General features: G+C 33.1%; 22 protein-coding genes and 2 long non-coding RNA genes across 34 annotated transcripts; 9 read left to right on the top strand and 15 right to left on the bottom strand.

The window, feature by feature from the left end:
• Window positions 1121-2205, bottom strand: LOC109351178. Its single transcript, XM_019592551.1, has 3 exons — window positions 1907-2205; window positions 1661-1766; window positions 1121-1502 (listed from the first exon to the last, which is right to left on the bottom strand). Exons 1-3 carry the CDS (start codon window positions 2059-2061, stop codon window positions 1260-1262), a joined length of 504 nt encoding a protein of 167 aa, XP_019448096.1. The 5' UTR covers window positions 2062-2205; the 3' UTR covers window positions 1121-1259.
• Window positions 5756-7893, top strand: LOC109351177 (uncharacterized protein At2g34160-like). Its single transcript, XM_019592550.1, has 5 exons — window positions 5756-6014; window positions 6165-6213; window positions 7313-7375; window positions 7468-7532; window positions 7621-7893. The coding sequence occupies exons 1-5, from the start codon at window positions 5787-5789 to the stop codon at window positions 7720-7722; spliced, it is 507 nt and encodes a 168-aa protein (XP_019448095.1). The 5' UTR covers window positions 5756-5786; the 3' UTR covers window positions 7723-7893.
• On the bottom strand, window positions 9080-11590 carry LOC109351175 (pentatricopeptide repeat-containing protein At1g80150, mitochondrial-like). The gene has a single exon (XM_019592548.1). It carries the CDS (start codon window positions 11482-11484, stop codon window positions 10321-10323), a length of 1164 nt encoding a protein of 387 aa, XP_019448093.1. The 5' UTR covers window positions 11485-11590; the 3' UTR covers window positions 9080-10320.
• Window positions 13113-17330, top strand: LOC109351174 (phospholipase D alpha 1-like). 2 transcript variants are annotated; one of them, XM_019592546.1, is made up of 5 exons: window positions 13113-13191; window positions 13301-13345; window positions 13439-13535; window positions 14651-16550; window positions 16724-17330. In XM_019592546.1, exons 3-5 carry the CDS (start codon window positions 13446-13448, stop codon window positions 17155-17157), a joined length of 2424 nt encoding a protein of 807 aa, XP_019448091.1. In that variant the 5' UTR covers window positions 13113-13191; window positions 13301-13345; window positions 13439-13445; the 3' UTR covers window positions 17158-17330. The 2 variants fall into 2 exon arrangements, with proteins under 2 accessions (XP_019448091.1, XP_019448092.1); XM_019592547.1 differs by lacking the exon at window positions 13301-13345 and having other exon boundaries at window positions 13131-13191.
• LOC109351171 (methyl-CpG-binding domain-containing protein 11-like) lies at window positions 21145-24275 on the top strand. The gene is made up of 3 exons (XM_019592542.1): window positions 21145-21281; window positions 22819-23300; window positions 23337-24275. The coding sequence occupies exons 1-3, from the start codon at window positions 21210-21212 to the stop codon at window positions 23953-23955; spliced, it is 1173 nt and encodes a 390-aa protein (XP_019448087.1). The 5' UTR covers window positions 21145-21209; the 3' UTR covers window positions 23956-24275.
• On the bottom strand, window positions 28121-29983 carry LOC109351172 (protein LURP-one-related 5-like). Its single transcript, XM_019592543.1, has 2 exons — window positions 29555-29983; window positions 28121-28706 (listed from the first exon to the last, which is right to left on the bottom strand). The coding sequence occupies exons 1-2, from the start codon at window positions 29810-29812 to the stop codon at window positions 28296-28298; spliced, it is 669 nt and encodes a 222-aa protein (XP_019448088.1). The 5' UTR covers window positions 29813-29983; the 3' UTR covers window positions 28121-28295.
• On the bottom strand, window positions 34357-35880 carry LOC109351173 (pseudo histidine-containing phosphotransfer protein 6-like). The gene is made up of 5 exons (XM_019592545.1): window positions 35697-35880; window positions 35375-35505; window positions 35122-35265; window positions 34942-35014; window positions 34357-34769 (listed from the first exon to the last, which is right to left on the bottom strand). The coding sequence occupies exons 1-5, from the start codon at window positions 35763-35765 to the stop codon at window positions 34713-34715; spliced, it is 474 nt and encodes a 157-aa protein (XP_019448090.1). The 5' UTR covers window positions 35766-35880; the 3' UTR covers window positions 34357-34712.
• LOC109351170 lies at window positions 39509-66313 on the top strand. Its single transcript, XR_002108193.1, has 3 exons — window positions 39509-39723; window positions 51780-51783; window positions 66304-66313. It is a non-coding gene; the product is annotated as an uncharacterized LOC109351170 (long non-coding RNA).
• On the bottom strand, window positions 39555-51099 carry LOC109351165 (pre-mRNA-processing-splicing factor 8A). Its single transcript, XM_019592536.1, has 26 exons — window positions 50665-51099; window positions 49787-49910; window positions 49568-49660; window positions 49057-49447; window positions 48309-48792; window positions 47390-48180; window positions 47143-47228; window positions 46688-46870; window positions 46237-46551; window positions 45842-46146; window positions 45311-45765; window positions 45082-45208; window positions 44752-44993; window positions 44556-44679; window positions 44280-44469; window positions 44055-44162; window positions 43647-43900; window positions 42816-43432; window positions 42635-42741; window positions 42168-42422; window positions 41615-42088; window positions 41164-41325; window positions 40837-41034; window positions 40471-40749; window positions 40100-40342; window positions 39555-39972 (listed from the first exon to the last, which is right to left on the bottom strand). The coding sequence occupies exons 1-26, from the start codon at window positions 50931-50933 to the stop codon at window positions 39778-39780; spliced, it is 7071 nt and encodes a 2356-aa protein (XP_019448081.1). The 5' UTR covers window positions 50934-51099; the 3' UTR covers window positions 39555-39777.
• On the top strand, window positions 52947-60193 carry LOC109351167 (chaperone protein DnaJ). Of its 2 annotated transcripts, none has more exons than XM_019592539.1 (11): window positions 52947-53442; window positions 53956-54024; window positions 54906-54998; window positions 55240-55361; window positions 56138-56333; window positions 56976-57151; window positions 57454-57583; window positions 58218-58378; window positions 58498-58538; window positions 58822-58939; window positions 59726-60193. In XM_019592539.1, the coding sequence occupies exons 1-11, from the start codon at window positions 53152-53154 to the stop codon at window positions 59769-59771; spliced, it is 1443 nt and encodes a 480-aa protein (XP_019448084.1). In that variant the 5' UTR covers window positions 52947-53151; the 3' UTR covers window positions 59772-60193. The 2 variants fall into 2 exon arrangements, with proteins under 2 accessions (XP_019448084.1, XP_019448083.1); XM_019592538.1 differs by having other exon boundaries at window positions 52950-53442; window positions 58498-58586.
• Window positions 60752-61548, bottom strand: LOC109351168. Of its 2 annotated transcripts, none has more exons than XM_019592541.1 (2): window positions 61290-61548; window positions 60752-61033 (listed from the first exon to the last, which is right to left on the bottom strand). In XM_019592541.1, exons 1-2 carry the CDS (start codon window positions 61482-61484, stop codon window positions 60848-60850), a joined length of 381 nt encoding a protein of 126 aa, XP_019448086.1. In that variant the 5' UTR covers window positions 61485-61548; the 3' UTR covers window positions 60752-60847. The 2 variants fall into 2 exon arrangements, with proteins under 2 accessions (XP_019448086.1, XP_019448085.1); XM_019592540.1 differs by having other exon boundaries at window positions 60752-61036; window positions 61290-61544.
• On the bottom strand, window positions 62184-66376 carry LOC109351166 (kinectin-like). The gene is given in 12 exon segments (XM_019592537.1): window positions 62184-62438; window positions 62441-62675; window positions 62789-63004; window positions 63308-63550; window positions 63629-63793; window positions 64121-64581; window positions 64636-64686; window positions 64833-64941; window positions 65106-65192; window positions 65299-65397; window positions 65825-65935; window positions 66051-66376. Coding segments are annotated over 12 exon segments (2043 nt in total). The 5' UTR covers window positions 66294-66376; the 3' UTR covers window positions 62184-62415.
• Window positions 67751-71187, top strand: LOC109351164 (zinc finger BED domain-containing protein DAYSLEEPER-like). Its single transcript, XM_019592535.1, has 2 exons — window positions 67751-67923; window positions 68851-71187. The coding sequence occupies exon 2, from the start codon at window positions 68876-68878 to the stop codon at window positions 71087-71089; it is 2214 nt and encodes a 737-aa protein (XP_019448080.1). The 5' UTR covers window positions 67751-67923; window positions 68851-68875; the 3' UTR covers window positions 71090-71187.
• Window positions 71724-76223, bottom strand: LOC109351163 (formamidopyrimidine-DNA glycosylase). 3 transcript variants are annotated; one of them, XM_019592532.1, is made up of 10 exons: window positions 75949-76223; window positions 75794-75845; window positions 75090-75147; window positions 74746-74814; window positions 74541-74666; window positions 74374-74424; window positions 73680-73757; window positions 73499-73598; window positions 72443-72477; window positions 71724-72355 (listed from the first exon to the last, which is right to left on the bottom strand). In XM_019592532.1, the coding sequence occupies exons 1-10, from the start codon at window positions 76175-76177 to the stop codon at window positions 72008-72010; spliced, it is 1146 nt and encodes a 381-aa protein (XP_019448077.1). In that variant the 5' UTR covers window positions 76178-76223; the 3' UTR covers window positions 71724-72007. The 3 variants fall into 3 exon arrangements, with proteins under 3 accessions (XP_019448077.1, XP_019448076.1, XP_019448079.1); XM_019592531.1 differs by lacking the exon at window positions 73499-73598 and adding an exon at window positions 73344-73446 and having other exon boundaries at window positions 75949-76217; XM_019592534.1 differs by lacking the exons at window positions 73499-73598; window positions 74746-74814 and adding an exon at window positions 73344-73446 and having other exon boundaries at window positions 75949-76218.
• On the top strand, window positions 77546-81502 carry LOC109351160 (NADH dehydrogenase [ubiquinone] flavoprotein 2, mitochondrial-like). 2 transcript variants are annotated; one of them, XM_019592527.1, is made up of 10 exons: window positions 77546-77688; window positions 77798-77830; window positions 77911-77976; window positions 78911-79027; window positions 79820-79897; window positions 79991-80096; window positions 80219-80265; window positions 80808-80885; window positions 80989-81054; window positions 81142-81502. In XM_019592527.1, exons 1-10 carry the CDS (start codon window positions 77632-77634, stop codon window positions 81247-81249), a joined length of 756 nt encoding a protein of 251 aa, XP_019448072.1. In that variant the 5' UTR covers window positions 77546-77631; the 3' UTR covers window positions 81250-81502. The 2 variants fall into 2 exon arrangements, with proteins under 2 accessions (XP_019448072.1, XP_019448073.1); XM_019592528.1 differs by having other exon boundaries at window positions 77553-77676.
• On the bottom strand, window positions 84088-85029 carry LOC109351162. 2 transcript variants are annotated; one of them, XM_019592530.1, is made up of 2 exons: window positions 84890-85029; window positions 84088-84838 (listed from the first exon to the last, which is right to left on the bottom strand). In XM_019592530.1, the coding sequence occupies exons 1-2, from the start codon at window positions 84926-84928 to the stop codon at window positions 84362-84364; spliced, it is 516 nt and encodes a 171-aa protein (XP_019448075.1). In that variant the 5' UTR covers window positions 84929-85029; the 3' UTR covers window positions 84088-84361. The 2 variants fall into 2 exon arrangements, with proteins under 2 accessions (XP_019448075.1, XP_019448074.1); XM_019592529.1 differs by having other exon boundaries at window positions 84088-85028.
• Window positions 87725-96842, bottom strand: LOC109351159 (mediator of RNA polymerase II transcription subunit 15a-like). 4 transcript variants are annotated; one of them, XM_019592523.1, is made up of 12 exons: window positions 96692-96842; window positions 96022-96146; window positions 95247-95358; window positions 95021-95141; window positions 93504-94715; window positions 92598-92668; window positions 91837-91911; window positions 90282-91622; window positions 89794-90138; window positions 88803-89003; window positions 88634-88722; window positions 87725-88165 (listed from the first exon to the last, which is right to left on the bottom strand). In XM_019592523.1, exons 2-12 carry the CDS (start codon window positions 96129-96131, stop codon window positions 87928-87930), a joined length of 3915 nt encoding a protein of 1304 aa, XP_019448068.1. In that variant the 5' UTR covers window positions 96132-96146; window positions 96692-96842; the 3' UTR covers window positions 87725-87927. The 4 variants fall into 4 exon arrangements, with proteins under 4 accessions (XP_019448068.1, XP_019448069.1, XP_019448070.1 ...); XM_019592524.1 differs by having other exon boundaries at window positions 87725-88132; window positions 96692-96841; XM_019592525.1 differs by lacking the exons at window positions 87725-88165; window positions 88634-88722; window positions 88803-89003 and adding an exon at window positions 89021-89653.
• Window positions 100249-105055, top strand: LOC109351158 (3-isopropylmalate dehydrogenase, chloroplastic-like). Its single transcript, XM_019592522.1, has 11 exons — window positions 100249-100514; window positions 100616-100745; window positions 101545-101656; window positions 101981-102056; window positions 102232-102320; window positions 102788-102874; window positions 103344-103460; window positions 103593-103700; window positions 103834-103887; window positions 103962-104114; window positions 104663-105055. Exons 1-11 carry the CDS (start codon window positions 100295-100297, stop codon window positions 104738-104740), a joined length of 1224 nt encoding a protein of 407 aa, XP_019448067.1. The 5' UTR covers window positions 100249-100294; the 3' UTR covers window positions 104741-105055.
• On the top strand, window positions 110270-113694 carry LOC109351155 (transcription factor bHLH18-like). The gene is made up of 5 exons (XM_019592520.1): window positions 110270-110400; window positions 110674-110866; window positions 110978-111354; window positions 112172-112552; window positions 113065-113694. The coding sequence occupies exons 1-5, from the start codon at window positions 110359-110361 to the stop codon at window positions 113179-113181; spliced, it is 1110 nt and encodes a 369-aa protein (XP_019448065.1). The 5' UTR covers window positions 110270-110358; the 3' UTR covers window positions 113182-113694.
• Window positions 114348-114967, bottom strand: LOC109350994. The gene is made up of 3 exons (XR_002108165.1): window positions 114853-114967; window positions 114663-114731; window positions 114348-114376 (listed from the first exon to the last, which is right to left on the bottom strand). It is a non-coding gene; the product is annotated as an uncharacterized LOC109350994 (long non-coding RNA).
• Window positions 117457-122905, bottom strand: LOC109351154 (ATPase 9, plasma membrane-type-like). The gene is made up of 11 exons (XM_019592519.1): window positions 122605-122905; window positions 121651-121977; window positions 121246-121365; window positions 120653-120775; window positions 120408-120512; window positions 119960-120269; window positions 119245-119759; window positions 118864-119037; window positions 118593-118775; window positions 118088-118269; window positions 117457-117867 (listed from the first exon to the last, which is right to left on the bottom strand). Exons 2-11 carry the CDS (start codon window positions 121927-121929, stop codon window positions 117771-117773), a joined length of 2088 nt encoding a protein of 695 aa, XP_019448064.1. The 5' UTR covers window positions 121930-121977; window positions 122605-122905; the 3' UTR covers window positions 117457-117770.
• On the bottom strand, window positions 122340-122940 carry LOC109350614 (plasma membrane ATPase-like). The gene is made up of 2 exons (XM_019591839.1): window positions 122605-122940; window positions 122340-122444 (listed from the first exon to the last, which is right to left on the bottom strand). Exons 1-2 carry the CDS (start codon window positions 122938-122940, stop codon window positions 122340-122342), a joined length of 441 nt encoding a protein of 146 aa, XP_019447384.1.
• On the bottom strand, window positions 123451-129947 carry LOC109350613 (ATPase 9, plasma membrane-type-like). Its single transcript, XM_019591837.1, has 14 exons — window positions 129807-129947; window positions 129594-129713; window positions 129097-129195; window positions 128855-128992; window positions 127981-128295; window positions 127027-127353; window positions 126622-126741; window positions 126029-126151; window positions 125784-125888; window positions 125336-125645; window positions 124621-125135; window positions 124240-124413; window positions 123969-124151; window positions 123451-123645 (listed from the first exon to the last, which is right to left on the bottom strand). Exons 1-14 carry the CDS (start codon window positions 129846-129848, stop codon window positions 123451-123453), a joined length of 2766 nt encoding a protein of 921 aa, XP_019447382.1. The 5' UTR covers window positions 129849-129947.
• Window positions 134753-135562, bottom strand: LOC109350612 (zinc finger protein 1-like). Its single transcript, XM_019591836.1, has one exon. It carries the CDS (start codon window positions 135449-135451, stop codon window positions 134753-134755), a length of 699 nt encoding a protein of 232 aa, XP_019447381.1. The 5' UTR covers window positions 135452-135562.

The raw sequence follows: 138619 nt of genomic DNA, 5'->3' as shown, positions 1-138619 counted from the left end.
TGCTTATAGTCAAATGTTAGTATTTGTTAGGAATGATTCGAAGTCTTAATTTCATACGCTCAATTCCTTAAATCCTTTTACACCAACTATCATATCATCTTATGACTTCATTTTTTTTATTTGTTGAGGTGAAACTCGATCCTCAACCTCTTTCCCTTTATTTCTTAAATCTTTCATTCTAATGATGAAGCCCAATGAAGCATGAATCTTAAGTATCCAACATCTTCTTCAGAAATGTTTTACCAAGCCATGTTTCTAATGTTTAGAGGCACATAAATCACGTTGCACCACTGTTGCATCATTGTGCAAAGTTTAGTTCCATTGCTTTACAATGTACAGTTCTATTCGTTCAACATTTTTTCTCTTGATTAGAAATTTAATTATGTACAAACAATAATATGTTGTGAGATTCATTTATAAAACTTTTGAAGCTTGTATGGGTAGGTAAAATATTTGGTGCGTTCAATTCATCACTTAAAATAAAATATAAAAACTAGAATAAATACCTAGCTAGATTATAAACTCATGCTTACAAACTTTACCATGTTGCCACGTTTACTACCCTTTTAAATTTAAAAATGTATAAAAACTTCACCATCTTAATATTTGTCACATGCATATATCATGTCTACCATTCATATTTCTTGATTGACATTGTATCATATATTATATATTATAAGGTTGCTTTATGTCTACCATTATTTCAAACCTATCATATTTTGTCATATAAATAGAATAATAATGTTAAAAACAAAAAAAAGTTATATTTTGATTGATTTGAGAAATAAAATGAGATGTCGATCTCAGACCCCTATATCTATGAATTGGCAATAGGAATAAATTGTGAGGATCAGAAATTTTTAAGAAATCTATGAACAAATATTTAATTGATATAAATTTAGGATATTTGTTAAGAGGGGTTGGTTATTTCCCATTAATATATAACTTGCTTGTCATGATTTATGAAAGATGTTTGTGATAGTTAAGAAACAACACAATATGTGACACTATCCAATGTGCACTCTACATATCTTTATCTTCAACTTTCTATATATGAACAATCCATTAAACTGTAAACTCAAGCTTATACATTCAAATATAGAACATACTATTTTAATGAAGAACAACATGAGGAGTGTTTATTATTAACAAAAGTAATCTAGACATAAAAAGAGGATGCCACATGAACAAGTACAAAACACAAAACATAAAACATAAAACATAAAAGAATAATTAAGATCCTTTAGCCATATATAAACTTATCCAACTTGTTGTATCTTTTGTTGCATCAATTGAAGGTTAACTCTTGAACATGATCTAACCATTTCACCTGCTAATGGAATCACAGGGAGACTATCACAATTGCATATCTCAATCATGAACCCATCTGGGTCATGGAAAAATAGTTGATCCACTTGAATTCCACCTTCTTCTACCATTGCACGTACATATTCAATTTCCATCTCCTTCAGCTTATTCTCCACTACCCCCATACTTTCACACTGTTTAATTTTCATACATATATATTATGATAATAGTTTAACAATTTTGTACAATGCTATAAAGATTAAGGTATAAATATTAATTAATCTACTTAGTTTGTTGTAGTAAGATATGTGTAACAAATTAAATAAATCATATTAAATTGATGAAACCTAACCTGAAATGATATATGACTATCCTTGGGGTTAATTTCTGTCTTCCTTGAAAGGTTTTCTGGTTCCTCAGCTCTCAGCAAGTGAATTCCAATCCCATAGCCAAATAACCTATATATAGTTATCACATTCAAATTTAGAAAACAAACCAAAAAAACTTGCACAAAGTTTTCATGTATTTATAATCTTAACAAGTCAAAAGTACACACTATTTGAATTGAAATTCTCTTATATAAAGTATGAAAAATTACCATGCACCATCAAAATTAAATGATCCAGGTCTCCTAATAGGAAAAAATCCAAGAACATTCTGGTAGAAGTTCATAGATTGTTCCACTGATGCACATATGAGAGATATGTGATTAACAGACTTTAGGTGGAGAGGATTTCCTACACTTTCCTTCATATTTTTTTTTTGTCTTTGGACAAAATATTGATACCCCAACAAGTTGAAACACAGAAAAATGGTAATACAAATTATGAAATGAGAGAAAAAAGAATGAATGTTAAGAGAGATTGATAAGAAGAAGAGAAAAAATGAATGATAAATGAAAGAGGTAGTCACGGTAGTCCACCAGCTGAAGCGAAATCAGTGGGCCATATATAGAGAACAGATATCGGAATCGTATCCCAAATCTTGTCCCGCACAAATAGTAATAATGTTATGTTAATTAAACAGTTAAACTAAAATTTTACAGTTCAAAACGATTCAACTCTTTATTCAATTAAGACTATAAACTATAATCATTTTCAATTCTAATCAACGATCGAACCATCTGATCTAGTCAGGTCCTTGTAATATTGATTTAACCTATTGTATTTGGAGATAGAGATTTAAATATTTTTATTTGATTACTTTGAAATATACTTGCCCATAAAAGTTAATATTGTCGGAAGTAATGGTGAACATGACAACACATGTCTATTATAAGAATGAATTATGGATTAATCTGACACATCAGCTCCACGTTGTTGATTAGGATCGTATATGAGTACCAATTTTGCCAACAATTCCTCCTAAATACCAATTCTCACAAGTAACTCAATTACTTCAAAGATATATCAGATAAGATTATATGACTATACTTTTCAAGTGAGTGCTGGTTAAACAACCCATATTCTCAAACATGTTAGTGGAATATATTAAGAGAAAAAATATATGCCTTCAAGATATATTAGTTTTATACATAATTATTGTAAGATGTTCTATTCATATGGTGTTTGTTCAAGTGTTACATGTTTAATTTTCCTTAAGCAAACTCTTGGATTTAAATTTTGTGGATTGAAAAAATATTCACCGAGAAAGTTAACACATATATATGTGAATGTTCCCAACTCGAACATGATTACATATAGTGTGAGGATACTAATGACAAACCAAAAAAATCTTCTAATCATATTCAATCATTATTGATCAATCAATAACTGAATGGTAAATGATTTACCAAACTTGTATAAATATTTATACTAACAGTTCATGTAAATTACACTAATATATTTATATATATATGTGTGTGTGTAATATTGGTTTGCTTTTCATTATTCTGTTTTTGGTTCTTATGGTTTTATTTATTGATCTCTATGATTTGGAATATTAACTTTGAGTATTTATACTTTTAAAATCCGTGGAAGTATTCATTGTGTTATTTTTCATTCAATTTTATCTCCTTCTCAAACTTGCCATAAATGAGTATATCCATCTAGAATGAAAGAAAGTAACCTTAATTAAACTTTCATAAAAATGAGCTTTGACAAAGAAAGGGAACTGACACTCATGTGCATATATATATTAAAAAAAAAGAGAAATATCATATTCCCATACTAATTTTTTTTAATAAACTTTCTTATTAAAAAAATAAATAATATATATTAATTATAAATCAATCATTAATTAAAAAATATTATATTATAATAGGTGTTACTTTCTTATGAATGAGAAAATTAGTATGAAAATTTAGTAGGAGGATATATATGTCTTCAAATCTACGAACAATTTGGTAACATAACCGTATCATGGAGATTCATTCGGAATCATTTTAAAGTTCATAGATGAATTTGTATTTTTTTAAAATTAGGGACAAACTTTAAAATTTCCAAATGAATCGAGGATCTGTAAATTAATTAAACCATAATCATATTACTTAGCTAGCTTTTTAATGGAAATTAACTTAAAAGTTCTTATTTTATTTTTAAAAAAAAAAGAGTTAAAACTTGAAAGTCTTTTTTTATTTAAATTTCTCTCTCTACAGAATGTAACTTTTACATAATTCTTTCATCATTCTCATTTTTGTCTCTTCTTCTTCAGTGCAGAAGAAGGTTCTTTCATTTTTTTCAATAATCTTATCTTCATGTGGTTGATTTTAGTTATAAGAACATTGAAATTTATAGATTCTAAAAACATAATTATATATATGTGAAGGTAGAATTTATATGTAGCTATGAGCTATATATTTGCACGTTAATGAAAAAATTAGTTATATACTTGAATATTTCACATAAAGAAATCGATCTTCTAGTCTTATCCATCAAATTTTATTGTTTTATATAAGAAAATGTGACGATGCTGCTCCAAATGAAACTTTCAAACAATGTTCAAAATCATATATATCAGGTAACCAATAAAAACACGCAAATAAAAGTCAATAATTCGTATTCTAGTAGCATGTTTAATTAACATGAAAAAATATACATTCAATCAATACATGATATATTCAATATAGTATTTAGTCAATGATTCGGTCACGACTTTAATAGATTTAGTGCAGGCGAAAAGATTTTTCTTACATTTAAAATATAGTGTAAATTTATTATTACAAATTTTCATAACTTATAAACAAATAATTAGGTTCCCTTACAAGATCTATCCTAATATATTAGTATTATTACGTTTCCCTAACTTAAACTCTTCACAATTCTCCACTCATTAATATTTCATTCCATATCAAGCCTTGGGTATTGAGTGGAGATTATCTCCATAAATATACTCATACATGACATTATAAAAATAATTTAAGGGTTTAGATTTTTAGTTATTATTAAATAATTAAAAAAATTGTAAATTCTTTTCCCCCTCATATTTCAATATTAGAGGGTTTAATACTGGATTCCAGAATCTCATTTAAATAAAAATTGTGTGTTTTTATTCCTTATGATGCAAAGTTTTCAATATTTTTTTATGCATAAAACTATTTTTCAAAAATACATTTTAAGTCACCCAAACATAATATCTTGTAGAAAGTTCTCTCCTAATCATTTGTGTTTTTCAGTGTTAGAAGAAGGTTATGAGAATTGAGAAACAATTGTCTAGAGATATATCTATGTAGAGACAATTAATAGATGATTGATAACAATTAAAAAATTATTTTTAATTAAAATTTATTACTAAATGATAACACTTATAAATATAAATGTATGTGTCTCTAAATATGATATGTTGGTTTCATCTCATACAATTTTTTCTAAAGTGAGAATGTGGGTAGTCTATTGAAACATGCGATTACATGTCAAACTTTAAAGTATGAGAAGAACCCTAGAGCAAAAAGAACAACCACAAAAAGTTGAAGTATGAAATTTAATCTTAAAGTATAATATCTATGCCACAATCACAATAGTTATTAAGATTGTTCATAAAGGATAAGAATATTTTTATCCGTTTTTTATTGTGTCATTCTTGTTTTCTGACATTTGTTATTAAATAAAAACAATTCTTATTGTTTTTAACAAAGTGAAAAAGATGAGAAAAGTAGATTTTGTGGGGAAACTATAAATATTGTGTGATCCAAATAAGAGTATTTGTAATTATGAAGAAAAAGTAGATATTGTTATTATTTCATGAGTAGTTGTAAAAAATTATAAAATAATATGTGAAACTCAACTAAGAATACAAATATTGTTTGCCATTATGGTTGTTGTGTAAAGATATATGCATAATCAATACATTGCCTAGAATTCATTTGCATTAATTTTTTGAGGAGTTAATATTAATAAAATATGAATGATAGATGATGCAGTGATAATGTATAACATATATTTTTTCCTCTTAATTTTAGTGTAATGTTTTTACACACAAAAATGTGCAAAAATTATTGCACACGTTCATTGTTTTGACCCATCAAGAAGTGTTTGGGCTTAATGGGCCTAAATGGGCTTGGAATTGTACTTTCTGATAAGCAACTAATTAGGGTTTTCGATTCTTCTCATCGTTTCACAGAGAGAAGAAGAAGAAGAGAGAGAGAGAGAGAAATGGAAACTATTACCGAAGGAGTGAACAATATCAACATCACTGATTCGTATAAGAAGAATCGTATTCAGGTCTCTAACACCAAAAAGCCCCTCTTTTTCTACGTTAATCTCGCCAAGGTACTCTCAAATTTCATTCCTTTCTTTTTTTGGATTATTCTTCAAATTTCAGATTTTGAAGCTTGTTAAATTTTCCCCACAATCTTAATTTTTGTGGGCATGTTCTATTTTGGTTCAATTTTACTGATACCTTTTATTTTGGATTTGAAGAGGTATATGCAACAGCATAATGAAGTCGAGCTCTCAGCGCTTGGAATGGGTATTTGAATTTGAAATATTGCAATTGAATCACATATTCTATGTTTTTTAAGTTTTATTAATTGAAATATGCTTTTGATCCATGGCTGGTTTTTATTGATTATTCTCTAGTCATGTGTCCTTGTCCTTTATGATTGGTTCTAGTATATTAGGGTTACATTGGTTACTAAGTGTTACTATATGAGATTTAATAATTCTTGAAAAAACTGAAGGATGGTGTAAATCTTAACCTTCATTGAACATAATAGCTTTTAGTTTTGGGAACACCTATCAGTCTACACAAGCAATTTTTCCTTGTAGGAAATCTCTGTAAATGGCCGAAGGCTACTACATGTCGATCACATGGCTAAAGTGTTGTTTAGAATTATTAGTTTTTGCTGCCTCTACCAGACCTGAACTTGGTGAATGATTTTATTTTGGACTCTGTTTCAAGCCTTTATTTCTGACTAGTCGTTTTGGTATGTAGTGTGCCAGTGGTAGTAGCAAGTGTAATATATAGTAAACATGTTTTTATGCTTAGTTTCAAAGCTTACTAATATTGCAGGACTTTTAATGTATGTAGGTAGCTACGCAGCATTGGTTTGTTTTCTGACTTATAGCATCTTTTAGCTAGGGATAACAACATAAGCATGAAAAACCTTCCTAAGATAAATTGGATAAATTTTTTTAACCACACTGTATTTTCGAGGTGTTGTACATAGGATTGGCTTTGAGGGGGATACCCTGAAGTTGTATTTGCGAAGGGCCTTTCTTCCAATTTTGGACTTGGCGTAATTGTTTTTTCATGATTAAAGATAGAAATGCTCGGACAAAAAAGTCACAACAGTGATGCTAATTGCTAAGTATAATTTCAATGAGGAAATGAAGACTATAAAAGCCTTTTGATTATCAAAACTAGAAGTCATTAACTTGGATGTTGGTTACGCAGACAGCATTATAATTTCCTGGAATAATGAAACTTTATTACAATATTACAACAATAGAGAAAATGCCGTCTTTCTTGATTTATATGTTCACTCGATACATTTTACTCCCATCTTTTCGTTTTCCTTTGTTACAATTTTAATGTGATTCCTGACTTTTCTATTTTACTGTCACAGCTATTGCCACTGTGGTAACTGTTGCTGAGATTTTGAAAAACAATGGTCTTGCTGTTGAAAAGAGTACGATATTATCTTCTTTTTTATCCAGGGCGACGTTTACTGTCCCTTCAATGGTTAATCTAATTTCATTCATGATGATATCTTATTTGCAGAAATCACAACATCAACTGTTGACATAAAGGATGATTCTAGAGGTAGACCTGTCCAGAAGGCCAAGGTAAAGGGCACAGACAAGTTCTTTTGCCTTTGGATTCTGCTTTATGATTTTTTCTCTGATGTTCTACATTTGATAAAAAAAATTGTAGATTGAAATAGTACTTGGGAAGACAGCAAACTTTGATGAGTTGATGGCTGCTGCCGCTGCCGAAGATGCTGAAAATGCAGAAAATGAAGAGCAGAATGCATGAAGTTTGTTAAAAGTTACACCTGAGTAGGGTGAAAATATGTAGTCTCTAATGATTTATGTTTGTGTTGTTGCTAGGTAGATGACATGCATGCAATTTGCGTTATAGATGGTCCTATTGAACAAAATTCCTTCCTTTCTTTTTCCCTACAAATAGGCTTTTCTTGTTTTGTTTTTTGATGGGTTTATTTAATTTCTCATTTTTTTTTCATGGTGAGAGTAAAGACTATGTGTTCCATGCCTAGCAGTTGCAACTTATAATCATAGGAATTTTCTAATGTTCTGAATATTTATGACAAAAAATAGTTCCAAATGCTTCTGACAGTATTTGGATCAGAGTCATTTATTGATCAATAAAACTAGTAGATGTGTAGAATGAACTCTTAGAATTGAGTAAAGGGAATTAGAATGAGTTGTTGAATCATAAAGGACAATGAGTAAAAATAAATAACATGTACGTATTGCTTGTTTGAATGCTGAAAGGTTGCAAATTGTAGGTGTAAGAACCAAGCAGCAACTCTAGAAAGTGTATAGAATGAATGCAAACAGCGAGTTACTTGGGATGGTAATTACTCTTGAAATTATCAAACTTTAATTAGTTCTCGTAAGTGATTCTCTTGTTATTCCATTATCAGACATCATTAATACTTGTTCATGGTGTTGTAAATGTAATTTACAAACAACTATTTGAACACCTTTATGCACACACAAAAATAGAGGAATATCAACAAAAAAACTATCTTGTACCACTTAGTGTTTCATTATCTGTCAACATTTACATCACATACTTCAAGGTGCTATGATTGATATAATGGTTGTCAAACTCGTACAAGTTTATGAGTTTAGGTGGTTAAATCAAGTGAAATCATGTATAAATTTGGACGTTGATAAAATCGGTTGAATTTTGATAAACTTATGTAACCTCACATAAACTTGCAAATTCACTCACCTCACTCAAATTATATTAACATAACATCAACAAGATGATTTTTCATAACCAAACACTCAATCGGATGATGATTCCTAACTCACCAGAAAAACCCATCAATTATTATGAAATTATGGCTCCAAAAATATCCAAACTCTCGAAACCCTTTGCCTCTGAGTTTGGGATGGTACTTTACTTTATCTCCTTTGACTAGCCATCATTTGCCCAAACATCTGATGGCACTAACTCACGGTCACAATAATTGTTGGCAATGCATCTCTAGCAAGCAAGGAATACTGAGATATTTTTAATAAGTAAAAGTGGAATTTATTAAACCATTTTAGGTCTTTAGCATGCAAGGAACACTACACTATTAGATGCAAGATGGCATTTCAACTATCCACCATTCAAAAAATTCAATCCAAAAACATGGCAAGTTGGCACTCCATTATCTGAACGACTTCAAAATATGGTGAATTCAATAATTTCAACAAAACTAAGTCACTAGATAAAAATCAGATGGCTTGGAATACTCCCTATCACATTTCTAAATGATGCCCTTAAATTATTAATATGAATAGTTTTTCAACAAGGGGTGGTGAAGTTCCCACTTTTTCTGTATATCACCTTTGTCTTCATAGAACTGGTTCGAGGCATTTTCAATTCAATAAAGGGATGCAAGAGCACACATCACAGTCAAAGTGTTCATGCTCTTGGGCAGGGACTCCGAACAATCGACAGCATTATCAGCATACCATATACATGTTAATCTGCACATATTTTTCTACCCTGTTTATTATTCCCAGTGATAGTTATGACTCAAGATGTTCTAACCAGGGTCATGTACTGGATGTCTCGTGTGGATGGATGCTCAGTGTCTCGTGTCTATGGATGCTTAGAAAATTGACACTGTCGATTTTGTACCTTCCATTGCAATAATGTTCTATCCATTCTCCTTTGTTTGACCCTCATACACCATCCTTGATGTTTTTTTTACAACAACAGGCTAATGCTACTTCTCCGATACACTTCAACCAAACTTTGCTACCCAGATGAATGAATTGAATCATAAGAATGAGATGCCTTCAAGACCTGGTTAACGTTCAGCTATTATAGAAGCACAAAACCTGAACCCTGGCAACAATCCAAAGCAGATAAGCAAAGCACGAGGAAGATAAGATAATAACCATGTTTAAAAGTAGAAACCCATCGCTGTAACCAACTTATTTCCTTCATGAGAATCTCACAAAGCCTCATGCCAGAGACAGCCTCAAGTTCTGAATAAGAATGCTTGCTGTACATAATGGCATCTCCTCACTGCTACAAAGAACCCAGATTCCATATCAAAATACTTCCACAGTTTTACTGAATGTGATAATCACAAAAGAATGCCACAAGGGGAAGACCAAGTCCGAACTTACAAGACTTTAAGGTAATTGCCTCTTGAAATTTCACCTTGGTCAAAAAAATAATTTATTAAGAATGGTACAATGAAATAAGTGAGTGGAAATAACTAGCCCTGAGAGCTTGTATAACTGTAATGCCATCAAATTTCCTCACTTGTTAAAATTTCAAGATGTACAAATGAATGGATTACAAAGAATATGAGATCCTCTTGAGCTGCTGCTATCTCACAAAAGTTAAAAGATTTCCAGTTTCCTTATTGCATTTAATTTAACTCTTTGACAATATCGACTGCATAGCAGCCAAATGACCAGAAGAGAAAGGAGGATTTCTCTTCTCAGCCAATGTAACAATCATCTGTGCTTTATGAATCTGCCCATTTCTCTTTAGGCCTTCAAGAAGCAAATAGATTGTATCTACATTCGGAAACCAATTCTTCTGCATACTATCTTTGCACATAGTGCATGCAAAACCAAAATCCCGGCTCTTGCATAAATAATGAATCATAGTCTGGTAAATCTTTAAATTAGGCTTATACCCCCTCCCGTGTAATGCAGAATAAACCCTCTTCGCCATGTCAATAAAACCAGCTTGGCAAAAACCTTTTATCACCAAATTAAAGGTAACCTCATCCGGCGCAACCCCCACTCTCTGCATCAAATCCATCAAAGTATTCGCATCCCATGCGCGTCTCGCACTAACTAAAAACTGAATCCTAACATTAAACGTTGCCAGATTCGGCATACAACCCTTCAAAACCATCCTGTTCCACAACCCGTTCCCAATCTCCCACCTCCTATTCTTATAAAACACCGAAATGAGTGTCGTATACGTAACCACATCAGGTGTAATCCCATTGTTTTCACTCTCTAACATAAACAAATAAGCCTCTTGCAATTTCCCCGATTCACAAAAGGCCTTAACAGCAATATTAGCAGAACACACATCAATTCTAATATCAAACCTTCCAGCCTCTCCTAAAAACCTAACAATCGAATCAAAATCTCGAGTTTTCGACAAAACATTAAGCGCGGCATTGAACGATTTAACAGTTCTACGGCATCGAAACAAATGCAAATCACGAAAAGTCTTAACAGCATGATTTATCATACCAGCTTTACCATACAACATAATAATCCTAACCATGAAACCCTCGCGGCGACCTTGGGGAAGAGCCTTCTGTTGTTCGAGAAGATTCTCGATGTAATCGAAACGTTTCGCACCGGCTAACCTAGAAACGGTGTCGTCGAATACGAAGCGGTTTTCAACGATGAGGCGATTGGTGGCATTGGATTTGAAGAGGTGGAAGAGTTTATCGGGGTCTCTTTCGGATTTGAGTTGGTGGAGAGCAGGGGGTGGCGGTGGTGGTGGCGGAGGGGCGGTGGATGCGGCGGAGAAGTGGCGGAATCTGCGAGAGGGTCGCAGAGAGAGCATGATAAGGGAGAAAATGGAGAGAGAGGATCATGGCAGAGAATTATGAAGAGATGAAAAATGAGCCATGTGACTATGTGAGTGGTTATGCATTCCAAGACGTAGTAGGGTTTAGGACAATTTTTCACTATCCACCATTTCCTCAATATTCTTCTTTTAATTTTAGACTCAAAATAATATTTTATTCTCTAAAAAAATTTGTACATCAATTAATTGAAAAATTAAAATACCCATGAGAGTGTAATCAATATAGTATACATCATCATGGTATTAATCGATAGGAAATTAGATATACATATATTAATATTAATGTTTGAAAATTAATAGAATGAATTTAGTTCACAAGGTGAATTTAGTTCGACTATTTTAAAAGATCCACAATATTGAACCAAATTTTGGTAATATGGAAAGAAGGAAATGTATAGGATCTCTACATTAGTCTTCTATATCTATGGGTTAAATCTTAAGGTTGTAGTTATATAATCTACATAAGTGTGTATTTTTCCATTATCAACAAAATATTTTTCATACATAGGACAAAGATTGAGCACTTGATGTCATGTGCAAGTAGCCATATAATCTATCAACTATGTTGGGCCTTGCTAGTAGCACTATAAATTATCTATTTGCATGTTGTTGGGCCTTACAAGTACCATTTTTGGTAAAGCCACAAATATTCTTTACATTATACAATCTTGTTCAAACTGGAAATATTCATAGCATGGTGGGACTAACCCTTTTGATCTATCTAAAATAGAGAACATTGTTATATTCTTTTACTACATTTTTCTGCTAATCTTCTTATTACAAAAAAGTGACACATGTCACTTATAATTCAATCATTAATGATTAAAATATCTTATTGTGATACATGTTATCTTCTAATGAATAAAATAATATAATAGGAGGATATATCATTTTTCAAAATGGAAACACCCACAACAAAAAAACCATAAAAAAACAATGTAATGGAAAACTACAAAAGTGCACAATAGCTAATGAGGCCTAAAAACGCACAATATATATATATATATGAAAAAAAGTCTTTTATATACACTATTATCACTATATTTATCATCAACAAAAAAAACTAAATTCATTGAATAACTAAATTAAAGACAAACATTAAAATCTTGACAATCATATTAAATAGGGTAAGTTCATTGATACATAGATTTTAATCTCTAAACATCAATAATAGACTCAAAAGTAATTATTATTTATAAAGCCCCTACCTTTTTAAATAAATGTAAATCCCCTAACAAAACTATTTATAAAGTGTGTCTTTAGGGTAATAATGATTTGGACAGCTATGTTGATCTGTAAAGAATGACATGACACCTTATCCAATTGCCTACTGACAATTGGAAACCCATTAAAATCCCATGACCTACCAAACTGATGGGATCACTTGTACTAATGATATTTTATTCTTTGTCTTAAGTCAATCATATATTAATATGTAAATAAAATAAAAAACTTAAAAACTAAAAGTAATAAAATAGAGCATTCTAAATGACTTAAGATATAAAATGAGATACAATTTGGGAAATGTGATCTCCTTCGTTATTGAAACATACCAAATTCAAACTATACACAATTATTATTATTTAACTATAAACATATAGTTTTATATCTACTATTATACCAGCTTCTTTCTTATCACAAATTTGACTATTGATTCTTATCTCTATGCTTTGCTCTATTCATGTTAAGTCTAACTCTCTTTTCCTTTCTCTCATTTTAGATCTGATCCTTTTTTATTGGCACAATATCTTATAGTTTTATGTGATCTAAATTTCACTTTCTTTTTATGCAGCAAATATCCCACCAAGTACAGTTTTTTTCAGAGACATAAATTCAAGTAACTTTGTTTCTTATTGTATCCAAAGACTTTTGTTTAAGAAACTGAATTATTTATGGGTTTTATGTGAGTTAAGTTGTGATTGTGATGCAGGTAAGTGATGGCGCTAATTCTGCTTCATGGCACTCTCCATGTTACCATCTATGAAGTTGATAAACTCAACACTGGCACTCACAATCTTCTTCACAAGGTTTGCTTTCTTATGTTACTCTTCAGGGTTGACTCTGTATTTTCATGTTTACTATGTTTTGGTCGATGTTTTTTTAGGTTCTGTTTACGAGTTGGTTTTTCTGTATTGAGATAAGTTGAATCTATTTGAAGCTAAAATAGTTGGGGGTTGAAATCAAATTTCATACATTTGTAACAAACAAAAACATATTTAAACCCTTTTCAATTTTAATTTAAGAGGGTTGTAATGCTTTTATAAACAAATAAAAAATATTCAAATAGATTACTATGAATCTACTTTATTATCCTATATTTATTTATAAAAATATTATATAATGTAAAATTAAAAAAAAAAGAGTTTCCTTTCCAACTCAAACTCTCCATCAAAATACAACTAAGAGTCTTTTTATATAATGCAATTGGGTTACATCTTGTATTCATTTGTTATATTGTGTTAGACACAACCAAATTAATATGTTGTCATGATTGTGTTACTAACACACCACTTTTGCTTCATGCAAGGTTTACTCCAAAACATGAAATGATTACACATAGTAAAGTCTAATGTTCAATCCACATCTAAACCATTGAGATAGAATAAACTTGTTTGCTTTTAAGTCATTAATGCATCATCAATAATGAAAATTTGATTGAAACTATGATCTTGTAATAATATCTAATTTCAATTATGTTTAAAACTCCATTTTCATTTGGATTTGTTGGGGATTGTTGAAATATGTATTGTATTGGTCTCACATTGCCTAATACTGGAATAGTGTGACCAATGTTATATATTGGACCCAAGTCCTTATTATAATGTATATCAGATATAAGCATCAAATAGAAATACTCCATGGACACTTTGGCTCGGATGGGGATCACGTGTCCCCATTTATGTCTCACTTGGTGTACCATGTCAATCACAAAGCTCCAAGATTATTGAGGCTGAGGAGCATAGTTAATTTAAATATTTAGTTTGCAGACCTTTGTTTCTCTTGATATTGGATGATTTACAATTACTCATTGATGCATGCAAACATATATATATACACACACACCATTCATTCAACTTTATTTTCCAGGTACATAATTATTGACTACTACATTACTAATTATGTATACATGATTCTAATTCAGGTAGTGCAAAACATTGAGGAGAAAGTTGGTTTTGGAAAAGGAGTTACTAAACTTTATGCAACAGTTGATCTAGAAAAGGCACGAGTTGGAAGAACAAGAATTTTAGTAAAGGAGCATAAAAATCCTAGATGGTATGAATCTTTTCACATTTATTGTGCCCATATGGCATCAAATATCATATTCACTGTCAAAGATGACAATCCTATTGGAGCAACCTTAATTGGAAGAGCATATGTTCCTGTTAAGGATGTCTTGAATGGTGAGGAAATAGATAGATGGGTTGAGATATTGGATACTCAGAAAAGACCAATACATGGAGGTTCAAAGATTCATGTGAAGCTGCAATTTTTCGATGTTACGAAAGATCGAAGCTGGTCTCTAGGCATTAGAAGTCCAAAATTTCCGGGTGTTCCTTATGCTTTTTTCTCACAAAGAAATGGATGCAAGGTTTCTCTTTACCAAGATTCTCATATTCCAGATAACTTTGTTCCTAAGATACCACTTAGTGGAGGCCAGAATTATGAACCTCAGCGATGTTGGGAGGATGTTTTTGATGCAATCACTAATGCAAGGCACTTGATTTACATTACTGGGTGGTCTGTTTATACCGAGATTTCGTTGGTAAGGGATTCTAGAAGGCCTAAACCCGGAGGAGACATAACACTTGGTGAGCTTCTTAAGAAAAAAGCAAATGAAGGTGTGAGGGTTTTAATGCTTGTTTGGGATGACAGAACATCTGTTGGTTTGTTAAAAAAAGATGGATTGATGGCTACTCATGATCAAGAAACAGATAACTTCTTCCGCGGCACGGAAGTGAAATGTGTTCTATGCCCTCGCAATCCGGATGATAGTGGAAGCATTATTCAAGATATAGAACGCGCTACCATGTTCACTCATCATCAGAAAATTGTGGTTGTAGATAGTAAGTTACCAAGTGGAGGGTCAGATAAGCGAAGAATTGTGAGTTTTGTTGGTGGTATTGATCTCTGTGATGGAAGATATGATACACCATTCCATTCACTTTTTCGAACATTGGATACAGCGCATCATGATGATTTTCATCAGCCTAACTTTGCTGGTGCTGCAATCACAAAAGGTGGTCCTAGGGAACCTTGGCACGACATACATTCGCGCCTCGAAGGGCCTATTGCTTGGGATGTTTTGTTCAACTTTGAGCAGAGATGGAGAAAGCAAGGTGGAAAGGATTTACTTGTTCCATTGACAGATCTTGAAGATGTGATTATTCCTCCATCACCAGTGACATTCATTGATGATCACGAAACATGGAATGTTCAGTTATTTAGATCAATTGATGGAGGAGCTGCTTTTGGATTCCCAGATACACCAGAAGATGCTGCTAGAATTGGTCTTATTAGTGGCAAGGATAGTATAATAGATCGTAGTATTCAAGATGCTTATATCAATGCTATTCGACGTGCGAAGAATTTCATCTATATCGAAAATCAGTATTTCCTTGGAAGCTGTTTTGATTGGGCTGCAGAGGGTATTAAGCCTGAAGACATTGGTGCTTTGCATCTTATCCCGAAGGAGCTTTCGCTAAAGATTGTTAGTAAGATTGAAGCAGGGGAAAGGTTCACTGTGTATATTGTGGTTCCAATGTGGCCGGAGGGTTTTCCAGAAAGTGCATCAGTTCAAGCAATATTGGATTGGCAGCGAAGAACAATGAATATGATGTATAAGGATATTATTCAGGCACTCAAAGCCAGAGGAATTGTTGAAGATCCTAGGAACTATTTGACATTTTTCTGTCTTGGTAATAGGGAGGTTAAGACACCAGGAGAGTATGAGCCTCCAGAAAAACCAGAGCCGAATTCGGATTATATGAAAGCACAAGAAAATCGGCGCTTCATGATTTATGTTCATGCCAAGATGATGATAGGTAACTCACAAAATTAGCATAACATAGTTTGTAAAATAAGATTATCATTGCCTACATCAAATTTGAGTGCATGATATGCATAAAAAGAAGCTAATAATATTGCAAATATGTTTTTTTTCTGTCTCTAAGTACTTAATCTTTGATGCTAGAACTTTTTATTTTTCTTTATGCAGTGGATGATGAATACATAATCATTGGATCTGCTAACATCAACCAGAGATCAATGGATGGTGCAAGAGACTCCGAGATCGCAATGGGAGCTTATCAACCCTATCATTTGGCTACCCATCAACCTGCAAGGGGTCAAATCCATGGTTTCCGAATGTCGTTATGGTATGAACACCTAGGCATGCTTCATGATTCCTTCCTCCACCCGGAAAGTGTAGAATGTATTAGGAAGGTGAATCAATTTGCTGATAAGTATTGGGACTTATATTCTAATGAGACACTAGACCATGACCTTCCTGGCCACTTGCTCCGCTATCCTATCGGCGTTTCCAGCGAAGGAAATGTCACAGAACTGCCAGGATTCGAGTTCTTCCCGGACACCAAGGCTCGTGTTCTTGGTGCCAAAGCTGACTACCTGCCACCAATCCTTACTACTTAGTTTCATTTTGTACTTCCTGTTCTATATTTATATAGTGCTTGTGGTGAAAGTGTGAGAACAATTATAATGTTGTAATGTTGTTTTTAATGGTCTTGTGGAGATTTATACTTTGGAGATGGCCTGAGAAATTTAACAATCTAATGATGTATGAATTCAGCTATATAATGGATATTTATATTCCAGAGTTTGTTGACAATGTTTTGTTTGGTACCTACTTTTCTGCATATTGAAATTGAGTTGAAATTGTTGGATGCAATTATGCAAAGTATAGTAGTACTAGAATTGAAATAATCATGTATACATTTAAAACTTCTGTGTAAAAAAATGATCTTAGCAACCTAACTCTGCTTTAAGGATACTATTATTTCCATTTGAACTTCAAGGATATTTGCATCTACACCTTTCACTTTAATTCTCTACTTTTCTTATACATTATTCATTAGCCAAAAAAGATTAGAACTGATTCATATATTGAAGTGATAAAGTCATGAACTATTGCTTGGTAACAACATTGGAAACAAGGGGAATTAAGTTTCAAGTGTGAAACTGACTCAGTTTTTGATAAGGATTATGAACAAGTTCCAAAAAATCCTTCTTCTAATATATACAACTACAAGAAGCTTTACATTGCAATACTTATAAACATGTACTAACATAAAAGAAGTTGGATTTTGTTCTATCCAAATAAATCCGGGTGTTCACTAACCCGCCCCGGTAAGGATATGTATCTAAGCTTACTAATGCTCACCCGCCTGTGGCGGATCAGACATGCCAAAAGCACCATAAATGCTCCTGACATATCTTTAATACTTTTGCCACCCTCGTTAATGCTTTTGTCACCTCATTAATGCCTCTGTCACCCCATTAAACACCCCATTAATGCCTCTGATCCATCATTAAAGCGCCACACACCTTAAATGCTGACTGGCATTCCACCTGCCATGCTCCCTGCATGCCCAACCTGCTCTCGATGATTCGGCAGACGCAGGCCTGCAAACAAAGTGAAGACAACCCAACATATCCCGTTGTACCCGCTAGGCTCTGGCCAATAGACGGATGCCAGTCGACGATCTCAGACTATAAATAAGGAGCTCACACAAGGAATATAATTAATTTTCAATCACTCATTTATTGCTACACTTCTTACTATTTGCTCTAATTTTTCTCTTATTTACTTTATTTCTCTCTCTCTAAAATACATACCCTACTGACTTGATCGTCAGAAAACATTTTCAAGTACCTCTCCTAGTAGGTCTAGACGATATTCCGACCAAGTTTCCCAACCTCTTCCGTTCTACCGGGCATCCATCACTGACCATTCCCTCCTAATACAAAAGAACGGATTTCATTTTTTCCTACAAAAAAAATATATATGATATTAGTACAATATATCTTACTTTAATGGATATTAAGGAACTAAGGCAAAGATTGTTTGCCAAACCAAAGATCATTGCAGCTGAAAGTTAATGAAAATTTGGAATAATCATTAAGCATGAAGAGAAGCAAATGTTTCTAGCTCAAAGCATTGAGGATCTCTTGCATTTAATAACACCAATGAGGGACCCACTCTCTAGAATGCTACACAATATTTATTATAGACTAGTAATAAGAGGATCACAACCCTACAGGATTTTGGATTCTCTGTGGTATTAGAAGGTTCAATACTGATAAATAGTGACATGTGACCTTACATTTTAGTATTGAACTGTCTAGGAGACTATAACAACCCCTAACTACTCATGAAACCTTAGGTATTAATAGCTAATTAGTGTGTTAATGCATTTGGTTCAAATACATCAATTAAGCATAGAACAATGTAGGTAATTTAAAACAACTCCTTGAAACCAAACAATGAATTCTTTGGAACCGAGAAATGCATTAAAAACAATGAAAACATGCATGTTAGTTGTGTTCAGACTTGTTAATTTATGGTAGAATTTCAAATAGGAAAATAATATATTATCGTATTCATAATAAAGTGACATATTTTACAAATTAATACATTATTTATTAATGATTGATTTACAAGTAACATGCGTTACTTCATTGTGAGTAAAAAAATTAATAGAAAGATATAGTAGGAGAATATAACATTATTCTTTTAAATATGTCGAGACCAAAAAGATTAAGAAGTAAATTACTAACTAAGGATTAAAACAATTCCAAATTTAAAATTGATTAATATTAAACATATAAAATAAATATATATATTCCAGATTTTGTCTCATATGTCGTGCACGTGATAATAAACCAAAAAACAATAATAATAATCAAGGTTTAAACTTTTTAATAGATATTATTCATTAATGCATGATTTTGATATTATGTTAATTGATTTAGAACATTATAAAATATGATCGATTTCTTAAAATTATCTTTCCGGTGTCATATGGTTGGAAAGAGTTTGGTGCAAAAGTCCATTTGTATTAAAAATTTGACATTCTTAATGAATTCTAACATTCTCAATTATTGAGCACATTGCTTTCTCGACCACTTTTTTCTTCTCCAAATCTTCTACTATAAAATTGTTTCTCCTTTTCCATTTTTAAAATAATAGACTTTTAGAACTCATATTTTAATAGAGAAACAGATGTATACACCGATTATAAGAGTTTTTTTACGCTATCATTATATCATTTACTGTTCATTTCTAATCATTAATAATTTTTCAAAAAAAGAATACAAATAAACAGTGGAAGATGCATTGACTGTATATACATATTTAAACTGTGATTTAATACTCATTTTAATATTTGTATTGTCTTCACAAATATATAAAAGAAGATTCTCACATTTGTCTGATATGACAAATTGCTACTTTCTCTAATGGATAAGAAAAATCTAACCATCATTGTCCAAGAATCCCATATTCTTAAACATGGTAGAAAATGTAATCGAAAACGGTTCATATTATTATCACATATAAGAAAGTGATGATGATGATAATTGCCTCTCCCTCAGAAAATGAACAACACAAAAGAATGCAAAATATATATTTAACAAATTCATATTTTTTTTAAAAAGTATTTTACAAATATCACATATAGTTATGTTTAGTTCTGAATACAGTCAAACAAAAAAAAGGTAGATTAAACTAAACAGAACCAATTTGCTAGTCGAATTAATTTATTCTGTTTTTAATCATATATTACTACACTATTAAATATATTTAACTCTCATAATAATTCTTATTTGTAAAAATTTAGGTGAATCAGAACCTCCTTAGGGTTAGGACGTGTCTTATAGTTTTATGACTATTTGTAAAGAGTGTAACATCGTACCATCAACTATTTATTTTATTGTATTTTGAATATTCGTTAATGATAAAACATAAATGGTAAATAATGCAATAACATTATATCAAACTTATACACTTTCATTACATACATCTATAAATGCATTTACAAATTACATGTCAACCAAATTTAAGTCAATAACAAAATTTGGACTCACAACGTTACGTTAGACACTATAAATCAATTCAAGTCAAATGTACAAATCTCCATTTATTAACTCTATTATAATTATCTCTTATGATTTAATTAATTAATTGTTTAAAGTACTTTACAATGCATTAAAATTAAGTTATTTTAATTATTAAATAAATTTTTTGTAAATAATTATAGAAAAAATAAATCATAGTCAAAGATGTGGGTTAAAAGTTGTATAGTAAATATAGTAAGTAGCATCAACATTTTACACAATAAAGGAAAGAAATCTGAGTATCTATTAAATTAAATTGAAAATATAATGGGCGGTGTTGGTCACGCTTCGGAACTCAAACCCAGAATTAAATAAAGTTAAATAAAACCGACGTTATCCACTAACATTGAACCTGTGATTGACACGTGTTGTCTATTTTATTATTAAAAAGTACAATGAGAGAAGCGAAGTTTAAGGTATAAGAATCTTGGATCTGGCACGTGTGTTATTGTATTTGTAGTTGTTGTTAGGTGTGTATGTGGGTGAGTTTATCATAGCCTCAACGGTTTTATTTAGTGGGTTTTGGACATAGAAAGAAAGAAACAGTTGCAGTTAGAAGAAAGAGAGAAATGGAACAGAAAAGTGGTTCAGAGGAAGTTTTATCAGTTGAGCTTTCAGCTCCTTCTGGTTGGACCAAACTGGTCTCTTTCCTTATTCTCATTTCTCATGTATTATTATTTATTATTATTATTATTATTGTTGTTGTTGTTCTTAATTGTTAATTATTGTTATTAGTGTTTTGAATCTTGGTGTGGTTGTTGTATTTTCTATGAAGATTTGGTTGAATTATGTTAATAAGATGAATTGTGTATTTTAGCACCACCTAGGGTATGTGCAGATTTTGGGAGTGTGGTTGGTACTTATATAATTTCTAGGGTTTGTTTTATTAAAGGGCTTACATTTTACTAAAACTCTTTTTGAAGTGGTGATGATGATTCCATAGTAGTTAAGCTCATAGTTACCTGTTACACACTTGGATACGCGTTTCGTCACTTTTTACCTTAATTTTACAACTTGTAGGGTAAATGGGAGAATTATTCAACTATGGTTAAAATTACCTCTTAGGAAAATTATGTACTTCATTTGTTTTTTTGACCTCCTAGGATCTGAAAATGTTGGCTTGAACATGGTACTAATTTTGTTTTTAGGGTTTGTTTGAGGGGTCATAATTACCTACTTCATAGTAGTAGTTAAACACACTTCCTAGGGTATGTGCAAATTTTGGGTTGAATGATGCATTTAATATATAAAAAATTACTTTTTTATTCCTTAACTAGACACTGGTTAGTGACCTCTTCCACAATATTCCTGCAAAATAATATATTGTGCCCATCAGCCGACCCCACCTAATAGGATAAAGACTTGGCTGTTATTGTGCCCATCACACTATACTACCTAAAAGACAAGTTTGTCGGTCTACTACGTAGATAGCGAGTATGTTTCAACGGTTTTGAGGATTTTTATTTCAGTTTTTGGTTGGGTTTTGGACTGATCTACGAGAAACATCTGTGCCTTACTAGCAAGCGGTTTTACTAGAGTATTTTGTTGAAGAAGATAGTATTTGTTTGCTTTTGCCTTTTGTTTTTCTCCTGTGAAAAATGGCTGACTGACATAGACTTTGTGGTGATTTAATTTGCTTCGGAAGCACGCCATGTTTAACAAAAGAATCTTTTTTTATAAAAATGAGCAAGTGGAGTTGAAGTTTAATAATTTGACTACGAGAAACAAGTTTAGTTTGATAACATTATCTGTAAATCAATGTGTTTTTCCTCTAACTATGATCTATTCTAGACTAGAGGACTCAGAAGTTTGGAAACTAATGCTTAGTGATTTTATAATTTTTGTTTTACTATTTGTTAAATTGTCAACCCCGCCTAATTGGATTATGGTTTGGTTGTTGTTGTTGTTGTTGTTGTTGCGTTTCCTCTCTCACATGTATTTGCACACACGTTTCCCCCTCTCTCTATTGTCTTCTTATTTTCGGGAGGGCTAGGAGTGTTTACGTAGATGTTTTGGATATATCATACATGTTTACCTCTTTACTGTTCTTGGAAGCAATATGTAACAAAACTGTTTTCACATTGTTGAGCTGTACAGATGAAATTGACAAACCTTATTGGATTGCTTGTATGCAGTGTTGAAACTTTTTTATAATACTAGTTTACTTCCATGTTGCAGTTCTTCCCTAAGAGCTCGGGAACACCAAAAAAAAGTGAGATTGTATTCATTGCTCCAACTGGGGAGGAGATCAGTAGCAAAAGACAATTGGAGCGATACCTAAAGGCACATGATGGCAATCCTGTGATATCAGAGTTTGACTGGGGAACTGGCGAGACCCCTAGGCGATCAGCACGGATTAGCGAGAAAGTCAAATCATCTCCACCAGTGGATAGTGGGCCTCCAAAGAAACGATCGCGAAAATCATCAGGATCAAAGAAAGATAACAAAGAAACCGAGTCTGCGATAGAGGAAGGCAAGGAAAAAGTTGCTACTGAAGAACCTAAGGCTGCGGAGGAACCTAAAGATGATACCAAAGGGAATGAAGGAAATGATAATTCTGGAGGAAAGCAACTTGAGAATGGAGACAAAACTCAAGAAATTGAACAAGCTGAGAAACCGGATGAGGATATGGAAGAAGCTTATCTGAATGACACTAATAATGATGATAAAATAAAGAGTGACACTGAGGAAAATGTGATTGCTGAAAAGTCTGAAGGTGGCGAAGAAGCTCAAAAGCAAGATGTTGCATCAATAGAGAAGGTTGCTGAAGAACCTTCCGATGCTGTGATCACTGAGAAATCCGAAGTGGCCCCACTAGCAGAGTTAGAAAAGGAAAATGTGATTGCTGAAAAATCTCAAGGCGGTGAAGAAGCTCAAAAGCATGATGTCGCATCAATAGAGGAAGTTGCTGGAGAACCTTCCGATGCTGTGATCACTGAGCAATCTGAAGCGGACCCACTAACAGAGCCAGAAAAGGAAAATGTGATTGCTGAAAAGTCTCACGGTGGTGAAGAAGCTAAAAAGCAAGAAACTGCATCAGTAGCAGAGTCAACAGAGAAAGTTGCTGGAGAACCTTCCAATGCTGTGGTCACTGAGAAATCGGTATTGGCCCCACCAACTGAACCAGAAAAAGAGAATGGTGCAGTTGAGAAGAAGCAAGATGAGCCAGATGCTGTGATACTAGATTCTAATGGAGAAGCTGTGAAAGAGAATCCTAATGTTGTGCCACCGGCCGCGGAGACAAATGCTAAGCAAGATATCCCAGTAAATGATGGTAAGAACACCATTCTAGCTGACAATGGAAATTTCTCTTAGAACTTTGCACAGTGAAGCCCCCTCTACATATTCATCATGCCATGGTGTATGCTGCTGAAATGTACTGTACCATTACCTAGTACCCTGTGACTTTTGTGATGTTATCTAAGTTGGTTATTAGTTATTATGTGACACATTGGATGACTGTATTCTACTATAAGATTTGGTTGTATTTACTATTTATTAGGAAAATTAAACTTGTATCCCTTGTAGATTAGGACTTCTGGTTTTCCATTAGTGCAGCTCTGTAGATTATAGACTTTTGTCACACATTTGTGGTACTAGTCATTTAAATTTCAGATTTCATTGGATTTCTTAGTTAGTACCCTTGTTTGAATGCTCTTTTATGTTACACAAGGTAAAAGGTAAATCTAGTATTGAAGGTTCATGTTTGAAGGTTGTGTTATGTCTATCAGTTTCTTGTGTTCATCTATTATTCTAATCTCTTTTGGGGTGCGTGACTGCTCCTCCCAACAAATGTCACTCCTAGGAATTGAACCTTTGACCTTTTGGTCATCTTGAGAATCTAGTGGGGTCTTATACCACTAGACTAACACATTGTGGGTAACTAGCTTCATGTTTGGAAGAACTTATAAGGATAGCTTATTTTCTTAAGCTTAGCATATACTTTATTGCAATCCTAATCTGAGTATTTTATTGAACTTGCATTATATCGAGTTGAACATTATTATATATCAAAATTAAACTTTTATGCAGTCAATTGTGCTCTTTCGCTCAATTGAGTTATACATATTATTGTGTCTAGCTAGAAGTGAACAAGAGTAGAAAATGAAAAGGGTATACTTTAAGGAGTTAAAGGGTGAAGAAATGAGAAATGTACTCTAATACACCAAAAACAGCCTCTTTATCATTGTCGAGTCATTTCTTCCAGGAACAAAAATTTGCGGTGAGCTAGAAATAACCTTTCTGTTCGTGGAGTAAGACTGTGTATATATACTCTTTCAGACCTCACTAAGTAGAAGCTTTGCTACGGCAGAAAAAAATGTTTATAATATCATTGATAGGTTGGTTTAACTAGGGAAAGTCAGGTTTCAACTTCTAAGTCCCTATTCAGAATTTTGTTAATTATTTTCCTCCATCTACATGCACTTTTAAGGATGATGTTCTCCTTTACATGAAGCCCCTATTACAATTATTTTTAAAAGTTGGCTCATCTTTCCACATAAATGCATATCCTTTTCTAGCCTACAAGAGTGAGCCTCAGCATATTGACATTAACTATGCTTTATTCCAAAAAAAAAAAACCTTGGAATTTATGAAGCAAAGACTAAGCTACACTAAGAAAAGGGCACTCCTAATAGACCAAAATCTGTGGTGAGGGCTTATGTCTTTGCATTGTTTAATAAGAATTTGAAGTCTGAACCAACTTCAGAGAGAAACTTTGGATTGTTTAAGCCAGAAGCAAGCATTTCCTATGATATTGGCTTTACTTGACTATTATCTTCATCATATTTCCTTTCCCTCAAGGCATGAATATGTCATCTACTTTCATTATTAAGCCTAGTTCTAGATTCTTCATGGATTTATAGTTGATGCATTTTATCTGACAAGGGTACAAACTTGATCTGTTATATTATCCTCTTGCCGTTTATTTTAGTTCTCAAAATGCTTGTTTTCATTAAGGCATTTAAGTCTTGACACACAAAGGTTTACATATGAATTTTTAACTTGTATTGATGCATCAATAAGAATAAACTCAAATGAATATGCAAGAAAACCTGCTACAACATTTTGCAACATTTCAGTCTCCTATTCCTTTCAAATAGGAAAAGCTTATTGAGTTGCAAACATGATGATTCCAACTAATAAGGTATTAGTTTAGTTGCGTAACACACCACTAAATCTCCTCATAATCTAAAAAGTCACGAGTTCAATTTGTGAAAACAAGACTTATTGAGATGAACAACTAGAATTAAAATGATTAATAATCAAGAATTCTTGAAATTTAAGCATTTTGAGTTTTTGACCAACATTATCAACAATTTCAGAAATGTTTTAAACGAAATATACGTGTCTATAGCGTGTAGAAAATAAGGATTTGATTGGTTCACTCAGTTTAGTCCATGTACTATCAAAAGATTATCTCACATTTTCGCATTACCTATAGTTTTGCGATCACATATGAATCATTAAATTTTTTTTTCCTTTTGCTTTTTTGTTTGTGGCCATAATACAACCAATTTATTCTCATTGTTTTGGTCAAATTGTTGAAAGTCATACATCAGTTTTATATTAGATCTATAACCAATAAGATGCTGATCTACTAGTATAAAATACAAATTCCTGAAAATGATACTCATTAGAAGGAACTACTATAAATCTCAAGAGAGATTGGTTGCTTATCCAAAAACGTAAGGACAGTTGGTAGTAAAAAAAAAAATATATTAGCTACATATAATAAAAATGTATTCAAGGAATCCTTTGAGTAAAAAGTATATGAGAAAGGATAATTTATACTTATCAAACTTAGGTCGGCACCGTTTTGAATCTCTAAAATGCATTCCTTATTGGGTATCGAATAATAATCATACAATTTTTTTCCTAATAAACTATATAATAGCAGTACCATGTGAGAAAGCTGAAAAGTTCATAAGGTTTTCAGATATGGGGCGGGACATAACTTTGGGAATGAGAACAACAAATAATCATAATCTTACCTAAAGCAAATATATTCTTTCTAAAAAGAAGAGAATTATCTTTAGCACTAAAATGAAAGATAAAAATATCATATCATTATATTTAAAAAATAAATAGTACGATATTTTTCTATTGTATATATATTTGACACTCCATTAATCAAAGATTTTACCTATATGAGCAAAAGCATATGATCAGGTCAAGTTATATATCATAATTTTGTACTATATATTGATCATAGAACTTAGAATGGCACCACTATGAGAACAAAAAAAAAAAATTATGATCACCTAAAGTTAAATAAATATTAGCAAGATTGATGGTCAAGCAAAGAAATCAAACCAGAATCTATTCCCTGATCAATGGAAAATAATAAGCATAACAAAAATTAAGCATCGTGCACTTTGTCAATAATTTTTCTTTTGGTCTAAAAAGTTTTAAAGGACAAAATATTTGATGAGCTTTTATAAAAGTTTGGAATGATATTCACGAAAACAATAATAAATGATAGCGAACAAAATTATAAACTCAATATTTAATCAACAATATTCTATATTCTAAAAAATATTACGTGTTAGAAATATTACTTTAGTACTTTATGTCAGATGAATTTACCATCCCTTTTTATCTTCATCGGGATCCTACTTTTTCCCAAGACAGCAAAATTCTATCTGTACGTGATTTTTTTACTGATATACTTTTCATGTGTCATAGTTGTACCACTGTAATAGTCCAAAATGCTCAACACTGACCTAACATAGCATCTCATGTCAAAGTTAGTATGCGATAATAGACAAAAAAATGACATTGACATGATATAAGTTTCATACATTGTTATTGTATTATCTATTATTCATGATGTATATTTATTAACTTTTTATAAAAAATAATACAAATAAATGATATATTAATTGTGTATATATGTTGATACCCAAAGTTACAGATATTAACTCATAATAACAAGAATGATTCTAAAACATTGAACAAAATCTTAATAAATCTTGCAGTGGGGCATAAGCTTACCCACCCATCCCATCATGTAACAAAGACGTTGTATTTTTCTAATAATTATTTTCACAAAAATCTTCTAGTAGTGCTAATTAATAACTATATATATCCCAGATAGAGAAATCAACAAAATAGCTTTTTTAACCAAAGTAACTTTTTTCATAAAAATTATCCACTAAGTGTTTTCATTTTTATGTACACTAAATTTCTTTCCCTGTAAGTAATAGTTTAAAAATAGAGAATAAAGTCTTCTCATATCATTAAATAATTCATCTCCCCTATTTAGTAAAAGTATAATTTAAAAGTATTCAGATAGAAAATAATTAAATATGATACATGTCATAATTTTAGTTGACGAAGGAGATACTTTGTTCTCTTAAAACTAATATATGTTAATACATAAAAAGCTTCTCTGGCGGTTATATTTTGATTCTTGTTGAAAATAGAGAGATCAGTTTATACTTTATCACTTAGGAATAATATATAATTTACACTATTGCATAGGAAATTGAAAGCATTATTCTTTTAAGGGCATGACCCATAAAAAAATAGGGCAGAGGTTCTTTTTCTAAGGGACACTCCAGAGTCCAAAGATTAGTGGAAGTCAAAATTAAAACAAAGCACCAATCTCAAAACAAGGATAGAAAATAAAGAAAACCAACACAAGTCCCAAATTAATCCTCTGTGGTAGGATGCACCGTAGGCTCTGAAGTTGCATCATTATCAAAGTAACTATCACCGTTGATCTGATCAAGAATAAGAACAAATCCCATAGCGAAAGCAGCGTCAAAACCTGGCTTAACGGAAAGAGAGAAAACTTCTTTGCCAAGCATCACGCACGTGGTGGGGTCCACTTTGCGACTAATCTCAGCCATTGGTTCCTTCACGGCGTTGATAACGGTACAGCAACGTTGTGAGAAGCATCCTTCAATGTGGTACTCCTCACCGGGGCTATCGTACACCTCCACTGTCACGCTCGTGCGTGACCGTCCGATTATTGATGCTCTCTTCACGCTGAAGATTGGTTTATCACCGTCCACTCTCTCCCCTTTAAATCCTTCCCACCGTTGATGTAGACTTGGTCTCTGATTTGCAATAATGTTAGTTACACACTTGGATCAGAAATAAATAAATCACAACAACAATAGAATCTTAGTTTCATATTGATATTACATAAATTGAACAATACTTATAATATATATAGTGTGAGATAAATAAAGGGAAGATTATATGACATTAGGTCGAAATTATACATTTTCTTTTATCATTAATGACATTTTTATTAAATAAGAGCTAAAATAATTAGGAGAATAAGTGATACTTCTATCCATACAATCTTTTTAATTAGTAAAGAGATAGATAATTTGAAGGGTGTTTCCTCCGATCGATAGAAGAATAAAAGAACAAAGGAAAACGAGTGTTGAGAATGCTCAAAAAATTTTAAAAAATAAGTTTCATCACATCATTTAAGTTGAACATCATTCTATCAAACTTTGATGAAATGATACCAAAGAAAGTGATACTTTAATTCAACATTAAACCACTTAATTATTATTTTACTATAGAAGGTAATGCAAAAGTGGTCTTATTGACAAGAAAATAATAGATGAATGGTGTAACAAAAATTACATGAGATACCCTATAGTTAATTCTTTGTTGATTGTATTAGTACAATAAATAAGTCTTCTCCCATAACCAAATCAAGCCTTATGAGATACCCTATAGTTAATTCTATAGCTAAAGCTACTAAAATGGGATAGTATCATAATATATATGATAAAAAACAAAGTATTTGTTGGGGATCACTTCAATAGTTTCATAAGAAAGAAGAGTATAATGAAGAAAGTTGATGATTTAAGTATTACTTACAACAAATATTAACATATTAACATTTGTCGATAAAAAAATAAAAGAAAAATGTATATATGTATACCTTACGACGAACAGTGAGGAGACAACGTCCATTTGGATCCATAAGAACAAGTTCATCCTTTGTAGTGTCTGGTCCATAAGAATCAACACGAAACACAAGTTGACCCTTAGAATCATAGACAGTGAAACCATCACCAGAGAAGAAAAGAGAAGTCTTAAGCACTGTGAAATGGATCTCTTCTTTGAACACATATCCATCTTCTAAAACCAACCCTTCTTTCATCTTTTGTGTAGCTGACTCAGAAACCAAAAGGGTCATGGAATTTGGAATTAACTTGTATTAAGTTGAGATCACCAATATATATATATAAAAAGTGATAAGAGAATCAATGAGATTAGAGAACTTGGAAGGTAGTTAAGCTTTTTTGGGCATGTGTGTGGACGTGATAAAGAGGTAAAGGAAGAAGAGTATTATCTTCACATACAAATCAATAACAAATAATAATAGTAGTGTCTTTCTTACGATACGATTTGTGGGCACCATTTAATTATTGTTCATAATAAATAAATGTGGGGGTACGTAGGGTATGGACTATGGAGTTGTCCTTATGGAAAAAATGGAACCATGCATGACCTATCTCTCTCTACTCTAAAGCTAATCTTAGGGAGACAAATAAATATCTACAAAGATAATGTCACACGGTTTTTGTTTCTTTATATATTAAATGTTTTAACAACTAAGATATCTCATATACTAATAAAATGTTAATTTAATGGTGTAAGACTTCACTAGATATCAAAATTAGACTCGATTATTGAGAATTACACTTGTTGAGAATAATAACAACGAACCCCAAAATGAATTAGTTCCTTACCAAAAAGTTGAGAAAATAAAATAAAACGCCCTAACCACATATAAGGATAGGTTGTTATATTTGTTGGAAAATTACTTGTGGATAATTACTCCAATTTACTTTATTTTATCCTTTACAAATAAATAAATTTAACTAATATTAGAAGAGAAATTGGTTAAAAACTAATTATTTGTTGAGATACATATGCAATTCATTAGTTTCTTGGATGTCATATATAAATGAAGAGAGTAATGTATCTCCTTATATCAGGAGATAACTTATCTCCTCTATCCAGTAAAAATGTGATATATGTGTTATTTTGTTTATTTAAAAAAATATTTTTATACAAAATGATGAAACATGACACATGTCATGATTTCACTGACAGGAAGAGATAACTTATCTCCTTATACTAGGAGATACTTCATTTCCATAAATTAATGTTCTTAAAGTTGGATTAGACCATTAGACTAATTAAAACTCGAGTTGAACAATTTTTTTGATTATGTCATTTAACCATTCATAAGATGAGATCAGGTTAGATAATTGAACAAGATCCAACAAAAACATTATAAATTAGATCAGATCGTGGTCTGACAGATTTTATAAAAATTATTGAGCTATGACTTTATAATTGATAAATGTGGTCACTATAGGATTGAGAGTTGATGGTTTATTTTTTTCTAGGTGCAGTCAAATTTAAGATATGAGGATGGAGTATCCCCTCGTGTGAGGAGATAATTTCTCTCCTTACACTAGTTAGGCAATGACACATGATTATTTTTTAGTTATTTTAAAAATAAATAAGAAAATAAAAAGTAAAGTAATACAAGTGTCTATTCCGTTGTTATTCTCTTAAGATATATAGATTTGCATACTGTATATTTGGTGTTTTTCTCGGATGGAGTTCACCTAATAAAAATCCTAAGACCCAAATAAGAGGGATTTAGGCAGAGTTAGCCCAATAGTAAAGGTCCAATGGCCGACCTCCATATTCTATTAGTTGAAATTGTCTAACCCTTGGCTCACACGTTTCTCTTTATTTCTAGGTCATTTTTCTATTATTCTTACTACGGGTGAGTAGGACTCGATCCTACCCGTTCACCCGGTATGACTTGATCATGATTGAGTCTAAATATGGTCGGATCTAAGTTCGGGTTCAAAAATTAGACATGATCAATATTTAGGGTCGGATAGGGACCAAATATGACTCGGTCCGGCCCGACCCGACTCGACCCGTCCCGTCTCATTATCAATCATTCATCATATTTGTATGTGTCTCTATCTAAATATGTACAAGATAATAATACTTTTTTGGTCGAAAATATTATTGATTTTCTAAATTTTTCATCCTATATACATGATTAAATATATATATATATATATATATATATGTCATTTTATATATCAAATTACATATTCACAATAATAAACAATATTGAGAATAATTTATCTAAAATAAGTATGTATTATATTTAATCGGGTCTAGGTTCAAAAAATGACTCAGTCAACATTTAGGGTTGGGTAAGGACAAGCTTTAACCCGTCCTAACCTGACTCATACTCACCCCTAATTCTAACCAATCCAGCCCTTGGATATAACTTCCATGGCGATGTTAGTGCTTACCCATTCTCATACTGACGATTAATTTACGAATTTTATGTGCATGTGATGAATTTGTCATTCTAATTTAATTACTACAATTCATTAGAGAATAATAACAAAATATTATATTAATCTCAAAATAATAAAAAATTAATATATATATATAATATCATAAATTTATTATGAGTATATGTTTATCCACATAATGATACTCATCCTCATCAATATGCTATCACTATTGATACCTACCCTTCATATTTATACTGCACTCACATGTGCAACTATTTTTGTATATAAGTAACTCATTCTAAGTGTGCTAGAGTACTACACTTCTCTTATATACAATACAATGGAAAGTTTGGATAACACTACTTTATAATTCTCTACCTTTTATTATCTATATTTGTGGCTTAATGAACTTAGAATGTCTTTGAATGGAAAAATGCTCAAACTTTCAACATTTTAATTGAACAACTTTTTTATTTTATTTTTGTGTGTGAAAATTTTAAAATATTGTGTCGGCGATGACATAAATTTACTATAATCCTACTTAATATTTTTGAAAATGTGAAAAAATTGAAGACAATAAATGATAATATATAATTATATAGTTGTAATAGAATAGAGAAATGGTGATGAATGACACCGACAAATGGTGATAAAGTAAAAGGGAGGGACAAGATTATTGGCATGCCACCCTCTCAAAGTCCCTACCATCCAAGACTAAAGCCAAGCTTTGTCAAATCCAAACCAAAAAATTGAAATGTACACGTTATTGTTAAATGTGTATAATGAATATAATTAATTTATGTTCAAAGTCAAAATCTACAATATGTGGAATGAAGTGGACATTTTTGGAGTTATAAAGTAGAGTTAGAATAAAAATGTTAGTCTACACAAATAATAGTAAAATATATAAGGGTTTGACTTGCATGGTTTTAGTTTACCTTAACTAGGGGTTACTTAAATTGGTGTTGAAGGGTATAATTTGATGTTTATGTTGACCCACCCTCGCTTGCATTTGAGAAATCTTGAATAATAACTTGGGATATAAACCAAATTTTGTATCTTCATACTCATCTTTTTTTTCAAGGTGTAGATAATATTGGAATTGGTTTTATATCAACCAACAATTTATTTATTTATACGATAAATATTGAATCTTTAATATCCCACTTAAAAAAATCAACTATTCTTTTTTTTGGTATATTGATATTTTTTTCTACATAAAAATCAACTATTCTAATTATTGTTACTGAAATTTCATATTACAAGTCGGAATAAAACTTTTGATAAATTGGCTCACTTGTAATCCAAGTGACAAATTTTGAACCCTTTTTAAACCTTTTTAATATCCATCATTTTATTTGTATTAACTTTTTGAAAAATCAATCATAATTAAATATGAACAATAGATGATATAATAATAATATATAAAACTCATACATATTAACATGAATTATCTTTGAGATTGGTCCTAGAATTTTACCATATAGATTTCTCTTCACTTCCCTAGTTATTTGGACATACACTCCTCCACGTTACCATGGTAATGTCCACAAACGGTTCATCACGTGATGTCACTGTGTTCACCATACATTTTAATATAAAAAATCATTAATACTATTTTTAAATAATAAAAATATCTTCAACGAATCTATGATATTAAACTCTTTCTTCAAATGTGATTACTATAAAAGGCAATTTATTTATGTGTCTAAACTTTTCCATAGGCATAGCTAAAGCCATGGACACGTTACATAATTAATAATTTACCCCAAAGTACATATATGTTAATTTTGACCCAATTTGTAAAAGCAATAAACATATAAAGTAGGAAAATGATTAGAAAAATTGTGTTCTATATTTTCTGAAGAAAATAACGTGCCCTTTCAAAAAAGAAGAAACAATGTGGAGTGTCACATGTTTCCAGCACAAGTTGAAAACTCTATTATTTTCTTTCAAATAAATAAATAATATAATGAGACAATTTCCTTTTAATTTATAATTTTTAATTTATTTAATATTTAAGAAAAATGTCGTTTTTCTTCTTGTTTTACAATAAGGAAAAGAACACGTAGAACAACATGTCTCCAAACCCCAACAACAAAAAAAGATTTTACCTAAACTTAAAAACCATGTTCATGTCTTTATTTCATTAACTTGGGCTAATTGTCTTTCAGCCCACTAGGATATAAAAATAATCAAATTATTCTTTATGCTTATGCCTTTCCATATTTTTCTACTTACTTTTCCAAATTGTTGCTTAATTGCATTAAATTGGATCAATTTTCATTGAAAATTTAAAGGACTTATAGCGAAGAATACTGCAAGAAGAGCATGTGATCATATATATACATGAGAATTCAAAATGCCATAGAGGAAGTGATCATAACTTCTTTTCTATTCATGCACAACCAAGCTGAGATATATATACATAGGAATGTTATTTGTACATAAAAAATAGTTACACATCATTACTTATATCTTGATCATTTGGAAAATAAAAGTAGAGTGAAGAAAGTGTTGATGAAACATGTGTTTTGGGATGTGACATAAGAATGATGTAAGATAAATTATGTACAAATGTCTTCACTCATGTGTATATATATATAGCTTGGTTTGTGTCTAAAACTAGAAAATTGTACTCTTTAAGTCTTAACCATGATAAGACACAAGAAAGAAAATAAAGAAGAAGAAAAAAAACTTAATCTTCTACTCCTTGAGATGTTTATTTATTGCATGTTTTCATTATTAGCTTTATTGATTGTTCACTGGGTATCTCACTCCTGATGCCAAAGCACGTTGCTGCTCCATCTACACAATATACAACATATATATGATTATAGAGTATTGCATTTAATTTCGTATTCAAAAGTCTTAATAATCCTACTAGTTAATAATGTAATGTAGCAAAAAATTTAATAATAATCTAACAATTAAGCCAATTGAATTAGATATTGCAATAATAATAATAATGCAACTTTACTTGGAATAGTTCGTGCAATTTGTTCTTGAGATAGCAATATTCATGTTCCAGCATCTCCAAAGCACGCAAGCATCTGAAATATATATATATATATATATATATATATATAATCGTATACTATAAGATAAATGATAGGTAAATTAGTAATATTGTTTATAAAATTGTTGTTGAGAAACCAACCCAGCACGGTTATTCTGATCAGAAGAGGCACGAAATGCAACGCAAACATTTGTGACTCTCTTAGCACCAATGCTGGAACTACTTCCCATGAATTGATTCAAATGTATTCCTATTTTCTTGTAATCACTAAATTCCCTCTCCATTCTGCAATCATATATACATCAATTATTATCCTAACTATATACATGAGTGAGTATATATATCAACAAAAACATTATATATATATATATATATATATAAAAAGAACAATTACAGCAATCCTCGAAGATTGGTGAGTAGCTTCTCGGATTCGTGAAAATAAATGTTGACAACTTCAGAGACAAAGTTGGGGGAGGTATCATCTTGCAGCTGCTGAAGCTGCAAGAATTGTTCATCCAACACACCCTGCATGCACCAAAACACCATTCATATATATTATATCATACAATATAAACATAATTTACGTAACATTCATTAGTCTATATAGAACAAAATATTAACATAAGACAAGAGAGAGAATTATTGTAATACAAAAGATATAATGGTTATTTCATTTTCCATTATCGGAGAGGAGTCTGACTCATGTATACATATACCTGATGGAAGAGGAAGGCAAGTAGGCGGTTCATGTCGGCCCACAAGAGGTCCGCACCAAACCCAAGCATCCACAGAGGAAGACCCGTTTTGACTAACTATTTGATCACTACTCTCAAATGTTACACAGTTTCAGTGATAAGTGGTGCTATATTTGAAGAAATGCACCAAGAATATTATTGGTTGTTTTAGCTTCTAATGCTGTTGTGGGAATTGAATGCCAATGCTATTTATAGCATTCCACAATTCTCTAAAGCATGTAATGTAGTATACTAGTTTAGTTACTGGTATAATAATGAAATAATATTAGTGAAATATATGTGTGTGTGTGGAGGGAAAAGCGTGGAGTTAATGGTAGATAAAATCGAGGTGAATGTGTGGTATCTACCAGACCATTTTTACTTGGCCCTAGACACGGTGGTTGTGTTGCATTTTCTGACCTATTGTTCCCTTCACCGGTCACTTCGCATGCGCCGTTCAACTCTCTGCACCCCCACAACTTCTCTCTCTCAACCCTCTCCACTGCTATCTATAACCACTAACCGATATTTATACACTATCATAATATTATCTGTCATTATCGACATATCTATCTTTTTCTAGAAATGTAATGAGAAAGTTAATATGTTATCTATTATTATCTTTAAGTGAGTGCATACACCACTTTCTCATTTTATATTTGGAAATATATATTAGGTTATTATCTGCCTCCTTTTCTCTTCATTCACTTATACTCTAGCTAGTTATATACTTTCTCTTCTGTTGCCTTTTTCATTTTCCCAAGAAAAAGTGTTAAGAAAAACCCACAATGGACACTGATCCTTCATTGAAGTCTGAGCATTTCACAGAGCAGAGGTAAGGGAGTGCCTATTATTCTAAACAAGGTTGTGTTGTTGTGACTAGTAAAAAGTGGTGCTGAAAATTACATTGGTAATGTATATGAGCAAGATTGATTTTTTTTTTTGTCTCTTTCTGAAACTTAATTTGAACGAAGAAATTGAGGAGGTAGCATGATATATAGGTAAACTTTTCAAAATATGATGATCATAATAATGATGTGGTGAAACTTAGCAGCCACTATACACGCACAAAACTATAGCTTTGGCTATTATTTATGAACCTAGACCACATAGCTTTGGCCTATATATATATGAGATAATTTATGTTAATAGGCATTGTTAAAACAAACTAGTGTAACCGTGTATTTTTCAGTATTGTTACTACATATTTACATTGAAAATACATTCCTTTAAAAGCATAAATATTTATACAGAAGATGGGGAAAACATGCAAAAATAACAAATGGGGTGGTGTGAAATAATAGCAACATTCTCAGATGAGTCACCTTGTAAACATAAACAAGAAAAGTTGCAATGAAATGAGGTGCAATTATTTTTCTATATCTTTATGTTTTAGTATTTTAATTTTGAGCAAAAAATGTGAATGAGGAAATGAATATACTCACACATGCAAATGTTAATTGTGCATTTCATCCGTACAGGTGTGAATGTAACTCAGTCTATGGCATGGGTTAATGCATATTTTATTTTGGTTCAATTAAATAAAAATGATAAGCGTGTTAATTTCTTTATAATTTACCTCGAAATTCTTGCTTGAAAGGCATGCTTTGTACAGAGTTTACAGTATTATGCTTTTGTTTGGATTATAAGACAAAAATAAGAAGAAATATGTGTGTGAGAAGAAAGAAAGAGTTGGAAAAAAACGTATGGGTAAAAAAGAATGAAAAGGGTTGTTTTTTTCTCATTCCTTTTTTATTAATGAGAGAGAATGAGGAGGGGGGAAATGATTTTATTTGTTGAATAACAAAAAAATCACCTACAATGAAAGAAGACAAATAAAAGTCACTATTATTGATTATATTGTATGTAGAAATTGGGTGAGATACTGAGATTGGATTTCTAGGATCCTTGCCAAATAAAAAATATAAATTGTCAATAGCGTTATTTTTGTATATTTATACTTGGAAAACCCAAAATAATCACCCACCATTGTATAATTTGTGTTCTTTCTATTTTGTCCTCACCATTTTTTAATTTTTAGCAAAAAATCATATATAACTCAATGTTCCCCTCCACTTAATATATGTTTCATATTATTTAGTTAACTATTTCTTCTTCTTACATTAAGACCATCAATTTTTAATGTAGAACATAAATATTCAATTTAAAAAATTGAACATTACACAAATCGAATAAATTTAACTGTAGATTACAAATATTTAACACAAAATATTATATTTGACATTTATGACACACAAACTACACATTATAAATATAGAAAAACGAGTTAGCAAACACAACAGTGTCTGTCAACACGCTAGTATAAATAAATCTGAAAGGGATTATTTAAAGAAAAGGCTTTTATCAAGTGTAACTTTTCTAAGATTTTATTATTTATAATACTGTTTTGGCTAAAAATCTTTTAAAATCTGCACGATCATTTTTTTCTAAAATCCACATATGTTAAACTTATTAAGTATTTAACTCTCCAGTAATAGAGATGATCCATTTTCCTTTACTAATGGTGCAATTAAGAAATACAAAATGGAATAGAAATACCAGTTAAGTACTTCTTGTATGTCTAAATACAATTATTTTATTCAACTTAAGTAACACCCTAGATCACTCGATAACATTTAAGTAACCATAGTCCATAGACTTCAGAAGTGCCCTTTTTGCTATCCCATGCTTATTACCCATGCCCATTATTCTATTCAATAAGCATTGCCTTTTGTATTGTTTTCACATGATTACTGTTTCTTTCCCTTTTTGGCTTCGAAATTCCAAATGATAAATAATGTTTTGTTTTATTGGAGTTTAAGGATGTTGTATTGATTGCTATTCTTTAATTCAGCTCATTCTCAAATAATTGGCAGAACTATGAGATCATTAGTTTATGGTAATTTTGTTACAATCATAATCATGGAAACTGGTATTCTCAATGCTCCAGGTTGTAAGCTCGCAAATTTTAAATTCTCTTATAATATTTTAACCTTTTTTTTTTGCATTTACCATATCCACTCCTTTGTTTCTGTTAAATATATCTCCAGCACTTAGACACAACTACTTGACCCTCTGAATTTTTTTGGTTTCCCACTAGTATTCTTGCACTGGAGGCAATCCTGTCCAAGTCGGAAACATCCATATGTATGTGTGACTAACTTTCTCAGCGAACATTTTTTCATCCATAAGACTTGAACCCGGGACCTTACTTAAAGGAAATCAAACATGTACCACTTGAACCAATGTGAATTGATCACACTCTAAATTGACTAAACACTTCTTAACACTTGTCTTAAAAAAATATTTTATTTTTATGCCCATACTTTAAAAAGTTGGAAATTTGAATACGAAACTAGTGTGGGCTATAGCATTGGATCATGGTTATGAAAATACTAACTTGATGAAGTTGAGATATAAGCTCAAAGCACTCTTTATCAATAACGATATACATCAAACATTGATTTGTTTCAATAAACAAAATTCCATCTGAAATTACACCTCTAAAAAGGTATTAAGACGATTCAAGTCATATCATTATACGATTATCAGTGCTTCACGAATTAAGATAAACCTCACAAGTCTGGGTACTAATAGAAATACGTGCACATACCGATATCAAATTTTAAACCACAAATATAGACTAATCCCTTATCAGACCAACATTTTTACAAAAGCTAAATATATTAGGAATCAAACCTTTGTAGTCTTTCCTAAACAGTTAGGATTACATATTAAGACCAATAGAAGTAAACAAGTTGGCTTATTTTCTTCAATAATTGTTTATATAGCTAATTGTATGCAGTAAAAGATTGAAGTGTTTAGCAAAAGAATAAAAAGTTAAAGATCACAACTTTTTGTTCAACGCAAGTGAGTCTTTTCTCGTCTCATTCAAAAATTCAGGGACATGTAGAACAAATGCTACAAAACTTACACAGTTAAGGTTGGGGCTAGTAATACAGTTATTACATTATTTACAAAGTTGCCATATTGTTGAAAAATAGAACAAGTTTGGAAGGTACATTCTAATCGTATATCTCAGTATAAATAAACATTATGTAATTCAAGAGAATGTGTCTTCTCGATCTCCTTCAGCAATTGTCTCCCCTTCTTCCATATTGCTAAACTCTAAGAAATGGGTTGGTCTGTGATCCTCATGGTAATACTCTCTTGGTGTTCCAAGCTTCACTCCATATTTCATGCCTGATGCATGCCTCACCCCCATGAAGTTGTAATTCCATGGACCATTATCAGGAACCTATGAAATTGAAGCCACAGAAAAATCATCAAAACAATCATTTAATTAAACCATTACAAAAATTGGCACTGTCACCTTTTTCTATAGATAAAATATGCATCCAACCAGAGATTATAGGAAAGCTTACCATGTAGAAACCAAGGAAACGGTCACTGAGGAGCATCTGAACCTTCTCATAATGAGTAGGAAGGTACCCGTGAGGATTGCTTCCTGTGTCTTTATTGATGCGTCCCCATTCATAACCAGATTGAGTGAGTTTGTATGCAGTTAAGGAACAAGAACCCGGAGTAAAACTGCAAGTCAGAACAATAGATTTCTCGCCATCCCATTGCTTATTGTTCTCTAGGATCTTAGCATGTGAAGTTAGATCCTGCAATGAGCAATTCACAAAGGTGAGAACCATGAACCACATCACCATTTTCAGGTGGGGGAACTTATTTTTTATTATTCTTTAAAGTGAAACGAGATTGCAAATTAAATTTAAAGTGAGCAACAAACCTGAGGTGACAATTGAGGAAGTTCATTTGGTTGAGTATGCATCCATCCCAAAGGCTCCAAATCAATCAAAAAATCATGCTCTGGAAGAGCTGATGGGAGATGGACTTGTTGATGAGTTCCCCATTGTGGTGCCATCACAATGCAACGAATTTCTTTCACCTGAGGATTATCTGGAGGACTTACGCCATACAAGTATCCAGCAATTTGTGTTCGGAGATCTGCTATGCATATAAATTTCTTCAAAATATTCTTCGGCATGATATAGGTGTACCCAGTTTCCTGCACCAAAAGAATCCAATGTTACCAAATGACAAGAGTTGTAAATGTAAAATGATGGTAAGAAAATAAATAGACGATAACACAAACCTTTATATCCTCGGAGTTCACATATATGTGGTTTACACGAAGGTACAAATTTGTTGCTGATATTGCTCTGACACGCCAGTCAGTCTTGGAACCAAAAGCAGCTTGCTCATAGGGACTAGTGGTGGTAACTATAAGTTCTTCACCATGAACATTTGTGGTCTTCGTTGTTACAGCTGTTGATTGATTTGTATCATGAGCCTACAGGACAGAAAATACAGAACAAATTGAGTAAATACATGAGATGGCAAAAATAATAAGATTAGGGGAGCAATGGGAGAAAAAATGGGAATTCAGTATTGTCTGGGTTGCAGATAGATAATGTCTAACCTGTTTCTCAATCTCTGCAATCTGTTGCCTCTGTTGAGAGGGTGGAGTAATCTCAGCTCCAAGTATAATATCACGAATCTCAGACTGAGTCAGAGCCGAAGTATTCACATTATTTTTCTTGGCATAATCTGAAAGTATAAGATCTCTTAATGCGACCTCCACCTGTCAAAGCACATCATGTTAGGTTATAAAAATATAAAAAACCAAAGCTGCAGGAAGGGACTATATACACCAAGAAATAACAGTCAATCTTGAGATAATACCAATACATTTTAATTTCTCATAGGAGGAAGTTAGATATTTGAATTTCTCATGGGAGGAAGTCCAGAACAGATTTTCATTGTAGTTTGTTATTTTGACTACCAACTCTAGGTGGTGCCGTAACTAGTTCAAAGGTTTAAAAAAGGAACTTGTTTGAAAGAGTAGTCCAGAAATTGCAAATTAAAATTACCTTCATCCACTGGTCATCATTTAGAGAAGGCCAAATGTGATGAGGCTCAGTGATGATTGTCTTGTCAGGCTTCAGTAGCATCTTTGCCTTCTCATTATTCACGTGAAGTGCACGCAGAATCAAAATCAGCCTTGAGAAAGCAGTGTATGATGAAATAGTCTTTAGCCAGTCATCATAAATGTTGAACAAAACCATTTGCGGTTCGGTGGCCTTCAAAATAAGATCTCCAAATTTCTCAATTTTCAAACATGCCTGGAAAGGAAGCTGCAGTTCACTTCCTTTGATAACAATGTTGGGGAAATCCAGTAAATGAACCTCCAATGGATCCAACATTCCTTTACGAGTGACGATGATTTGCTTTGGCTGTTCTTCTACAGGCAAAGATCTTACAAGAGCAGCAACTTCTTCTGCTGTTTTCCACTTCGCCAACTGGCCAAGACGTTTCTGACCAGCCCAAACACTTGTATGAATAACCTGCAAGGTTTATGAAAACTTAGTAACTTGACAACTAAGTTACAAGAACTTCAGTGAGAAGGAGAGTAAGCAAACATACCTTAAGAAACAACTGTCCAGTCCTCGGATTGAAAATAAATATGGCACCATTGATGGGCTTCGTTGTAAGATTTCCTTCAAAAGTCTTGTGGATTGTAACACGATACACATTAGTGTCATCAACAAACCATATGATCTGGTTACTGAATATCTCACCATAATTTTGGGAAGACAAATAGGGTTCAGTAGGCTCAGAAGAATACAACTGCAAACCTTTCCTTATCCTCTCCCTCAAGACATACAACGCAGGATTTGACTGCACGTGGACAAAGATTAGCGGTTAAACAAAAGGTTTTAGATTATCAAGGAAATGGCAGACTTAGATTTAACACAGGATGCCTGCATGATGGAGATGGGGTGAATGGGGATAAAGGTTCGAATAAATCATAGCAAACTTAGTGATGTCTTCAAATGATTTATATTTTAGTAATATACTTCTGATATATGAATATATGATCATTAGATTACCTTCATGATCTTATTCATGGCCTGCTGGAGCAGTGGCTTTGACCCAGGGAACCAGTTCCCAAATGCAGAATGCAAGTTATATGCCAAATCAAGGCCAATCATTACCCCTGCAGGGAAAGAAAAAATCAAGTCAAATCTCCATCTAAAAACCATATAAAGTTGCATTTGATAAGAAACATACCAGTGGGAGAAGGATATATGGACATGTTGTCTGTTGTGTAATCCATAAATTTGGCACGAGTGTAACGCTCAATATCATGAGAGTCATAATCACCCCACCGCAGTTGCACATCAATCCAGTACTTATTGCTGGCCTTCTGATCAAAGACATCTTTGGATTCAGCTACAAGACTAGGCTTTGACATTGGCCATCTATGGGCAGCAAAGAGAAGAACATCTGCACAAGAGCTGTTCATTTTGTAACTTTTCCGAGGATGGATTGTTTCCTTCTGGACAGTTTCAATCTCCAAAGCATCCAACTCTTGATCCAAAACCTGACACAGATCCATTACAACACTCTCATGGATCTTCTGCCACAAGTGAGCTCTGAATATCTGAATAAGTGATATCTTCAAGGTTGGTATCTTCCCATGCATGAAAATACCAGTCAGATCTAGCTGCACTTGGAAACCCACATAGACATTGGCTCGATTTATAGTGGGTGACCACCATAGAGTGAATCTACGGTTGGGAATCTGGTTCAAACCAGATCTCTGGGCATTGGTAAGCTTCTTATACTTCATAGATTCCTCAAAACCTGATGCCTTCTCCCAGAAGAGACCTTCCCAAGTTGGAAAACTGGAAGTGTTCGACAAAAATAGGTCAATTGCTACTACTTTCATAGTAAACACAAAACAAGAGCTAAAAGATGAAAACCACTACTAATAGTGGATATTATGCTTCCTAGACCTTCTACTGATATAATAAAGGAAAAGTTGGCCCAAATCTTCATACAAACAAATAGATGGAACTCGTTTTTTTCTTACTATGTTCAAAGGAAAATAATACTTACTATGTTCCTTTAAATAAAGTATGTTCAAGGATTCCTTCAACACCTCCAAGGGCTTGAATAACATCAGTTCGGTAATTGTTCAAGTTCCACAACTTCCCATCATGCCTCTGGTGTGTCCACCAAAAGGGGTTTTGCTTCAGAACTTGGTACTGCTTGAAATCTGTACGCACCCTCCATCCTTTATCATAAGCCAATGTGTGTCTATCCTTCTGAAACAAAGTGTTTATACGTGGTATTCCTCTATCCCATGAGTCCTGCCAAATAGATCAAGTGTGGAAATTACTCAGTGAAAACCAGCAAGAAAATTCTCTTCAACCAAAAAACACAGGCACATTGCTAATATGCAGAGATCCCAGACAAGCATCAAAACTAATAATCAGAACATTACAAAGGCATAAGAACACTCACCTCTAGATCTTCAAGAGTCAACCGCCTATTTTGGGCTTGTGCCTCCTGCCTTTTCAATGCATATTCAGCCCAGACACGCTGTGAATCAATAAACTCACTCTCCCACGGCTGTCATGATCCAAGAGCACGTCAGAAGTTGAATTATATAGAATGATATTAAACAACATACATTTTATGAGGGCAAATACACAAAAAACTAAATGGAGCAGAAAATTTGAGGTTTACCTGTATGTAGCGATAAAGGTTAGGAATCAACTGATCCTCCTCATGGCTCATTCCACTCCTGAAGTGGGTTACACCAACATCAGTCTGCTGACTGTATCGGAGATCGCTTTGTGGAATCAAAATGTGTCCCATAGACAACATTCCAAGCCCTCCAATTTCTTTGGGGGTGTAGAAAATGACTGGCGGAAACCTGGAAGAAGACAAAGCAGGGTAGATTTGATCATTTAAATAAACAAGCTCCAAATAAATCACTAAGAACAATGTATGATAACTTACCTGCTGGGCATCTTGGAGTTGAGTCCAATCTTGATACGAGTCTGAATTTTATTCTCACATTTAACAAGCAAATCTAACAGCTCTTGAGTATGCACAGTTGCCTCACGGAAGTAAGTCATGAGTCCTAAGAATAAATGTTGGTGAGAAAACTTGTGACAACCTATGCAAAAAACTCAAACAATTCAAGCATACTGACCTATTAAAGCTGTATTCCACTTATTGACAATTTTGGTGAATGTGGTAGAACCCGAAGACATAAGAATCTGCCTCACACGATTCTCAAACACTTTCATGTGTTCATCATCAACTCTTAAGAAAGCAACAGCAGTCCTTTCTTTTGTTTGTTCATTCTGCAAATTCCAGACACCATCCCTCGTGTTGCTAAATGCTTCCTGGGTCATTCTAATTTTGGGAAGTATACGTACTTCAAATCCACACCTGCATGTCATCAAAATATGTCAGCAAAGAACTTCATTCATCTTATACAAGAGAATGTAAATGTTTCTTAAAATCGATGAACACTTACATGCTAAAAAGCAAGTTGGGATTATCCTTGCTGTAAACAGAGACAAAGCTGTTCTCCCACTCTAAAGTTGTGATACTTCGTGGAAGCCGATTCTTCATATCCCAGAAGACACTTCTCCCAAGATTGACTGACATTACAACAAAGTGAATTGTCAAACAGATTAGAACCAAGGTTCAAAATAACAAACAAAAGCCCATAAAAGGTTAAATAAAAGGAATTATATGTGTACCATCATGCTTCATGAGCCTCATTCTAGCATCTCTAGGCCAGCATTTCTTATTGTTGTACCCCACCATGTTCTCATTGTTAGGATCAGGGTGCTCCGTGAGATATCTCTGAATGAGATCCCGAGCCTCCTCATGAGTGAACCGAAATAATATATGAACACGATCTATATACCGAGAATACAACCTAATCGGATGTCTTGTTTCAACTTTTGTGTCCCAGTAGGTAATAAACTCGTTTGGCATCTGTGGTGGGCCAGCAATCTCACTAGCTCGAGTCAGACCAAGTAGCAAAAGATCCAAAACCAGTCCGTAATACTGAACAACAAAGGATGCAAACTGTAGACCACGTATAAGACCATATGAATTAGTGTGGCTCATATCCTTGTATGATAACACAACATTGTTTTTAGCGGTGACATAATCAGCAATGTTGTGATCTAGAACCAGACGCAAGAGTCTGCAAACATCACAAAGAAAGTTAGAGAAGTTAAGATAGCTGACTAAATTCACAATGTCATTAACAAAATGTGTACCTGTTTAACATTGTTAAATCAATCTTTTCAAAAAACTTCTCAAACTTGGTCTGAAGCATCACAACACATTGGCCATCACCGGTGTCCCAAATACCTTGCAAATTGTTTATACCCTGACACCACTTGTAAACCAAGAGAGGAGGTGGCTCTGAATCTGCAGGCTTGATCCAGTTAGGAAAGAGATGACGCTTGTCACCTTCATACCACAGATACTGATCAAGATAGGCATCTGTAATCTTCTCGAGAGGCTCTATCTCGTAAACCGGAATCAAGTAGCTATACAAATCCATAAACTCTATACCAACCTGCCAATAAATAGACAAAATTATACTTGTCCTGCGCTATGAACCAACAGAGTAAAGCTAACAAATTGTAATTATATTATATTGATATACTTCTTTGAAGGCACGCTGGGTGAGGAGATGACGCTTGATTCGAGATAATGCCTCATGTGGATTGTCATAAGCTTGCTCAATGAGCCCCAGCTCTTCTCTTTGCAATTGATTTAACCTCACTGCAACACTATAGGATTCTTTCAACCTCTCAAGTGCAAGGATAAGCAATTTTGTATCATGCTTGTATGACAGAGGTGGAAATGGAATGGGGGAGAACTTCCTAGATTCCAGCCAATGTACTGTTGTTGTATATATAGCAACAGCTTCTTCAGGAGTAACATATGGACCATCTTTCAAATAATTATGTTGACGCTCCTGCAACAGGGATGGGTATTTGATCAGAAATTCAATATATGAATAACAAATAAATATTTCTATACAACTCAGAGAACAGCTCTTCCAAATTAATGAGGCATAAAAAAACAGATGAATCATAAGAAGACTTAAGTACCTGCTCTGCCTTCAGCCAGAGACGTGTCAACCTTCCAAGATTCTTACGACAGACAGTCTTATCCACAGTAGCACCTCTTCTTATACGCTCACGATTGTAATGAGCAACATTTGTCCACCAATCTGCTTTTGATTTCACATACCTAAGGATCATGTTCTCTATAGGAACTGGCAGTCCAGGAACCTACACAAAGCAAAAAAAGTAAATCAACCACAAGACTGTAAACCAAAACCAAATTATTAGAACAAAACAAAATGGAATTAGTATCAGAAAAAACTTGGGAATAAGTTATCATTGCTGATTGTGCTTGAATATGCTCAAAACCTAAAAAAGTAGGTTAACAGTCTACACACTTCACAAGTGTTCTCCAAACCCAATCATGAGTTCAATAATATTTTTACTAAATTTCCTGCAATCCAATTTAGTCTATACATCGTAATGAAATACTAATTTACCTTCCAAGGAATATTTGCTTTCCAGCAGCGCCACGCCTCACTCAGATGCTGCAATATAGTCCTTGCCTTATTTTGCTTTATACCCTCTGATATCAAAAGAAAAAAATTGCATAAGCCACTTGGTAAAAGGAAATATGAAGTCATAAAGAAAAGATAAAAATAAAGAGGCTCAATGTACATGGCTCCCACCTAGTAGGGTCTGGGGAAGGTACATATTTGCAGATAATGTTAAATAAATAATGATTACCTGGCATAGCATCAAGCACATCATGCATAACTGCAGCTCGAAGCTCCAAGTCAAAATGGCTCTCAACACGCTGCTTTGTGACGGTCTTTGCCACTCCTTTAGAATGGCGCCCCTCAAACTGCCTTGCAAGTAAATTGCCTAGCCATCGTTCCAGAAGGGGCACAATACCACGGAGAAAGAATAACCAAACTCTCCACATTGGTGCCCAAAACCCACAGCCAGGTCCCTTCCCAACAGGTCCAGTGTTAAAGCGGTAGTAAATCAAGTGCTTCAAGTCCTTACACATTCTTATTTGCCGCATAAGCCTGTACTTGTACCGATACATACCAGTCAATTGACCAACATGTGAAAAGGTATATTGGAGGCCATCTGCCAGCTGGAAAGCATCAACGTTACCCAAACGGAACTGAACATTGGCATCCACAACAAGTTTCGTCAGACGAAGGATCTCACGACAAAGATGAAAGGCATTACCAAATCGTGATTTCTTCCGTTCTTTTGTTGTCAATGTTTTGACCGGCTTCAGATTGAAATTATAATCGAGGTGAAGATAGTTCAAATTTTTCCTGTGTATCAGCAGGTTTAACATGTTATAGCCCTGCCTACAAACTTGAAGACCTGCTTCAACCCAATCAAGTTCTGTGGTTTGGAAAAATTTAGTTGCTTGGAGAGATCTGAACAAATGCTTCTTCTTTTGAGCCTTAGGAGGTCTGTGGTGCAGCTCATTCAACACAAAACACTTGAGCAGCTTTTGATAACTAACCCGAACTTTAACTGGATATGATGGAGGACTGTTAGAAAATTAAGAGAGATGTTAGTTTTGCATTGAAGACCGATAGAGTATCAATGGAAAATGAAATACAATTAACCAATTAAAGAGGCAACAGGAAGCAGATCAGAGTGAAAGACAAAGACTTACCAATGCTCCTTAAACCACTCTGACACAAGAGGGATATCTTCTGCCCGCCTCATTCGACCAGATCGCATGTTGAAAGGACGGGGAGCAAACAGCAAGGAGATTCCAGCAGCCGTGGTGTCTGTGTAAAGTTGGGTATCTTTAAGCAAAGGTTCGACACCGTCTGGCAATATCCAATCATCATCTTCCTCTTCGTGGATTCTCTTTTCACGCCGCTCCTTGTTAGCACTGGTTATTGGGTGTATCAAGGGGTCATAGTAAAACGCGGGAAGATCAGGATCTTCAGTTTTTATGTACATGACCATGGGAGTGTGGTAAATACATAGCCTTACTTTGCGAGGCCTGTTGTTATAAAGATGAGGAAAAGCAATTCTGTACTCTGTTCGAAGTGGTGACCTTATAATGAGTTTATTGATGTCATTGAACTCATTCCAGTCCTCATCTCCCTTCTCCATGTCACGATAGAGAGGCTCAAATTTAGGGCCACCTGGAGGTTACAGATTACAGAAAATTCAACAAAGGATTTTGATTCCAAAAATATCCTAATCTGCATATATTATGTGGAACATAGTTTCTATGCCTCATTAAAACACTAGAATCTTTTTAACTACCTATTTCCACAATTCTGATATCTAGCTTGGTGAGGTTAAAAACTCAACAAAAAGTATATAAACCAGTAAATAACAAATATGTTTAACTTCAGTATTTCTTTAATATAGACAGCAATGAGTATATAAAGAAATCTCCATACCAGGTATGCACATGTTCAAAGCCTTTGCTGTAAAAAATGACTCCATGTCAAATAAGTAGAAATAATTGCGGTCTATCAAATCAGACAGAAGCTGTCCAGCTAGGCGATGCAGAGTTGCCATTATAGGAAGGGAAAGATGCCATTTCCGGTAACTAGGACCATTAATGAGTTTTGTTTTCACAAGAGGCTTATGGTCATAAAACCAAGTATAAACAGCAGAATCTTCCTCTTCGTCCATCTCAAGCTGAATAGGCTCAAGAGGATCGACGTCTAAAAGATTATCAGCATAGTCTAGTGGAGGCTCTTCATCATCGAATGGGGGAAATCGCATCCTCTTGAAATGACGGCGATCCCTTTTTTCCCTTCTCATCATGATCCACATGCTACCCCACTGCAAAATAGTTTTGCTTAGTTAAGAACCATCAAAATAAAAATATCACAAACATGCACAATATAAGACCTAAATGATAATATTAACGAGCCAATACATCAAGTGGGAAAGAGAACATACTTGAGCTAGATAAATAGGCTCAACAACCCATGGTATTTCGTTGACAAATGTTATAGCCCCTGAAATATGGTACAGTACCTTCACATCTCGTACCTACAGAACACAAGTTGAACCATAGATGTTACTAGCAAGGAACCATTGTACATTGAATCAAATTAAAAAGTGAAAACTAGACTGCATTGATAAACCAAATAAGAGAATTTAGAAATGACAGCTAACCTGCTCCCACGGCATAGGCATATTTTCGAGGAGCTTATAAACCGCATGTGGAATAAATTTAAGTGCTCCAAGATACACCCGCTTATCATGACGAAATTTCTTTGAGGACATATCCCCATGATCCCTGAAATAAAGAACAGCAAAGAAATTATAATTTGAAACGATGGTAGTAATGTGATTGTCAAGGAGAATGCTTGTCATAGAGAATAGTAGCATAAACAGTGAAACAATAACTAGTCAGAATCCCAATATGTTGTATTTGTTTTCAAAGCAAAATCATCATGTGACAGTGAAGGCATATTACCGTTTTGTTCTACACCAAACTTTAGGCTAACATTGAAGCTTATTTGAACTTAACTTTTACAGAACCATATCCATGTTACTTCAAAACAGTTGTTGCTGCTACAAGAACATAGTTTGCAAAGGAGGGAGGTTTTTGGTAACAACATAAGTTGTTTCCTACAGCTGTTTTTTAGTGAATAAACACTAATTCTTTCAGTTTGGACTTATGGACATCAAAATCCTTTGATAATTTGATTAATCTGAACCAGACACGCCAAGAGGGTACTGGAAAAAACTTATAAACAGCTTGTTTCAGCTTATGACAACATCTTATGAAACTAACTTACAAAAAGGGCTTATGGTTAAGCTTACTGAAAAAATGCTGAGCTAAACTACTTAGCCAAACTCGCCCTACGCACGTCACCATATAAACAATACAGACAACATACTATAATACAGCTTCTTATCCTCTCACGCACAAATAAACAATTTCACCATATCACAAAAAAAGCATTTCGTCCTCAAAAGCCTCTAAGCACAAAAAAATTCACATAAAATTAAAAATAAGTAAAATCAAACACAGCAAAAACACTTACCTAATGATTTTCCTGACATGTTCAGGAGGCATATCCTCTTTCTGCGTCTCAACAAATCCAAACTTCCTTTTATCACTATAACGCTTCGAATTCAGTTGCTGCCATTTTCTAGCCTTCTCCTCGAGCTGCGCCTCCGCATCGGCCTCAGTCTCAGCCGGTGTAGGAAGCGGTGGCGGAAGCACCGTGTACGACGGTTGTGGCGCTGGTGGAGGTGGAATCGAAGGTAAGGTAGTTCCCGGTGGCGCAATCTGGCCGTTGTTGTTCCACATCTTAATCGAACGAAACCTTCAAAAAAAACTTAACAATTTCAACAGTTACAGAGACTGAACGAAGAGTATTCGTTGTTGCTTCAGAACATGATGCTCTTGATTTGTTGTATCAAGAGAGGTTCTGAAAGTGGTAGAATGAGTTTTCTAGGGTTTATGAGTGAAGTGTGATCTGAAAATGGGAAGAAAAAGAAAAGAGGGAAGGTTTATGCTTTGGTTCTGAGAGATAGGTTTCAAGTATCTATTGCTATGGCGGTCGCACGTGCCGACATTCGGATTTCACCTTCAATGGGCTGGGCCATCATTACTTGGGCTTTTTTGTTAGGCCCAATTTTGTTTCCTAGTGCTTGTGTGGGTGAAATATGATGGTTTATTTTGTTTTTTGATTTTATTATACATTGATTGTGTAAGAGTTTTATACATTGTCAGGATATCATTTACCACTCATTTTAATCATTATTAACTCTTCAAAAATATAAATAATAGTAAATAATATGATAATTGTGTATACATATATAAATTAACAATATATATTACAATATTTTTCTTTTTAATTTTGTGTTTCAAGGTTTCTACTTATAATAAGGATGTTGGCATGGTTGATAAAAATACACCAAGTCTTAATAGAAAACCATGGTTTGATCCCTAGAGCAAACATAGATGGGGAAAACAAGTCTTGACTATTGATTCTACTCCATGCAAATACTTATGAAATCAAAATAAAAAATGTTTTCTTGTTTCTCTCAAAAAATATTTCTAATTGTCATAATTTATAATCTACCTAATTATTCAATTGATTGTTATAATTGTCAAATTGTTCCTCATTTTTTTGATTTAGGTGTTTTCAAGTGTTGTAATCATTGTCTAATACTAATTGTAATTTTCATAGTATAATTATTAATTCTCAAATAGTTTCTTCTTTTTTATATTTTCAATCCATTAAATCCAAAATTCGAAGACATGGTACCCAAAAGCATGAAATATAATAAAATCACCTATCTTATTATAGTCATTCCTCATTATCTCACCAGCATCAACTTGATCCCATATCTGCAAACTGGTGATAATTCAACCATACAGGGTAAGGGATGGACATCTGCTATCCCAAAATAGTATATAATTTTATGTGTTATTGTTTGTGATTGGTCAGAAAAATAATTAATTATTAAAATTTTAATTTAAATATATTTTTTCAACCAATCACAATCAATAGCACGTAAAATCATATTTTATGGGATAGCAGATGTATAAGTTGGCTAGTAGTACTAATAATATTAACATTAATAAATTTAAAGCAATAGTTAATATAATAATATTAATACATTCATTATAAAATTAAGTAATAATAATCTAAAGCAAATTATTCGAATGAAACTAATTTAACATTGGACTAATTGTATCAATAATAATAAGAAGAAAAATATAGTTTATAACCACTAATTTCAAGAGACATACTACATATTTAAGGATTTAATATGTATACATTAATATTGTAACAATTTTTTTACATTCTTAGTAAATCATTCAGCATTGATTTGTTCACCACCATTGACTCTCAAACAAAAGTAATACAAATCAATGATGGATGATGAGCTTACAATGTAAAATAGTTTACGCCGTTATTACATAGATTTTAAACTCTATATTTAAAGAGTGTAATATTTATGCATTAATAGTATATAGATTTGTACACAATCAGTGCATCTACCATTCATTTATATTAATTTTGTTTAAGAGTTAATGACGATAAAAAATCAATGAGATGATACGTTGAATAGTTTTTTTGTTTTTCCACATGTATCATCACACTATAGGTAATCATGTTCGAGCCGAGAATATCCACAGGTATATATGGCTAACCTTCCCAACAAATATATTTTTTTCATTCACAAGACTTAAACCCGAGACATTGTTAAAGGAAATCAAACATGTAGCACTTGAACCAGCCCTCTCTCAAATTTGATCCCCACATATTATGCAGAGAATGATAAAACGTGCAGGCTCAAGCACCACCCCTTATCTTAGGGTCCCACAATCTTTTTTGATTTGTACCAATATCATCGCACCATAAAACCTCACCCTTTTCATCCCCATATATGATGAACACCATTTCCTCACACACCATCGTTATTCCTTACAATATAATATAAATCCATCAAACGAATAATATGAATAAATAACACAAAATCTTAATCTTCTAATAATCTCTTTCTTCAAAACAATGGCTCTTATATCTCTCTCTCTTCTTCCCTCTCTTCTTCCACACTCTTCTTCTTCTTCTTCATGTGCTGGTGTGCTTCATTTCCGTTCCTATAACAACAACAATAACTTCGTTTCGATCAATTCATCTTCTTCTTCTTTCACTTCTTCAACTTCTAATCGAAATCGTAGTCGCCGCCGATTTCAGACGCTAGTTGTAGCTGCTTCCGGCGATTACTATGCTACTCTTGGAGTACCTAAATCTGCTACTGTTAAGGAAATTAAATCTGCTTATCGAAAGCTAGCTCGTCAGGTATTATTTTCTGCTTAATTTTACATGTTAATTTTCATTTCCATGTTATTAAGCAAGAAATTCATAAGAAGGAGTTTAACTAGGTTTTACTCTTGTTAATGATATTGGTTAGAAGAGTTTAGTTATGATATACGTGGTCACATTTAACAAATTATTCATCATTTGTCATGTAACTTTTAAAGCTCTTGCTGAAAGAGTTTAACGTATTTGTAATGGCATGTCACTACGCAATTGATTTTAATATCTCTATGTAACTTTGGTGTAGAAAACTTTATGCATCATCCATCATTTATGTATATTAGTTTCAGTTAAAAGTCAATGATCGTTAATACAAGAGTGATGATTGATAATGTAAAACAAGCTTATACTTTTGATGCAGAGACTATTTCTTTTAAATTAAATCGTCTTGGATTTTTGTTTAGTTAGTTGTTGGAATTAGGAAGAACTATGGCTATGCACTTGGTATTTTTTTCTTTCATTCTGATTTTGTGTTTATTGGTTCCTCTATCACAGTACCATCCTGATGTGAACAAGGAACCTGGAGCTACTGACAAATTCAAAGAGATTAGTGCTGCATATGAGGTATACATGCATTGCATCCAAACTACTCTTTTTTCCTGTTCTTTGCCGAGTGCTATGGACTCAACATCAAAAGTTATATGGTAGTTGATTATTACCATCTGGAATGCACATATGCGACACAGACATGACACACACATTGAGTATGGAAAGTTTAACATATTATTGGACATGATAAATGTAATAATATTTATTAGTTATTGTGTCATTTTCATCTAACACAGTATCAAAATCCAAATAGTAATACTAAAACTAAACTGCTGTAGAATACAATTAGAAGTATACAAAAGTGCCCATGAAGTATCCGATATGGATTCATGTCCAGGTCAACTATTTTTAAGTGTTCATGCTTCATAGGTTACCATAGTCACTAGCATTGCTAATTAAATTATCCTTGCATAAACCAACAAGGCGTTGGTCTAGTGGTGTAAGCCCTCACTGGATCCCCAGATAGACCAAAAGGTCAAATGTTCGATTCTTGAGAGCAGCACTTGTTAGGAGGGGCATCCACACACCCATAAAGGGATTAGTTCTTTACCCAAAAGGTGAGGAGATACCTCTGGTTATACCCAAAAAAAATTATCCTTGCATAAAGCGTACTGAAGTCATCGTTCATGTTCAACTTAAATCTTACTGGGGTCACCTTAAAGAAAATATTTGTGGTAATAATGTTAAAAATAATGAATCGTTCAACCATACCCTTACGACGTGTAACCATAGTTGTTTCATGCTTACACTGAACTTGGTTAGCAAAAATGTGTGAAACTCGCATGTATTGTGGAACAATGCTATGAACCTGTTTGTTAGTTATGTCACTGGGTTTGTACTTCTTATAAAGTATTTTATTGTATTAGCTTTTAAATTCTGAAGTACAACACTGTCAGGTGCTATCAGATGATAAAAAGAGGGCTTTGTATGATCAATACGGTGAGGCTGGAGTTAAGAGCACAGTGGGAGGAGCATCAAGTGCCTATACGGTATTCAATGTGTTTTCTAATTTGTTTATCATGTCTGAGTTTATGGAATAACGCATAATTGAAAGGATGATAAAAACTTGATTGCTAGGAGTGTTACTGGTTAATATACCACTGCTCCAATACATATATGTTGCCTTCTTTTTGGACACAAATTGAAATGCATGCCAATTTAAGTTGACTTTATCTATTCTTCTATTTCTGTTTCTCTAAGGTTCATTTATATTGAACTTTTTTTTTGCAGACTAATCCATTTGATTTATTTGAGACTTTTTTTGGGTCAAATATGGGTGGCTTTGCTGGCATGGATCCAACTGGATTTGGAACACAGCGTCGTAGTACCGTTACTAAGGGTGAAGACATCCGGTGAGTTATGCTGTGTTGTTTTTCTTCTGAACATGCTAGTTGAGTGACTGGATACTATGCATAGCTCCGTAAAATAAATATTGCTAGAGTTTATAAAGATCCTTAAGCTGATTTACTGAAAGTTTTGTTTTTGATGCAACCCAATTGGTGTTGCTCAATCCACATAGGTGATCCCATCTAGCGAGAGACGGATTGGTCGTAGTGAATTGTAAAGTTGGAAAACAATAGAATTTCAAGGAGAGAGGGGAAAACAGATACATTGCGTGAGATATAAAAAATGCAATACTTCATCAATAACTTAAAATGGTTTTAACACATGAGACTGATTTATAAGCCTAGTCAAATAACGCTCATAGTGTATTAACACGATTACTCTCCAACATTGCTCCTCAATCTGGAAGATTTTATGTTACAATTAACAAATCTACAGACAGAAAACCAAGAAAAAAAACAAATCTAATGCTTGGCCTGGGGAAGTGGAGGGGTTAGAGGAGGAAATTATTATTTGTGAAACAATAAGTTGATAGCATAATACTTTCAGATAAAAAGTTTACATTGGGCAAAGGTAAATACTAACTTTCTACTAATATTGTCTAACAGCCTGCCATTCTATTTTTCATAATTTAACATTTTGATATTATATCCCATGGTTTCATATAAAGTGTGTAATCAAAATAGTTTCATGATGACATATCTACATAAGAAAACATGATAGCGTTCAAATCTTTACTGAGTTAGCTGGAAACTGAGATGACATTTGATTTAAATTTCAACAGGTATGATTTCTCCTTGGATTTTTCTGAGGCAATTTTTGGAACAGAGAAAGAATTTGAGCTTTCCCATTTAGAAACATGTGAAGTCTGTACGGGTACAGGAGCAAAGATAGGCTCCAAGAAGAGAATATGTTCTACTTGTGGTGGGAGGGGTCAGGTGATGAGGACTGAGCAAACACCTTTTGGGTTGTTTTCACAGGTATTTTGAATTATTTACCTGATGACTCTGGATATCATCATTTTTTCTTGATTTTGTAGGTTGTGCTTATGTGAAGAGAGAAAAAGATGTATGTGTTGACAATATAACAGTTTTTTACACTGTTATTGCATCATTCACCATTCATTTATAATTATCATTCACTCTTAAATAAAAGTAATACAAATGAATGGTGGATGATGTACTGACTCTGTATAAATCATTACACCGACAATGCATAAATATTACATTCATGTGAAGAAATTGAAATTGAAAGAAATGAATGTTGAAGAAACAAGTAATCCACATGCTTCTAACCAATGCCCCAAAAAACAAACTAATAAAAATATAAATAAAGCAAAATGGCGGAAAAACTTGATTCCAATAGATGTATTTTAGTGAGTCATACTCTTTATACTCATTTCAGTGATCAGTTTTGAAAAAAAAACTTTCAAATTTGAGTACAGTCCCATCATAAATGCTTGATGAGTAATTGGTTTACCTTTCCATCAATTGCTTATATTATATTACCTCATTAATTTATCTTTAATTTTACGAAGATTCTCTCTTTTATTTACATGAAATCAAAACCTTGTACTTTTTCTCTTCTTGAGAGTATTGTTCTGATCTCCTTTTCAATTTTAGGTTTCAGTATGTCCAAATTGTGGAGGGAATGGTGAAGTCATATCTGAATATTGTCGTAAATGCAGCGGTGAAGGACGTTTACGGGTCAAGAAAAATATTAAAGTTAAAGTTCCTCCTGGGGTTAGCTCAGGCAGTATTCTAAGAGTTGCTAGGGAGGGTGATGCTGGACCAAGCGGGTATGCCTTATCCATATTTCTATTTGGCCTTCTCATTTTGAAAGTCTTTGGCCAATTATTAGATAGGACAACAGCAATCAAGCCTTAATCACGCTAGGTGTGGTTGGCTACATGGATCAAACGGCGCCATAATGATCTAGCATAAATCATATTAATTGACATGTTTTTCTCATAAATTATATCAAAATGTTGTGTGTACTGCTTTTATTTTATGTGCAACATAATACATATGGTTTTCTCAGGCTAAATGATTGCTCGATTTTAGGATTTAGAAGCAGCTTTTGATCTTATTTTTGTAGCAGGGGCCCGCCTGGAGATCTTTATGTATATCTCAATGTGGAAGAGATACCAGGAATTCAAAGAGATGACATAAATCTCCGCTCAACAATATCCATCAGTTATCTAGATGCCATAATAGGGGCTATTGTGAAGGTAAATTATTTTAGTCAGTATTCATGCTACGAGCTAGTGAGTTTTGGATTTTTTGCATCTTTGCTCCCTTTTAATTTCTTTAATGTTATCCATGTATGAAGCTTGAACTTAGCATGGTGTTCCCTAATAATCTATTGAGGCCTGAGCCTAAGTAATTTTTTTTATGCAATAATGGTATTATATCTGACCGTATAATGGTAATGATAATTATACTCATACCTTCCTTGAGATGGAAACTATGGCATGATAGAGTAATTTGAAGGAGTGGATGCAACTTTTGTCGGCCCTTGAGTGTGACTAAGACAACACTTTGTTTTCCCATGCGCAAGTATGTTTTTTGTATTGCTAGTATCACATGACTTCAGAACAGTCAAAACTGATGTCCAGCCCACTTTTCTCCACATTATTTGTGTAATGAGTTTGTATGACGGAATGTAGTCTGGACATTTTTTTCAATAGATCAATTAAATTTACCTCTTGTTTGTTTCTTTTATTGAATGTAAGATTAGATACTTGCAGGATATTTAATTCCTTTTCTCATTGTTTTTTCCTTGAGTGTCAATGGTAATGGCGTTGTTAACTTGTTTCCTCGTGTCATTGCCGTCAATTGATCGAAATATTGTCACCTAAATAGGTTAAGACAGTTGAAGGCACTTCTGAACTACAAATACCTCCTGGTACCCAACCTGGAGATGTCCTCGTCCTTGCAAGGAAAGGTGTACCAAAATTGAACAGACCATCAATACGTGGTGACCACTTATTTACAGTTAAAGTTACTATACCGAAACGGATTAGGTAATGGGTCAATTTTATAGAGTTGTTTCTAATTTGTCTCTTTGTTGCACCCTCATGCTATGTATTGTTTTTTCCATATCGGTAGTTTGACATGAACTGCCTCTGCTATGCAATTGCAGTACAAAGGAACGTGAATTGCTTGAAGAACTTGCTTCTCTAGGCACAACAAATCGCCGTTCAGTATCTCGTCCTAAAACTAACTCTTCCAGTATGTGTCTCCTTAATCATTTGTGTCCGTTCTTTTTTTTTTAATTCAATAACCTATAACACAGTTAGTCATTTGACACTTAAATACATCATGTTCATAAGGCATTGGTTAGGTCTTCTCAACACATTTGCAATTTGCAACTTGCCATATAGAAAATGTAAAATCTTACAAGGCAATTGGTAGGCTCTAGATATGTTATTTGTGAACCATCTTGATGTTTTACCTTCTGCATCAGGAAGTAGCGAAGGCCCTGCAGCTCAAAAGGCTGAAAGTCCAACTGAAACAGTTTCAGAAGAAATTGAACAAAAAGAGGACCAAAATGATATATGGAAGGCATTAAAGGACTTAGCTGGGTAATTATTTTATTTGCTTTTTATTTTTTCACATCAAATTATTGAGAGCGCCTTCAGTTTTCTCAAGCTGAAAACTTTAATTGCTAATCATGTAGAGCAATATTTTATAAAAATTCTAAATAAATCATTTTAGTTTTTAGTAGGGTGGAATTAAATAATCCATATTATACCACAAGCTCTTAAAAGGACTCATGATTCTACCCTTAAATAAGTTTGAGCATAGATTATATTCTTTGTCAATTTCTCTATGTACCCTAATGCTATTTTTCCAAGTGAGAACTGATTCATAGCACAAGTCTATTTCACATTGAGTTGATACATCAGAAGTGAGATTGTGGGTAATGTTGGTGCATCTTATTATTGTGTGAATCCGTACAATTTGTCTGGAAAAGAAATGCTGAAATGAGCTGATTTATCTGTGCAAATTGGTTGACTGTTTTAGATGTGCCATGCCATTCATTTATTGATATTTTATGAGATGCTAAGTTGCTATTTTGTTTGTTATAAATTTACCAGTGCTACTGATAGGATGAAAGTTTTATCAATTCTTCATTCTTAATTGAATTCAAATACGAATCTAAACTCAAACCAAGTGTGGATTGATGTTTTTTTGTTTGTTTGTTGAAAATGATGACAATCCAATTTTGGGTTGTTGTGTTATAAGCAAAAAGATAATCAGTGGATAAGAATAATTCTTTTGTTGTTGAGTGTGGTTGTTAATTTTGATGACTTTTCATTGTACACATGCTGATCTGACTAAATCTTTGCCACTGCCGAAACTTACAGGTCCGTAGCAAATGGAGCTCTAAAGTGGCTGAAAGATAATCTCTAGTTGCATCGATATATTACATGGTCCAGAGTCTTCAGGATGCAGCTTATCTAATTGCCGCTCGAGTTTTAATGATTCCAACAGCATCTCCAACTATGCAGGCATTTTTGTTAGGTGCTTTAACTGAAAATTGTTCTCCACGCAGAAATGGGTCATGCATATTCTTTTATTTGTAAATTTTGGCACAAAGACCATGTATACAGAACAACTCGTTCACGGATCTTCAAATTGTTCTACATGAGCAGGTTGCGGTAGAAAAAGGCAGTGTATGCCTGACGTGAAGTCTAAGGTCTATTTGAGTCCAGTAGTGAATCCTAATGTTGAATTTAGGGGAAATTTTAGCTTTATAAACGCTGTTTCCAATTAGGACTTTGTAAGCGTTTTTCTTTCATTTTTTGGGTAAAACTATGACATTTTTTAGTATCTTTTTGGTGTAAGAATGATTTTTGTTGCTGCAAGCTGATCCCAGCTATAAGATGTTTCTAGTGTAAAAGGTCAAGATCCTCTCCTGTTGGTAGAAAACAATATCAAATATGAACCTTACATGCGGATCAAACTTATTTGTGTTGTGATGAATTACTTAAGTTTGAAGTTTGGCTGAATCATCAATGAGTTATTCATTTTTTCCACAATATGAGAGGATTCTGATACATTGTAAAACTCATTGACATAGAGTTAAGTTCACGGGTGAACATCTTATGTCTCATAAAAGTGTACAATTTCATGTGTTATTATTTATGATTGATCAAAAAAATACTTAATCATTAATTTTTTAACTTAAATATATTTTTTCAACCAATCACAAGCTAATTTCACTGACAAGCCACACCTGTGTTATCATTGTTGACTCATATGTCTAGATAGACAATTATAACTTAATATTAGGAGCTAAGCTTTTTTATGTAGTAACTTACTATCTTAAAGTTTGAGAATAGTTTGGTTGACAAAAATCAAACTGCATGTACACTCCATATGGCCATATAGATAGAGGAACTTCCAAATTCCATTAGTTGAGTTTTCACTTACATTGTACAAAGAAATGAACCAAAAAAATGTATTACATGATTTGCATTGATGGACTATGAGTTTAGGCGACTTTGGTTGATCAAAAGTAAAACAGCAACAATCATAGGAGTTGAGATAATGGTTAGAGCCAGCACAATGTTAGGTGTTGTAATCTGAGGGAAAACAACACTTCCATACTTGATTGCAGCTGCACCCACAAAAGAACCCATCCCTAGTTTTGTCACATACCATAAATCCTCCTCCTATAGTATTTTCACAAGAGAACATAAAAAACAAGATATGTAAGATGATTTAGACTTGTCACAACTAAATGGAACAAAACTTCATAAGCTGAAACAAAATGCCTCATTTTTATTTAGAGTTCAATATCCATGCTACTAAACATTCATGTTCACTTTGTCTCATTTTATCATATCTATCAAACATTACCTTAGTATTAGCAAAGGTTGACAATAAAATTGACATAACAAATAAAAAGAGAATATTTTAGTTTACTTGAGAAGCTGCAGAAGAGGTGGTGGAGTTTTCATCTCCTCTTGTTTTTGGGTCTAGAGCTTGAGCAACAATACAACAAAACCTCCTTGGCTTTGAGTTTTTGAGGAACAAGGACTTGTTTGGTAATAGTATTGGTTGCTTAACATCAGATAGGAACCTTGTAAGTCCTCTTCCTCCAACTGAAGAAACTGCCATATCTTGTTTTAATCTCTCAACTCTCAAACTCAACCACAAACCTTAGCAATACAATCCTTACATAATTACCAAAATAGACACACTTGGGCCTTTGGTTTTTATATGGCAGGCCCATTCACCAAGTGCATGTTTTTGTATACTTGCATTGTTGCAGTCATAGGCTACATGCTATGAATGTCTAAGCTTTTGTAAATATTTAATCTATACTGAGGGTTAATTTAGGAGTTAGATTTTGGAGGGGAATGAAGAGAAAGGGGAGGCTTGAGAGCCATGAAATACACTTGTAAAATGACTCTCAAGCCTTCCATTTCTCTTCATTCCCCTCCAAAATCCAACTCCCGAACTAACCCTTAGAAATAAGAATATTCTACCTTCTCTATTAATGGTCATTCTTTACCAATATAACATAATATACTCACAAGATATCCCTAAAATGCCATATTCTTGTGAGTATTCTATGGATCAACACATCCTGAACTGCTTCAAAAGCTGTTAGAAGGAAACTTCACCATTAGGATTATGTATGAACTGTATCAGAATTTACTTAGAATGGTTCCTATTACCTTATTATGTTTAATTGAGTAGTTTTTTCTTCTTATTCTTCTTCTTGATATATTTACATTTGATGTGCCATGCTGGTATTAAGTGCTAAATTGATTGAAGAGAGGTGCAAGGTATAACTTCTGCCATTAGATTTTGTTGATTACAAATTGCTTGGGCACAATGTGGTAGTCTCATTAACCACAAGCACGCATATTGATTATTATTTTTTTGCATTACGAAATGTATCCCTTTACAGATAAGGAGTTCATCTATTTCGGGGTGTATGACTGACCCTCCCAAAGGTTTGTCTCTTCAGGAAAATAGTTTATAACAAATTCCAATAACTAAGTAACAAACATTGTGGTATACATTTACCATTGTTAAAAGATCATCTTTCTAAGAACTTGCTTCAACAGTTTTTTCCAAATGGGTTTCCTCTCCATTGTCCTGCTCAGATTTGATATTTGAATTTAGAGCACATCGAATAACAGAATTGATTTGCTTCCTTAAACTGGCATTGTCTACAAACATATGTGTCAGCATCTTCCTCAGCTCGTCGTAAGTGGTGTCTTCATCACCTTTGGTCATATTGCGGGTCTCATCGACAACAACATCATCACTTTCTACATCTTGTGCTAAGAGTTGCGCCTGTTACCATTTTTGCAGATAATATGTAACCGAAATCAAGATCATTGATGCATAAATGCCAAGTAGAAAAACAGGAACAATGGTAAATAGTAAGTCAAGGTTGAATAGTATACCTCTGCAAGCAAGAGACCGATCTGGTTATCTGAAGTTGCTAATAAATCGAAAGCATCAGATGCCGATGTGTCAACGGTTAGTTTATCTTCCTCTTCAACAAGAAAGTTTACACTGCACTCCTGAAGCCTCTTCTGAAGGATTGCACACTCATGGAGCAACTTTGAATTAACATTATGTGAAAGTTCCATTCTTTGTTTTTCCTTCTGGAGAAGGCTCTACATAAGATACAGTAAAGCAACATCATAAAACTAATTGGATATTCCACACTTTTAAAACACCATAACTGAAAATTCAGAGCATTTCTTTTCATTAAGAAAAATCATGAATGAGAATAAAAATCAAATTTGCGTGAAAAAGATAAGATAACGGCTGGAACTAGCAGGAATAGATTAATCGCATCTGCTCTTCCTCTTCCTCTCTCAAACTCATGGAATCATTCAAATTGAATGTTTCCTATTATAGAAAAATGTATAAAATTCAGTGCTAGATGTAAAATATAAGAACAGGAAGGACCAAACCTCCACATCTAGCTTTTCCTTCATCAATTCATCGAGCTGCTGCTTCAATTCTAACTGAGAACTTCGAAGGGTTTTGACCTCCTTTATTAGCAACTTCATATCCATCTTTGATTTTGTCTCAAACTCATCATGATTTTTCTGCAAGTGCTCAAGTTTTTCTCTAGCCGCATCTAGTTCATGCTGCAACATTTGCTTCTCCTGGATAACGGATTCTTTTGTTGATTCTGCTAGCAGCCTTTCATCCTAAACCATTATAACTCTTCACTGTATGCCACCAAAATGGGATAATAAAATGTTTAAAGTAAATCATCATAATCAAACCTCTTCAGATTTCAATTTCATTTCCATCTCCAGGCACTTTCTCCCAAGTTCCTCCATATCCCACTGCATTTGTGTAAACCTCTCCTTTTCAGTCAAAACAGCCTGCTGCACGTTTTCTCTGCATTTCACTCTAGTCGTTTCAAGTTCAGCTTCCAAATCTTTGACCTACAAGTAAAATAAAATATTCAACACACACAAACATAGAGATCACGATAAGGATATCATCGCTCATTTTAATTTTGCATCAATGAGATTGAACTCATTTCGATGTGATTAGCATATCTCTGTTCAGTTAGCAGTCAAATATTATTAAAAGTTAAAGCTAGCCAATAATTAGGTTTAAAGAACAGAAAAACAACATTTTTCCATGGAAAAATAGCATGTAGCTGGTCAAGATTATTCTATCCATTTAATGAAAATCTGCAAGTGACAAATAAAAATGACTATTTCAAATTCAGAAATAAATGAAATCTTTAAACATATATTGTGTACCATTGTCATGAGATTTTGTCTTGCAGCCATCTCTTGATCCAGTCTAGCTATAAGATCCTCGACATCTGTTTTTGCTGTGGTCACTCTCTGTTGCTGAGAATTAAGAATTCGGTTCAACTTGGGACGCTCATCCGATGAAAAAGTCACCAATAAATCTGAGTTTCTGGAGGGTTCATGGCTTCTAGGAAGGTCATATGTATCACCGTGAATGGAAGTGGTTGCAGCTGAATTAGATGTTTCACTATTCCTTAAAGAACTTAAGTCACTTTTGTTGCTCTCCATTGACAGTCTCTTGACATTATCATTCAACTTATAATCATGTACTCCAGGTGTAAACTCAGATCCATCTAGGCGAAGAGCTATAGCATCAACATTATTACCGGTGATATTGTCAGAACTAATATCTTCATAAATAAAGTCCTTGTCGCTCACTGCTGTTGAATTCTCCATGTTTTGATCCTCTGAAGGGGTATCGTTGCCAGAATTGGATGCAGCTACAGAACCTCGTGAGTTACCTTGGAAAGCAGATGTTTCATCCGAAATATGCTGATTCATATCATGGAATGCTGAAAAAATATCAGCAGAAGAAAGGCATCAAATGTTAGTGGAACATTTTAATGGACTGTTTTGTATTTTTCGAAATAATGAACAACTACTTCAAAATCTGGCGTAAAAATGTAAAATGCTAGGTTTCAGCTTACAAGGAAAATACCAGATCTAGCAGCAGCTTCTAGCTCAAGAAATATTGCTGCCGGGGCACTTCTTGATACATCAATGTCGGATAAAAGTTTTTCCATCCAATTTGCTAATAAGCATCTTCGCTGAAAGTAACCAGATTGTCACTATCAAAGCGGCATAAATTTTGTTTCTCAAATAGAAAAGTAAAACAAATAGATAAAGTTTCTCGTGCCAAATAAAATAATGCAAGAACAAAAAGTTACTGCAGTAAAGCATAACAAGCAACAAAAATGAATAAGTTACCTACCTCTTCCAAAAGTGTGTGACTTTTAATTCTCAATATCTTTCTTGGTGGAGCTGGAGGCAATTTTTTCATGGGAAATTCGTTTTTCAGCTGAAAAAATGGAAACAAAAGTAAACTGCTCATAACTTCAATATTGAAAATTACTTTAATCTTCTTCATCACATAAAAGTACACTGATACAATAACTCATACTTACATCAGAAAACAACTTCAAAAAATCATTAAATCTCCGTAATATGACTCGCGAAGTGGTGATTCCTTGAGGGGATTGTACAGCAACTTGAACCCTGTAAAACTATAATTGAAGCAAGTTAAACAGAACATAATTGCAATTTACAAGTCTTACTAGTATATGTTGGTTGTGCAAAGCAAAACCAACATAACAAAACAAAACAAAGAGCTAAGTTTCTTTAAGCTTAAAAAATGATTTTTGTTGCATAGCTTTTAGGTGAACAAAAGTTATTTGCATGTGACTATAATTATAAAAAAGTATTTTTAACCTTCTCTCATCTCTTGGAGAAGTTTTAGTAGAAGCTAGAAAGTATAGCTTCTAAATAAGCTGAACTTAACCTTCTGTTATTTTTTTTTTACAAAAACTCAACCAAACAAATACTTAAGTATCAAAAATCACTTTTTTGTAGGAAAAAAGTGAAAAAAACGAGCTTGGAATGAAAAGTTACTACAATTGATGAATGAAATTAGAAAAAATAAAATGATGATACCACAACAGGATCAGAATCAATTGATTGAGGAACATCAACCCAAGAAGGAAGAATAACACAGAAACTCCAACCAGTGTGAGAATCATTAGGCCAAACAGAGTTCCTTCCATCCTAATAATAATAAATAAATCCACCATTTTCAATAATTTAGTTCATACTAAAATGAAAAAAATAAAAATGAAAACTTGAGTGAAAATTGAAAGAATTAGATGAAAAAGAAAGGTACCCATTTGCGAGGAGGAAGACTCCAATCCATTCCAAGAGGAAGAGGAGAAGTTCCATCATGGCGATGTTTTGGGGTGCTTGGATTGGGCAAAACGGTGTCGTTTGGAACATGATGAAGAATAATATCATTGTGAAAAGAGCGAGGGTGTGAAAAGGGATTGATAATAGGATCAGCATAGGAGTAAGTGTTGTAATTGAAATTGAGGTCAATCAATGACATATCTTGTCCGTAATAAGGATTCATCTTTCAAAAGGAACCAGAAGCTGAAGCAGAAGCAGAAGCAGAAGCAGAAGCAGAAGCTCAAAATTCTAATTCAGCTTTTTATGTTTAATAATCTATGTCGAACTGATTTTGCATGTGTATGATATTATTATAAAAATAGATTATGGACTTTAGGTTTGGTTTTTATTAACTTTTAGATGATGAGATCCTCTTAATGCTTAAAAACCCAGCATTGAAAATTCAGCATTTTTCATAAATAAATAAAAAACTGATGTTGTTATGAAATCTGTATTTACCGGTGTTGTGAGAATCATACTATATTACGCGTTTGATCGATTTCATCATTAACTAGATTTGAAAATAACTTAGAGTTGGACCGATTTGAAATGGGAAGATTCCGGTCTGACTGTGTTAAACTCGTTTAAATTGGAATAACTCGGGAAGTAAACTAGACGGTTTATTTAAAATAATAAAATAAAACACTTTCTAATCTTTAATATATATTGAGATATGTTATTTCAATATAATTATTAATTATATAAAAATTTATATATAATTATATATTTATCGATAAAATTATTAATTATATATGAAATCATCCGATCCTATTGAATATTTAACTGTTTAAACTGGTTAAACCTGACGAAGAATCTCTTACGGTTTAATATCTAGGTTTCACAATATTGATATTTATTGGTTTTGATGTGATTTTGAGAGGAGAATGATGAAAATTAAAGGGTCAAGTAATATATACATTTAATAAGTGTGTATTTAATCATGAAATCACCTTTTCTTAAAAATATGAAACATTTCTTTTCATTATTCACCTTCCATAAAAACAAGTTAGTTTTATTTTATTGTTACACTACAAATCCTAGATGACATCAAATGTTAGTTTCATTAATTTTTAGGAGAAAAACAGATAATATAATAATAATACAAAAATTTATCAATATATACATATTTTCCTCCTCTTCTTTTTTGTTCTTTCTTTCCAAATCAATCTAAAATATGATGTAAATTGAAATAGATTTAGTAAATAAATCTAAAATACGATGTGATTGTTTCTTTCCAAATCAATTTCTAGCAAACTAAAAAAAATAGATTTTGATTGATTTGGACGTGAATGTAACTCGTTGGTGTGTTTTTATGTTCAAATCAAGTAACTACTATGATTTCAACATTTTGGTAGAGAATAAAGTATTTAATAATATAAGGAGATAAATTATATTCTATGGCCATTAAAATTATAAAATATGTCATATTTAATTATTTTCTATAAAAATATTTTTAAAATTATACAAAGTAATACACATGTCATATTTTTATTTTTAAGTAAGTATGTTTTCATATTCAAAACAAGTACCTACTATGTTTTCGGAGTTTTTGTTATATATATATATATATATATATGGTAAGAAATATGCATATTATTATATTATTATATCTATGAATAAAATAATGCAATTTGTAACCCTTGATTGAGTCTCAGCCTAGGGAAGTGAGTGAGTAGTAACAAAGTATAAACAGCGCCCCAATGTCCCAAACTTCCAAAGTTCCAAACTTGTAACCTTAATCGTTTCTGGGTCACACTCTTCTTCTGCTACCACTCTCTCTATAAACGCTTCTCTGCGTTTTGTTTCATCAAAAGGTTCTTTCTTTTTCTTTCTAACCCTTTCTTTTAATTATAATATCATAATATAAGTCCTCTTTTCTATTTGTTTCTGTTTCGTTTTCAATATTAAAATGTACTTCTATATGATCGAGTTATGTTTTATCAGTGACTCAAAATCATTTTTTTGGGTTTCTTGTGTGAAGGGTTTATAAATTATAATTATTACATTCAAATTTGCATCTAGAAAAATAAACAAATATAAGTTATGGGCTTTTTGCCAAAATGTATTTGGTTATGTTTTACTGTATTATGGGATTTTGCACATTGCTTTGAAACTTAAGAGGGTAACACTGAGTTCTTTGTTCTATTATTTGCCTTGGCTTTGTATAATTATTTTTATGATTCTTATGTAGCTTTTGCTGAGCTGAAAGGATTGATCATATGCTTTGTTATGTTATCTTTGGTTCCACCTTAACCGAAATATCTTGCTTTTAATCTCGGCTGCGTAGGAGTTAGTATGCGCAATCTCGGCTGCATAGGAGTCAGTATGTGCTTATATTGGTGGCATTGTTGTTACTGTAATAAAAGAAGTGGTACCAAACACGCATTTAGAAAGATAAAAAATGATTATAACTATAATAGTGCATATTTGTAAAGAGATTAAAGGTAGCAATGGTAAAACAATACACTATTGTAAATTCAGAATATCTAAAGTGCAATGCTGCTATATTGATCAAGATGAAAATCCATAAGGAACTCGAATTTTTGGCACAATAACTGGTGAACTGAGTCAGTTATATTTATAACCAAACATAGAATAAAACTCATAGCTCATATATCATGTTCTGTCGTTCTGAGACATATATCAAATTTTATCTTAGCCTTTTTTTATTAATTATAGTGGGGTTCAAGTTCAACCACTTTTTGTACTCATCTAATGTTTCTTTTTGTTTTGTTCTGTAGGATTATATCTCATGCTCCTGCTGTCATGGAGGTTAATCATATTGTTGCACCTCTACCCGATTCAAAAGCACAGTCCAATAGGCGACTGAGAAAGAAGTCTATTGTCTGGGAACACTTCACCCTGAAAACTTTAAGCCCTAGATGTTCCAAGGCTTACTGCCAACAGTGTGGAAAAGAATTTGCTTATATAACAGATTCGAAACAAATTGGCACCAGCCATCTGAAGAGACACATTTCTTTGGGAATCTGTCAGAAAAATCAACCCAAAAATGGTTCATCAGGAGGTGATGATGTTGCTTCCTATCCGCCAAAGAAACGAGCAAGAGCAGCTCCTTGCGTTGCAAGTATCTCATTTGATCAGGAATTTTGCAACAATAAGATTGCTAAAATGATCATTTTACATGATTATCCCCTTCATATTGTGGAACACCAAGGCTTCATAAATTTTGTGCGGACGCTACAGCCGCAGTTTAATCCGCTAAGCTTTAATGCTGTCAAAGGGGATTGTGTTGCCATGTACCTCAGAGAAAAGCAAAATCTGTTGAATCTTATCAACGAGATTCCTGGACGAGTCAACCTCACATTGGACTTCTGGACTTCAGATCAGACATTGGCCTATGTTTTTCTACGTGGGCACTTTATTGACGGTGATTGGAACTTACATCAGCCCGTTCTCAAGGTTACGATGGTGCCATTTCCTGATTCTGACAATTCCTTGAATCAAACTATAGTGTCCTGCCTAAGTAATTGGCATTTGGAGGGTCGAATATTTACCCTTGTACTTGATAAATTCTTCTCGAATGAGACTGTGATTGGAAACTTGAGGGGTCATCTGTCTCTTAAGAACCCTGTGCTCCTCAATGGTCAATTATTAAGCAAGAACTGTTATGCTCGTGTGCTTAGTCACCTTGCATTAGATGCGCTATTGGCGATGAGAGAATCTGTCAATAAAGTTCGTGAGAGTGTGAGGTATGTGAAATCTTCAAAATATTGCGAGAAGAAGTTTTTTGAGCTTAAGCAACAGCTTCAAGTCCCTGGCATGGTTGATCTTTTAATTGATGAGCAAAATAAATGGGACACAATTTATCACATGATTGTTGCTGCTTGCAAATTAAAGGAAGTCTTTGCTTGCTTTGATGCCTTTGATCCCAATTACAAAACGACTCTGACAATGGATGAGTGGAAGCAGGTGGAAACTCTCTGCACATATTTGAAGTATTTATATGATGCGGCTAACATTTTAACTGTCCAACCATGCCCTACTGCAAACATATTTTTTCCTGCCGTGTCGAAACTTCACATGCAGTTGACAAATGCAACAATCAGCCATGATCATTTCTGTAGTAATCTGGTTACGCCTTTGCAAGTGAGGTTTGATCAATATTGGAGAGAAAACTGCCTTATCTTGGCAGTTGCTTTGGCCATGGATCCAAGGTATAAAATGAAACTTGTGGAATCCACCTTTGTTAAGATATTTGGTGAGAGTGCTGAGCTGTGGATAAAAATGGTTGAGGTTGGTCTTCATGAACTATTCGTTGAATATATCGTACAAATGCTTCCTTCATCATCAAAAAATGGTGATGAATGGAGTGAGTCTATGTTAAAGTCCGAGCTGTTAATGCTTTCTTCATCAGCAACAAATAGCGATGAAGGGAATGAGGCTATGATAAAGACTGAGCCGTTGATGCTTTCTTCAACAGCAATAAATGGCAACGATGAAGGGAATGAGGCTATTATAAAGAATGAGTCATTGATGCTTTCTTCAACAGCAACAAATGATGAAGAGAATGTGATAAAGATTGAGGCATGTCAAGAAGGGTCACTTGATTGTTTTCTTTTTGATGCTGAAAATGAACTTTCTGATATTGAATTATACTTATCTGATGTTACAGGTAACTATCAATTTAATTCAGAATTGAATGAGTATTTGGAAGAATCTTTGGCACCAAATGTACAAGAATTTGATATTCTGAGTTGGTGGAGAATAAATGGATTGAAGTACCCCACTTTATCTAGAATGGCATCTGATATTTTGTCTATACCAGTGTCCACTGTCTCTGCAGATTCTGTTTTTGACACCGAAACTAGGAAAATGGATAGTTATAGAACTTCATTAGACCCCATGACTCTTGAGGCTCTTATTTGTACTAAGGATTGGTTCCAGCATGAATCACTACCTAATGACTTTGCAAATGGATCTTGTCATTCTAGGGATAGATTCTCAAGTAGTAGCTTTTAGGAATTGAAGTTTTGATACAGTGACCCAGGTCCATTAATTTATGTGATTAATGGTCAGATTTTTTATTACTTGTTTATAGTATAGTTTTGATTCTGTTCTAACTTCATTTTTGCCCAGACCCTTTTGGACACAATAATGAAATATCATTTGTATTCACAGTTTTAATGAAAATCTCTCCAGTTTTAATGAAATATCTTCACTTATTTGTTTTTCATTTACACATCTTTTTTCTTGTATGCCAGTTATTTTTCCCTTGTATCAAACTTCAAACCAATCCATGGCTTATTATGCCTTTGATTTTTTGTTTATTGAATAATGTGAAGTGTGCCTAACAGGAAGGAACCAAAAAATAGGCAAAGGCATCTCAATCTTTGTTTTTTATTGCAATCAGTAGTATGAGCTAACTTGTAAGTATCTCCAATAATCTGACTGATGCAGTTAAAGGCAATCATCCATGCCAGGATTTAAGAAAAAGAAGGATGAGTTTATGTACTAAATTCATCCCCTCATTTATTTGGCCATGTCACTACCTTAAATTAATTTTTAGGCAAAAACATTGCAGAGACTAAAGTTCAATAAACAAAAAAAAATGAGGATCCAAGAAACCAAGGCTACCAGGTATTTAATCAAGATATACTTGAGCTAAGTTTGATCTGCATTCACAAACCTAATAATGGATGCCCAAGAAATTACATCTTGAGTCATAAAGTTAGAAATACCATGTGCACAAGACGAGAGTCTTAAAAGAGGTTACAAAAGGCATCCTATCTTCATAATCTATGGAAGCACAGCCGAAAACAGGTCATAAATACAAAACATTAGACAGAGAACCTAAGTTGCATGAACATGATAACCCATCTTTCTGTTGTTTTAAGATCATAACACAGCAGATGGCAAAACTACAAAGCATAATAGTTGCTACTTAGCTTTCCTTTTAGTGCTCCTACTATTTTGACTGTTTTGAACTCTTTTCTTTAATTTCATCTTTTCAACTTGATCATTATCACCATCCTCATCAGCACCAGCACCAGCACCACCATCATTGTCATCGCTTTCCTCGGGTTTTTTCTTTTTAGAAGGTTTCTTACCTTTAACTCCAGCTTTCTTCCCCTTCTTTGATTCCGCCTCCCCATTTGTTGGTTTCTCAATGTCATTATTATCATCATCTACACTTTTTTTCTTTAATGCTTGCTTTCTAGGCTTAGCAGTTTCTTTCACCTCTTGTGATCCACTTAGCTTTTGCAACTCTGGTACGTATGCAGTTGTCTAAGTGCAACACCATTTACAAACAGATCAGCAATACATAGATGAATGGTGACCAAAAACAATTAAGAGCAAGTTCAAATGGCATACCCTTCCACCAGCAGTAATGAACTCGATTGTTTTCCCTGCCATCACATGAAAATTTAGAAATGTTCAGATACATTGCTAAAAACATGATTTCGTTCTTTATATATGGGACATTTCATCCAATATGTTAAGCAGAAGAAAAGAAACCAAGTCAATAAAAAAGGAAAGATGTGTTCACTTTTTTATTCTTGGACAGGAAGTAGGACATGTCATCCAAAATATAGGCAGAAAAGAAAGTGCATAAATAAAAAGGAATGAAAAATATTATTATAGATAGATAAATTTTCTTTCAGAATGGTCATAGTGTAAGAGAATACCAACCAACTTAAGAAACCCTCTTCAAAGCATGGCAGTTTCACAAAATAAAAGTAAAAATAGGAGATTGGCATACTTTCTCCCAAGAAAATAACATAAAAATTAATAAAAAATTTACTTAACGGGAGACATCTGAGTTTCAAAATGAAGCTTTCAATAGTGTATGCATGACGCTTTCATTTTTCTAAAGTTTAAGTGATTAGTCAACAATATCATTATTGTAATACTACTCTCCACAGCTGAATGCTCGAAAACTTCATTAATAGTGTGAATGTGTGATCAGTACCCAACAACAGGAAGACACATACAAGAACTTTAGCTTCGTATCAGCAATTTTATCAGTTACCACAAATGGGAAAACAAACCCCAGGATTGTCAAACAAAGGATGCTTCAAGTTTCACTTTGATTTTGGTTAAATCACACCAATCAAGAATACAAGTAACTGGGTTTTATATTATTTTTTAGGGAAATTGCACATGAAACTAAAAATAGAAGCAACAAGAAACGCTAGAAAGATTGGGCACCATCCATGCTGCACCAAGAAAATGTTTGAAGATTATTATTTTACAAAAAAGTTTGGAAGCAAACCATCAACAAAAGCCTTGCCGGGCTTCTTTTCACGTGAATGAAATATCCAACTAATAGGAAACTGACTACTGTCTGCTCCAACTTCAGTGGCTTTTTCAATGACCTGTAAAATGAATCTATTGTTAAGTGATACATATTAGATAAGTATTCCTCACCATCTATTTTTCCTGCTTTTTTTCCCCACCGAAAATGAAATAACCAATCAAGAGGAAAACAGCTACATGCAGCATCAACTTCAACCGCAAATTGAATAACCTACAGGTTTTATCCTCTATATTTTTTATGAACTACACAAGCTTCATAAACTGTGAGTTCAAAAGAAATCAGGATTCCCACCTCTTTGATGCACTTATGCAAAGCTGAGCAGCTTTCTTCAGACAAGCTAGAAGCCCCCTGCCGTGGATGAATTCTTGCCTAGAAATAAGGAAATATAATGAGGAAATTTTATAACTTGATTTCTATCAAAGACTAAAAGGATAATTTATTAATTACTGACAATAAAAGGATGCTAGAGCAGATACTGAATCCAGTGAAATTCAAGTTCCAAAACAATATCAAGTTCCCACTGACAAATACCAGCGCAGAACCAAAAATTTTAAAACTAGTTAACAGCTTAATTTCATTTAAATCAACTCCAATTAGATATCACACAGGTAGATGTTTTCCAACACAAGTCTGAAATTGAAGTTATTATCATGTGAAGAAAGTATCCATCTGTCCCCAATCTGCACAAATGGGATATCCAAGAGAAATGTATATGAAAGACAAAATAACACTGAAGTTGCAGTCATTGTCTGGTAGATGTGATATAAGCAAAGTGATAGTATTAAAGCAATAGAGTACATATACTTTAGTCGCTTCTTGTATTTATGTGATCAAGGATTGACCTTATGGCTATATGGCCATATGGTTGCAAAGTAAATCTTATATAAGTCTAAAGCCGCATTTAGAATCCGTTATCTTCAACTAAAAACATAATTGAAAAGCATCAAATATTCAAAATCATTGAGAAAATGAAGGTTGTACTGACTTGGTATAGCACTTCATCTGCAACCCAGTTTCCAATGCCTGAAATAAAGCTCTGCAATATTGGAAATTTGAGATTTTTAGAATTTGTACCACATAATGATAACTTAAAATAATGATATCCTAAATACATATAATCTTTGGGAAGTGATAAAGGTGAGTACTAAGTACTTGGTCAAGTAATAAAGCCTTGATTTCAGTTTTCTTCTTGTGCAAGGACTGAGTAAACTCCTCAAGCGTCATAGGTTCAAAAAGTGCATCAGGACCAAGCTCAGATATGGGAGGCACTGATGTTGGCTATATCAAGGAAAAAATGAAGTTAATAGTAAATATATAAATAAATATGGATAACAATTAGCAAGTAAGGCCATAATACATCTTTAAGCAGGCGAACTTTAGCAAATCGCCTTTTGTCAGTGAAAGACAACTCCAAACCATCATCTAGCTGCAAAAATACAATTTAATCATGTCAATACTGGTAGGAAGTTCACATAAATGATAATACTAGTTGGATTGGTATGTCTACTAATTAATGTCAAGGCCCGCTATGCATGTGAATAAAATTGATCAATTAATACACACATCATGCACAACTTCATACTGGTTATGTTATTATCTATGAGATGAAAGAATCAAATGATTGGGAAACCAGGAAACCTTTGACTCCAAATAGTAATAAAATTGTAGAAGTTTACTCATCGATGGAATGATCGCTCATACCTCGATGAAAAACTTGGAATACTTTGAAGGCCACTCATCCTCATCATTCACAGCAGACCTACATGCAAGTTTATATAATTTCAATAACCAGTTAAGGGGCCTACATATTTGAAATCATTGCATGATAGAAACATTTAAACCTCAAACAGTTCAACACACTAAGAAATAAATAATTAGCTCAACGTCATATAAACAAGTTTGTGAACATTCAGGAATATAGAATAAGCAATTAACACAAAAAACTACTTAAATAGCAACAAGGTCCATTTCTTTTTCTTAACATTTTTTGGATAACATAAACAAGGAGGTCTTATATGAGGTAGGTTTGTTCAAGCTTTTTCCCCCCAGAAAAAAGTGATTATTTTGATACAAAAACCACTTCTCACATGTGCATATTTGTTTTGTTGGGTTTTTACTAGAAAGCAGTAGCTACATGAAAAAGTGACATTCAGCTTTATTTTTTATCTTAAAAAAAGTTACTAATTGATAAAAAGAAAATCTCTTCTCACGCTTACACATCGGTCCGATCGTGCTTTTGAAAGGAAAAAAACAATAGCCGCAAAAACAAACAAAAAAGCTAAAATTCAATTTAGTTGATAATCAATATTTTTGTCCATGTTAAAAAAAACCACATTTTACCAAAATTACATTGAACGAGAGATTCTATATGATCAAACCTTCGGATAAAACAGCGCATGACATACCTTTTATACTTAGTTACTGCAACTCCCTTTATATATATAGCACCAGCCATGCCTGAAACATATACAAATAGACATGCACATTTAGAATGGAAAGAGAATAATGCAGACGCAACTAGGGTTTGAGAAAATAGAATAATAACGAAGAGAAATCGTACCGAATTGGAATGAGGGAAAAGGAGGCGAATCAAGCTGTAACCACATGTTCTTCCCTTTCCGGCGAGCAGCGATGATGGTTTTTCCGATGACGGAAGCTTCGAAATCGGAACGCGAGACAATGTCGATGACTTTGGAATCGTCGGCGACGATGCATTTGATTATCTTCTTGCCGGTGCAGTTTTCCTCGACGGCTTTCCTCGCCGCCTCTACCTCTGGAAGCTCCGGCATTGTACCGTTGTTGTGAAATGAAATGAGTGTGTCACTCTCTTCAGTTTCAAACACTTCTCGCTTCAAATCATAACCGTTCCTTTCATTTCGTTCTAATCCAACGTCTCACATTCGTCCTCTCCCATGTTTCCATATTGACTTTTATTTTAAAATTAAATATTTTTATAAATAATGGTGTATAAAAAATATATTTATATTAAAATATTATTATCATGAATTTCAAGACATTTTATCTGTGTTTGTGTACTCACTTCATAGTACTTCATCTATAGTTTTTATGTAAAAACTAGAAGTTTATTTTGATAGTTGATTTCTCCTCGTTTTCTCTCAAAAAACATTTTTGTGGTGCCCACACAAGTTTTTACCATCCAGCTTTCCTCTACTAACCATAGGAGAGAAAATAAATTCATCATTTTCTACTATATTATTTTATTTCCCCCATCTACAGTAGAACCAAAGATAATATGAGATATCAATATTTTGTCAATAACTATAATTTATGATACAATATTATAAATTTATTCGATCTATGTAGTTAATCGACCCTACCTAATATAATAAATGTTTAATTATTATAATATTGCATTATCTATTATTCAATGTTAATCATCACTAATTCTTAAATATAAGTGTTCCAAATGAACATTGAATTTATAGGCATATAGAGAGCCCATTAAATATGAGTCTCTTACACTAGTCCGCATTCATTAATACATGTGTAAAGTTTAAATAGCGTAAAATTTATACATAATCTACAAATTTATGTATGGTCAATATATTATCTATAATTTATTTGTATTATTCTTATTTATGAGTATATGTAATTAAATATGAATGATATGTGATATCTATATTAATCTATACTTCTATACTAATAGATAAATGAAAAACATAAAATAGCTTATATGGAGTAATTTATGCTTTACATTTTACCCTTTATAATTCTAATTTCATATTTCTAAATATTATATATCTCTTAATGTAAATTAATGCTTCTTTTTCAAGTGCTACGAAAAATCTTAAACCTCCCATCTCCACTTATGTGGTTTTTTTGATGACTAAATGAATTATATTTATTATGACATAAAATATGAAACATGATAAATTACTTAATCATGATAGTTTACTTTCATTTTTAAATCTTATGATAATCTTCTTAAATAATATAACTTAAAGATGACATTCTATATAAAAAGCTCTTATAATGTATGGGAGTATGAGGTTCAATATTAAGAAGGAGATTACATATATGTATGGAAATGACATTTTTGATTATATATTGAAATGGACCACATGCTCCATCTTAAAGGCCCAAAGAAATGTACATGAATCCCATTGATTGAATCCAATGGTTCAGATTGTGCCACCTCACTATAATCTTGAAATTCTCTCTGATTTGAGTGACTCTAACACACAACTTCGATCTCTTCACATCTCTTCTTCCTCATTCCAAAATGTTAGCTCGACTCGCTGGGAATCGCTTCAATCAGATCCGTCACGTTTTCCGTCAGGTTTTTCCATCACCCCTTCTTTTTCATTCCATTTTCCCTTCTTATTTTCCTTCTTCCCTTTTTCTCTTTATATCATTTTCTCATTTTCTTTTGTGTTTGTTTGTTTCAGCCATCGAGGACTTTCTCAACTGCTTTCAACTATGTAAGTACCTTCATTCATTCATTCATTTTTTTACTCTTCAATTTCTCACTTTTCCCCTTTTTGTTTTTTATTGTGGGTAGCACCTTGATTCTCCGGATAACAAACCCGAATTACCATGGGAATTCAACGATGCCAACAAATCCAAGGTATTCTATTATTTCATCGTTACCCATATTCTAAAAATTCAAACTTGGAATCTGGGTATCCCTATTTCACTGCCGATGTCAAAATGTAACATATGAATGTTCAATATACTTTACATGTTTTGGAATTGATTGGAATATGCTTATTCATTTCAAGTTTTGTCTTTATTGTTTATTTTGTTGATGCTTAATCACTTTAGGCATAGTGTTCGGACAACGATTTTAAGTTATCTCTCGTATGATTATTGTATATTGCTTTAAGCTTAGCTTAGCGAAATGAAAACTATATATATGCTCTTATAGTGAATGAATGTATTAGAGAGAAGAAAGTTGTGGTGGCACCTATTGTGGAAAGAATTTCATCTTAGAAGCCCCACCAAGGATAGTAGATCAGAGGAGGGTAGGTCTAATTGCTAGGGAGTAGATGGATACCAAGATAAACTATAGGTGCAACAATTAAGAAAATTTTAGATGCTAGTAGTTTGTATATAAATATGATTCATGACAGAGCATTATGGCTTCTCTTGATCCATGCAACTGACTCTTCCTAGTTGGAAAAAGGTTTCGTTGTTTTATTATAGTGGATTTGTTATGTACCTTCACAATTTGGGGGTGTAAGTGAAAATTCTTTAAGGGTGTGTGCATTGTTGCAACTTATTGTCGTGTTCATTTTGACCCACTATTACACTTTTTTCTGACTAGATTGATCATAACACTGATTACTTGAGTTCAACAGTGAGATTTAGAGCTTCTTATTAAAGCAGAAAATACTGCTTAAGATAGAGCATAACTTATGAAGCAGTGCCTTATTGATGGTTCCTTCATAATGTTTGTAAGAGCTAGGATTTTTAATTCAACATGGACATTGCTTGTATGATCATTTTGGTGGTTAGCACATTTCAAAAGTTCTAATGATTTTAACCTGTGCTAAATACAGGTTAAGGAGATTTTGTCTCACTATCCATCCAACTATAAGCAATCCGCAGCGATTCCTCTGCTTGATCTTGCCCAGCAGCAGCATGGTGGTTGGCTCCCTGTTTCTGCAATGAACGCGGTATGTTGGTCTCTTGCTTGAAGTGTTCTTTCTAGGTTGTCTATATACATGTTAAATATGTCTTGGAACATACTGAAGGACTGTATTTCTCTCATTCTCTGAGGCACCCATCACATATGTCCAATGGAAAAGGTGATTCACATTTCTTTGCAAGTTAATGAACTAGTTTTTGTGCTTGATTGACGATTCCCATCAACCACTCACCACTTAGTAAAAGAGGATTACTGTGATTTGATGATGGTCCTACAGGACACCTAAATGATTAAATTCTTGAAATGACCCTATTATGTTATTGCCAAATAAAATTCCCTTAAAAATGATCCCTTTTAAAAAAATTTATGTGGTTGTTAGAAAGTCGTTTGTGCTTATCAGTCTGTGATATACATCCTTCTTGTGCCATACATGCTATGTCTGAGACTAAAATCTATGCATGCAACTAAGTTTAAATATTGATGTACATGATATTTTCTCTTCTTCTTCTTTGTAAATGTTCATTCTTTTATTGAGTGTTTTACTCATAGCTTCCTAGTGTAATGATGCTCCAGTAGAAACCCAAAATTAAGATAATCTGTTATCGTGTTATGATCCCAATTTTAAGGTATGGGTCTTGAGTCCCACATTGGAAGTATGGGATTCTAATGTGGGGTTTATGCCTTGGGCTCTCCAACTGCAACAGCTAGCTTTTGTTGTGTGGTTCTCCCAAGGTTCTTATCATAATGTTTGCGAACTTAATTTTTAAAATTCGAAGCCATTCAAATACTTTACTAATAAATAGTTTTGTGATTTATTCAGGTGGCTAAGGTTGTAGGGGTTGCTCCTATTCGGATATATGAGGTTGCCACATTTTACTCAATGTTCAATCGAGCTAAGGTGAAAATCATACTATGCTTTGATGCTTGCTTTTTTTATATTCCACATTAATACAAGTAAAACTTATCTGGTTCAACTTTTTTTAATTTTCAGGTTGGGAAGTACCATCTTTTGGTTTGTGGAACAACACCTTGTATGATACGAGGTTCACGAGGAATTGAAGAAGCTTTATTGAAGCACTTGGGAGTGAAGCGTAATGGTTAGTTCATATGTCTTGATTTCTCCCATTACCTCTGAGTCTCTGACTGAACCTGGTCTTATTCTTGATAAGTTGGGGCTACATTAATTCGATAAATAATATTTCTTATCTCTGATTTGCAGAAGTAACGCAAGATGGTTTGTTTTCTGTTGGAGAAATGGAATGCATGGTGAGTCGTTTCTTCAAATAATATTTTTCTTAATTTCAGAATGGTCTTAGTCTTCAGAGGTGTAGTCTTACTTGATTTCGTACTGGCACAGTCAGTTTATACAGTGGGGGGAAAATTAGATGAAGGACAAAACTCTACTGTGTCTGGTTAACATTGTTGTGGATTTGTGGTAGCTTTGATATGTCCATTAACAAATATGAACTTTTTAACTACTTATATTGTATCTTTTTCAATAATATTAAGTTATCCAAATAATCCCTTGAATTGTTAGTAGAAGGAGCACCAGAACATCCTTTAATGGACAATAATGATGTAACTGAGAAAAAAAGTATCACCTATTATTGTAATGAATTTTTATTTATTGAAAAGTCATAAAAGTCACAAGAGGTGATGAGAGATGTGCATTCATTACTTCTTTGTTTACAAGTACGGACACAAGTACACCCTATATGTGGTATAAATGAGTGAAGTTTGATGTTGTTGGCCATATTTTTTGTTGATTAACCATTGAATGCATGATTGAAGTTGATGCTTTTATGCAGGGATGCTGCGTAAATGCCCCTATGATTACAGTGGCTGATTATTCAAATGGGTCAGAAGGATATACTTATAATTACTATGTATGTCTTTCTAGTATTTAATTATTTTTTCCGGGCCAGGTTGGAGTTATTGTGCTTGTATGTCTGAAACACTTTTGATATATTTTACTGATGTTGATTCCAGGAAGATATAACCCCAGAGAAAGTAATTGATATAGTAGAAAAGCTGAAAAGGGGTGAGAAGCCACCGGTAAGTATATTGACCATGACCTATTTCTTTTTTGTCCATGTCTTAGAAACTTACACATGCTCTGAATATGAATTTATTTGTTTTTAGCATGGCACACAAAATCCAAATCGAATTAGGAGTGGACCCGAAGGAGGGAACACTACTTTGTTAGGTGAGCCAAAGCCTCCTCCATGCCGTGATCTTGATGCCTGCTAAATTGTGATACCTTTTGTCTTCAATAATGTAAGGCTTGCAGGACTTCCATCTTGCCTTAATTGAGACAATGTCGAATTTTAGATGCTTAACCAATTTTTGTATGAATCAACCATCAATGATGGATTCAGTTAAAAGTTCCATAAAATGCCATAAATCTCTTGGCTTGTTTATTACGTATTAACGATATCTGTGCTTTTTTGTATTCTTGTACATTTGTCACCATGAATGAATGGAATTTGAGATTACCGTGTCATCAAATGCTTTAGCTTAGCATGTAAATTGCATTGATCTGCATTATCAATGTCGGTGGATCGTGGATGGGATCCGATTATTATGGGCAATTCTATATACACCTAAAAACTATTGCTCACACTTTGACGAATGTTATTCGTCTGGCTATTTACAGCAGTTGCATTAACGAATGATCCATCCGTCTAGGTTTGAGCAGTGATTTTTTGCCTGTTGATAGAATTGCCCGATTCGACAACGGAAAATGACCATGGATCATTTACTTAGTTGTTAAAAGAGGATGAGTCTTGTGAATATCATTAAACAGGTGACAATGCAGGTGTTTTCATGATAGAAGATCAGTGGCAGGTTGTTCTAGAATGAGTGAATGTCAATATTTGACAACCAGGGAAAATCCTAGGTAGTGCTGAACGTGAACATAGGAAAATTAAGTTTAAAACTCATTTGTTATATTCTTGGGAAAATCCTAGGTAGTGCTGAACATGCTCTTTTATTTGGTCATATGATTTTACAAAGAACACAGACTTAATTCCATTGTAGGATATCCTGTGAGCCATTTAAGGCTATCTTCAATCTCTTTACTTTAAGAAATAAAAATCTATGTATTAAATTCACACCATTTTCTGTAATATGATATACAAAAAAAGGTTTTACTTTTGTACTTAGTTTAAACGTGCTAATAACAAATATGTGGATATATAAACAATAATGTTTTTTTGAACACCAAATTGGAATACAAAATGTGACAATTTCTTTGTTTTGATTTAGAGATTATGTTTATTTCTTTTCTTTACGCAAAACATGGTGTCCCCTTTTTAACCCACCTTGGTGTACATAATACTATAGTACTCATAAAGTTGATCCTTTTGATGTTTTTCCTTAAAGAGTGTAATGGCTCTAATGTAAAAGAAATGTAAAACTTGTATTAAAATATTTTAAACAAGAATGGATATGGAATTTTATTGAGCTAATTTTCAAGAGATGTTACTATAAGTAAGCTAATTTTGATTGTAAAGAATGTTGAGTTTAAATGATATGATAAAAACTAAAGTTGTCCTCAAAAGATGTGTTAATCAAATTTTAATTCGATTCATAGAGAAATTCATTTAAAAAATATATTTTCTATTCGGTTTACACAAAATCATCTTTTTAGATTTTACATTTATCTATCATATATCTAACATAATATAAATGCTTGAATTTTAATTTCTTTATTACTTCATCCCTTCTTTAAAGATTTATGTTTTTGTCATTCTCATGTTATCACATTTATTTCAAGTTTTAGATATTTAATGATCAATTATATATTCTCACTCATCTCCTCCTAATCACAGATCTTTTTATTTTTGGTTATTATAGTTCATTTTCGTTTGTTAAGTTTTACTTCCGAATAACCAATGTAGAAGGTAAAAAAAACACTTCCATTTAGTCTAAAGCCAAAATTTTCACATCCTTGTGAGAAAATATTTGTCTTCAAGACATTATTAAATTTTGACTAAAAATTAGGATCCAAAATTAAAAAAAAAAAGACTAGAAGAGAAGGGATTAAGTTACTCCATGAATAAATGTGAAGGATTACTCCAAATCTTCACTATTCATTCTATTATAATCTAAAGGTTCAAAATCTTTATTTAAAAAATTACATGAAACTCACCTAATCATTCTTTTCTTTCTTCCTCTTCCTTTTATAGTTTACACTCATTTACTAACTTCTTATTCTCATCCACATAGTGGACATCTGATGTCTATCCTTAATGTTATAAGTATGTCATTGATCTTATAATTTGTTGAAAAAATATATTTAAATTAAAATTTAATTTTTAAATATTTTTCTAACCATTCATAGTTATAGTACATAAAATGATACTTGGGAATGTGCTCACTCATCCACACACTATTGTCAACACATTACAGTAGTCAAATAGCCATAAATTGACAATATAAAAAGACCATTACACGGTAAAACCATAAATATTAAATCCAAGAATTATATATGTGAGGCCATCAATCAAAGAATCTAATTCTAGAAGGATGTGATGCATGCCATAGCAATTAAATATGTCTCCTCCCATAACACACAATTCTCCATTCATTGCATTTGCTTGCCTTCTTCATTCTTTTATCCATAATATTGCATGCAACATCATATATTATACTCTATAATATTATACTAAAGAATATCACTTTCCAGAATAGTTATGTGAATTTTGGATGACTGAATAGTAAGCATTCACAACATTATGAATAAATGCATCATTTAGAATCTTAGAGGACTGAGTTGGAAATTATATTAAAGAAAGTAAATATGTATATCAGTCTAATTTTTGGAGAAATGTGAAGAGTTGCCTGTTATTTTTAATTTAATTTTGCTCATATAACAAAAACTTACCTAATTTGGCCTGAAATATGAAATTTATGTTTGCCTTCAACTCAGATCTTTCGCTATCTTGACGTCTTATTTTAAAATTGACTTGATCAATATTTAGGGACGAGTGAGAGAAATGTTTAACTCGTCCCAACTCATCCTACGCTCACCCTTACGTGAAAGTACATTATATAAATGTTGAAGTATAGATTACACCCTCTGGCAAAAAAAAATAAACATATCTATTATCATATCACAAATTCATGAATTTATTAGAATCAAAACATTATTTACCAACCAAAAAATATTGGTATAATGGTATAAAACATATTAAATCCCTACAGTCACACAACAAGAAATGATAAGTTTCATATGGATTGTGGGAGGATCCTGTTGGTAATAAATAAAAAATATTATTTACCAAAAACTCCTCAAAGTATACACATGTCTATTTGATTATAGTTCAGGAAACCCTAGAAAATCAAACGAAAAAGGAATTTACGAGTCTTGTGTTTTGGACATGACGGAAAGCCGAGTTAAGCGTAGTTGAAACGTTTCACGGCGGCGAGGTTGTTGCGAAGAAGAACTAATAAAAATGGTTAAAGGATTCCTTAGAATTTCACCTTCGATTTTCACCAACGAATTCTGCATCGCCGATTTTCCAAGGTTCAATCTGCTACTAGTTCCATTCGAAGAATGACGCAGCGACGCCGTTAGATTCTGTTGCTGCTCCATGATGATGCGTCTATGGTATGCGCATCGGAACGAGCCTGGGTGCGTCGTAGGGGAACACATGCAACTCCTCTTCTGAGAAGACGATGATGATGATGGTGGTGACGTCACTGCATCGTTGTTACTATTCCGGTGGTGTTTCTTTGTGACGGTTATTGAACTATTGCCCTTGTTGACGGAGGAGTTTGGCGACGGTGGTGACGGCGGCGGCGATGATGGTGAACGGTAGGTGAAGGATGAAGAAGAGGAGGGAGTGGGGAGAGTGAAATTGGTTGATGAATCGAAGGCTGAAGAGAAAGACGCGGTTTCGTTTCTTGAAGAAGCCATAGCCATTGTTGTTGTTGTTTTAATGAAAGAGGAGAGAACGGGTTTTGGTATTCAGTTGCGTAAATTAGGAGTAAGTTGAGGATAGTTTATATATTAACAAATCTCGGGTTAGTAGATGGAAAAAATATCCGTCAGGAGAGTTAACCCCATCTACCAATAAATATTCTCGGCTCAGACAAAGTTGGCTACAGTGCGAGTATAAGATAATTGTGGGAAACAAAAAAAAAAAAAATAGTGGGTGAAAGATCCTACCAGTTCTTCAGATAACCAAAAGCCTAAGAATTCAATTTTCTAGAGAAACATTTGTCAGCGAAGGAGCTTGTTCCCACAACTTTGTGTCTATTGTCGGAATGAGACAATATCTACCATCCCAATGGGACAATATGTTTCATGAATGAATATCTCATATCTTAATGTATGTTCTCATTTGTTTATAAGACTAATCAAAATACATCAGTTGATTATAAAAATATAACCTAATATTTTTATATTATTTAGTATAATTTTGTTGAGTGGAGACAAAATATCATTATTCCATTTTCATGTGCTATTGTAATTGTTAAATATGTTCTTTTTAAGTTTAGGATGAGATAGGATAAAAGTAAGATAATGTGTAGAAGAGTGGTGATGAATTGATGGAAAAGAGTGAGAGCAGCAAGAAAATATGTAAAGTTTCTAATAGTTATCAATAAGGAGAGAGCTTACAAAAAAATTAGAATATAAAAAATATGATGTATTAATTATTTTGGCTTTATAAATAGTATAAATAAATAATGATGTTAATGAAATTTATTTATTATTTCCTCCATCAATTTGTATTTAGTAATTTATAATTATTTTTTTGCATTAATCAACCTCATCAACATTATTTAGAAGAAAATAGCTGCAGTGACAACTTGTATAAAACATAAAATTGAAGGTTTTTTTATAAGTTTTCTATAATTTTAATAATAAAGAATATAATTCTAATTTTTAATTTCTGTTTTGGAAGTTAGTTGCTCTGTTATGCTGAGCAGGATATGACTAGTTTGGATATATACACATCCACCAAGAAAGACTAAGGGCAAAATAATTAGTTAAAGTAGGGATTAAAACCTTAAAAAATAAAAATGAAAGATTAAAATCAAAATTATTCATATGAGTAGATTTTCCTGTATAAAGAGTATCTCTTACCCTTATGAGTAATGAACTAATTCTTTTTGGGTATATGATTATCTTTCCCTACAAATATATATATATATATATATATAAGATATTCATTTACACCCAAATTAAATTATAATTACACTCAATCTCAATCATTTATTTTCTTACATCCAAATTAACTGTTAAGATACTAAAATATGCTCTTAAATTGTTAACAAATATGCATAGACTTGAAAATGAGAAATGTTAACAAATACCTAAGAACACCGGTTAAGGTACTAAAATATGCTCTTAAATTGTTGAATTTAAAATTTCGAAAACTCCTAGACTTAAATTTTCAAACTAAACTCCTATTTATTGTTTTCCTACAAGTATACTAAGAATATTTAAACCATTGTTAAAAGAGATAAGAATGAAAAAAAAAGAAAGATAAAACGTTGCTATCCGTGTTTGGTTTATTATAATGTTTTGTCTCTTTGGTAGTGAGATATTTTAGGATTGGGTAAATGGTAAGAAAAAGACATCACATTAGAACAGGTCATTTATTATATTTAATCAATTTAAATAGTTAAATCATCTGTTTGGATTGTGTGATTTTATATAAAAAATTTATAATTAGGGATTATGTATAATTATATTGATCTGATCCTCACCATATTGGTTTTGGTTGGAAGTGTAAAAAATAATTTAACTCAATCTATAGATTCTTAAATTTTATTTGACAATGGGAGTAATCATTAAATTAGTTAATTGTTATTGCAACAAGAAAATAAATATAAAAAACTCAAGTGGATGTGTGGCACTCATGCTGATCCAACAGAAATGTGGCCCTGCATGATAACTCAAAAAAAAAATTAAATCAATAGAATTTGAGTGAGGTCATTCACTCATTCTCATTACATGAATGCTTTTCTAGGAATCTTATAATTAAGCTCACAATTATGAGATTAATATATTTGACCTGAATTGAGTATGAAATTAGAAAGAGGGAACATCTACTTTTTTTCTTCTTCGTTCACAACATTGATCACATGCTATGTATAGGACCAGATACAACTTGTCCCATTTTCTGGCAGGTTATATTTTAAAATTGGACATATATTAGAACTGAAGCTAATTCAATCCTAAAATATCATTTGAGTCAATTTTTAAACCGACTTAAATATAATACATCTCATTTTTAATAATGACTTCTCAATATTACTTATTATTACAAATATATAATTTGACATATGAAATTAAATATGTATACAAATCATGTATATATAACAAAATTTTTTAAGAATTAATTATACTTTTTACCAAAGACATGTCATTATAATAGATACAATTGAGTAAAAAAACATACAAACATAATGAGTAAATGAACATGAAACGGGTTAATCCGTGTTATGCTTGTCCCCTACTGCGCCACAAATATTATTCGAGTCTAATTTTATATCTGAACCCAACCCTATTTGGAATTTTGGATCCATTCATGATTAGACCAAAATGGGTCCTGGTTGCCAAATAAAGAAATAATAAGAAATACTGGCCCGAAGAAATGGAAAAATAGAAATTATATGTAATATAAGTGTAAAAGAAATATAATAAAAAGGTTATAGAAATATCATTACTCTTATCACATGTGTAATTGTTTTTTCTTCACTTTTTGTCACACCTTTCCACGTTATTATAGTAATGATAAGTGAAACCCAACCAGAAAAATGGATTTTATACTCTAACACTATATAATACATAACTCCTCATTAACGGATTTGAAGTGATGGTGCTTATTTTCATCACTACTAGGCTTTCATATATACCTAAAAATTGCTTCTCCAACAAAAATATTTGCATGTAATGGCATGAATAATCAATTATGTGGTCAAGCAATCTTCCCAACTTCCATGCTTAGAACTGAAGCTCCCTCCACCACTCTTTTGTGCATGCTCACAAATAACTGCACGAGCACAAGTGTCCCAAGTCTTTGCTATAACACCAAGGGACATTGGTTGTGATAAACCTCTCAAGGATATGCTAAACCTTGACCTTGCCTTCATTGAAAGATCTTCATTCTCCTTACTATCATAGATATCCAATACCATATTTTTTAGTCAGAGACATATAAATTATCAGCATATATAAGATAGAGTACAATAATAGATTGTTTGCGAGTTGACTTTTAGAGGGAAGGGGAGGGAAAAGGAAGGCTTCAGATCCATGAAATACACATGTGAGATGACTCGGATGCCTTTTCTTTCCCTCCAAAAACTAACTCTCAAACGGAACCTAAGTTGGAGTCTCATGTATTGGCCACCCATATATAAGACAAACTACAGAGATGGGAAAAAGTGAGACATGCACTGTGTATATCAATGAAAGCAAACAAATGTTTCATGCATGACAACAATCAAATTGAAATCATTTAATTCATAATCACTGGAAGTTCTGGAAGATGTGAATATTAGATTTCTTATTTATCTTTGATAAAAGCAAGGTAAGAACATATATGCCATCATAATTCATGGTTTACTATTATTTAAAACAAAAACATGAGAGATGCCAAATTGCTCATTCACTCACCTGGTTTCAACTGGAAACTTATCTAGGAATATGGGGGAACAATTGGGATAACTTGTAGGAACAAGCACGCGCAAGGGCTGAATTGGTGACTGCACGATAGTAAAGCGCAAATAAAAACAAATTATTTAGAAATTACTTAAATATGTATGTGGTCGAGTTGAGATCATACCATCTGAGATGAAGCATATTGAGATTTTAAGCTTGGACTAAGAGCAACAGCAGTGTAAGAACATGTAACAACGGTCCCTTCGGCCCCTTCAGCACCAATAACTGCTGCAGTTTGGTCAATATCTTCATCGCTTATGTCTACTACTGTGTCAATAAGTCTCTGATTAACCTTCTTAATTTCTTCCAAAAGGGCATGACAAGCCTACCATTTAAATCACAAATTCTTATCAGCAATCAAGGACCAACACAGCAAACGGTGTAGATCAAATCCAGAAATTATAAAGTCATTTCCTCGCAAAGCTAACACTAGAACTATTTGGAACCCTATTATCTGATGAATAATCAAACTCTAATTAAACAAATTTCAATAGCTAATCAGATCATGCAAGACCCTAGTGACAAATATATGAATCAATAAATTGATCCAATTAAAATCTAAAGAGAAAATCCAATTCAGTAATTTTTACCTCAAATCTTTGGCTATATACATTAACCATACAGCAATGTCATGAATACTCACTGGTAACAATTATTTAAAGCTTATACATGTATAGAATACTGATAGTTCGAAATAACTTGTAAAAAAGGGTGAGCTTGTGCACGAGGCTCCCACCTTGAGGGCATGGGGAGGGTAGATGTACACAGCCTTACCCTTACCTACGCAAGAGAAGAGGTTGTTTCCAGGATTTGAACCCATAACCTCCAAGTCACAAGGCCAACAACCTTACCGTTGCGCCGAAACTCACCCTCCAATTAACTAATGACCTCCAAATAAGCTTTTATAAAATAGAAGTATACAGCACTCATATATCCCATTATCCTACCATGTGTCTTTTCTTTTCCCCTCAGTGCCTATTGCCTGTAATAATTGTGCTTGAAGTTCAGGCATCAAAATCTCTAATATTGCCAGTTAACACCATAGCTGGAAATCACTAGTGCAATAAACTTCTAAATGATATGTAAACAAGAAAAAAAGCATAATGTAGTAGTACCTCAACCCTTGGCTTCTTGATACTAGTTGACATAAGCGACTCCAATTCAGAGGCCTCAAAAGCAGTTAATAGTTTGATACTATCAGTCATGCTACCAGCAGACGATATAACATTCAAAGGTGTAGCATTGATGCAGCGCTTCATTTTCCGGGTTCCACTGCCACCATCTTGGGTGATAAAATTTCTAGCCTGAAGACGACAATTAGTCACGGCAACTAAATCTTCACCAACAGCAACTCTGGATCCATTACCTGGAGCGGATCCTGCTATCCTATCATTCGTGCTTACAACTGCTCCAATATCATTGACAGCCGCACTTAATGCTTTAGATGACATGGATTGCACCTGAAACCACGATTACACATAAATTTGTCATCTATACCACCAAATTAAAGCAGTATAATTATTATGGAAACCTTTCAGTAACTTATATCCATAAAAAGTAAGTACAGGACTGGTCAGGCCAGCTTAAGATCAGCTAGACTAACCACTTTAATTAGGCGCTCGATTGGCTGCTCAGTAACAGTTGACTTTCCAGAGGTGGCTGCTAAAGCATTATTACCATGAGCAATATCTGGACCACTAAACTCTGCCAGTATAGGAGAAGCTGATATCCCAGGAGTTCCAATGGCAAGGGATTGAGCAGGAACTGCGGCACCCCCTGTCTGCTGATGTCCAACATTTGCAGCATTTGATAACAATGAAACACCAGAAAAGGACTTCTCAGAATCTCTTGGCATAGATGGAGCCAAGGGAGGTGATGGAATTGGGACTACAAAAGGAGAGTTAGCAGATTGCAGAGGGGTCGCAGCTTTTGTGAGATATGGAAGATTGTTTTGTTGGTCAACCTGGGGAGATGAATGTTGTGGCATCTGAGGAGACGCAGTTTGAAGAAGTTGGGGTGAAGAAACAGGAAAAAGATTCTCTTGTTTCATGGGTTGATGGGGATAAGTCGAGCGATGATTGGAGATAATATGTTGTTGCAAGGCCCCTGGCTTAACACCAATCTCTTGCCTCATCTTTGTATCGTTTACATCATTCATTTGGTTAAGCTGTTGAATTTGATGTGTCTGCAATTGTGCAGGCAGCTGTTGCTTTGTTGGCTGGTTTAACTGCTGCTGCCTTTGGATCAATTGCCTTTGGTGATATTGTTGTTTGAATTGTTGGCTCTGCAACATATTTTGTTCTTGCTGTTGTTTTAGTTGCATGTGTTGAAGCATACTCGAACCCGGTTGAATGGGATTGAGATTTGGTTGGATCACATTTACCCCACCTTGTGAAGATAAGGAGTTAATGTTAGGTTGTTGAGGAGCACTAACAGGGTTTTGCTGAAGGGAGCTCACTAGAACCTGTTGCATGGAGTTCATAGCATTTCCCTGTCCTGAATCTATATTGGTGCCAGGTTGCATTGAATTCATCATATTCTGCTGTGTTGTAGATACACCAGACATTGAATTGCGCTGCATGCTTGCCATGCTATTATTTTGCTGCATTGTTCCTACAGAACCTTGCATATTTGTTTGCAACTGAGAGTTCATTTGATTTTCATGAGACTGCGATTGAGTAACTTGGGGTTGTGCCTGTGACATGGAGTGCACATGAGATGGGGGGAGATGTCCTGGCTGCAGTGAAGACATTGCTTTCCTAGGCCTATTTGTATTTATGAAATTTATAATTTGCTTCTCATATGAACCCATTTTCTCTTTGAAATTAGGCAAAATGTTGCTCTTGGGAACCTGGAGGAATGTTATAATACGCTCTAACATCATTTTGAAAACCTTCAGCCTTTCAAGCTGATCTGTCTTTGGTTGATGGGAAAGGGAATCATGCTGAAAGAGAAAAGAAGTTAAATAATTAAACAGTACCAATAAGTTAATAAGGAAACACAAAAACAATAAACGGCTTCCTTTCACCGAGGGTAATTACATGATAGTGCTCAACACAGGCTAAATGAGCTTATCAGAATAGTTATAATGGGGGGGGGATTATCCACAATAGCTGTTAAAAGTTGCTGAGTAAAAGAAAAAGAAACACAAAGCATACCTGCTGAAGTTTAGTAGCAACTTTCTGGTACATTTCATTCAACTCAGGCAAGTAATTTTCTTTCATGGTTTTGATCTGTAGGTTGAAATAATCAATCCATCAGAAATCTTGAAATCTCACATGCAAGCACACCGGGTGTCACTGTAGTATTGATGCTTATGGAAGGGACAAGAAAAAAACTTCTTTTCCTAAGACTTCATAAATTACAAGTTTCACTATCAAGCTTAAATGGAAGGGACTTCCAGACAATGCATTTTTTTGCCATGATTGTGAATATTGAATAGAAAACTTCTAAAAGCCACCAAAAAAGGACATAAGCTTGCACCAAAGCATTAAAGTTCAAATCAACAAAGAATCAAATTAACAATTACAATGAGTCTTTCTAGATGTCAACAACTGATAGAGGATAGAATAGTAGCAGTAAAATAAATTCACTCTAGAGACAAGACAAGAAACTGAAACACAAAAAATCCTTTTAGGGTAGAACACCAATAGTTTCCACACCGGAAGTGTACATTATTTTATATATCATGTTGAAGGATGGGTATCATTCACATAAACATTAACGCTAATGACTTAAGAAGAGTTTTCATTATTTTTTCTCTATGATGGTGAAGAGTTCCATTTTCTTACTCAAATAAATTCCTCCTGATAAAACCAGCAATCTTGATTCCTTTACTTTACTTTATAGTTTATTTGACTAAGTTCTTTCACACTACCCAAATCTATTGAAATAAAAGTGATAAGAAAAACCATGTTACCTTTTGGTACACTTCTTCTTGCCAGTCATCTCCATTTGGTTGTCCAGTTTGTGCTGTTGAATCCAGAGAAGCTACAACAGATATTGCATGACACACAAATAAGCATACATTTCAGAAATAAGCATAGAATTTCTGGAGACCTCCCATAACCACTCAGACAAGGCAAAAAAATTATGAAGGGATAAACAGTTCAGAAATGTAAAATTTGAAGGCAGCTGTCTCGAATTTTCTTTCAAAAAATAAATGAATGTAATAATTTAAAGAATCAGTTACAAAAGTAAAGGTTCCAAATACAGTACAGAAAGCGTAATATTTTGAATTCTTCTTACAAGGTCTTTCCCTTTTCCCCTTTTCTTCACCATTGTTCCTCAAGCATCAATGACAGCATAAGAGTTGTCCAAGATTGTCAAAACCCAGAATTGTACCCCTATTTCATATGATTCTACATGCTTGAAAGGATGAAGAAATCCCAGTATCAACAGAAAATTCATTCTACAGAAGTCCTGCAGGGATTGGGTCAACCAAAGCACATAGTATCACTGGGATTGTGCAATCCCACCAATACGAGTAATCCTGGGCTTGGCATCTCAGTCATCTGCTGAAAAAACCTAACCCAAAACATCAACCGACCAAAAAAATTCACTTATGCTCTCTTTCCATTGTTCACCGTATTTTCATCTAACAGTGTAAAGGATTACTGAAGTTAAAATCACAATCACCAATGGATGAAAATCAGATCAACATATGAAAGTGGATGTAAGTAAAATGGTTCGTATTGGTTGGTGTAAACTAATCCCTCCTCTTTCTCCATTGACCTATCTATGTCTAGGTGTATACGCATGTATATGTATGTGTGTGTCTGTGTGCATGCTTGTGTATAATACTCCAATCCAATCACATACATACTTGATGATGTTTCCGGAATAGGTCTTTGTGGTTTATATAATTGCTTTTGTTGATCAACAATACTTTGCTGTTGAGGCAAGGAACCTGATGCATGAAGTTTTTGCTGCATATCTCTTTGCAAAGAATTTGGCTGCTGCTGCAAACCTAATTGCTGTTGCAACTGTGCAGGGTGGGACTGAATCTGCGGCATCAAAAGCTGCTGTGGAGCCTGTGGCTGCTGAGCTTGAGATGCTAACAAATTTGATGTATTCTGTTGCTGCATTGGAACCTTAGTTTGTTGTGGCACCTGTGCAGAGTGCTGGCTTGTTTGCATGCCTGAGTTGCCAGCTTGAGCTCCAAGGACCTGCTGTGGCTGTAACCCAGAGACATTATTTCCTAACTGTTGATGCATATTTGTAAGGTTGTTTTGCTGATTTATTAACTGCTGCTGTTGCAGGTTTGAAAGATTATTCTGCTGTGCAAGCAACCTCTGTGGTTGCTGCATATCACCACCATTGTTCTGTGATCCAAGCATTGGGGAATGTTGCATGCTTGTTGCATTTGCCTGTGACCCCATGAGCTGCTGTTGCTGCTGTTGAGGTAATATCGACTGTTGAGTCACTGAGGTTTGTTGCTTATGAATAACAGAAGTGTGCTGTTGCTGTTGCCTGGTAACTTGGGAGTGTTGTGGAAGCATGGACTGTGACTGTTGAACATTATTAGGCTGCTGATTGTTCTGAATGCTAGATAGAGATGTTTGCATCACAGAAGGCTGCATGACAGATTGCTGAGATTGCAACTGATTTGGTTGTAGAAGGTTCTGCTGCTGCTGCTGCTGTTGTTGTTGTTGTTGAATCTTATGCTTTAAAAGCTGTTGCTGCTGGAACAGTAATTGCTGTGGATTCTGCGAATGCTGCTGCTGCTGTTGCTGAACAACCTGCTGCCTTCCTGGCATTTGTCTCTGAGAAGCAGCAAATATATTTTGCATATTGGAATTCTGCCCAATAGTGCCCCCCGCTGAATTCTGTATAGCTATATTCTGCACATTGGAATTCTGGCCAACATTTTGGATGGAAGTCTGACCTAGACTAGATACAGCTGGCAAGTTAGGTTGAGGTGCAATGTTATTTTGAATATTCTGAGATAAAAGCTGTTGGCGTGATGGGGACTGATTAGGCAGAGGAATAGTATGTTGCTGCCCTGGATTGTGAACTTGGGGCTGCATACCAAGTCCTACAAAAAAATTGATTAAGAGAAATAATATATATATATATATATATATATGAATCACAATAAAGCATCAAAATCCAATCAAATTGTTAACAGCACAAGAATGATGTCAATGAAAAATTTAAAAGGAAGATGGATATAAGACAGAGGAAAAGGATTATATGTAAGGCTAGCAGAGAAAAACTTTAAATATTAGCGACATTTAAAAGCAATAGGAGACATTATATAACCCCAACAGCTTAAGCTGACAGACGTGAAGTCAAAGCTATCAGAATACTATCACCAATGCAAATCTTTTAAAAGCTAACCTGGGTCGGGAGGTTTATTGCTAGGGCCAACTTGATTTGATGGTATATTGTTGGCCATTGTGCCCTGGGATTTAGTCTCCATTGTAAGCATCTTCAAAGATATCTTCCGTAGATAATCAGACTGAAATTAGGTATACATTAAATAATCAGTCTTCCATATAGTAAGCGTTTGGACCGATAATCATAAAGGAACATGGTAATTGTGACCTACTACTCAGACATATACCTGACTTGTTGCAGCAGTGAAAATCTTCTCTTCAAACCTTTGAGCAATCTTCCGAAGCTCATGCAATCCCTCTTGACCAGAGACTGGAAGATGCCTTTTTAATGTGTCCATTCTATAAAATGATTAAATAGCAGATTAATAATTAAATCAAGTGAGATATCGAGATGTTATCATCTGACAATTCTCAAATGATAGAATGGTTTTTCCTTAAATCATATAAGATATCGAGATAGCTTATGGCCAAAATAACAGTTATTCTTCCTCCTCCCTTGAGACCTCTATAATGAATTAGCCAACAAGTGCCCCACATTCTTAGGACCCACCCAATGCTCACCAACTGCACCAAAAGTTTGACCCAACATATTGTGCAGTGCAACATCACATGGTTGAAAACTTTACGTAATATATATTGATGTTTAATTTAACACACGAGATTGGTCCTTTCCTTCTCACCCCTCTAAGAATTAAGTATAACACCGACATGGTAAAGCTCATGCATAGACCTTGAATACGATATTGAAAGATCAATGTTCAGCACAGAATATGAATCACAATATATCATCGGAACCAACAATATATAAATTTAAAATAAAAAATGATATACGACAAATAGCATGGAATATATGTAAGAGCAGCAGAGGAAAAACTAAAATATCAGTGATATTTCGAAGCAAAAGGGTACACAATATAGTCTAAACAGCTTGAATATTGAATATTTTTCTTCACCTATCAAATAGAAATTTGAGCACAATCCAGGACTGAATTTGAAGCTTACATTTTGTTGACAATTCTTTGGCGTGATTCAGTCTGCAGTTGACCTCTCCAATCACTAGTGTCCATATTGGGTTCAGTGCTTTGATTAGGTCTCCAATTATCGGTATCCATCACAGTTTAGATGAACTAACGCAAGAAAATAACAAAATTAGTTTTTGCCTAACAATTAGTTTGTATAGAAAATAACAAAATTACAATACCTATCCCACTTTCTTCATGTTAAAAAAAAAGTGGCCTAATGCACATGGCTCCCACTTAGTGAACTTCGAGGAGGGTAGATGTATGCAGCCTTACCTCCACAAGCGGACATAATGTTTTCATGATTTGAAACTATGACCTCGTGATAACTAGGCAACAACCTTAACTTTGCACCAAACTCGCCTCAACATTTTCCTCATGTTATAGAAAGAATGTTCACTCAAATTTCTTCAAACCTAAAGTTATCCTCGTAGTATATTATACACCAAATTAGGGTTCAATGGATAACATAATTGCTCTTATTCTTTTCCTTCCAAAACTAAATAGACTTTACAATTTCCCCCCCTTTACATCCCGATCATTCCAAACACTATCAATGAAAGTTAATCCAATACTAAGCATATTCTAAATCAAAAATCAACAAGTAAATATGTTATTATAATAAGTAAACATCGGAAAGAGAGAGATTGAACCTCAAACTGAAGGAAGGAATAGATGATACGGCGGCAGTGGTGGCGGTGACGGTGGCGGCGAAGGAGAGAGGGTAATATTGTGGTGGTGGCGTGAGGAGGAAGCGTGTTGTGGTAATTGACTGAAACAAAGAAGAGTGGGAGAATGGAAGAGTGTTGCACCCACTTTATATATAGTTTATATACTCAAGGTTTTACCTTCAAATTCAAACTTTCTAAATAATTTTGGGATTCCACGAGAACAAATTAAATATAATATATATTATGATTTTAGGGATCGAATAAATAATTTTGAGTTTTGAAAAGACTTCTAGAATATCAAACTTGTTGATGACCAATAAAAATACACTGACTCTAATGATTTTAATACCTTCTAATTATGGCTATCCACCAATATCTTTTTCTAAAAACTATATTTGTTATATTTATATAATATTATTATAAAAATTTATATATAATCAGTATATTATTTATTATTTTTTGTATTACATATATCTAAAAATTAATAATAATTAAATTTTAATAGTAGATAATATAGTATCAGTATAAATATCTTTTATCATCAATACTGACTACTTTTTCTCATTAATTAACCTAAACATATCTTCAACCCGTTAAGAAAAATGTCAATCTAAAATGAAATAAAAGGCTAAAAAGTAGTTAACATGAAATATTACTTTTCCTAAGAGAATAAAGTATTTCTTAATATTGGAAGAAAACTTATCTCCTCAGATCCATTTAATATTTGACATGTATCTTATTTCTCTTTTTTCAAAAAAATTCAAACACTTAATGAATATAAGGAGATAAATTATCTTTTGATATGAGAAGACACTTTATTCTTTTTTTCTAATTAACATTATCACTTGGTGAAATTGGTCATTGTATAAATATATTGTTGAAATACTAATAGAGCAACAAGGAAATCACTTTAATGAGATTTACAACGTTAACTATACAATAATATAGGTTACTCATCGATGATATCCGTTGAAATTGCTATCAAAATATTAAATTGATTGAAAGTAAGAGGAGAATTAAATTTCATAGTTAAAAGTGGTTAATCTTATAATATAATATATATATATATGTATAATAATTATGATGTAATAGTAGAGTTTAAAAATGCATCAACTACAATTTTTCATTGCTATGATTTAACATTATTTTTATGTTTAGACTAATTTCAGCAATAGTTAGAAGTTAAGAAACAACTATCCAAAATAATAATTCATATTAACTATTTACAAAAAAATATAAAATTTAAGATGTTTTTGTACATATCAAACGACACACAACTTGTTTAGAAGACTTCAAAATTATGTTAAAAATAGTATCACAATTTAAGACTTAAAACCTTATCCAACATAGCATTAATTAGTGGTATAAAGTCTCATTAGATCTTAAAACATAATAAAATAATATTAGAGCTTCGATTAGAGAGAGCAAAATTTATTGGATGAGATAGCTACACATCTCAAAAAATATTAGTTCATTACCTATAAGGTGAGGAGAAACCCTAACAAAAAAACTTAAAAACATAAGTTATTGTCAAAGTAGTATTTAAAAAGTAAATAAAGAGTCATGTTTGCAAGCAAAAATATATTAGGTGTTTTGTACCATTAAGCCTTTGTTTTAAGACATTATTACATGACCAAGAATGCTAATTATTAATATTATACCTAATGCACACAAAAAAACAATAATGCTTTAAGGTGAAACAGAATCTGACTTTTTCAAGACCATATATCACTGGATATTATATGACAAAATATTGGTTTTCATTGAATTATTTGCTTTGAATCCTACCAAAATTAACAATTAACTAATTTGCCTTTTTTTGTTATAATATATTTTAATAGTTTTTGTCATTCAGACTTCCAGCTAAAGCATAATACTTTTAATTATTTAATTTGCAAATTTGTGATTGGTAAATGAAAAAAATGTAAATGTCCATTTGGGAATTTCAATAGCCTTATCCTAATTATGATCTTCAATCTACATAGTAATCAATTTTATCTCTAATATATAATATACAATTGTTAGTTCATGCTTCTAGAGTTACAAACGATGTACATATTTTTGTTCAAAATTCACCTCACCTACATCTAGCCTTGTCCCTTTATTGTACAATTTAAGGGAAAATATGTAATTATTATATTAATGATAATTACTAATGATTATATGTTTATTTTATTGTAGAAATTAAAAATATTAAATAAAAAATAAAATATTAATATGTAATAGTAATTACATTATGTTTTATCTTTATATGTAACAGAAGATATTTAAGATAAATTATTGAAGAAAACATGAGTTGAGATACGTAAAGAATTATTAATAAACAAAATATAATCTCATGTTATTTTTTTAGAGAAAAAATATACCAACTCACATTGTATGAACTTTATATATTGTTACTATATCACCATTCACATTTATCATCATAGACTCTTCAGAAAAACTAACCTAAATAAACACTGAATGACATAACGACTACTATTGTTCCATTCCAGTCACCTGATAGCCATCTGTCCTAACCGATCAAGATCCGAACATCCTAATCAAGGGACCTCACATGCCTATCAACAAAGCTTTGGTAGGTCGGTTCCAAGACCACTTATCGACATGCCGCCAACAATGCACTGTCACGTCGTCTGCAATACCACCTACCCCTGCCAACATGTCAATGATATACTGCAATACGACTACTAAACACGAATTATAAATTTAATCTTTACGTGAGCACATTTACTCTCCAACGTTATGTACTATTTCATGTATCATTACATCTGATTGGTTGAAAAACTTTATTTAAGTTAATAATATAATTATTAAATATTATTTTGATCAATCATATATAGGGATGACAAGGAGCACGAGCGGACACGGGTAATAGCTACCCGCTACCCGTTTTAAAATAGGAGAACATTACCTATACTCGCCCGTACTTGTACGGGTACCCGTGTGTGGGTATTCGCGGGTACTTCTGAATATCCGCATGTACAATGTGTACCCGCAGATTTTGTATATTATAAATGAATTTTTAATTTTTTACTTCTATTATGTTTCAAATGAGATGAAACTTAATTATTTTTGTACATTTTGATTGAATATTTCACAAAAATGCTAAATTTATTGGTGTTTTCTATTGTGTAGTTTTTTGTTCTCACTTTCCTTAATAAAAAATATATATTTTCTTTGTAAAACATATGTGTTTCTACACATGTAATACTATTTGTAGGATGTCATCACCAAATTTAATAAAATATGTAAACAAAGTAAAAAAATGTACATAGTTTAATGAATGTTAGAATAATGTATTTTTTATTTTAATTAAATATAATATATTAATCATATAAATAATGGGTAACCATAATACCCGTACCCGCCCATATATACCATAAATATTTTTAAAAACCAATTTATAATATCTATGGGTACCATTTGTGACTCATACCCGTATTCGTACGGGTTTTATCTGCGGGTATTAATTTTTTTTTTGCTATCTTTACCGTGCTATTATATAGATTTTACACTATTTTTATGAATAAATATATTGAAGAGTTTTGAGTAGAGTAAGAGTTCTTCTTCCAAACCACAAAAATGGCGGCTTCTCTTCAATCCCTCAATTTGAATCCACTATCTCTGAAACCCTTCCACAAATCTTCCACATTGACCTTCTCAAAATCAAATTCCATAAGGTGCTCCGCCGCCACTCCTTCCAAGCGTTCCTACACCATCACTCTTCTTCCCGGCGACGGAATCGGCCCTGAAGTTATTTCCGTCGCCAAAGATGTTCTTCTCCTCTCCGGTTCTATTGAAGGTACATATCTATCTTCCAATTCAATTGGGTAGTTTCAAAATCCAATTTTTTCAACTGGGGTGGCACTTAATTTGTAATTTATCTGTTATATTATATATCAGGTATCAAATATGAGTTCCATGAGAAGCTTTTAGGTGGAGCTGCATTGGATGCTACTGGAGTTCCGTTACCGGATGAAACACTTTCTGTTGCTAAGGAATCTGATGCTGTTCTCCTTGGTGCTATTGGAGGGTACACTACTTATTCCTTTCTCTTTGGTTTATTTGTATTTGTTTGGTCACTTTGTTGCCTCGTGTTAAATTATAGTTACATGATTCTCTCGTGTATCTGATGCGATATTCCGATTATCTGTTATATGTCTCTAAAAATTTGTGTAAAAAGTTACAGAGGTATTTAATGAACTGTTTTTAAATAAGGTATAAAAAGCTTATTTTTCACAAACTTCTCTGACTGATTGGATGTTCAATATATTTTCATAAGTTGTTTTCATGAGCCGAAATAAGCTCTCCGATAAGCTTTTTTCCTGAAGTGTCCCCTTCATCTTTATTTTAATATTTGTTTTATTTATATGGCTATGTCTGGATTGATGGAAAGTGATGTAGTAGAATGGATTGACCAGGTTGTATTGTTTAAAATGTGATGAAATGAATCCATTTCATCCAATACATCGATTTTTCTTGCCTTACAATTTGGGGTTTGGGATGGGATGGAATGAAATGAAATGTAAGTAGGTAACGAAAGCAGTGTTTGGTAACATGATAGAACAAGATAAAACAAGATGTTTTGTTCTTTTGGTTGTTATGTTCTGTCCGGCTTTAACATGTTTATCAAACACTGCCTAACTTTGTATTAACACCATTGCATCATAATGTATTCAAAGTATGGTAACTTTGTTCCATTTCATTCCATCATACTCCGTTCTATATCCTCATTCACTCTGCCCATCGTTAAATATCAAAACATAGTCTATGACTGTACTATGCTAGCCATAGGTATGTATATGTGCTCATCTTATTTAGTTTAATCACAGGTATAAATGGGATAAAAACGAGAAACATCTTAAGCCAGAGACTGGGTTGCTTCAACTACGGGAAGGGCTTAAAGTGTTTGCAAATCTCCGACCAGCAACTGTGTTCCCACAGGTCATAACTTGTTTTTAATACTTCATTTTTTAATTCATCGGTTTTACAAAGCAATCTCCATTCATGTTACTGAAATTGACTGTAGGTAAGAGAATAGGAAAATATTCACATATTCTTGTTCTCATTTAAAATTAAACTGCCTACATGCACTATGAATTTACACAGGAAAAAAATGAAACAATGTTGAAACTGGTGACAAATCAGGGAAATATTAGGGACAAACTTTACAAATATGAAAAGAGAAGTTTTTAATTTCCTTACTATTTCATAGTAGTTTTGAATTTATCTCTGCCGTGCTTTTAATTTGTCTTGAATCTTCTGTAGTTAGTGGATGCTTCAACTTTGAAGCGGGAGGTTGCTGAAGGGGTTGATCTCATGGTTATAAGGGAGCTCACTGGAGGTCTGTGGTGTTCCAATTCTGATATCAATATAGTGGATTTTATTATTTTGAAATTAATCAGTCTTAAATGCCAAAAACTTTAATATAATAATTAAATTTTAATTCACTTTCTTTGATCGTGGATATTACAGCTGATCATTGGACTAAGGTTTGTTCCTACTCTGTTGTTATTCAGGTATCTATTTTGGAAAGCCCAGGGGCTTTGGTACCAATGAAAATGGTGAAGAGACAGGCTATAATACTGAGATTTATGCTGCACATGAGGTATCTTACTATGACAAGATGGTTATCTATATAAAAACATGACATTTCTAAGAATGAAGTATAATAGATATGATTGCAACAGATTTATTGAATGATGTTGACCTTGGTTGAATATTTCTGTGCAAGAGATTTCATATGAAGGATTATGAGTTTTACTTATAAAGTGGTCTGAGATATTTGATTGAATCAAAGCAAGTAATGAAGTATCTCTAATTATAGTAGAAGGAGGCAGGGTTTAATTAAGATCTGTAGTTTTTTTCTTGGATGAATTTCTAAAAGTATTTTAAAACAGGTAAGATTATCTAGGAGGAAGGAAAGGGGGATGTATTAAATGCAGACTTCGCTTTTTTCCTTCCCTTTGAATAAACATTTGGTTTTCTTCTAAAGAGCAGTTGTTGTCTCTATAACAATTTTCAATATCACCTCTGCTTCTATGATTCTCTGATTAATGATAATTTGTATACCAGATTGATCGCATAGCTCGTTTTGCATTTGAGGTTGCTCGGAAGCGTGGTGGGAAGCTTTGCTCTGTTGACAAGGCTAATGTGTTAGAGGTACTTGTTGCTGGATTAATCTACGAAACTTACTTGGGAATTATGTGTAGTTTTTGCGTTTGTGTGATGTGTACAGAAAAATTGCACGCCGTCCAATTAGTCTGGCCTTGTCTGATATTTTGATAGTATTAGTGTGATATGCATTTCCTTACATTATAAATGTCATGCTTATGCATCAGGAATACCTTGGTGGTAAGGTTGAAATGGTATTGGTGAATGTGTGCAGTGATGGGTAATAGTTGGTCCCGAAGTAGCAGTACAAGGAATCAATATTGAATTAATGGAAATTGTATATAGGTCTTTACAGATGGAAGTGACCTTATAATTTATATATTAGAATTGCATGTTCACTGGATGATAAAAACTTGTGCATGTTTTGGCTACTTGTGGTAATGAAAAAGAAAATACTTGTCGAATATGACAATTTTAGGTCCATTTTGTGCATACTAACTATGTTTGAATTTTCCAGGCATCAATGTTCTGGAGAAAAAGAGTTCTTGCATTAGCACAAGAATATCCAGACATTGAGCTCTCACACATGTATGTTGATAACGCCGCAATGCAATTAATTCGCAATCCAAAACAGGTTTGCTCATGGAATTAATTAGTCTAGTCTGTCTTTGGTTCTTTTTGCGGCTATGTCAATCCTATTCACAGACGAAAGCTGGTTTGATTGGCGAAACTTCAAGTGTTACAATATTTACATGTGACTTTGCAGTTTGACACGGTTGTTACAAACAACATTTTTGGCGATATATTATCAGACGAGGCTTCAATGATTACTGGAAGTATTGGGATGCTTCCTTCTGCCAGCCTTGGGGATTCGGTATATAAAAAAATATTCATAATAATTATAAGCATGTTTGTCAAGTTTATATTGCAATGCTTTGTGCCACTTTTAAGGCAACTAACATTATCAATTTCATGATAATAAGTTTACTTGATTTTTATTGGATCAGGGGCCTGGGCTTTTTGAACCAATCCATGGTTCTGCACCTGATATTGCTGGACAGGTCGGTGTCTTATGCTTCTATTCTTCATTAGCCTTTACTGAACATTCTTAACAGCAAGATAATTTTGTCTACAGGACAAGGCAAACCCATTTGCCACTGTTCTTAGTGCTGCCATGCTTTTGCGGTATGGCCTTGGAGAAGAAAAGGCTGCTGACAGAATAGAAAAGGCAGTTCTTGACACTTTAAACCGGGGATTTAGAACTGCGGACATATATTCTCCCGGAACGGTAAGCATCTCTTTCATGATGTTGACCTTATGTTTGATTGCTGACATGATTTCCAGCACATTCATGATACCCAAACCCAATTGTCCATGAACAAAACATTCCCACCTAAAAGTGGAAGTTCAAATTTCTACCTCCTTCATAAGTGAGATGGCTAGGAATGTTTTTACATTTCAATTTACCTGTGCATTTTCTTCTTCTAATTTTCAACTCGCATTCCCGAGTGAGATGCTTAAGAATGTTTTTACATTTCGTCAACCAAACACAACCTTGCTTCTTTTTTCTTTCCACACTTCAAATTACCTTCAACACCGATTAAGAGACATGTGGAAGAACTTGTAGAGAGCGCTTATGAGAGTAGCTTATGAAAATAACTTGTAAAATAAAATATGACCTTTACATAAGCTCTTTTTAGCTTATTTCAATAAGCTTGTAAAGAAGCTTATGCAAATAACTTCTTTTTAATTAATTTGGAAAACAACTTACTAAATAAGCATTTCATTAAGCCATTTGCTGAATAAAGTTTATGTTTTGGTTGTGTGTTAATGCAGAAACTGGTAGGATGCAAACAACTAGGTGAAGAGATACTGAAGTCAGTTGAATCTCACATTCCTGCTGGTGCATTGTGATTTGAGACCAAGCCAGCACAGAATTTTAGGCTTTTGGTTTGTCTTAGAGATCTTCTAATGAAAAACTGTTATGACTATCAAAGTTCTACTTAATGCCAAGCACCAAGAATCTCCTTATTCTAGGAGATTTCTGGTTTCCTTCTACTTTATGGTTACACAAATTTTCACTACCTAGCTTATATCTGATTGAACTTTTGAGAGTGGCAAGGTTGTTATTATTTTGTACCCAGGATTTTTGTTCAGTTTCCTTTATATGCAAAAGTGTTTGTAATAGCCTAATAATGAATTAATAAGATTCAAATTTTCATTGCCCTTTACTTTAAACTGCATTTACATGTAACATTGACATAACTTGTACAGGGTGTTGATCCTCTCCGGTACCGGATAGTAGAGTCCATCAAAAGTAAAAGGAAAAACAACATAATGCGACATTTTTAATATTCAGATGTAATGATATGACACTTTTATCCTTAAACGTAAAAATAACATGTTTCTTCTTTAGTATTAAAGATGATTCTTTTCATGTACATGACATAGTCATGGACAAATGTCACCATTACATAAAAGAAGTTTTTGGCAATCTTGTTGCAACTTTCATTTTGCACTTTGAACCTCTTGAAAACAATGAATTATAACACAAACCTTCAAGAACAAGAGACTAAGAAGAAAGTTACTATATCAATGATCTTCACTAAGAAATTCTGGCCCTTGTTCCCCACCATGTGATGAAACAAACTATAATAATTGCCTTGGATCCATTCAAATGCTCCCTCAAGTTGAAGCATTAGGCATAGAGTTAGAGAAGGAAATAGTTATTAGAATCCAATATGAGAAACAACTTCTGGTCCTACTTGAAAACATACATGTCTCTATTGCCAGTAGCAGCTTTTTGTCATTTGGAAACAAAAATCTAACATTATTGTTCTAATTATTAACATTTCCATTTAAATCAGTTGATGAATATATCACTCTAATTATTAATTAAAAATTTAAATCAATTAACCAGTTAGAATTATTTGCAGATTACTATAATACATTATGTTGCATATGTTGTCAGTTTGTATGATATATATACTTATTTGAACTTCTGAAGTATAGTAATGTTGCTAGATATATGTGTGTGCATGGCAAATGGGTGACAAATACAACATGACAATGAATGAATTGGTGAAAAACTTGAGAGATGATATTTTGAAGTTGCATAACATGCAACTGTGATCCTTTCTTGTTGTTCCTGACACTCAAAAGTTCTCACTAAAGATTTTCAACAAACCATATTCTAACATTTCTCTGGTACTGAAATGTGAGATAAAGGGTAAAAAAATTTGCTTAAGAATAGTTTCAAATATAGACGGTTAAAATTTTTCAGGAATGTATGCTACCATCTCTCTTCAATAATGGAGAGGATATGGTTTCGAGAAAAGGGGTGTTCTATCAGGGGTTCAATTCCTGAAAGAGACACTTGTTCGGAGGAATAATCGCACATCCCAAAAAAGATTAGTAAATCTACTAGGACAATAAAGTGGATTAGCTCCTTATTATAGTCTTCCTTTTAAACTCCTTTCAACCACAGTAAAAGCTGCAACTTCATGTGAAATTATTTTCAATAGATTAATAATCAAACCAACTCTGTCTTTTTGCTATGGCCATCACCAAAGTACTCAATGTTCAATGGGAATCACCTGTTTGAACTCATTTGAAGAATGTCTAGCATCAGCTTTTCAGCTTTTCTAGCACTTCTCAAATTTCTTTTCTACTTAGAAACTTCAAAAAACATTTGACATTGTTTCTAATATTAAACTATTGTTGATTTTGATCTTAACACAACCCTTTTCTATTGCATCCACAAAACTCATCATGGTCCAATAAATTTCATGACTAAGAAAAACTTCATAATTATCAACAAAAAAGTCTATAGTTGATTATGAATTAAACTTACACCCTTATAAATAAGGATGAGTCAAATCTTTAACAACTAAATTATCATGCAAACATAATGTCAATAAATACATTCTCAATCATAATTATCATTTTTTCTAATCAAATCACCTAGATATAGAAAAAAAAGTGGAAATTTTGTATGACTAATGATTGAAATAAAAATCCTATTTCAGCACATGCAACTCCAGCAAAAAATAGACAGTAATGGTAAAAAAGTGGAATTCTGTGGTGACCAAATTTCAAGCCAAAAGTTTTATGTAATAAATAATGTTAAAGCTGAAGAAACAACAAAAAGATTGAAAGCTAGAAAAGTCCCTACCCAAAATGAAAAAGCTGTCTATTGCTCTGTTCAGACAGAGATATATGATCCTATTTGGTCCCATTCATTGTACCCAAAAAAAAATGTGATGCTATTAAGATCTTGGGTTCCTTGTTATTGTTCAAGATAGGATTCAAGTCTATTTTTAATGATCAAACCAACTTTCTCTTTTTCATTTCTGAATATCCGAATCGAATTCCTCTCTAGTACTACGCTTGGCGAGAAATATGATTTTATACTTCTACACGTTATAGCTATAAATTATAATCATGTTTCTGTTAAGAATTAAGATTTATGAGTCTCCAATATCAACATGATTCTAAATTATATAGTTGATAATCTTGCAATATTGTAATTGAAATTACAATTACATAGTTCTATTTTTTTCATCAATTTTTTAGAGTTGTAATAAATGTAACGCATTCATGAAAATGAAAATCATGGGATGGATAGTTGATAAAGAATATTGTAAAAATGCAGGTCACATAAGCTTTAATTTTATCATCCTATTATTATAAAATGAATACTTAATTTCAGTTACTTAAAATTCTATAATATCTTTGCTATATATATATATATAGTGCTGTCTTTTTCCAGCACATGTTAGTTTAGGTTCTGCAGAGTTGTAAGATCTTTGTAGTTGTACCGAAAGTTTGTCTGGTACAGTTATTGTCCTAAGCATGATTTTATAACAGGATATTCTGTCCTAATAATATTACTATTGTCTTTCCAATAAAATTACATCAAATAATATAAAATATTACTTAATATTTTTATAACTTTTTTAAATAAATAATACATTGTAATTAGTTTGAGATACTAATAAGGATACTTATAAAGATAGGATATCTTCATCAATGATTTTGGGTTTGAAAAAATAACCCAAAGCTTTGATCATCACTTTAACATGCAATTTGGCATGTTCCCGTTGAATGGTGTTGTTTTTCAATGTTTGCATAATTTGGATAGAAGTTAGGTAAAAAGTTTTTTATAGTCAATTTGTCCACATTACTTTTTGTGATTGACTCGTCACTAATTAAACACACCACATCTTTTTTGTTTTTAAAAAATATTGTTTGAATGAAAATTTTAAAATATTATTATCTTTTTTTTAATTTTTTTTTGCTTTATAAAAATATTTTATTAAAATTCAACTGACAACTCCATTCTGGCTAAATTGCTTTCTCATCAACCCAATCAATTTTTTAGTTTAAATGTTGACCGAAGTATTTGTTAGAATTTGAATTCGTCTATAAACTTAAGCTAATTCGATCCAAATGTTAGTCGGGCTAACCTAAAAATATTTGACCTTAGACCCAATTAAATATAACGCATAATCTATTAGGTAAAGTCTTTTCAATATTAATTGTCATTTGAATATATAATATGAAATATGAAATAATATATGTACATATTTTTAATTATGCATATATGATAATTTTTTAGAGAATTAATAATAATTTTGACCAAGTAGATATTATTATTCTATACACAATTAACTAAACTTACATACAAACATGATAGATAGTAACCATGAGATCAGTCATGCCAAATCATGTTTCTCTCTTGTCAATGTTAAATATTAGTCGAGTCTAATTTTTGAATCTGGACATAACCTTAGACTTGACGAAATCCAACCTTATTAAAACTCGATCATAATCAGACCAAACAAATGAACAAATAGGTAGGATCGTATCCTACTCACCCGTTAAGTCCGTGTAGAATTGCACTTACGTTGAATTGAAGGGCCCCCTTCTGTCACTTAATTATTAACATATCATAATCACAAAATCAATGATCCAACGGCTCAAATAAAACTCTCATGATAAACGATTATGTTTTTTGTCCACGACCCTATCCTCCTCTGTGTCTAAATATGATCCATAGGAATTCTTCTTTCTCATCATCACAATTCAGATTATATTAGGAATAATTTTTTCCCTAAATTCAACTTTAGATTTTATTTTTTATACTAACTTTAGATAATTTTTTTCTTCTCCACTTTTCATGTCTCAACCAAAAAAGGGAAGAATCACTTTTCCTCCTTTTTTTTCTTCCATAAGTTTTCATTCCTCCTACTTTAACTATGGTCAAACTCGGGTGGACATCTGCTGTCCACAATAGTGTACTACTCGATGGGTCACTACTTGTAATTGGTCAGAAAAATAATTAATTATTAAAATTTTAATTTAAATATATTTTTTCAACCAATCACAAGTAATAACACATGGAGTGATACTCTTTGTAGGACAACAAATATGCTCCAGTAAAACTCACTATAAGACTCGTATTCTATAATGTTAAAAACTCCTTTTTTATTCTTCAATGATTGTGCTTCACTTACAGCTATTAAATCTTTTAGATTGCTGAAGATACAACCAATTTTGTGGACCATTTAATGTGTCCCATAGTGTGATTGATTAATGAATACTCCCTATCGATAATTTATAAATCAGTTGTAAAAAAAAATTATTCATAACTATAACTTAGATAAGAATAAATGGTATCTACCATATATATTATGTTCTATATTTATTACTTGTTACGTATTTCAATAAACATTTTCCTATAAGTTTGAGAATTACAATTAATTTTACATATTTTTAATATATGCCAATTAGTTATAAGTTTCTTGTATCACCTGATGAATAGAGTAAACTATTTACTTAAGATTTCAACTAAGTCCATTTTTTATTTACTTCATTCATTTCACATTTACTTAAGATTGGTAGTTAACTTATTTTGATGTTTTTGAAACTTCTTACAAACTTATGCTTTACTTTCCAATTATATTTTATTACTTCTTTTTTTCACCTCATATCTCTCTATTTTTTAGAGTATTAAATCTATGTACTGACAGTGTAAATATATATACATAGTCAGTGCATCATTTACCGTTCATTTGGATTACTTTTTCTGAAAAGTCAATGATGATTGAAAACGAATATTGAGTGATGCAGTCAAAGTTAAAAAACTCTTACACTATCAGTGTATACATTTTTTTTTTCCTTCTCTTTTTTATTTCAGTTTATAATGTAGAAGCTTTTTTTAGTTTATTTGTATTAAATTTTTACATCATTTATTAACTTTTTAAACTTTTTACATAACTTTAAATATCAAAAGTTTTAATTTTGATGTAGTAATTATTTTATTAATAAAAAAGAAATGATATATTGAGTGGGCAAAATGGTACAATGAATAAATGTTACCCCTTTACACTCAATCCATCCACCTTTTTCATGTGTATTTAAGAGGGATAGATCCATCCAACTTCATTAATTTAAGGTTCTTGTTCCAGCAGTGGGAAACCAAATAACATTAACATCACATATCCACCTTCTTCTTTTACTTCCTAATAATGGAGCAATCATTGGAGGATTGGCCTCTTCATTTGATAATGGTAATAATAATATTCAAACTTTAATATCTATATATTATCACTTAAATTTGTATGTTTTGATTAATATATCATTTTCTGTTCATTATATTACTTTTTTGTTTGAGAATCAAAATATAGATTATGAATGATGTATTTTGCATACGTATTAAATTATATAATACTATTCCAACCTATCATATTGTAATAAGTTTACTCCTCGTTATATCATATCATATATTTTATGTTATATTTAGACCAACAATATCATACTTTATCTTCAAAATAATGTTATAGGAAATGGGTCAGGATGATGATTTCTTAGAGCAATGTTTCAATGATGAGGATAATGATGATTTGTTCATCAGAAACATCCTACATGATCCAGCTTTCTCTTCTGAAAGTGAAACTCAATCTCTTCACAATCCCTATAATTCCAATATTGTCCAAAACAACTTCACCACCACAACCACAATTACGGACACAAAAGGTAGTTACAATTAATTATAAGAATATTGTAATATTGATATTTTTATTTGATCTGTTCGACTTTGGGCTCCCTCAATCCTAACTATTCCGGTCATATTTTGTTTTCTGACAGACAATATGATCACTGATGAAATCACATGCTTAGATAGGTCAGGAAATAGGCTTCTGAACTCCTCTACTCCGAAGTCATACATTTTGTCCTTTGATAACTCAACCATAATACCAGCTACCCCAGAACCTATCCTTGGTGATGAGAAAATTATAGGAATATGTTCTTCTAAATCTAATAATTCACCTTTGTCCACTAGAAAAAGGACATTGGAAAATAGAAACATTGAACCAAAACCAAAGGCCAATAATTTCCAAGAAGGAAAGAAGAATAGAAGTGATTCTAAGACTATGGATCACATAATTGCTGAGAGGAAAAGGAGACAAGAACTTACTGAGAAGTTCATAGCACTTTCAGCTACTATTCCTGACTTGAAGAAGGTAACTATTATTTTCTTCTATATCCTCTTAATATTTATCACTCAAATCAATTTCAATTCACATTTGTTGTTTTGTTATTTACATATCTTAATATGTTGAAGAATCCTTGGATGAAGAATAATAAATATATAATTTTCTATTAAGCTTTATTTTTAATGAGATACTTAAGATATAACCTATAACATACTAGAGTTTAGTCCACTCACAACAACTATTACTCTCAGAAATCGAACTTTTGATATTTTGTTCTCTCTGGGATCAAACAATGACTTATATCATTAGACCAAGGTTTGTTGGTATTCTTAGAAACAACATTAATGATTGTCTTTATAAATCTATCTCTATTTAATAAACAAGAGAACAATCAAATGAGAACAAATATGAAGGGTTTTTGTTTTAAAGAAAGGTTAAAATAATGATATGATCACACATGAAATGAAACCAAAAACCTAAAAGAGACACAATAACATATGACAAAATTTCTATATATTTATTCATAAGAATCACAAGTTGGACAAGTAATCCTGAGAAGTGGGAACTACTCATAAACAGTGTGGCATGCACTTTATCTGTGTCTTTTATTGTTCAAAGGATTGTAAGGAATATGCTTCTTAAAAGTGAAACCATTTTTATATAATTAAAGTATATAACAATATGCTTTTGATTTAACGTAGCATATACAAATTTCAATGCAGTAAATTATCCTAGACTTTATATATATTTCCACTTTTATGGTTTCTCTAACATATAAGCTTAAGCACAAATATTAATTTCTCCTAATATAATTAAATTGTTTCATTACATTAATAATTAACAGACAGACAAGGTTTCTATACTTCATGAAGCTATCAATTACGTGAAACAACTTCAAGAACGTGTCTCTGAGCTAGAAAAAGTGAACAACAAGGGTTACAATGAATCAATTATATTCATAAATAAGATTGAAATATTTGGAGATGAAAATGGCACTTTTAGTGAAACAAGTTCTGAGGATTGTTGTAGACCCATTATTGAGTTACTCCCTGATGTTGAAGCAAGAGTTTTTGGGAATGAAGTAGTTATTGAGATTCATTGTGACAAAGAAAATGGCATTGAGTATCAAATATTGGAGCAGCTTCAAAATTTTCATCTTTCTGTCACTGGTAGCAGTGTGTTACCCTTTGGTAATTCTACTCTTGGTATTACTATTATAGCTCAGGTATGCATTATATTATTGCTATTTTTAACCTTAACTTATCATACTATGCAATGCAGAATCTAACGAGACTTTATATCATCAAGATAAAATTTTCATTGATTGTATGCATTGGTATTTAATTCCTAGAGTTTCATGTATGTAAATTAACAAAGCTAGTAGTATAAAAACTCTATTAGATTTTAGGATGACCAAAAGATCAATGATTCGATCCATGAAAGTAACATTTATTGTGAGAGGTAGTCACGAATCCCAAAAGGGATTAATTCCTTATACCTTTGATAATACTAAAAAATATTTAATGTGTAGATATGCAATGAACATAGTAATGTTGAATGTTTGCAATTAAAATTAGATATAATAAATGTGAATAATTATTACCACTGAGTCAGATTGATTTTTGACGTAGATATTGATGTAGGGAAACATAAACAATTGTTAAAAAAAGAATAAAGTATCACTCATATTTTTAAGTATCAATTGAAGTATTGAATTGCTATAACTTTGTATTGCAGATGTGTGACGAGTACAAAATGACAGTGAATGATCTAGTGAAAAATCTAAGGCAAGTTCTATTGAAAAACATACCTTGTAATACAGATCCATTCTACTCTACACTCAGATATCTTTAGTCTTTTTACACTCTTTTTTATGTGTAAGATCAGACTATTTTTGAAGTGTGTTTCTATCATGCAATCATGTCTTGTTTGCATGAAAAAATATCAGTGTATTTATTGTTATAAAGTGTACTATTAAAAAGACAAATGAAAATAAATTGTAAAACGACAACCTCGTCAACAACACTATAAACAACAAAGAAGACAAAATAAATCTCTGTGGGCAAGAGATATAGAGCACCTTCTACTTCTAATAGATCATGAGCTAGATCAGAATCATCGGCGACCGACCGTATTGGTCAGTGCCACCACTGGCTGGAAACTTTTGACACAGCGAAGGATGAATATGCATATGCATGTATAAGCAGTAGTAGGGTTCAGCTTGGTTTCTTCTTTGTTTTTTGTTTGTTTATGGGATGGTGCATGCATGAGACTTATTATCATGGTGCTTATTTTTGGATGAACCTGTGTAATCATGTTAATGAAGGAACATATCTTTTATGAATGTGTCTGTACAAATTTTTTAACGGTGCATCAACCTTTTTTCTTCCTAATCTAGACAACATTATAGCATTAATATTAAAATAGACAGACCTTGCTTTTTCTACGTCTCACGTCTATAGATCTTCTCAATTGAAAGATCTCCTATATCAATAATACACATTCTAGTTGGCCGAGTCTAAGGTTGGTGGGTTTAAGACTAAAATGCTATTTTTGTTAGATAGGCTTAGATTTTATACTTATAATAATTTGAAGTCCATAATATAAATGGAACTTGAAAACCAGTACCAGTTTCAGCAACAAATAAGAATCAAAGTCACTTCCATCAATAAGCATAGTAAGCTTTCAAGTTTTACAATAAACAAGTAACAAAATCATAGCAGATACAGAGAACTTCACTACAATAATCAAAATTCTTGATTTATCTGTAGAACACATAATAACACTTATGAGTAAATATTTGTAATGAGGATGGAGGGTGACCTCAAAGAATTTTCAACAATGAAGAAAACTGTGACAAAAAAATGGAGCTAAGCTTCATGTGTTAGGATTTCTACACTACCCTCAGTACCTTCAGGAATAAACAAACAAATTCCACATCAGCTTTGACTTAGTGGAAGAAAGTGAATGTTTTTGGTCTAACCTATGAGTATGCAGAATATCACTGAAGATCTGATTCATTAGAGTTCTGTCTTGACTCCAAATCAAGCTGTCATAAAAGGTTAAGGAATATTAGATTATAACATAACATTTTCTTGTTCTATAGATGTATTTATTCATCATTCAAAATGTTATGAGCAGAAAATAAGAAATGCAGGCACTTTAATGTTCTAAATTGCGGTCCACAATTACAATTGTAGACACAATATTGCAGTTTCGACCATCCGCAACCTCGTACTCATTATTGAATCAGAGCTCACTGCTTCTTATGCTGGGCATGTCAACAATGATGCATCAAATTTTAGTAAAAGTTAGAAGAGGAACACAAAGGTCACCTTCATTCTTTTTAAGCTTTGGTTTGTGGCTCTATGTTTCTCAATAGTGACACACAATGATGCCAGTTCCTGTTAAGAAATTCAATATATCAATAAACAAACCATAAGAAATATATATCTTCAAGCCAAAGGGTCATACAAATTGTGAACAAAAAAGAAGCTATCTATGAAAACAAAGCACAAATCATACATTTTTCAGAATTCTCCTTTCTCTCAACAACAAATTCTCCGTCTCTTTTAGTTCAGCTAAAGTCTGCAAAAACAAAATAGAAGTAAAAAGGATTATGATATGCTAAGCAGCTAAGTCAAAAGTATCGACAGTTGTTAGAAGGGACATTCACGAATCCCGAAAATGATTACTTCCTTATCCAAAAAGGTGAAGGAATACCTTTAGTAGTGTAAAAAAAAATTAAAACTGATTAATATTATAATTTTACAAGCTTACCTGCAAAATATAAAATCATTATAGATCTTTTTCACAACATTTTAAATACCAAACTATCCTTGAATGTAAGTGTGGCTGTCAACACTGAAAATTTTGTCTTGCAAGGAAAAGTAGGAAACTATGACAGTGTTAACTTTCAATTATTTGCACTTTGCTTTAAGCATAGTCAATGAAAATCTTTAAACTAGTTCATCATTCTATTAACAATAATTACCCAATCAAATCACATAATTTTAAGTTTTCACTTCACCCCCACTTTCATACAAAAACAAATTCTCGAAAAAATATGGAGTAAAATAACATGACAATAGGGTGATTTAGAAAGCAAAAGAACACACAAATAGTTACTTATTTAGGCTAGAAACAAGGGCCACATCAACAATCACACTGCTTTTAAGACTCATGATTACAAATAGTTGTATACTTTCATTTTTGTTGTTATTATTACAACATATCTATATGATATATTTAAGACAAGAACTTGTACTTTGCATGCATTTTTTCTCTATTTTACGTTGAAACATGTGAGACCTCAATTACTCACATGGAGTACACACAATATTTACTAAAAATGCCATAAAAATAACATTTGGGGCAAGTAAAGACTTTAACATCCTAGGATTTGATTTCACTGAACTTGGCCTAAAGACTAGGGTACTAGAAGTGTACCATATTTTTGTCGTTCACATCATACTTCAATAATAAATGTAGCTATATAATATGTTGTGTCCCGATGACATTTTCTATCTCAAAAGAGTATACCATTAAATATACCGATGCTTATGATTGATCAGAAAAATATTTAATTTTTATTAAATTTTTAACTTAAATAATTTTTTTTAACCAATCACAATCAATAGTAACATACAGTATAAGATAACAAATATGCTCCATATTTGGTCTCTATACAATCACTTAAATCTCACTAACCTCATAAGATGGCTATGTTGCCACGCGTCACCATCTAAAACTAAATAAATACTTTGGGGGCATGTGGTCCTAGTTGGTGATGGAGGTTGATTGGTACTAAATGGGCAATAGAAAATTAGAAACAAATAAATATGGGCAATGAAATAGGTTAATTAATAGCAATATTATATATATGCTAATTCATTCACCCCCAAGCAGAGGAAAAAAATATTTTTAAAAACTTCTACATGAAACTCCACCTAATAAAGTATGATACGAGTTAGACTTCTCTTCAATATTAGAGACGACAATTAGAGAGGGCAATGATGATGATGAAGTGGTGGTGGTGACTGTAGTTGGTGAAGGAGGAGGAGGTTGACGACTATGGAATCATCGGAGATGGCTAGGTTGACCCAGTCATCATTACACATATATGCGTTATGAGAAAACAGCATGAATATTTTTTTTTAGTACTAACAAAGATATTCTTACCTTTTTTTCGGTAAGGAAGTAGAAGAAGAAGGGTTTTGGTTTATGTTTTATATGAGGGGATGGGGATCACCTCTCCCAAAATGGTGTCCCCAATCCTGTCACACACCATTCATGTTTAAACACATAGATTTAATATTTTACTTTTATAAAATAAAATTAAAATAAAGTGTTATTTTTATTTGTTGGCGAAGAGTGATTGGATTGAGACACAAAGATAAAAATTCTAAGGGACAGAGGATCCGGTTCCGGCTTTATGTTTATGTCAAAAATAGAGTTGATGATCTTTTATTGGTTGTTTGAAATGCTACTCTTTCTACCCCATTAATGATATATGCCACACATTTTCATATCAGTTAATAAACCATACATCATTATTTTCTATTAGTTATTTTGTGTTACTTTTCTTATATTTTTGGTATGGTATAAGATAATTTATTGCATGAGTTTGTAAGATTATTCCATTCTAGTTACATATATCTACCATCCTACTCTATGGCTTCCCTTTTTTAAGAAAATTTGTAAAATATTATATTGAAATGCTAACAAGAGACTATCTAATACACTATTTGACACTCACTTTCAAACACATTCTACATTATTGGTCTACATCATCCAATTTTTTAAACCCATTACTTGTTTACGAGCTTTTCATGTTAACCTTTTTGATTGAAAGGTGAAAGCTAACCTGCAAACTCATATTTAGTTAGCTTTTAAGTGAATTAGTTTTGTAGTTATGGGACGAAAAATCCTTTAATCTGAACCGTTAGTAGTGTTACTAGTGACTTATTATGAACAAAAGTCATTATTCATCAACCCAACTTCTAAAAGGTTAAGTTCATGGTAGCCGATAACGAAACATTTTCATTGAACGATTGTAAAATAGTTCACTTGGAAGCGAACTAATAAACGGTTCACATATTAGTTCAGGCTTCAATAAAACTAATGAAAAGAGGAAGGTTTATCAAAATTTATTCCATGCACCATGTCTTTGCTTTTTCACTACTTTTTTGCAACAAATTGATAATGAACTTTATGCTAGTACTACAACAAATTGTTAATATAATTGACAAAAATGCATTTTGTCTCTAATCTCTAAATCCCAACCTTGAATTGTGTTGCACAATTTCTAAGTGTTGGATTATTCCAAAGCCCTTGCATCATCCTAAATCCAAATGAGATTTAAGATCATAAGGGCAAATGATTTATCTATCCAATTATCTATTTTCTCTTCTAAATCTATATTCCATAAGGACTTTGTATAACTATACAGTGTAATGTTGCTGAATTGTCTCAATGTCAAGTCCCTTGAGTTTCACAACAGATTCAACATGTCCCTTCAGTGTGTGAAGCTCTCTCAACCTATAAAAAATAGATGAAGTTGGATTAGTTGCACATTTCAAATAACAAAAAAAAGGAATAATTGGTTTTGCCAACACCATTTTTTGTACTATTCTATAACTATTGATCAAACTATCAATGATTATATTGTTGGTGTGAAAAGGGGTGCTAAGAAAACTAGTGTGTGACATTAACATTTTCCACAAGAAAATGCATAGAATATTTCACAAGACATTATTACCTTGCAACTTCGGCGCGTTTCTTAGCTTGTTCAGCAAGTTCAGACAATTCCCTATACTCGTTCTTTTCGTTCAATATTTCTTCCGTTCCAGGAGGGTTGAGACCATGGAGTGTGCGTTGCGCTGTAGCCCATTGTGCTTCTCTCTCACCCCTTCCATAATCTTTCTTTGAGGTGAAAGCAACCTGCATCAAAGATCATAGAAAAACGTAGTCAAAGTAAGAGACAAAACACAACTTTGGCATTTATATAGCACCTTTAAGGGTGCATTTTGAAGACCTTATGGAATGTTTATTTTAGCTTAAGAGTTCAACTTATGAGAATAACTTGCGAAAAAAGTTATTCACCTTTCTATCAGCTCTTTCGAACTTATTCCAATAAGCTTATCAGAGAGGCTTAAGAAAATAAGCTCTCTGTAGCTTATCGAATAAGTGCTCAATTAAGTTGTTTATTCGAAGTTTCGAACACACCCTTAGTATACATAATAACATTGAGATAGAAACTCTACCCTGTTCTCAGTAACATTATTCCATGCCTTTCCACTCAATGCATATCGAATGATGAACTTAAGAACATCCAAAGGTATATAGAAAACAATGCTGTAGAGCCAAATTACACCAGCCCAACCCCATCCAATTCCTTTGATCCTTGCAAAGCCCCAATTTGCATACACTGCTATGATTGTGGCAATCTACGAAATTATTCAGATCTTAGTAGTTAGTACTATAGGCAACAACAAAACAATATAATCAAATCAAACCCATTTTATTATAGCTTACAAGTTGTGCTATAAAAAAGGCAACAATCAGAAGTAGACCGGGGCGTTCGACGTAAGACCAGCTCCTTGACCTTGTAACGAAAATGAGCGCCTGACTTACGATACTCACTTGAAGGTAAACCGCTGCTGTGAGCTCATGCTCATTGTCCCTGATGGATCTCACACCAAATTTGTCCTGCCGATAAATAAATGGAATAAGATGATAAAATGTAGATGCATAGAAAACAAAGTGAGACTAAATGGAATAAGATGATAAAAATGTGCAGATGTGAAGTAGCATGTGTTTAAGTGTGTAGGAGAAATATTGTTCTATATAAGTCAAGCCTCAAATAATTTTGCAACAAAGGTGTTATTTACTTTTGAAATTTTCTCTTCATCTTACCGAAAAGAAGTTAGATGCATGAGCGGCCCAGAAGAAGACAACGGTCATAACAGCGAGGTAGGCACCAAGCACTACTCCTGTGCTAAAAATTTCTTTCAGCTTCCATGAATCAGGCGATGGAGACGGCTTAACCCTGTCCTTGGAAATGGTCATGATGGTGCCATCATTTAGTATAGCAATTACCAAAACCATGAAAGGTGAGAAATCAAATTTCCATATTAGAGCAATGAGCATAAAGCCGAGCACAATTCGGATTGTTATCGAAACAGCGTATATGGTGTAGTTCTTCATCCTCTGAAAGATGGCTCTACTTGTCAAGACTGCACTCACAATGACACTCAAACCAGGCTCAGTGAGGACTATGTCGGATGCACCTCGAGCTGCATCGGTTGCATCAGCCACTGCAATTCCAATATCTGCCCTTTTCAAGGCAGGAGCATCATTCACACCGTCACCAGTCATCCCACATATGTGTTTCCTGTCCTGGAGTCTCTTCACAATCTCATATTTGTGTTCTGGAATTGACATCAAAATCATGCAAATGCATTAGTCTTGAGTATTTATAGATGCATAGGAAAAATAAAAATACATGAACATGAGAAACATATGATAAATGAATTAATTCTAAATAGACCATTTTCAAACAACATGATAATGTTAAAAACTTTACATTAACAATGCATGAAAATTCAAGTATCTAATAATTACTATGTACCAGGGAAAACACCAGCAAAACCATCAGCTTTCTCTATAAGTTCATCAATTGGAAGAGATGCAACAGACTCATCCTTATTCTGACCAAGGAGGGATGAAGAAGGGTACATGTTACTTCCCATGCCAAGCCTTCTACCAGTTTCCTTTCCGATAGCTAGCTGATCACCCGTAATCATCTTAACATTCACTCCGAGATGGAGAGCGCGCCTAATGGTCTCTGCACTGTCATGTCTTGGTGGATCAAAGAGAGGCAATAGCCCGACAAATTGCCATGGTGATCCTGCACTCTCCTTGGTCTTTTCTGGCACTACCTACATGTATATAGTAATTTACCACTTACATATATACTATCCTAAGTATATTGTATGCCATAAATCTCAACAACTTCTGGATAACTTTAGTTTTTGTGAGAGTCATGTCATTTATAGTTAGAAGGAACCGTAACTTACTTGTCTGGAAACAGCAAGAGAACGAAGACCGCGCTCAGCAAATTTATCAATAATGGAAATAGCTTTCCTCTTCACCTCTTCCCTGAGATTGCAAAGTTCTATAATCTGCCAAGAAATTCAATATGGTATACATAAGTGATGGACATTTTAAAAGGAAGCAAGAGGCATCTATATAAATATAAATATATACGATGTCAAATTCGATGTTTAAAACTTGATGTTCGAATAAGATGACTCATATTTACCTGCTCGGGTGCCCCTTTGCTAACTCGGTGCCAGTTACCCTCGGCGTCTATGTATGTTATAGCTGTACGCTTGTCCACTGGATTAAAGGGAAGGAAATGTACCTCTGTAATGCCATCTCTGGCCTGTACCAAGCAGAAGAAAGGTGTCAATGCAGTTAAAATCTATCAAAAGACCCAAATCATGAGAATCAATGTACTAGAAAAGGACTTCATGAATGTAATTTTTTCTGCTTTGGTCTAAAGATTTTATACCTGTAGAATTTGTCAACAAGTCTTAAAAAAAGGTCTTATCTAAATGTTTAGAAGAGTTCTATAGAATTAGAGCAAAATATACAGATATTATGTGATGACATAGTCGCGCAACCAAAAATCGTTGCGCAACAGTTGACAATTGGGCTTTGGGTTTTTGATATCATTTTTTACCAAAAAATGTAGTGGCGACTCTAAGAAAGTCACGCGGCCGAAAATCGGGGCGCGACAGACATGAATGATTGCATTTGTTCCATTTGAGATACTATTGTAAATTTTCTAATGACTAAGGTGATTTAGCTTAATCAAGCAGACCAAGATACTCTCAAGAAGAAATTACAAACCTCCTTTGGATCACCCAACATTCCAACAATGCAAGCATCAATAGCATCTTGGTTCTCTACCCTAGAGGCCCTAGCTCCAAGTAAAATTACAGTATCCTTATCAGCATCTTTAATAAAAACCTGCAATAAAGACAAACCACTTCCACCATTAGTAAATATGAAACAATTCTAAACATTTAGTCTTGTTCTTTGTACAACAATTTTAGACAACATTCGAGACAATTCACTCTTTCACACAATTTTCTACTCTACCTCAAAACACGAAATGCCTCGATATTATTCGTCTACACACATCAATTCCATGTTGTCTCATTGTTGTCTAGAAATGTTGTATATAAATTGATGGTGTGTCATAAATCATATATACATAATCAGTTAAAAATGATTTGTCTCTCATTTTCTAACCTCAACCAAAGACTTATCAACTGTAAGCTTGTTCAATGTTAGCGTGCCGGTTTTGTCACTACATAACACATCCATTCCAGCCATTTCCTCAATGGCTGTCATTCTCTTTGTGATAGCACCTTGCTCAGATAGTCTATGGGAACCAATAGCCATTGTTACTGACAAAACTGTTGGCATAGCAATCGGAATCCCACCGATGAGAAGCACCAAAAGATTGTCGATTCCTTTCCTATACTTGCGGTGCTGAATCGGGTACATCACAATGATTTCTATCACCATGCCAATAGCAATTGTGCAAATGCAGAAGTTACCAATAGCTGTCAACACCTATACAAATTTGTAGCCATCAAAATGCACATAATCAGTAAAGTCCAATGCTTTCTTCACACTACTACAACATCATCTTAAGGGAATATAGTGCCACAAAAAGGCCGAACCGCAGAACACTTTTCATGAGCATATTGTCAATCTTTTACATGGTTTAGTATGCTTGTTCACCATTAGATAGATGAGTAATCTCCACCACTTTATTCCATTTCAATGACTACACTTAACTATACCTTTGAAATTTTGTGAAGATTATACTTTATAACAAAAAGTTCTAACTATTTTCAAATATGCATGCACAGTTAGGAATATTTAGTACATATGTTAAATGTTAGAACAGAATCCAACTAAATATATAGGTTCTATTTTGTGTTTGGTATATTCTGTAAATAGAAGAGAACAAAAGGGCGATCCAGTGCACGAGGCTTCCACTTAGTGGGGTCTGGGGAGGGTAGACATATACAGCCCTACCCCACAAAGTAGAGAGACTGTTTCCAGCATTTGAATACGTGACTTCATGGTTACTAAACAACAACCTTACTGTCCAGCCGAAAGAGATAGAAATCATAGAGAACAAATAGAAAAGAACATTTTGTCTACCTTAATACATAAAACAAGAGATAGTACCTTTTGGAAGTGACCAACTTGGTTAGTGCTATCAACCAAGTGTGCAGCCTTACCAAAGAAGGTGTGAACACCAGTTGCAATGACAATAGCCTCAATCTCTCCTTGTTTAACAGTGGAACCAGAGAAGACTTCATCACCAGAGTTCTTAGAAACAGGTAAGGACTCACCAGTGAGTGCAGATTGATCAATCTTGAGGGAATCTCCTTCTAAGAGACGAGCATCGGCAGGGACAATGTCTCCTAATTTGATGCTGATTATATCTCCTGGTACTAATATTGCAGCCTCTTGCTCAGTCCATCTTCCATCTCTCAGAACCTGCCAACCATTCAAATACATGCATGTAAATTGGCATATATTAAACATGTCATGAATTCATGAACAAAATATTAAGATGCTACTCATGCAAGAAAAAGTTTTTGTGATATTCACCTTACATATAAATAAAAATATTATTAAAGTAGGAGTTATGACTCATATATGAAAGTGATGCACTTAAGTGGTTATTCAATAAGTGATAATCACTGGAAGCTTATGACCTTTCTGTAAGCACATTTTAGCTTATTTCTTAACTTCTTCTGATAAATCTAAACATCTGTTTAAGTGCTTATATGATAAGATAGACAGAGATAAGCATTCAGTAACATCCGTCCAAACAATCATTAAGGGTATGTTTGTGAGTTGAGTTTTGGAGGTTAAGGAAGAGAAATAGAAGACTTGAGAGCCATGAAATACATTGGTGATATGAGTCCAAATCTCTCATTTCCCACTAAAACTCAACTCGCAAACAAATCCTAAACGATTCGTAATATAAATATATTCTTATTCTAAAAACACTTAAAAATGTTTCTAAAATAAAAGATCTAATAACTCGGCGCGTTTCTTAGCTTGTTCAGCAAGTTCAGACAATTCCCTATACTCGTTCTTTTCGTTCAATATTTCTTCCGTTCCAGGAGGGTTGAGACCATGGAGTGTGCGTTGCGCTGTAGCCCATTGTGCTTCTCTCTCACCCCTTCCATAATCTTTCTTTGAGGTGAAAGCAACCTGCATCAAAGATCATAGAAAAACGTAGTCAAAGTAAGAGACAAAACACAACTTTGGCATTTATATAGCACCTTTAAGGGTGCATTTTGAAGACCTTATGGAATGTTTATTTTAGCTTAAGAGTTCAACTTATGAGAATAACTTGCGAAAAAAGTTATTCACCTTTCTATCAGCTCTTTCGAACTTATTCCAATAAGCTTATCAGAGAGGCTTAAGAAAATAAGCTCTCTGTAGCTTATCGAATAAGTGCTCAATTAAGTTGTTTATTCGAAGTTTCGAACACACCCTTAGTATACATAATAACATTGAGATAGAAACTCTACCCTGTTCTCAGTAACATTATTCCATGCCTTTCCACTCAATGCATATCGAATGATGAACTTAAGAACATCCAAAGGTATATAGAAAACAATGCTGTAGAGCCAAATTACACCAGCCCAACCCCATCCAATTCCTTTGATCCTTGCAAAGCCCCAATTTGCATACACTGCTATGATTGTGGCAATCTACGAAATTATTCAGATCTTAGTAGTTAGTACTATAGGCAACAACAAAACAATATAATCAAATCAAACCCATTTTATTATAGCTTACAAGTTGTGCTATAAAAAAGGCAACAATCAGAAGTAGACCGGGGCGTTCGACGTAAGACCAGCTCCTTGACCTTGTAACGAAAATGAGCGCCTGACTTACGATACTCACTTGAAGGTAAACCGCTGCTGTGAGCTCATGCTCATTGTCCCTGATGGATCTCACACCAAATTTGTCCTGCCGATAAATAAATGGAATAAGATGATAAAATGTAGATGCATAGAAAACAAAGTGAGACTAAATGGAATAAGATGATAAAAATGTGCAGATGTGAAGTAGCATGTGTTTAAGTGTGTAGGAGAAATATTGTTCTATATAAGTCAAGCCTCAAATAATTTTGCAACAAAGGTGTTATTTACTTTTGAAATTTTCTCTTCATCTTACCGAAAAGAAGTTAGATGCATGAGCGGCCCAGAAGAAGACAACGGTCATAACAGCGAGGTAGGCACCAAGCACTACTCCTGTGCTAAAAATTTCTTTCAGCTTCCATGAATCAGGCGATGGAGACGGCTTAACCCTGTCCTTGGAAATGGTCATGATGGTGCCATCATTTAGTATAGCAATTACCAAAACCATGAAAGGTGAGAAATCAAATTTCCATATTAGAGCAATGAGCATAAAGCCGAGCACAATTCGGATTGTTATCGAAACAGCGTATATGGTGTAGTTCTTCATCCTCTGAAAGATGGCTCTACTTGTCAAGACTGCACTCACAATGACACTCAAACCAGGCTCAGTGAGGACTATGTCGGATGCACCTCGAGCTGCATCGGTTGCATCAGCCACTGCAATTCCAATATCTGCCCTTTTCAAGGCAGGAGCATCATTCACACCGTCACCAGTCATCCCACATATGTGTTTCCTGTCCTGGAGTCTCTTCACAATCTCATATTTGTGTTCTGGAATTGACATCAAAATCATGCAAATGCATTAGTCTTGAGTATTTATAGATGCATAGGAAAAATAAAAATACATGAACATGAGAAACATATGATAAATGAATTAATTCTAAATAGACCATTTTCAAACAACATGATAATGTTAAAAACTTTACATTAACAATGCATGAAAATTCAAGTATCTAATAATTACTATGTACCAGGGAAAACACCAGCAAAACCATCAGCTTTCTCTATAAGTTCATCAATTGGAAGAGATGCAACAGACTCATCCTTATTCTGACCAAGGAGGGATGAAGAAGGGTACATGTTACTTCCCATGCCAAGCCTTCTACCAGTTTCCTTTCCGATAGCTAGCTGATCACCCGTAATCATCTTAACATTCACTCCGAGATGGAGAGCGCGCCTAATGGTCTCTGCACTGTCATGTCTTGGTGGATCAAAGAGAGGCAATAGCCCGACAAATTGCCATGGTGATCCTGCACTCTCCTTGGTCTTTTCTGGCACTACCTACATGTATATAGTAATTTACCACTTACATATATACTATCCTAAGTATATTGTATGCCATAAATCTCAACAACTTCTGGATAACTTTAGTTTTTGTGAGAGTCATGTCATTTATAGTTAGAAGGAACCGTAACTTACTTGTCTGGAAACAGCAAGAGAACGAAGACCGCGCTCAGCAAATTTATCAATAATGGAAATAGCTTTCCTCTTCACCTCTTCCCTGAGATTGCAAAGTTCTATAATCTGCCAAGAAATTCAATATGGTATACATAAGTGATGGACATTTTAAAAGGAAGCAAGAGGCATCTATATAAATATAAATATATACGATGTCAAATTCGATGTTTAAAACTTGATGTTCGAATAAGATGACTCATATTTACCTGCTCGGGTGCCCCTTTGCTAACTCGGTGCCAGTTACCCTCGGCGTCTATGTATGTTATAGCTGTACGCTTGTCCACTGGATTAAAGGGAAGGAAATGTACCTCTGTAATGCCATCTCTGGCCTGTACCAAGCAGAAGAAAGGTGTCAATGCAGTTAAAATCTATCAAAAGACCCAAATCATGAGAATCAATGTACTAGAAAAGGACTTCATGAATGTAATTTTTTCTGCTTTGGTCTAAAGATTTTATACCTGTAGAATTTGTCAACAAGTCTTAAAAAAAGGTCTTATCTAAATGTTTAGAAGAGTTCTATAGAATTAGAGCAAAATATACAGATATTATGTGATGACATAGTCGCGCAACCAAAAATCGTTGCGCAACAGTTGACAATTGGGCTTTGGGTTTTTGATATCATTTTTTACCAAAAAATGTAGTGGCGACTCTAAGAAAGTCACGCGGCCGAAAATCGGGGCGCGACAGACATGAATGATTGCATTTGTTCCATTTGAGATACTATTGTAAATTTTCTAATGACTAAGGTGATTTAGCTTAATCAAGCAGACCAAGATACTCTCAAGAAGAAATTACAAACCTCCTTTGGATCACCCAACATTCCAACAATGCAAGCATCAATAGCATCTTGGTTCTCTACCCTAGAGGCCCTAGCTCCAAGTAAAATTACAGTATCCTTATCAGCATCTTTAATAAAAACCTGCAATAAAGACAAACCACTTCCACCATTAGTAAATATGAAACAATTCTAAACATTTAGTCTTGTTCTTTGTACAACAATTTTAGACAACATTCGAGACAATTCACTCTTTCACACAATTTTCTACTCTACCTCAAAACACGAAATGCCTCGATATTATTCGTCTACACACATCAATTCCATGTTGTCTCATTGTTGTCTAGAAATGTTGTATATAAATTGATGGTGTGTCATAAATCATATATACATAATCAGTTAAAAATGATTTGTCTCTCATTTTCTAACCTCAACCAAAGACTTATCAACTGTAAGCTTGTTCAATGTTAGCGTGCCGGTTTTGTCACTACATAACACATCCATTCCAGCCATTTCCTCAATGGCTGTCATTCTCTTTGTGATAGCACCTTGCTCAGATAGTCTATGGGAACCAATAGCCATTGTTACTGACAAAACTGTTGGCATAGCAATCGGAATCCCACCGATGAGAAGCACCAAAAGATTGTCGATTCCTTTCCTATACTTGCGGTGCTGAATCGGGTACATCACAATGATTTCTATCACCATGCCAATAGCAATTGTGCAAATGCAGAAGTTACCAATAGCTGTCAACACCTATACAAATTTGTAGCCATCAAAATGCACATAATCAGTAAAGTCCAATGCTTTCTTCACACTACTACAACATCATCTTAAGGGAATATAGTGCCACAAAAAGGCCGAACCGCAGAACACTTTTCATGAGCATATTGTCAATCTTTTACATGGTTTAGTATGCTTGTTCACCATTAGATAGATGAGTAATCTCCACCACTTTATTCCATTTCAATGACTACACTTAACTATACCTTTGAAATTTTGTGAAGATTATACTTTATAACAAAAAGTTCTAACTATTTTCAAATATGCATGCACAGTTAGGAATATTTAGTACATATGTTAAATGTTAGAACAGAATCCAACTAAATATATAGGTTCTATTTTGTGTTTGGTATATTCTGTAAATAGAAGAGAACAAAAGGGCGATCCAGTGCACGAGGCTTCCACTTAGTGGGGTCTGGGGAGGGTAGACATATACAGCCCTACCCCACAAAGTAGAGAGACTGTTTCCAGCATTTGAATACGTGACTTCATGGTTACTAAACAACAACCTTACTGTCCAGCCGAAAGAGATAGAAATCATAGAGAACAAATAGAAAAGAACATTTTGTCTACCTTAATACATAAAACAAGAGATAGTACCTTTTGGAAGTGACCAACTTGGTTAGTGCTATCAACCAAGTGTGCAGCCTTACCAAAGAAGGTGTGAACACCAGTTGCAATGACAATAGCCTCAATCTCTCCTTGTTTAACAGTGGAACCAGAGAAGACTTCATCACCAGAGTTCTTAGAAACAGGTAAGGACTCACCAGTGAGTGCAGATTGATCAATCTTGAGGGAATCTCCTTCTAAGAGACGAGCATCGGCAGGGACAATGTCTCCTAATTTGATGCTGATTATATCTCCTGGTACTAATATTGCAGCCTCTTGCTCAGTCCATCTTCCATCTCTCAGAACCTGCCAACCATTCAAATACATGCATGTAAATTGGCATATATTAAACATGTCATGAATTCATGAACAAAATATTAAGATGCTACTCATGCAAGAAAAAGTTTTTGTGATATTCACCTTACATATAAATAAAAATATTATTAAAGTAGGAGTTATGACTCATATATGAAAGTGATGCACTTAAGTGGTTATTCAATAAGTGATAATCACTGGAAGCTTATGACCTTTCTGTAAGCACATTTTAGCTTATTTCTTAACTTCTTCTGATAAATCTAAACATCTGTTTAAGTGCTTATATGATAAGATAGACAGAGATAAGCATTCAGTAACATCCGTCCAAACAATCATTAAGGGTATGTTTGTGAGTTGAGTTTTGGAGGTTAAGGAAGAGAAATAGAAGACTTGAGAGCCATGAAATACATTGGTGATATGAGTCCAAATCTCTCATTTCCCACTAAAACTCAACTCGCAAACAAATCCTAAACGATTCGTAATATAAATATATTCTTATTCTAAAAACACTTAAAAATGTTTCTAAAATAAAAGATCTAATAACTTATACCTTGGTTTTGGGAGCAAGACCTGCCATAAGTGCTGCAGCTGCATTGCCTGCATTGTTTTCTTCTATAAAGCTAATAGTGGAATTGATAATTAGCAGCACCATTATTCCAACAAAATCCTGCCAATCTGGTGGCTGACCCTGCATGTTTCAAGAACAGAGAATGAGACACCAAAATGAAGAGAAAAAAGGGAAAACATAAGCAAAATATGATATTACTTAAATTAAAAGCATGCATTACTTACCCCTCCATTTGCCAATGCAATGGCCATAATAGCAGCAATTTCCATGACCCATGAAAGAGGGTTCCACATAAAGCCCAAGAATTTCAGAAACTTGCTTTCCTGTTTCAAAGAAATAATGTTTGTACAAACATGCTATGAGACTAACACTCTTTTTCCTTACATGTTTCTTATACATGTTTTATAACCATTGATCTAGACACTACCTTGTTTACAAAAAAACAAGTTTTTTTATTTATTTATCAATGACTATAGAATATATGTAAAATCTATGGAGATCACCTATCTCAACTTGATGTCCTCAATCCTGTCTCGTCCAATAATATAGTGTCTATCTCATTTAAAAATCCAGCTCATTATGTTAGTGTCTCTCTGTCTGAAACATAACATAACATTACATATCACTATATTATTGAGCTGGACAAAGTTGGGTATACCAAGTTAGAACATGTGATCTAAATGTTGGGTAAGAATATTATGAATGAAATGATGATGATTGCCTTCTTTTCTTCCAACTTGTTAGGGCCAAAAACTTCGAGTCTCTTTTGGCCTTCCTCATTGGTGAGTCCTTCTTTGGAACAGTTCAATTCTCTGAACACTTCATCAACAGGTATACGCTCCTGCATTAATGCATGCACATTGCATTAATATAAATCTAACAACAAAATACAAGTACAATAACAACAAAAGAAAAACCAACAAAAAACACTAACAAGATCCACTGTTTCCTTCTTAATATCTTCGAGGCTTGTCATGTTTTTCTTATTTATTATTATTATTATTACTATTACTTGTTTAGTTTGAGACTCAAAAACAGAAAGAAAAATATAGAGTGTGAATAAGTTTGTTGTTTAAGGAAGAGAAAAATGTGAAAATGGATATATCTATATATAAGGATTATTGTAGTAGTGATGATTCATGCATTATGGTGCATGTGTGAGTTAGAGTTTTTCAATTCTATTCTCTGCCTCTAAAACTAGTCTACAATTACTCATTCCCACTCGTTCACTAACAAACTTGTCTCTTTCTCTTTTTGGGTTATATCTAATACTAAGATACTAATAAATTATAATTAAAGTAAGTTAGAAAAACTATGCATTAATGAAAAATGTAAAAATAGCAATGTAGCGGGGTTTGTGGTTATTCACTTTGGCCAAGTCATGCGCTTCAATGGGGTCTAGCATGTGGCATGAGTTGATAAATACAAGGGGTATTGTGTCATATCAAATATCATAGTAAATTCAGAATAGGATGTTCATCAAAAAAGAAGAAAAAAAATACATTTTGAGGCACCCCAAAAAATAATACTTGGGCCTAATCTAAAATAGAGTTGGTGCTTCCAATAACCACTACATATGAAAATTCTATAGAAAATTGGCCCAACCCATTAGCATGTAAAGAATGGTAATGTTGTAGTTTATTGAGCATAAGATCACCGTTAAAATCTTAGAAATATTCTCTCTTCCGCTTATAAGATGAAACTGCATATATTTATTCTCCATAGATTCCACTAAGTAGGAGTACACACAGAGCCATCCTTTAATGTATTTTCAAAAAAACATTTAAAAAAATCAGCCCCCATTGTCGGACAGAGATCACTTGTCCCTAAAGGAATCTCATTTAGTCAATCAAAATGTTAATTTTTGCTTTTAAAATTTTTCTTTTATTCATATGACAATATGTTATTAGCCGATACTGAGAATGAAACAACGGAATAGATAAAGCATTCGTTGTGTTAGTAGTTTACCTATCCACTATGAGCACCAATGTTATGATCAGGCAAAATATTATATCAATGTTAGTAATGCACTCTTCAATTCAGTTTTAACTTAAGCTGCACATCTTAGATAAATTTTTAAGTGGCAATCTACATATCCAAAGTGAAAGGGTAACCAACATTGGCATAGTTATGGGGAAAGAGTGAATGTATATTATGTCCTTGGCTGAAATTTTTTATCATGATAGTTACATCTTTATATTCTTAACACTTATATTTTGATGGGTTTTTCTCCTTACAAAACAATTTATGTGTAATTGTTTATTCACTTTTATGATTATGATGTCAGATGTATACTTTACTTGACTTGCAATGAGTGGAGAGAATTGATGAGTTAGCCAATAGCTGAAAAAGAAAAAATGTCTCAAAATGTTAATAATTGTAATTTATAAGTGGCAATCATCATGTAGCAGATATTTATTTAAAGGTATGGTTTGAGTTTGGTTCCTAGCAGAGGTTACTTATATATTCTTGAACTGTCATTTTCCTTTCATATGCTACACCAAATATACCCATCTATAAAAATTCTTTCTTATTATATATTTTGAAGCATATAAAGTTTGAAATTTGTTATGTTCATTAGTGTCCATATACTAAGATTCTGAAGTGCTTAGAATATAGTGATGAAATAGTTGAATAAAAAGGACCCTTTATGTATATAAGCAGAGTTTGTCAATAAATATAATAATGTAATCAGCTGAGTGAGTTTTGTGAGAACTTGGTATCTTAAAAATTCAACTCTACAGAAATAGAGCAGAGTATTAAAGTCTAAGCAAGTAGTTCCAAACTCTGCCAGGGAAATTGAAATCACTACTAATGATTACTCCAACAGAAGGCAAGATCACAAGTATGTTTAAATAGTCCACTATTGATGAAGTTAATGAGGTGAATAAGGTGTCCCAGGACACGATATTCTCACTTACCGATATATGAAAATGATAAGTGTACGCAGCCTTACCCCATAAATAGGGAGACTGTTTCCAAGATTTGAACTCATGACTTTATTATCACTAACCAACAACCGTACTGTTGCGCCAAACTCACCTCTAAGTTATTGAATTGAATATGACAACTTATTTTCCTGAAAGGAAAATATGCTTAATGTTTAATCTGATATGCTACTAAAGGTAAAAAGAAAAGGACTAGCATATAAAGTCTCACTAGCCTAATTGAGATGTTGATACCAAATCAAAATTCACAGCACCTATCTTTCAATGAAGATGATTGACAACCTTAAAAGGTTGATTATCATATAAGATCTTGATGAACAAGATCAGTTTTTGCTTCAAATTTTCACCTAATATTAGCTAAATGATAGCTCCACATTTTATTAAACATATGTATTGTTACCGACGAGATATTGGTCTAATAGTTTAATATCCTCTTAGATATAGATCAAAATATTAAATGTTTAATTCCTATAAAGCGTCACTTATTGAGTAAGACAACCACATATATCGAAAGAAATTAGTTCCTTATCGATAAGGAAATAATATACTTTTGGTTCAGATGCTATACCAAAGACTCTTAATATTTTAATGAAAAAATGGTGAGGAATGAAGACTTAGGCATGCAGGCACAAGTAAAAATAGACATTCCAACCGATGTATTATTACTAAAAATATGAGAGTTCTTAATTATATAATACTTTGATACTAAAGCTTCAATAAAAATAAGGGTTGTTTCTAAATCCGAAAAAACATGATGTATGTTTTCTTCTGTTCTTCAATTATTTAATTTGGAAAGTTGGGATTAAGATTGGTGATAATAACTTTTTTACTTAACTACACTTCACAAATATTAGAAGAGTCATATTATTTAAAAAATCAAATTTTAATATTATATTGTTATCCCTTTAGTAGAATTACTTGTAATATTCAGTATTCATCTATTTTGTATATTTATTTTTATCTTTATTTTTTATGGATATACATTTTTAATGTAACAATTTCTTTAAATAACATGAAAAGTTTTCTCATGATTATTTTACAAGAAATGTCATTGATGCCATAATCCATGTTAGGAAACATCACCAATCCTACGGTCACTTCAGCAGATCCCCAATTAGTGTGAAATTATTATCATTATTAACTGTTATAATGACTAGATTCAGTTACTTTTGCATCCTAATCCCATCACTCAACTTATGCTTAATGATTAACATGAGATTAGGTTGTAAACATCATGCAGATATGGACCTACAAATTTGTCGACTACAATAACATATAAAATGTAATATCTATGCATTTACACCGTAAAGATTAAGTATATCATTTATGATTCATTTGTATTACTAATATTTCTAAGTCAATAGTAAATAAATATGAATAATAGATAATGTTGTCTCTTACCCGATATATTCATAGTTTTCTATAAGATATATTGTAGGTAAGAAATGAAGACAAAATGTTGATGTGAAAGTATAGGTAAGTGTGATTGTGTTATGTGTCTTATTTTCACATGCCTTGCCTAACCTACTAATTTGGTCCCAATAGAGAAGGTCTATTTCTCCAACTGCAGGTGGGTCAAATTAGGAGTCACTAAGACATATCATAACATTGAATTTGTGTGCATTTGGTGGACCAATCTTGCATAAGAATTAAAACAATGACATTCACTAGCATACAAATTTCTACATTGTTTGAACCTTTGTCACTCAAAATGTGACCAGACATACCTTGATCTAACAGTCCCAGGTTGACAATAAGTGCTCTGTCAGATATAATAACTACCAAAGATAACCTTTTTTTTCTTAGGGAGCCTGAAAAGGGAACTACAATAACAACCTAAACATATTAGATATTTAAATTATGGGCGTTCAGATCAACGTAGCTGTAGGAGACCTTAGACTATAAATAGAAGTTTTCTTTCTTCATTTTTTTATCGTTTCAGTTGAGAGTATTTCCTCAACTTTTCTTCTCTCCCTCCTTATATTTGCTGAAGTCTACCTCTTTCTTTCTGTGGTACTAGAATTGACACGGATAGTCAAATTGTGAGAATTTTTGAGAACTGACACTAGTAGCGATTTTGGAAAGTGGGAATTTCGAGAACTGTCATGGGTAGTCATACTATAAGTATTTCGAGAGTTGACACTGATAGCCATATTGTGGGTGTATTCAAGATCGGTTTTGACAATACAGTAAGAATTCGAAAATAGAAAACTGGACTATTTTATCTTGGGGATGACTGATTGATAGTCAGCTTGCACATATTTTACAATACCACGAAACATCTTAAATTGAGCGACTTGGTCATGACTTAGCCAAATAATTATTCTTTGGCCTCACTTAAAAGTGTTGCAAGCACCATAAACAACAAAAACAGCTAAAGGCATTGAAGAGAATTGTCTCAGCAATTAATTGAGAAAGTTTGGTTGAATTTAATTTCAAAGTTTAACTAACTTCCCTACTAAGTGTGTTAGCTTTTGGCCATGACAAAGAGTTTGAGTTGGTTATGCTATTACAAAGTAAAAAATTATGTTTAGTGGAAGTTTAAACTTAGAAATAAACCCACAGAAAATTCATCAATAAAAGTTAAAGCAAATAATATCAAGACACAAGCTCTGGCAGGTACCAAAATGCATATACAGCTTCTGTAACTATAGAGATACATGAACACAAAAGAAAAGAGAAAAAAAAAGATGATAACTTTTAGTCTAACAAGTTAAAGCAACATGAAGCAATGTCTTACCCAAACATTTTTGAGATCTATTGAAAAATAGCTAATTTAAGAAACGCAATATCTGAACTTGAAAACACATATCTTAACCTTAAACCTTAAGACAGTAGTTTTCGGGGTTCCTCCGTTCATATTTTCGTGACATGGTCCATTTCTCTTTTATCGTCAGACTTATTTCACTCACACTTGTATCTAGTCACACACTTAGAGTTTGAGAGACAAGTCAAGTTGTTGCACTTGCACCTCCTCTTGTTTAGTCTTCAAATGGTTTATACTTGCAAACCAGTTACCTCCATATCCCTCTGGAACAATACTATGAGAAAACATACCCAACCTTGTTATGCCAGCACCAACCAAAGATGGTTCAGTTTCTGCCCCAACATGAAGATTTCCAATGGCTGGTTTTATATCCATATGGTGCCTTTTCCAACCATTTAGGCCTTGAGAATGTGACAAACCATAAAAGGGTGTTTGATAAGAAGGTTTGTTAATCATAGAATGCACCTGAATTCCAAGTGATCTATTATATGAGCCATGCAAAGGTAATGAAGCCATGTTTGAGAACCTGTGTCCAAAATCTACTAAAACTGCAGCACCAGTTTTGTGTCCTCTTTTTGCAAAACTTCTTTCACGTTTGTGTGCATTTTGGTGTCCTCCAAGTGCTTGTGAACTATAGAATTTCCTTTGGCAATAGTTGCATGCAAAAATCCTTGGCTCCATTTCATTACCATGGCTAGATTCTGAGGAGTTCATTGATGAATTTGTATCAAAGTAGTTGATAAGGTTGAGTTCTGCCTTTGAGCTTTCATTTGATGATTCTCTTTTACTAGAGAGACTTAGATCCAATAATGGTTTTGAGCATAGTGGAGTGTCTGAAAATGGTTCTGACCTTTGAAGGTCCATATGGAAAGAAATCTGCAAAAAAAATGATTTTTAGTTGGTGATGAAAGTTTGGTTTCACAATAAAGATGAAATTTATAAAGATGCAACACCAAAAAATGTTTGGAGCTAAGTGACATACAGAGAAGTAGATATCACTAAATTATGGTTACAAGGTCTTAATATAGGAAGATCTAAGAAATAAGACACTGGAAAAATACGTTGGTCAATAATGATGAAGAGTCTGATTTTCTTTAAAGTCTCGAATTTAAGTACTTTAATTAAAAATAGGTATCTAAAAAACTTTGTCTTTCTCATATTAATTTTTCCAATTTAATTTGAATTTAACATAGTGTAATTTTTGAATACACTGAATCTCAAACAATAAAATAACCTTGATATTCCTTTGTGTGTAATTGAGAGAATTGTGCTATAATTTTAAATACAAGTTTGATTGGAACTTCAAAGGAACAAGCATGTATAACTTTTGCTAGCATTGGATGTTTTATCTTTTATTTGTCTTCCCACTTGTCCTTTTCCCTTAACATTTCTTGTCTTGGGGTCTGCATTTTTTGCATTAATGTCTATAATCCATGAAAGGCTAAAAAAAAAATCCAACATAAAATCAATAGCTTGTTTTTTTCTTAGTATGATAATTAATCAATTAATCAATAGCTTGTAAGTAGTAAGTACCACTAGCTTTTATTAGTATGATAATTTATCAATTATTAAGTAAAGGTGTTGTACAACTAATGAAGGTTGGTTTAGTTGATAAGAATTTAACTAACACATAGAAATGTGGGTTCAAATCTTGTGCTGCTGACATGAAACCTCTGTGTTGGATAATATATAGGACCACATTTCACTCATATGTTTGATATACACAGTTTATATAACATTAACAAGAAACATGTTAGATCAAATCGTAACCGGATTATCGGAACATAGGAAGAATGGAGAGGCACAAGTGAGATAATACGTCTTAAATCAAAACCTTAAAACATTAATTTTATGAGTCATTTGTTATTCAGGATATGAATTCTAATTGAAACTATAGATCAATTATACATTGCGGGGATTTGAATAGATTCGTATAACACTTACTCTGATGTGACATCATATACTAAGGTAAGGTCGCTAGTATTATCAGGTTACAATTCTCTGTACCTTTTCATAGTTGGGCATGGGTCCTTTTCCTTTTCCTTTACCAAAATTATTTTTCTTAACATGATAGTGTTTCATTTAATAATTGAAGCCTATATTCTAGGATTTTGAGAATGGAATATGATGTCCACTATTAAAACATGAAATGAACAATTCCCATATAGACATAGCCAATCCCATCCTTCACCTTAAAGGGCCTTCAACCATCATTCATGTTCTTTACTGTATCACCATTATGCTTTTTTGTCTAGCACCACATGTGGCATAACATTTTTGCCACAAAGTAGAATAATTTCCCAAACATCCTATATAAGATGCTTTTTCTGATTATTTTTTTACATCATTTGTGTCGATTATGGTTAGTATGAGATTGATGAGAGATCATAGAAGTTAGTTTTACTTTTATTACCAATTTTATTTTTTTCATACACACTAGAGACAATATTTTTGGAGTCATACTTCTCTAAGAACAACTATGTGAAAAAGTAAAGAAAAACCAAAAGATAATGACTTTTGCATCCTTTAATTTATAATGAAATTATATTTTTACCGTTAAAAATACATGCAAAACATAACTTCTCTCTCAAGTAATGGAGAGGATTTTGGTTCACATTTTTTATATAATGCTTAACAAAATCAATCATGTATTAATTATGTTAAACCTTGTAAATTGTAACTAACCTATATTTTTAGTTTTTAGGTACATGCATCTCAAAATACATAAAAAAAATGGAAGTACATCAATTGATTGATGTCCCTATTCTAATGTAAATGAAACATGTTCATTTTCTCTACTTTCCCTAAGTTGAATTATTATTTATCTCCCTACTCTCTTCCAAGTGGAATTGTTATTTATTCACAAAGAGTTCTAGTTAGCTAGATTAGGTAGCATAGTTGAATCATGCATGAAAATGTTTGGTAACTTTACACAATTATTATACACCTAAACTGTTTTAGTTTTTGTCTCCTACCACAACTTCACGAGTCTAGGCATAAATCAAGCAATAATCAATTTCTAATCATCTCTAAGTACTAAGCAAACCTGCTTATAATCAAAGCACAAATAAGCCCCCCCATGCCCCTTTTGCTCTCTATTAACTTCTAATCTTTCCCTTTTCCACATGGTTGGAAACTTTTTCACTTTCAACCTCATTTTATTGTCACAACAACAACCACTGCACAAAGAATGTGTTGGTCTAGTAGTGTAAAACCCCACTAGATTCTCATGATGACAAAAAGGTGAAGGGTTCGATTCTTAGGAACGACACTTATTGAGAGGGACAACCACACACTCTGAAAGAGATTAGTTCCTTACTAAAAAATAGTGAGGAATATTTTTAGTAATACAAAAAACAACAATCAATATAAAGTGTTACACACAAGCACTTACGTTGCATTGGCAGCAGCCAAGCGCATGCATGTCAATAACAATAATGTTATTCGTATATTTCATTTGTATATCTATCATTTTGAGATAAAGAAATTAAGAAAACATGATTTTACATCCTTATATTTGTGGGCAGCCCAATCATATAAAAGTTATAAGTCAAATTGTTGAGTTTATTCAAATGTGAAGTCTCATATTGGATAAAAATGTTTATAAATAGAAAATGCTCTTGAAACTAATGTCTTAAGGTTTTGATTCAATATGTGATGTGTCTCTTGTGGCTTTCCACTCTTCTCATACTCCAGTGACAATGGAACTCCACGGTAATTGGAGGCTCCCCCGTGTGTGTGCAACACAAAAGACCCAAAAATTTAAAGTCTCTACAATGTTTTTCTTGATACAAGTTTATCCTAGCTAGCTAGCAAGGAATAGTGTTGACATTTGATGGATAAGTGGTAACTTTTAAGGTTGTTCTTCCCTTCTGCTTGTGTTCACGTTGCTGTGGATCAAATCCTTAGGAAGAAAGGATTTAATGTCGGTCTCATATAAGAAAAACATTCAGGTGTCACAAAGTTAGAAATACAAAAAAGAATGGACAACGACCACTTCAAACTTTTCTTACATACAGAACCTTTTGCATT

Source organism: Lupinus angustifolius, chromosome LG06 (assembly GCF_001865875.1).
Source record: "Lupinus angustifolius cultivar Tanjil chromosome LG06, LupAngTanjil_v1.0, whole genome shotgun sequence".
NCBI lineage: Eukaryota > Viridiplantae > Streptophyta > Magnoliopsida > Fabales > Fabaceae > Lupinus > Lupinus angustifolius.
The sequence above is the reverse complement of the archived record's forward strand: the minus strand, read 5'-3'. Positions and strand labels throughout refer to the sequence as shown.

Bases quoted from the DNA above. Each gene is read 5' to 3' on its own strand.
- LOC109350614 (XM_019591839.1), bottom strand. From the start codon at position 122,940: ATGTATTTGAATGGTTGGCAGGTTCTGAGAGATGGAAGATGGACTGAG. The intron at 122,445-122,604 runs GTACTATCTCTT...TTTGTGGGGTAG, and splicing joins AAGTTGGTCACTTCCAAAAG to GGCTGTATATGTCTACCCTC.
- LOC109350612 (XM_019591836.1), bottom strand. From the start codon at position 135,451: ATGGACCTTCAAAGGTCAGAACCATTTTCAGACACTCCACTATGCTCA.
- LOC109351168 (XM_019592540.1), bottom strand. From the start codon at position 61,484: ATGGCAGTTTCTTCAGTTGGAGGAAGAGGACTTACAAGGTTCCTATCT. The intron at 61,037-61,289 runs GTAAACTAAAAT...AAAATACTATAG, and splicing joins CCTCTTCTGCAGCTTCTCAA to GAGGAGGATTTATGGTATGT.
- LOC109351154 (XM_019592519.1), bottom strand. From the start codon at position 121,929: ATGGTGATAGAAATCATTGTGATGTACCCGATTCAGCACCGCAAGTAT. The intron at 119,760-119,959 runs GTACATAGTAAT...TGTCAATTCCAG, and splicing joins TTTTGCTGGTGTTTTCCCTG to AACACAAATATGAGATTGTG. The intron at 119,038-119,244 runs GTAAGATGAAGA...ATTTATCGGCAG, and splicing joins ATGCATCTAACTTCTTTTCG to GACAAATTTGGTGTGAGATC.
- LOC109351158 (XM_019592522.1), top strand. From the start codon at position 100,295: ATGGCGGCTTCTCTTCAATCCCTCAATTTGAATCCACTATCTCTGAAA. The intron at 102,321-102,787 runs GTATCTTACTAT...TTTGTATACCAG, and splicing joins AGATTTATGCTGCACATGAG to ATTGATCGCATAGCTCGTTT. The intron at 102,875-103,343 runs GTACTTGTTGCT...TGAATTTTCCAG, and splicing joins ACAAGGCTAATGTGTTAGAG to GCATCAATGTTCTGGAGAAA.
- LOC109351160 (XM_019592527.1), top strand. From the start codon at position 77,632: ATGTTAGCTCGACTCGCTGGGAATCGCTTCAATCAGATCCGTCACGTT. The intron at 77,977-78,910 runs GTATTCTATTAT...TGCTAAATACAG, and splicing joins ACGATGCCAACAAATCCAAG to GTTAAGGAGATTTTGTCTCA. The intron at 80,266-80,807 runs GTGAGTCGTTTC...GCTTTTATGCAG, and splicing joins TTGGAGAAATGGAATGCATG to GGATGCTGCGTAAATGCCCC.
- LOC109351171 (XM_019592542.1), top strand. From the start codon at position 21,210: ATGGAACAGAAAAGTGGTTCAGAGGAAGTTTTATCAGTTGAGCTTTCA. The intron at 21,282-22,818 runs GTCTCTTTCCTT...TCCATGTTGCAG, and splicing joins CTTCTGGTTGGACCAAACTG to TTCTTCCCTAAGAGCTCGGG. The intron at 23,301-23,336 runs TGATGATAAAAT...TGAGGAAAATGT, and splicing joins TATCTGAATGACACTAATAA to GATTGCTGAAAAGTCTGAAG.
- LOC109351173 (XM_019592545.1), bottom strand. From the start codon at position 35,765: ATGCTTGGGTTTGGTGCGGACCTCTTGTGGGCCGACATGAACCGCCTA. The intron at 35,506-35,696 runs GTATATGTATAC...TGGTGCATGCAG, and splicing joins TTGCCTTCCTCTTCCATCAG to GGTGTGTTGGATGAACAATT. The intron at 35,266-35,374 runs GTAATTGTTCTT...ATATGATTGCAG, and splicing joins ACCAATCTTCGAGGATTGCT to AATGGAGAGGGAATTTAGTG.
- LOC109351163 (XM_019592531.1), bottom strand. From the start codon at position 76,177: ATGCCGGAGCTTCCAGAGGTAGAGGCGGCGAGGAAAGCCGTCGAGGAA. The intron at 74,425-74,540 runs GTACTTAGTACT...CCAATATTGCAG, and splicing joins AGGCTTTATTACTTGACCAA to AGCTTTATTTCAGGCATTGG. The intron at 72,356-72,442 runs GTATGCCATTTG...TGTTGCACTTAG, and splicing joins TCATTACTGCTGGTGGAAGG to ACAACTGCATACGTACCAGA.
- LOC109351155 (XM_019592520.1), top strand. From the start codon at position 110,359: ATGGAGCAATCATTGGAGGATTGGCCTCTTCATTTGATAATG. The intron at 110,867-110,977 runs GTAGTTACAATT...GTTTTCTGACAG, and splicing joins CACAATTACGGACACAAAAG to ACAATATGATCACTGATGAA. The intron at 111,355-112,171 runs GTAACTATTATT...AATAATTAACAG, and splicing joins CTATTCCTGACTTGAAGAAG to ACAGACAAGGTTTCTATACT.
- LOC109351175 (XM_019592548.1), bottom strand. From the start codon at position 11,484: ATGCTCTCTCTGCGACCCTCTCGCAGATTCCGCCACTTCTCCGCCGCA.
- LOC109351165 (XM_019592536.1), bottom strand. From the start codon at position 50,933: ATGTGGAACAACAACGGCCAGATTGCGCCACCGGGAACTACCTTACCT. The intron at 44,680-44,751 runs GTCAGTATGCTT...ATTTATTCTTAG, and splicing joins GTGGAATACAGCTTTAATAG to GACTCATGACTTACTTCCGT. The intron at 44,163-44,279 runs GTAAACCTCAAA...GGATCATGACAG, and splicing joins ACCTTTATCGCTACATACAG to CCGTGGGAGAGTGAGTTTAT.
- LOC109351177 (XM_019592550.1), top strand. From the start codon at position 5,787: ATGGGCCTAAATGGGCTTGGAATTGTACTTTCTGATAAGCAACTAATT. The intron at 6,214-7,312 runs GTATTTGAATTT...TTACTGTCACAG, and splicing joins GCTCTCAGCGCTTGGAATGG to CTATTGCCACTGTGGTAACT. The intron at 7,376-7,467 runs GTACGATATTAT...TCTTATTTGCAG, and splicing joins TGGTCTTGCTGTTGAAAAGA to AAATCACAACATCAACTGTT.
- LOC109351172 (XM_019592543.1), bottom strand. From the start codon at position 29,812: ATGACCCTTTTGGTTTCTGAGTCAGCTACACAAAAGATGAAAGAAGGG. The intron at 28,707-29,554 runs GTATACATATAT...ATTGCAAATCAG, and splicing joins TCCTCACTGTTCGTCGTAAG to AGACCAAGTCTACATCAACG.
- LOC109351159 (XM_019592523.1), bottom strand. From the start codon at position 96,131: ATGGATACCGATAATTGGAGACCTAATCAAAGCACTGAACCCAATATG. The intron at 95,142-95,246 runs GTATATGTCTGA...ACCTAATTTCAG, and splicing joins TCACTGCTGCAACAAGTCAG to TCTGATTATCTACGGAAGAT. The intron at 91,912-92,597 runs GTAACATGGTTT...TTCAACCTACAG, and splicing joins AAGAAGAAGTGTACCAAAAG to ATCAAAACCATGAAAGAAAA.
- LOC109351174 (XM_019592546.1), top strand. From the start codon at position 13,446: ATGGCGCTAATTCTGCTTCATGGCACTCTCCATGTTACCATCTATGAA. The intron at 13,536-14,650 runs GTTTGCTTTCTT...ATTCTAATTCAG, and splicing joins CTCACAATCTTCTTCACAAG to GTAGTGCAAAACATTGAGGA. The intron at 16,551-16,723 runs GTAACTCACAAA...TTCTTTATGCAG, and splicing joins TCATGCCAAGATGATGATAG to TGGATGATGAATACATAATC.
- LOC109351162 (XM_019592529.1), bottom strand. From the start codon at position 84,928: ATGGCTATGGCTTCTTCAAGAAACGAAACCGCGTCTTTCTCTTCAGCC.
- LOC109351167 (XM_019592538.1), top strand. From the start codon at position 53,152: ATGGCTCTTATATCTCTCTCTCTTCTTCCCTCTCTTCTTCCACACTCT. The intron at 57,152-57,453 runs GTATGCCTTATC...TTTTTGTAGCAG, and splicing joins GGTGATGCTGGACCAAGCGG to GGGCCCGCCTGGAGATCTTT. The intron at 58,587-58,821 runs GTATGTGTCTCC...CTTCTGCATCAG, and splicing joins TCCTAAAACTAACTCTTCCA to GAAGTAGCGAAGGCCCTGCA.
- LOC109351164 (XM_019592535.1), top strand. From the start codon at position 68,876: ATGGAGGTTAATCATATTGTTGCACCTCTACCCGATTCAAAAGCACAG.
- LOC109351178 (XM_019592551.1), bottom strand. From the start codon at position 2,061: ATGAAGGAAAGTGTAGGAAATCCTCTCCACCTAAAGTCTGTTAATCAC. The intron at 1,767-1,906 runs GTAATTTTTCAT...AACTATATATAG, and splicing joins TTTAATTTTGATGGTGCATG to GTTATTTGGCTATGGGATTG. The intron at 1,503-1,660 runs GTTAGGTTTCAT...AAAATTAAACAG, and splicing joins ATAGTCATATATCATTTCAG to TGTGAAAGTATGGGGGTAGT.
- LOC109350613 (XM_019591837.1), bottom strand. From the start codon at position 129,848: ATGACAAGCCTCGAAGATATTAAGAAGGAAACAGTGGATCTT. The intron at 127,354-127,980 runs GTACTATCTCTT...AAATTTGTATAG, and splicing joins AAGTTGGTCACTTCCAAAAG to GTGTTGACAGCTATTGGTAA. The intron at 125,646-125,783 runs GTAAGTTACGGT...ATATACATGTAG, and splicing joins CTCTTGCTGTTTCCAGACAA to GTAGTGCCAGAAAAGACCAA.